We start from the raw sequence: 116,927 nt of genomic DNA on the forward strand, positions 1-116,927 counted from the left end.
CAATTTCTTAAAATCAAATATACAGGGTTAGAGTTCCCAAATCATCTAAACAAGCTTCCCCCCACCCCCTCGCTTTGTTTAAATCAGTATCTCAAAAAAGGTTCATCTCTTTCCTCTCTTCTTGGCAATTTATTGCTGAAGAAAGCAGGTCATTTTTCCTATAGAGCTTTCCACAGTCTGGATTTTTCTGATCGCATTCCCCATGGTGCTGTTCAACATATTCCTCTATAAATTTATTAATTTGCTAGTTGTCAATTTGGTTCCTGTAAATTGGCGGTTAGGTCCAGAGATTTGACGAGGCTCAGGTTCAGTTCCGTGGCAAAAAATGTATCATAGGTTGCGGTGCCTGGCTGACTCAGTCGACAGAGCGTGTGACTCTTGATCTCAGGTTCATGGGTTTAAGCTCCGCATTGGGTGTAGAGATTCCTTTAAAGAATACCTCAAGGTCATGCTGTGTACTTGTGTCGGAAGCAGCAAACGTCTGGGGTTTGCGTGTGTGTGTGAGATTGTTAGCAGCCTGGAATCATTTCCTCGACCCCATTAATTGACTGATGCCTCATGAATTTTCAGGAACAAATGTGGCTGCAGTGGCTGTCTCTGAGTAATGCATTCAGAAGAGCCTTTCCTGGAGAAGGTGTTGTTTGTCATTTCCGAGTCATGAAGACAGGCTTGGGAAACTGCGCTGGAGGCTGCGCTATGGCGCTGATCCGGGGCGCTTTAGGGAAACGGGCTTGTTGTGTTTGGTCAGCTCCGTGTGGTGTTATGACGGTCTTCCCCACTAGAGGACACTGTGGCTCCAGGACTTCACGTGATTCCTGGTCAGAGTTGTAACCTGGAGGCCCAGAGAAGAAGGCCAAACCTTTGGTGTGCATTTATTAGGCACCAACTGTGTGCCTCCTGCGTCAAAGGGAGAGATGAAAGAGGTCAAACGCAAAGTTCTGCGCCATTGTTTCCCCAGGTAGTCTCCTCGTATTTTCCTTTAAAAATAAACAGAAGTGTTTCTCCGTCTGTTGAAACCACGTAAGCCCCCACAGGGCAGCTGCCTCCTGCTGTAAACCGAAAATTTGGTTACGTGGCCTTGGATTTTTTTTTTTTTTTAAACAACTGCAGTATATGGGCTTTTTGGAATGTGAATGTATCCAAGAAAGATGCCAAAGTGTATTCATCTCTGAAGTAATTTATTCATCTATTCAACACCATGTATTGAGTATCCAGGGGGAAAAGGGAAGGAAAAAGGATGCTTACTTACTGAGAGCTACTCTGTGCCAGGCACTGTCCCATCCTTTTTATCTACATCCTACCAAGATGTGTCATATTAGCCTCATTTAAATACAAGGAAACTGAGTCTTAGGGAGTCTAAGTGAACTAACTTGGTGAAGGTTATCCTGCCAGATGCAAATGGAAGGCTGTGAATAAGTATGTCTGTTTTCCACTTAAACCCCTAGATACCACGCTGACAGCATGATACTAGAAAAGAGAGAAAGCAAGGCGGTCACAAAGGCATGCTGTTCTTACAGAGGTCACCATGTAATACAGAAGTTACAGGTCCCCTATTAAGTGGGCATTCTCACCACCTGCAGCCTGCTGCTGCTGTGATGCTGTCCATCTGCAGGGAGGGGACCCACTGACCACCAGAGCAACAGAGCATCACTGGGGCTCCGCAGGAGCTGTGTTGACTGCCCACCCGCCTCACCGCATCTGCCCCACGACCCAGGCTTGTGGGGGCATCTGCGTGACTCAGACCGTGACCACCAACCCACCCGGGATATGTAGGAAAACCACGACAGAGGTAGCCTGCAGTTTTCATGGAGGAAGACGCAGGCAGACACATGCATTATCAGGCAAAGGCAACGAGTTCGCGAAAATTCTGTGCTAATGTAGCCAATAATTTAAGATGCCCTTCCAGTTATTCATATTTTCAAACCCACTTAACCACCCCCGCCCCCAGCCTCGTCCCTATTGCCTTGTAGTTCTGTGCTGGGAGCACAGCTGAACTCACATCGTAAGAGCCCAAGCTGTGTAATTGACTAAATGCAGTCAAATACATTAAGGAAAGAGAAGGACAGCTGGCAGCTGGGAAAATGAACTAACTGGCTTAAGCTGGGGAAGAAGATACAGGTGGCAGGTGTCTAAAGAAACACAGGAGTGCTTGGAGAGGCCCAATCCCGAAGGCCACTTCAACCTCAGGCAATCACAGCTGCAAGGTTCTGGGAAGAGGACGAGAGCGTGGGTGTGCTTTAAGCCACCACCCTCCTCCAAATGAGCCCTAGGATAATGAATGAGCCATCAGCCAGCGCCTTTGCTCTCCGAGGAAAGGACCTCCCTCTGCAGACCGTCCCTCTGCAAATACAATTGTGCCCCAGGAACCATCTGGCAAATGTGCCCGTTCCTTCAGCATTTCTGGTATTTCCCTGACTTGCAGCCCCCTTGTCTTGGATATAAATTGTTGCGGCAAGCCAAACCAGCAGAATGCTTACAGTGCTTCGGTGGTTTTCCCCGAGCCCGGTTAACGCCATGGTTCGCAGCCTGTGAGGCTGCTCACAGCTAACGGAGGTCTTGGATGCATGCATTTTCCTCTGCACTGTTCTTGTGTGCTTGGGAGGATGCAGAGTGGGCATGTGAGCTGCAGACCACAGCTGCAGCAACCAGATTGAGCGCATTTCCGTTGCAGGACGTCCTTCACGGAGAAGGGACAGGTTAACTCCATCTCTCTGCAGAGGACTTGGACTGCTCCCCAAGGAGCCACGACAGGCTGCCACAGCTGTAGGACAGATCATGTGCTCTGGCCACACACGGGAGGATGCCCAGCCACCCTGACTGCCAGCCTCCGGGCCCCATTTTGCACAGGGCCGCGTTCCTCTTCTGACCCGGCCTGATGGTGGGTCACCGGAAAAATTGTGGGTCACCTTAGGACCACTTGAGCCAGCCCCCAGTTTCCAGCCTGCTTCACCGATTCTAGTTCGGAGAACAGATAAAGGCAGGAGATGGAAGGAGATACTCTTGTCAGTCTCTCACATCCTTGCTGTTGTGCCTCATGGACAGGGAGGCCAGGCTGAGCCATTAATCGCAAGCCCCCTCGCCCCCATCCAGGGAGTGCTAGATCGTTCCAAAGGGGTGGGAGATTTGCAGTCAATGCAAAGACTCTCAGAATGTCCCCATCACCTAACAACGAGGAGGCAGTTTCCATGCAGATTTACACCTTCCTGCCTTAGTACGTGCAGTACCCTCCAACCTGAACACATCAAGCCTCACCCAGTTGGCGAGCTCCTACTTGGTCTTTTAAGATCCAGCTCCAGCATCACCCCTTTGGACCCCCTTTCTGCCAACCACATACTTGGCAGACAGCTCTACTCAGTACCTATCACACTGTACCTGTAGGTGTTTTTAGCGTGTCTTCTCCACCTATCTTACTGCTCACTGTGGGCAGAGACTACGTCTCATTCATCTCCGTGTCTACAAGTTTCCATCTGCAAAGATGTTTATAGGCGCCATTTTGGAATAGAAAGTTGGACATCATGGGATTCCAAGATGGATTCTCCTACTGCAGTCTCTTAGTCCCCAGGGTCACATGGCTAAACAGTGACAGAGTTTGGACAAGGACCCAGGTCTGTTGACTCCTGGGCCTACTCGCAAGTACTTAGGAATCACATCTTGATCTGTATTTCCCCCTTCCAGCCTGGGTGGAGAGCAAACACAGTTCTGGGTGAGTGGCAGGAAGGAGAAGGGTCCAAATGACCCAAGTGTATTTCAGGGCTGGGGGAGAGGTCACAGCTCATCTAGTCTGACCTCTGCATTTACAGGCCTACGGGGTTGAGGTGCTTTGGTCAAGGTCATGCAGCAAGCTGATGGCAGAGTGAGAATGAGGATGCAGACCTCCTAATCCCCAGAAGAGGGGAGACTTACCCTCCCACCCCAGAGAGGCGATGGCCAAGCCCTCCAGTCCAGCGGCTATCCGAGGGGCAGGTTCCTGGAGTCCTCGACTCTTCTGGGCCTTTCTCTCCTTCTCCTGGTGGCACAGCACTTAAGTAGGGTGCGTTCTGCATAAATAATAAAGAACGCTTCCCTTCCAGGGAGGAAGGCCGCGTCTGGGCAGGCAGTGTGACAGATGGTATTTACAATGTGTGCGGAGAAGTTCTCACACAGCCTCACTTGGGCTGTGCGGCTGAGAAATGGAGGAGGCAGATCTGAGTGCCCACCGTCTCACTCCCCTGCCCGGCGTCCCAGGCGGCTGCTGCCGCTGCTGTGTCCCCATCATCAGAAAGCCTGCCTCGTGGGCCCCAAGACATTCTTCACTGCAGCCCCTCACCGGAGTAGGTGCCGGGTTAATGACATTCTTTCCCTGAGGAGGCCGAGAAGGCCCCGTGAGGCCAGAGGCCAGGCAGACTTCCCAGGAATTCTGACCCCTGGCTTGCCTTCTTTGGCCTGGAGAAGTATAAATAGGACAGGTTTATTCACTGAGCAAATACTTTTTGAGAGCTTTCCATATGCCAGGAACCGTTCTAGGAGTCACAGACACTGCTGTAAGCCAACAAAACCAAGTCCTTGCCCTCATGGATCGTACACTCAAGTGGAAAGGCTCACCATGGGCCTCGTGGCAGTTTCTTAATGTCTCTTCCTCTCCACACAGCTCGATGGACACCTCATAGGAGCCCGGCACTGTGCAGTGGTGAATGAAAGCGAACCATTCCCCTCCTTCTGGGAGGAGTTTGCACATGTAATTTTACGAAAAACTAAGCAGACAGACAGACCAGTGGCTTTTTCTCTAAAGCCAAAGACACCCCCCGATGCATACCAGCCCACAACTAGACAAGCTGCCCCACTTGGGCACCCTGATTCAGCCCTGCCCGGTTGCCCTGGGAGAAAGTCACTGCAAGCAGTAGTTGGGGCCAAGGGCACTCACCACATTAGGGTTTGTTTTTTTTTTTTCCCTTTGACCCTTTGTTTGTGTTGTTTGTTTTTCTTTCTTTTTTTAAGAAAACTTCCTGCCCAGCTCGGAGCCCAACCCAGGACTTGAACTCATGACCCTGAGATCAAGACGCGGATGTTTAACCAACTGAGCCACCCAGGTGTCCCACCTAGACTCTTAAAATAAGAAATTTGGTGAGAGGAATGGAGAATCGTGTCTCCTCCGAGCCCAGGGGTTTTAGTGTCCCCATTTGTAAACTGGAGGCAATTGTACCTATTCTGCTTTCCCTAAAAAAAGGCCAGCTTTTTGAGGATGAAATGGAATGACAAATGTAGAAATGCTTTGACATGAAGGCAGCAGGCAGACAATTGTATTTTTATTATGCAGAGGAATCTTTTCTCCACAACATAAAACAAGGAACGAGTTTCTCGTTGGGGGCTGAGAGTAATAACTATGTAATTAGACTTCGTGTCATATCAACAGACATGCTCTGTTTTTCATTAAACAGACATTTGTTCAGCTCCTACGGTGTGCAATGTTGCATATTGTGATGGATGTAAAATCGAACGGGCCAGATCCTCTCCTTCAAGGGACACGCATTCTTGGATAAAGAAGATAAAACTTAGAGGAAGGAGTGGTCCGTTTGGGCTGGAGGGTTAAGGAAGGGCAGGGGGAGGAGGGACGTGCGTCACAGAAAGGTGCACAGAGAGGTACACGTGACTGAACGGACAGGACTTACCTCTTGCATAACCAAAGGTCGCAGAGAGTGTGGGAAGCCCAAAGAGAGCCAGAAGTGGCACCCTGGGGACCAGCCAAGCCCCAAGGAGACAGAAGGAAACTGAGAGCCAGCAAAGCAGCTTATCGTTTTTCCCGAACATGGGGTTGGCTACATTTCGGAACTGGGAGAGTTTCCTCTGTGCCTTTCTGAGCTTCACTTTTGGGAGCCCACGCCTCTCTTTGAAAGGGCTTGGTGTCTGTGAACCTAGACATCTTTCAGTAATGATTTAAGTGACTCGGCAAATTGGGGGCCCTGGAGGGAGTGAGAAAGGAAGAGACGAAAGGAGAGCAGCAGCGTTGTGCTGTTTGATCTCCAAGACAGCGGGCAATAAGGCAAGAATGTGGGAGCTGGGGTAGAGGGTGGTTGGATTCCAAGTGGCAGTCTCCTCCCTGAGCGGCGTCTGCTGTTCGGACTTGCAGGCTTCAAACATGACTGGGGGATTCCTGGAAGACAAAAGAATTCAGGGCTGGGGCTTGGATCTCGGTCAAAAATAACTCATGTCTTCATCTCGGGCAGGCAAATGGCAGGAGCTGTTTGCAGGTTTCTCAGATGGGGGCTCCACGTGGTGGGAGGGGACCGTGAGGGTCAGTTTGGATTTGCTTTAGGGAGAGAAAAGGGCCTTGAGGGGTGCATGCCTGGCTGAGGGAGACGTCAGAATGGGAAACTGTTGCTGGAGAAGAGGCCCAAGCCCCCGAAAAGTTCTGGAGAAAATCACCCCTGTTCACCCCCTGCTCTGCACGGCCATTTGATTTGGGCAGTAATTACAGCCCTGAATGTTCCTTCCCCGGTTTCTCATCAGCTCATGTTGTCCACAAACTCCTTGGCTCCCCACACCCCGCTTCCCCCTCCCAGTGGCTCCCTCTGGCTTCCCCCCCCCCCCCCCACCCCTCAACCCTGGCAACACCTTGTTCTGGCCGCCAGGTTCAGATCCTTAAAACTACACTCTTCCCTCTCTTGGTGGGTGCTCCTTAAAGACTCAGCCCCCAAACAGCTCTCCTCTTCCCTCCTTCCTTTTCTCACCAGGCTGTAATCAGAGGATTATCCGATTTTTCTCCCAAGAGGCCAGGGCCTGGGTCTTACTCCCTTTGTATTCTCAGCACCTCGGCCAGGGTCTGGCAAATAATGGCCACTCGCAATGTTAGATGAATTGCACTCTTGAGCGGCTGCCAACTTAATCTCCCTAAAATGCGGCTCTAGTTAGAAGCTATCACTGCTTCTCCATTGCCCACTGAGCAAGGTCCTCGCTCCTCGGCCTGGCACTCAAGGACTTTTGCTACATGGTTCTCACCCCCCGGCCACCCCCAGTTTGTGCTCAACCACTGAGTTGTTCTTAACACAGTCTGTGGTTTTTCTGTTCCTCTGGTGCAGTTTGTACCCTTCCACCCCAAAGCTGCCCCATCTTTCAAGGCTCATCTCTGAACCGTGTTTGACTCTTCAGAGCTCAGACTGCTCTCCCCCAGGCTCTTACGCTGCATCGACTAAGAGTGTCTTGTTAGGGACTTACTTGAAGAGAGGTCATGGGTGTGGAGTGCTTACAAAATGAAGAGTTGGGTATCAATCAATGCCAATCGGCCCTTGTTTGCTGTCATTTCCCACCAGACCTGGGGTTCTCTGAGGGCAGGGCCCCTGTACAGTTACCACAGGGCATCTACAAGTGCCTGGCCCATGGCAGCTATTCAGTGAAGGTGAGTAGGCACTGATACCCATTCCTTCCTCTGTCCCCAGCGTGGCACAGAGTGTGCTGGTCCCCAGGCTATCTTAGTCTGGAGTGGCACAGAAGCTATCAGACAGCCTGGCCACTCCCATCCCTCAGAGGGGCCCCAGGCCCCATGTCCCGCTGCTTGCTGGGGAGTGGGGTGTACCTAGCTGCCGATTTCCCTGGGGCTGTGCGGTGAAATGGGCTGGCTGGCGGGCGAGGCCGAGGCAACAAGGAAGGCAAAAGGTGAGAGTGTGGCCTCAGGTTCACAGAGTTTGGGAGTTACACCTCGTCTCCGAGTCCAGATGGCCATTCTCCTTCCAGCCAGGGCCAGGGTAAGGGAAGCAGTCTCCTGAAGGGAAGCTTCTGGTTAGTGGTTGGCAGTTCTTTCCTAGGATACTTTTGGTGTGGGTGAAATGTTCCTAGGGCAGACAGAGGAACAAGCCGCCCTTCTGGATACTTCTCGGATCCTCCCTCTCCCCTAATTGCTGCTGCACTCGTGATCTCTTCCTTGGATGGCGTTGCCCCTCTCCCTATGCTCAAGCCAACCTCCTCCTGTCTATCTTCCACATTACAGCCGGAAGGATCTTTTCAAATAGGATTCTTGGGCTCACAACCCTTCAATGGCTCCCCTTTGGCCTTAGGTAGAGTCCAAGCTCCTTTCTCATGAAACTCACAGCCCTTCAAACCATCCCTTTGAGGCCGCCCTCTTCACATGAAATGCCCAGATCTCATGTGCAGCCACACCAGGTTGCGTGTAGTTCCCCTGCCAAACCAGACTGCTTCACGTTCCCAGCCTTTGCCCGCGGTGTTTCCTCTGCCTGGAATGCCTTCCCTTCAGGTGTCTCACTTTGCCTGGTTCTGGGGACGCATCCTTTGGGAAGTCTTCTTGGGCCCTCAAGGGCCCCGTCCTTTGGGTTTCTATACCCCCTGGACTTCCCTGTGTCTCCCCCAATCAAGCAGTTTCTGGAGGGCAGGATCCAGATCCTACTTATCTCTGTATTCCCAAAGCCCCGTCACTGGCACTTAGGGAGAGCTCCGTACATGTTCAGAGAACTGAACTGAGCCTGCCAAGGTCCCTTCTAGAGGGAATGACAGAGTCCAATATGTGGATAAGAGGTGCGAAAAAACCAAAGGTCAGCTGGGGTCAGAACGCTGTCCAGGGGCTGCTGGGCATCTCAGCAGAGTGGCTATGACGCCTCTCTGAGCCCTTCTTCTCCTCACCCCATCCCAGGCTTGTTGGCCCATTGGTCGAGTCCCAGAGATCTAAGTGCAACACAGCCAGCACCCATATGGGTCATGCAGATGATATCAGGAAGGTGGGGAGGAGGCAGTGACATTGACCTCAGGGCCGCCTGCTTCCGTTTGTCCTTCTGGGGCTTCTTTCCACAAAGGAGTTAGGCCTCTCTTCTGTCCCCCTGAAGGCTGTTTTCAAAATCACACCCTAGGCAGACAGTTTTATTTACAAGGAAATCTTGGCAGGATCTTGACTTGTTAGTAGAGTAGGGATGGGGGAGGGTGGTAAGAAACAAAAATAGTTGAAATGATCACACTTTCTGAAACCGAGATGAAAATTGGTGTCTGTAGCAAACTCACCTAATTAGAACAGAGTTAATTTCCTCCTCTGTGTTTAAGGGGAGCAGTCCTTGTCGGGTGAGATGGTCACAGGTTAGATCCCGGGGCTGGGGTTATGTGTCTGCTTTATGATGATGAGAGCATTAATTGCAACTTTCGGTGTTGGAAAAGAGCCTCCCTCACTGAGAGGGAGCAGAGAGGAGCAGACACCAGTGAGTGGGTGGGTGTTGGGTGTTAGGAAGAGGACTGGGAGGGGACCACTGACCAGAGGTGAGCCCCTGTGCCTCTTGGGAGAGTGGCACCTGTCCCAGCAGACCACCAGACCAGTTTGCAGGCAAAGCCTCTGTTTCTGGGAGACGGTCTCCTGGGAGGTCCTGCAGGGAAACAACACCTCCCCCCCTTTTTTTCTTCTTTAAAAGATCTCCTATTCCTCCGATCTAACTTCATCACTATTTGCTTTAGCTTCTTTACCTCCCATCTCCCAGTTGGGGCACTTCTCTGGGCTTGCCTCTGTCAACCTGGTCAAATGAAGCCAGGGCGCTGTCAACATAGCTCTCCTGCAGGAAGAGAAAGATTTAGGATTGGGGATCCTGGCAGCCCCTGTCTGACTTCTCCCATCCCTAAATTACTGGACCTATCTGGATCTCTCAGAATCTGAGACCGAAAGGAGGGGAAGAGAGAGATGGAAGGGTGTTGAGGATCCCGTCCTCCCAGCATCCCGCCCCCAGTTCACTCCCAGTTAACCCCGACGTTGCCAACTTAGTGAAAACCTCGCCCCTGCCTCCTTCACGCATCTGCAGCCTCCAAGTGATCGTTAACCCGGTGGGTCTCGGGAAGTGGGCACTGCACCCCACCCCGGCCCCGAGACAAACCCGGGCCCCGGCTGGAGGCTGGTGGTAATGGGGCCACGGACGGCGCGGCGCTGCCCGCCCCCCCCCCCCCCGCCCGCACATCCCCCCCTCCGCTCCGGGCGGTGCAGCCACTTCCCCGCCAGCCCCGCCGCAGCTCTGCCCCCTCGCCTCCCGGGGCCGCGCCGCTCTGACCGATTTGGCTCTGGTGGTGGCGCCCGGGGGGGTGGGGGCGGGGGACGGCGGTCCCCGGGAGCAGCCCCGCCCCCGCCCGCGCGCCGCCCCCGAGGAGTCCGCGGGGAGGAGGAGACTCCGGCGCAGAGCTGGGGCCGCGGGAAGCGGGAAGGGAGCGCGGGGAGCCGCGGGGCCGGGGCCGGCCCAAGGGCGCCCTCGCCTCTGAGCCGGGCGTGGGGGCCTGGGCGGAGGCCGGCGGGGCCGCGAGCGCGGAGAAGTTTGGCGGCGAGGGGCCGGGCGTCCCGGGGTGGCGAGGCGGCGACGCGGGGGCCGGGGCCATGGGGGCGGGCGCGGGTGGCGGGGCTGGCGCGGAGGCGGCGCGGTGCGCACAGGGCCCCCGGAGCGGCGCGGCCCGCGCCGCGCAAAGTTAGCCCGGCGCGCCGGGACGAGCCCCACAGCCGCCCACCGGCCCTGGACCCCGCGTCGGCATGGGAGAGCACCCCAGCCCGGGCCCCGCAGTGGCCGCCTGCGCCGAGGCGGAGCGCATCGAGGAGCTGGAACCCGAGGCCGAGGAGCGGCCGCCGGCGGCGCCGGAGGACGTGAGTGCCCCCTCCCCCGCCTGGGCAAACTTTCTGGGGGGCACTGTGGGGGAGCTGCCCCCGTCTCTCCCCCGCGGGGCAACTTGGAGGTTTCAAGGTGACGGCGGGAGCGCCCCGGATTGGCCGGGTCCCCGCGGGCGGGAGAGGGCGGAGGGACCGGTCTCCCCCAAACGCGCGCGCGCCACCCCCCTGCTCGGGCTCCCGCCGTTTCGCTGCGGGACACAGCCCCGCCGCTGCGCTGGGGACCCGTCTGCTGCCGGAGCCCCCTCCCCGCGGCTGGTGCAGTGCCCGGGACACGGCGTTTTCCCGCAGAGGCGGCCGCGTCACAGCAGTGACTCCCCCTCCCCTCCCACTCGCGACCTGCGGGCTCCCTGAGCCCGGGGAAGGAGCGGGCGCCGCAGAGTCCCCGGAACCCGGCAGCGCCGACCGGTCTGGCGACCCCCTTCTTCGCTTCCGGATTAGCTCCCTCCCTGCACCTGCCCTGTCGCGACACTGATTGAAATTCAAGCCGGCCCCAGCCCCTGAACCTGGCCGGAGGAGGAAGAGGGGGAGTACTGGGAGCCCAGGAGTCCCAGACCGAGTCGGTGCCTGCGACGGTCCCCCGGGCGAGGATGGGGAGGGGCTGCCCCAGAGGGCTTCCCTGCCATCTGCCGCCGGAGTCTCCTTCCCTTCGGTTCGGGGAGCCAGCGGCGGAGCCCGCGCCGGGGAGTCCTGGGAACTGGAATTTCCTAAGCTACTCCCTCCCCAGGTTAACCTGCAGACAGAAGGGAAAAACTGGGCAGACGCTCTGCCCTGCCTTAGCCCTCTCTCAGAATGGGAAATGGAGGTGAAGCCAGGCCCCCCAACCTACTAAACCTAAGCCGGCAAGTCTGAATGAGTGTGCCCCAGGGGAGCTTAACATCCTCCCTTCCCTCTGGCTCACGCAGTTAAACCTCTCACCAGCTTCTGGCCCCAAAGCCCCGTACTCACCAATTAGACTCAGCCTTGGAAGGGACCACTTAGATTTCAGTGCTTTCCAGAGACCCCTCCTCCCAAGCTGCAGGCAAAATGCTAGCGTTTGTGCAGGCTGAGGTTTCCTGAGTAGGGGTCTCTGGCCCCTAGCACGTTGGGACGGTTCTGGCGGGTCTGATGGGATTGCACCTGGGTCAGCTTTCCCAGGTGTGGGAATAGACACGGCTACAAGCTTTAGGTGTAAGTTATTAGAGGCCCTTGGGGAGAGTTGAATGCCTTTATTTAGTAATTGTTGAGAATCACCCTTGTTCTGTTTATCCCTTTCTGCGTGTCTCCAAGTGAGGGACACCCCCCACCCCCAACCTCCCCAACCTGAGTTCCCTCCCTTTGCTTAGTGCAGATTCACTTGGGGAGCTCTTCCCACATTTCCCCTGGTGTCCTGTGGCGGGTCCCTGAGTCTGGGCAGCAACTGGGAGGCAGTGTCCGAAATCTCAGGGGGGCTAGAGAGTCCTTGGTGATAAGTGTGTGTTTCTCTCTCTCTCTCTCCTCTTCCTCCTCTTGTGCATGGCCTCCCTCTCTACCAGCACTGGAAAGTCCTGTTTGATCAGGTACGTGAGCAGTTAAATCCCCCCCCACTTCCTTCCAGCCCTCCCCACAATCAGTCTCCCTGCCTGCGTGGGCTTCCCTAGCTCTGCACTCCTGAGATGCTGACGTGGGGTGGGGGCGTGGCTTAGTGCATCTATGAGACCGAACACTGCTCTCCACTGCTCTCCAGGTTTCAGGAGTAGGCGGTGGGCTCCCCTGAGAGATCCTTGCCTCCCTCCTTCTCCCAGCTCCGCCTCACCAGAGCCAGGTTTAAACCACATAGAAATTGGACAATAGGTATCGAAAGCCGGGGACATTCTCTATATGCCAGGGGATTGCAGTTGGGGCTGAGGAGGTGGGGGAAGGGCTGAGGTTAACATCCCCTCTCCTTTCCTACCTCCACCTTCAGAGATCCACGTGGAGTCAAATCTCTACCCTCCTTGGAGGATGACTCACAGCATGGGCTCTTTTGAAAGCTGTCTCTAACTTTGCTGCACGGATGAGAGTTAGGGGAAATAGTACGTGATTGTTTGCAACACCTAGCGTCTAGGTTTCGGGGGTGGATTTGGAAATGCCACCTTTGGAATCAATTGATGGACAGTTGACCTTCGGCAAGGAAACAGTTTCTTCTTTGCTTGGTACTCCTGTTGAAAGCTTTTGTGTATTTCCCTCTCCCGCTCCATTCCTCGATGCAGAGGATAGGCAAGGGATGTCCCAGTGCAGGGGGAGTAGTGAACGCTGTGGTCCCGCGGTAAGCATGATTGTGCCACGAAGTCTGTGCAACTTTAAGAGCCCTGTCTGGTCGGGCCAGAGGGCATTGGAGAATGAGATAGAGCTTTAAAAGTAGCTCGGACCAGACCTCGTCCTGTTGCACGCAGGGGAAGCTTTTGAAAGCTTTTTTAGCAGGGATCTGAGCAGTGCTTTGGGAAGGTCCTGTGTGATAGGATGGAGGCAAGGTGGGTTGCAGGCATGAGGGAAAGTAGTCAGGGGTCTGCCTCAGTGACGTAGTAGACGTAGACGAGGTAAAAACGGAAAGGAAGAGGGATGTGACCGCGGGGGAATTGGAAGGCTTACTGCCCCTGAGTCAATGAGTGAAGCACATAGATAAGTTTGAGATTCTGAACCTGGGAGGAAAAAGGGAAAGTCAGGGTGGGGGTCAGGTGTTGGCATAAATGACAGCTTTGGTTTCAGACCAGTTCGGTTTGGGGAACCCACTAAACGCAGGTGCCCAAGTGGGACTGAGACTTGGAATTACAGCTGGAAAGTCATGGCAGGCCTGGGGTGGGGCTTGGGGGGTGTCATCCGCTTTAGCATGAGGTCTGGCTGTGGTCTGGGGAGCATCCACTCGGCTCCTGTCCCAGTGGGGTGGCACATCTCTCCCTCTGCCCCCACATGCCACCCACTCTCCCTCCAGTTCCTAAGAGCACAGCCGCTGCTGGCCTGCCGCCCTGAGGCAGGAGGGGCCGCCTGCTGTCACCCATACTAAGACCAGCAAGCTGCCAGCCCTTCACACCTCCTGCCAGATTTAGAATCAGAACCTAGAACAAAGTGTTTCATTTTTTTCCCTCTGTGTCTCTTTCTCATTCGATTAGTTTTCTGTGTGTGTGTGTTTACATTTTAAAAGGAACTGTTTGGGTGAATGGAGGAAAACTTTTAGTAGGAAGACTTTGGAGCCGGGAGAGGGGAGGCTGTGTAGAGAGCAGAGAGGATGTGTAGCAACTAATAGCGGGTGGTCTGTGAAATCCATTTTCTCCTGCTGGAGGGAGGTCCCTAGTGTCACGACGAGGAGCATGCCCCTACTTCTGGGAAGGCCCACCCAGAAACCTTTCCAGACAGAAAAAATTAATTCTAGGAAGAAAACTCCCAGACATACTCAGGGCAAACCATTTTTTCTCACAGTAATTTCTTCCCCATCCCTCACGTGACATTAGAAGCCCATTTCTGTTGCCTGCCTTCCTGTGGGTGCTTTGTGTTTAAGGAGAGCCGCTCCTGGGCAGGGCTTGACCTCTGGCAGATTTCCTCTGTGTTCCTTCTCCCTCCTTTGTGAAGCTGCCTGGGGCCATTCCCGCACGGGGCTAACTGGAGAGTAGGTAGGAAGCTTCACAGAAGGATGCGGAACTTCAGGATGCTAGGTTCTTCAGAAAGCTGAAGGGTTTTCCCCCTGCCTCTTCCTGTGGGCCTGCTTAAAGGTGGGACTCCAAGGATTGGTGAACCTGGTGCACTTAGGAAAGAATGTTTGGCTGGGGGTTGAGGCAGCGCCCCAACCATCTCTTACAGAACTAGACAGCCCTGGAGCACCTGGATGGCTTGGTGGGTTGAGCATCCGACTCTTGATTTCAGCTCAGGTCATGATCCCAGGGCTGAGGGATCAAGCCCCACATTGGGTTCCATGCTGAGCATAGAGCCTGCTTAAGATTCTTCCTCTACCCCTCTCCTCCACTTGTGCACGCATGCTCTCTCTCTCTCTCAAGTTGAAAAAGAAAGGGAGGGAAGGAAGGAAGGAAGGAAGGAAGGAAGGAAGGAAGGAAGGAAGGAAGGAAGGAAGAGACAGCCCTGACCAGTTGAACTGTGGTGGGGGCGTGGGGCACATGACACCTATCAGAGTCCCTCCAAGCTGATGTGTTCACCTTCCAGAGGTCGATGGGATGAGAGGCTGGCCCCAGTCAGTCCTCCTTTCCCTCCTGGGTCACGGAAGCACCAGTGAGCACCCAGTTTCAAACTGGGACCTGCTGTCTGGTTCTTTAGCACACAGAGTAGCTTTGACCCAGCATGAAGCTAATTAAGCCCCAACGACTGAAGCTGTGCCCTACGCCTGTTGGTCCTGTGTGGTCACCCCCCAACTAAATGGCCAGGATGCCTTTTGTGGGAGTTCCAAGTGAAGAAAACAGGTGACCCCTGTCCCTTGGAGGTTTCCCTGCCCCACCAGGTGTTCTGGGAACCTGGCCCGCTCAAGCAGGAGAGTAACGTGTTCTCCCTCTTCACCCCACCCCTGGTTTCTTCCCCGAGGGTCCTGGAAGTTCTAGTGGGCAGGACACCTAGACATCATCACTCCAACCCCTAGACGCTCCATATACTTTCTTTCCTATGTGTACTTCTGCTGAGGGAATCGTCTTCTTATGTACTTGGGATCTTAATGGTTTCCCTAAATATTAGATTTTAAAGTAACCTAAATATGAATCTGTGGTTATAGTGTAATATGCTGTAAAGTGTCTTATTTTCCTATAGTTGGATCTGTTGAGCTTTTCCTTCATGATTCTTCCTATTGCTTTGGACCCGAGACAGTCTTCATCTGTCTTTATTTTATTTTATTTTATTTTATTTTATTTTATTTTATCTTATTTTATTTTATTTTATTTTATTATTTTTTAAAAGTTTATTTGTTTAGGGGCACCTGGGTGGTTCAGTCGGTTAGGTAGCCAACTCTTGATTTTGGCTCAGGTCATGATCTCACGGTTTGTGGGTTTGGGCCCCGGGTTGCGTTCTGCACTGACAGGGCAGAGCCTGCCTTGGATTCTCTCTTCCTCTCTCTCTCTCTCTCTCTCTCTCTGCCCCTCCCTTGCTCATTTTCTCTCTCTTTCTCTCTCTCTCTCTCTCTCAAAATAAACCAATAAACATTTTTTATTTTATGTTTTTTTTTAAATGTTTATTTATTTTTGAGAGAAAGAGCGCCAGTGGGGGAAGGGCAGAGAGAGAAGGAGACACAGAATCTGAAACAGGCTCCAGGCTCCAAGCTATCAACACAGAGCCCAATGCAGGGCTTGAACTCATGAACAACGAGATTGTGACCTGAGGTGAAGTCAGATGCTTAACTGACTGAGCCACCCAGGTGCCTGATTAAACATTTTTTTAAAAGTTCATTTTACGTATTTAGTTAAGTAACCTCTACACCCAACGTGGGGTTCGAACTCACAACCTTGAGACCAAGAGTCACTCGCTTTTCTGACTAGGCCAGCCAGGCACCCCATTCTTCATTCCTTCTTTTTTAGATTTTATGAATATGCACTTGTATTTCCTACTACTTTTTCTATACTAAAAAAATCATCAAACCCTTGACTCTATCCAGACCTTTTTCCTATCCAGTTATGCCAGCATCACTTTTTTTAAAATTTTTATTTTTTAATGTTTATTCTTGAGGGAGAAAGAGACAGAGTATGAGTGGGGGAGGGGCAGAGAGAGAGAGGGAGATACAGAAACTGAAGCAGGTTCCACGCTCTGAGCTGTCAGCACAGAGCCCGATGCAGGGCTCAAACCCACAAGCTGTGGGATCATGACCTGAGCCAAAGTCGGACGCTTAACCAACTGAGCCACCTAGGCACCCCTTGCCAGCATCACTTATTAAGAAACACTTCCTTTAGGTGTTGTTTGGAAAATTTGATCACTTGGTAAATTTTTATTTGTGGTTGGATTTATTCTTTTTTTTTTTTAATGTTTATTTTTGAGAGAGAGAGCACGCACGCATGTGGGGGAGGGGCAGAGAGAGAGAGGGAGACACAGAATCTGAAGCAGGCTCCAGACTCTGAGCTGTCAGCCCAGAGCCCGATGCAGGGCTTGAACCCAAGAATCTCAAGATCATGACCTGAGCCAAAGTCAGACACTTAACTGACTGAGCCACCCAAGCGCCCCAGGTTTATTCTTTATTTCTCATCTATTCCCCTGATATTTGTAATTGTGCAGGTAATGTACCCTTCAGTCTTTGCTTTACCTTATTACATAGGTTCCCTCCAGGCTCCCTTTTTTCAGGTGACGCTTGGAAAGTCTCACTCTCAGTCCCTTCCTGAACCCTGGGGAAGTGCCCTCAGTGGTCCAAGGTCAAATAGTGAGTCAGTGGCAGATAGAGGACCCATGAAGGGCTTCCAGGCTGGGAAAACCATTTTTGGGTTCATCCTTAAAATGCCTTCAAGATTTACAAATGTTTAATGAGCAAAAGTGTTTGGGGGCAGAGTTCTGCTAAGTCAACAAAGCACAATTACTTTTGAGCACAGATGAGCAAGAAGAAAAGGAAAGATTGAAAGTAATTTGATTGTGCTTGTGTGTGTTCTCCCCCTTCCACTGAGAGCGTGCATTTCTCAGAACCCCCAGAAGAGCCCCAACTGCTAATCTCCCAGAAGGAAAGCAGACAAGTTTTGACTGTCCCACCACTGAAATTATAAACATGCTACAACCAGCTTGAAGAGCAACTTAGGCAGCCTCTTGGGTCCAGAACCCTGGATTTGGACTCACAGAGACCTGGCTTCAAGCCTTACTGACTTTGTGATTGGGGGCAAGTGACATTAGTGCTCTCAGCCCGATTTCCTCATTTGTAAAACAAGGATAGTAATCTTTTAAAAAAATTTTTAATGTTTATTTTTTGAGAAAGAGAGAGAGAGGGAGAGCATGCACAGGGGAGGGGCCGAGAGAGACACACACACATAGAACCTGAAGCAGGCTCCAGGTTCTGAGCTGTCAGCACAGAGCCGGACGTGGGGCTCCAACTCATGAACCACGAGATCATGACCTGAACTCAAGTTGGACGCTTAACCGACTGAGCCATCCGGGCGCCTCAAACAAGGGCAGTAATCTTGAACTCCAGTGGCAACTGTGGAAATTAAATGGAAATGGAGACTCTTCATAATGTCTGATACCCAGTGGACATTTGACAACTGTCTCTTGACTGGGACTCAGACTTTACTAGAAGAAGCCTAGGGCTGCTTCTGAGATCCAGGCCCCCACCAGGAAGGCATGGCCTCCCTAAACCAGCTCCTTTCCAATCTGGTCTCCTCGAAAGAGAGCCACTTCTGAGTCCAGAGGACTTTTTTGCTTGCTCTCCCCAAGTATCTCCCCTGCTCAGCCCCCTTTTCTCCAGCTTGGGGTCTTCCCTTGGCCTGACCCTAAAGCCTACCTCATTTGCAATTCTCCCGCACGCTGGCTTAAATTCTGGGAGTTGAAAAGAGGTTCACACGGGGCTACTGAATGGATTAGTGAGGGGCCATGGAGAAAACACCTGCCCCAGAGACAAGGCATTGATGGCGGCCCCCGGAACACATGATTAGCCAGCAGAAAGCGGTTCCCAGAGAAGGACAAAGCCGTAGATTTGACTGGAGCCCTTGCTCAGGCTCTGTACCTCCACTCCATTATCAGGTGGCCTCCAGAGCCCTTGAGGCTATGGAAGTCCCTCCACCACAAAGCCAGCTTCCCTACCCTGCTCCTGTCCCAGTGACCCTGGCAGTCATGCTGAATTAACCCTTGTATCCCTGACCACTCACAGAAGTACATGTGGTAGCAGTTGAGCAGTGGGGCCAAGGGATCTGAGACTGTGTGCTGCCTGCCACATAATAGGCAGCCGTCCTGTCAGAGCTGGGACTAGAGCCCAGCTCTGCTCCCCTCTGACCTGTGTTCCCACCACCAGGCCATGCAGACTTCCATTTGCTCACTTGGCGTCCTGAGTGACTAGGACAACGAAGAGGACACACATCTGGCTCAAGTCCCAGTTCTCCTGCCAGCTGCGTGGCAATGGGCAAGCCAGGCAACCTCTCCAAACCTCAGTTTTCTCATCTGTAAGCTGCCTAGAATAATATCCTTCCCTCAGGGTTGTGGTGAGGCTCCCGAGAGTGTGTGTGTGTAGCACTTGGGGCAGTAGGGGCAGTATGCAGGGAGCACCTGAGAAACCTGGCAGTTGTATCGTCTTACTGGGACTTAAGGAAATGGACACTTTTCATTTCGAAAGAACATGTGACGTGTAAGGGTCACAGGTGTGGAATCAGCATTCAGATCCCCAGGATTCCGGTGGGGTTCATCCTATCCTATCAAGCTGGCTTCAGGGCAGGAGCTGGACATCCACATTCCTCCTGAACTTTCAGCAGGAAAAGAAGAGAAGCTTTGGGACAAAGGCTGGCTGGGGTGGAGATGATGCCCAAGTGTCCCCTCTGGTCACTGCCTGGCTGCCTGCGTGGCTGAGGGTGAACGGTCCCGCCAGTCAGGTGACCAGAGCCCAGAGCCAGCCTCCTCGACCTGGTAATCCACTGTGAGAATAGGGCACTTTTCTGTCTATGTGTATCTTGAGTTGTGAGCGCCCCAGGGGGAGCCACCACCTCTGCCCCCCCAGCTTTCCTGAAGCACGTTGCAGGTTTGAGTCAGTAAGTATTTCTTCAAGAGAGCAGATATTGAGTGCCTACTGCATGCCCATATCTCCTCATCTCATTTTGATCTCTCAGCCACCCTGTGAGGTGAGTGGTGCTAGACCTTCTTTACAGAGGAGGAAACTGAGGCCTGAGGGGGCGGGGCCTGCCCAGAGCCGCAAAACCAAGGAGGATCCTCTGCAGAAGGGGTTGTATGTGTTTCTCCACAAGGTGGCTTCTGAAACAGGGTGGAGGGCCCAGGAGGCGGAGGAGTTTGGTGACCCTTTATCCTACCTTATCCTAGCTCCCCACCCCCACTCCCTCCTCTGGGTCTCTCAGCCTTCTCTTTTCTGGGGAATGAGGGACCAAAGGGACTCTTTGGTGGCTTCTAGGAGCAGCAGGAAGTGGGTTTAGGCTGAAGGGAAGGGAGGGATGGGACAGATGTAAGCCCCTGCCCATACCCAATCCTACTGCACTGACCCCCCCTCACCCCGCCTGTGACCTGTGACGGCCCCCCCTCCTTGCCAGGATGCCCGCCTTTGTGGCTGATGCTGTGACTCAGCTTCAGTCCCCAGGCGGCTGTGATGGCTGTGCCTGGATGAGTCAGCATGGGCATTATGTCTGCTCCTGGGGACCCAAGAGACCTGCCTCTGAGTCACAGCCCCCAGCTGTCTCCCCTGCCCCCCGAGTCTCCAAGGCCTTCTTTGGGGGGCTCTGAAAAAGAAGCAGAGTCTTCCAAGGGGCTTTCAGGGTGGAAAGAGACAAAGCCTGGAGGAAAGAGGGGCCCCACCCCTCATTGCCCTCCTAACCCCAGCGTCCTGCATCCCAGGGAAAGTCTGGGAGCTCTCCCCCTCCAGTCCAGGTGTTGAGCACATTGGATGGTTTCTGGAAACATGCCCATTATCCAGCGACTCAGCCTGGACTCAGGCCAGGATGCCCGCTTCTCTGCTGAGGGAAGGGTGTTCTAGCTCCCTAACCAACCTCACAGCTCTGTTCAGCTGTTTGACTTATGGGGAGGAGGGTTGCTCAGGGGCCCTCCTGAGTGACCCCCCCAAGGCGGGGGTCTGGGCAAGCTGTTTATCTCTGTGTCCCTCAGTTCCTATGTCTGTTAAATGGGACTAATCACACTCACTCCAGGGTTGACGTGAGAAGAAAAGTAATAAAAGATTTGTGAAAATCAGTATTTCAGAGCGAAGAGAAGTCAGGGGAACAGTGTGAGGTAGTTTTCTCCCTGAGAATTAGCGTCCTCGTTTGCAAGGAGGGAGAACTGGAAGAGAAAGCTGCTAGTCCCATAACCTCACCTCCTGACCTCAGCAGCTGCAGGCCTGGACCTAATTTATGGGGCAGTAAATATCCATAATGGGCCCAAGTTCCCTGGTGAGCTCTGGCTGTTGGGTGGGGACAGCTCTGCTGAGCATAAGCCCCTAGGTAGCCTGGTTAATTGTGCAAGGACCCAGCAGATGAGCCTTGGTAACCGCCCCCCAAGTGAGGAGGGGCAGCTGTTCATATTTTCCCCTGCCCACCCCGCACGCATGCCATGTGGTCATTTCCCAGGGCTCCTTCTGTCTTGAAGGACAGCGAGGGCACGCAGTGGGGCCAGGGATGGGAGCCTTCCCTAGATTCCAGGTCCCGACCTTCCAGACTGCAAGGCACTCCGGATGCTGCCTTCGGTGTCCTTGGAGGTGCCCACACCCTTCACTGGCATCCTGGGGCTCTCTAGATCAAGGAGAGGGAGGGGGTCGTCCTAGGAGCAGGAAGGAAATTCGAGTGCTGGGAACAGGGACCAGACGTGTAATTGTCCTGGAAATGCAGTTTGTACAATTCACACATACATAATAGATAGAAAATAAGTGTGTGTGAGCCTTTCTTCTTTCTCGGATTCTTTGCTGCTGCTGGGTAAACTCTGAAACCTTGGCCTGGCTCCCCAGCCAGCATGAGGGGTTGGGGGGGGGTGGGGAGGGAGGAGTGGCGCCGCTGTCCTGGGTGCTGAGCAGACAGATCCTGGCTCCCGCAGGGCTGTTCTCTGAGAGCTCAGCCCAGCCGTCCCTTAGGCCAGTCCTTGATTCTTCAGCCTCTCCCTGGTGACACCCCCCTTACCCCTTGGGCTGTGGCCTGGGTCCCGCAGATTTCTAACCGCTGGGGGCCTCCAGACAAAGTGTCAGTTGACTTGAGGGCCTTTGCCACTCAAGTGATGGAGGTGACAGGCTGGTTCGGAACCATGGACAGGGGGTCAGGTTCCACAAAAGGAAGAAATTACTACTCTGTAGTGGACTCATGCGTTTTTCCCAAAGGGTGTCTCATGGAGTGTTGGTGTGAAAAATATGATGCTCAAAGGTCCAGCAAGTTTGGGAAATGCTGGGCTGAGCAAAATCACGTCTCTTCACTGTGACCCCTTAGTATGCTTTTATGCATCAGGCCCTTCCAAAAGCGTTTCCCAAACTTACGGGACCTTATTTGAGGCACCATCTTGGGCCTGATGTTCACAAAACCCCGAGCCAGAGGCTATATTTCGCATGCAGGATGGCACAGAGAGACAAGGAAGGGCAAGGCTAGAGCAGGTTCCCATGGAGGAGCCCAGAACTGTTCCTGTCTTGACCACTAAATCGCTCTGTAACCTTGGGCTACTTTCTTTTGCTCTCCGCACCTGTGTTTCCCTGTCCAGGAAATGCGGTGTGGTGCCTGGCACGTAGTCGATCCTTGGTAGATATTTGTTAAATGAACCGAGGAGAGGATTAGACTGGGCTCTCTCACGCTTTTTTTTTTTTAGCTACACTGTCCTAATGATGGGAGAGTGCAGGCTCTGGGCCCCTTCGCCCGGACGTGAATCCATCTGCACCAACGATGGGCTGTTCAAACTTGGCCAACTCAGCTCTCCACCTGCTTCGTTTTTCTCCCCTGTAAGATGGAGCTCATGATAGTATCTACCTGAGAGGGTTGTTGTGAGGGTTAAATGGGGGACTCTATATAATTTATCATCCAAATTGGGACCATTTTGAGGGGGAAAGGGGCGCTGGTAATAATCATGCTCAGACAATAGGTATAAGCCTATTGACTGTCTCAGCCAAACCAGGACATAGGGTGACCTGAGGTTTCAATGACGTAGTGCCTGAAACCTAGCAGCCATCCTACATATGTAGCTTCTATCATGTTGTCGTTCAACAAGTGCTGTGCAGAAGGCCAGGACAGGAAACAACTCAGAGTGGGGTTGCCCTAAGTTTCTGCAGAGCAGTTTGAGAACCATAGAGATTCCTTTCAGCTCTGCTGGGCCATACGTTATGATCCCCTGGCCTGCTCCCCTTCTCCCCAATGTCCCCGGGTCTCCCTGACAGCAGAGACCTCACCCCCTCCCATGTGAGCTGCCTCATCCTGATCCCAAATTTCCCATCAGCCCTTTGACGGAGCAAAGATAGAAGACTGGCTGCCTCTGTGTGCTGTGTGGGTTGTGGATTTCTCTTTCCCCAAACCTCATTTGCATATGGTTTGCTTATATGTGCAGCCATGGGGATGGACTTCCTTACATCACCCTGAGAAGGGAGAGTTCCTACCATGTGACTGGAAGAGAAACTGAGGCAGTGTGGTTAATGATCTGCCCAAGACAGCGCAGCAGGTGGGGCAGGGCTCCTTTTGAAACTCCCCCTACTCCTTTGCCCCAAAGAGAGAAAGAGCCTTAGGTGGTACAGGACGTGATTCCCAGGCTTTTTCCCAGCCTAGGTCGTAAGTGCACAGGAAGGGATCCAGGGCAGGAGACAGGGTACATGACAGAGCGTGTGTGAGGCCCCGGGTGGGGGAAAACTGGCAACCTGGGGGATTAAGGGGCCAGAGGGCTGGGTGCTGCTGGGATTAAACGTCCCTGAGGAGCCTCTGGCAGCTCTTTTCATGGCGGAGGCAGGTGGGCGGGGAGCCTGTGGGAGGGTCAGCTCTCAGTCTGTGCCTTTCTCCTCCCCCTGCTGCCAGCATCCTCCACTCAGGCTGAATGTGGACTTGGCCTGCCCCCTCCCTCCGGAGTGCTGGGGGCCCTATTCAGGAGGCAGCTGCGAGGATGCTCCTGACTCCTGGCTGCCTGCTGGGCCCCTGCCTGCAGCCCTTTCACAGCCACTGCCCCCCATGGCCCCCACATCAGCCCCCCCCCCCCCCCCCCCGTCACCGGGAACCCACCCAGCCAGACCTCATCCAGAAGGCGACCCACTGCTAACAGTGGATGAGTCCAGGGCACATGGCAGGGGGGAGCTTTGGGGTCCTCAGTACATTATTAACAGGGAAAATTGCATGTGTAGGGTTTATTTTCCCCAAAGCTCCAGACCATGGATCTTATCCCCCATACCTGGCCTTGAGGGAGGCCCAAGGGCAGGAAGTGAACCCAGGAGGGGCAGCCAAGCCCCCTGACACGGGTGCCCCCTGCTTCGCTCTGAATGAGGCAAGTAGAAGTGGACACCAAGTCCGTGAAGCCCTCGGCCCTGGAGAGCGGCTGCCCCCACGTTTGCTTTAACCTACTACAACCTGAAAGGACATTAGTCATGCTTGATAGATGGGGCAATTATGGCTTGAGATGTTTACCCTAAATTATATAAACTAGTTAGTGGCTGAAACAAGAATGGGATCCCTCGTTCCTTGTAGCCTCCTTTCAAAGCCCTCGGCTTTCTCCTGGGGCATCAGGACCTACCTCTGTCCACCTTCTGCTTGTGTCTTCTCTCTGTGACTGTTTCTCCCTTTGTCTTCCTCTCTCTGCACCACCCCCATACCCCATGCCCACTGTCTGCCTCTGCTGTCCTCTTCCCCAGGTGGTGGAGGTGGGGGGCAGAAGGCATCCTTTGTGGAGCCAGCCCATTCCCTGTGTCTCTCTCCCTGCTAGGCACCCTTCTTCATCCCTGAGGCCTCGTTATTAGGGTAGCGATGACCCCCATTGTCTGGCTTGTCTGGCCCTGGCATGAAAGGTAAAGTTTTGGCAGAGAAGGAAGACTCGGCCTGTTTCCAGCTCATTCTCAGTAGTCTGGAGGCTGTAATGTGCTTGGGGCAGGACTGGCAGGGGGTGGGGGCTCCCAGAGCCACAGGGCAGCCCCTGTCACTAGGACAACAGCAGGGAGCCCTGGAGGGGGAGGGAGAGCTGGGGAGCAGGTGGTTCTTTGTCTGGAGCTGAAACAAGGGAAAGGGGCCCTTGCCTGATCCCAGCCCCTCCACCCCACTGCCCTCCCAAGCCCCTGGGAAGCAATTGGTGTCACTGCTCTTGAATGAGAGGGCTTGCTCCCCCCAGACCATGTCAGGAGAGACTCTATCCTATAAGCATATCAGTGCCCCCCCCCCCCACCACAATGCTCATAGAGGGTGGCAGTGGGGAAGAGTGGATGTTCCCAGGACACAGGGCTGCTTCTCAACTTCCACCCCTCATCCCTACCATCAGCCCACCTAGCACAAAGGGGCCTGTGTGAGGCCAGGCTGGCGAGTCAGATGTCCTGCATCAGCCCTTGGGGATGCAAGGGGTCCCAGGCATCAGAAGGAGACCCTCGCTGCCTGTCATTGCCACTTTCCTTCTGCAGGCCTCACTTTCCTAGCCGAGCAATAAGGAGGTCAGAACTGTTGCTATGTGAGGCTCTGTCCTGCTTTCAAAATCTTTGTTTAGGATGGGGCCGTGAGACCCCCAGAGCCCCCTCCTCCCCCTCCTCTCACCACGGTGATCCTTCACTTTTGCTCCAGGGCAGCCCCTGGAGGCTGAAGGTCAGTGGCCACCAGTGCTGCTAAACTGTCTGGGTGGAGAACACCGCCTGCCAGGCACATCGTCTAACCTCTCTGTGCATCCCCCTGTGCCTCTATTTCCTCCTCTGTCCTATGGGGATAGTATAGTAATAAGACCTCCTTCAGGAAGGTGTCATGGGGGGGGGGGTGTCAAAGAAATTATACACATAAAGTGCTTAGGGAGGTATTTGGCCCCATGAGACAGTCAGCAAACGTTAGGTGTTTTCATCCTTAAAGATCTTTGTGGCGCAGGGAGTGGCTGAGTTTCCTGAAATACTCAGTGGTGTGAACTAAATAGGTGTCATCCCTGGAACCTGGTATTTGGACTTCAGGGTGGGGACACAGGCAGATTTTTAAATAGACCTCTTTAGAGATGTCCTCCCTCGTTGAATTCTGGAAAGAATTGAAATAGCCCATGACTTGTGAGTCTGGGCTGTTTCTCTTGGATTGTCTTAGAGGTACTGCACGCGGGAACAGCCTTCCTAAAATAGTCTCCGTTGACCTTATCTAGAAAAGGGGGAGAGGTGCCTGGATGGCTCAGTTGGTTGAGCCTCCAACTGTTGATTTCGGCCCGGGTCATGATCCCAGGGTCGTGGGATCGAGCCCCACATCGGACTTTGTGCTGGCAGCACGGAGCCTGCTTGAGATTCTCTCTCCCTCTCTCTGCTCCTCCCCTGCTCACGCCCTTTCTCTCTCTCTCTCTCTCAAAATAAATAAATTTAAAAATGAAAAAAAAAGGAGTAAATGTGGGTTTGGTCACCTGGACTCCCCTGTCGCGCACACACGGACACCCACTGTTTGCTTTCTAAAATCTAAGCAGCTCACCACAGCGTGTGTAGGCACAGCGAATTCGTGTGGGGAAGCACTCTCTGAACAGGACAGCTCTCAGCAGTGGCGACAGACAGTTGGCATCATTCTCTACCAGGGCGTGTGCTGTGCGGGGGACCCCGGGGCGGCTCTGTGAGCAAAGAGGGGCTGTGGAAGAGGCACGGAAAGGCTATGGGCTTCTCTGGGAGAGACGAAGAAGACCGATAATACCTTCCCTGGAAGATCAGTACCTGTCTGTCCATCCCAACACCCACTATTTATACACCCAAGAAATGTTTGCTGAGTGCCGATCATGCCCGACTCCTGCTAAACGCTGGGGTACGCGGTGCGGCCGGTGCCAGTGACCCAGCAGCCCGGTGAAGAGACACAGGGAGGAGAGTGAAGGGCCGGGGGGGCTGGCGGCCCGAGGTCTGTCCAATGTGCAGGGGACCAGCAAGAACAGCCTGCGTCCCGGGGAATCCCGAGACTGCACGGAGTAGCTGGGCAGGGTGAGTGGGAGTCTCCCTGGGAAACGAGGGTGGAAAGGGACCCCTGGGAGGGGGGGTGCAAAGCTGCACCGGGTCTCTGGGGAGCCCCCACCGAAGCCCATGTGTATGGCTGTAGGTGTGCCTGCATGCAGGTGTGAGAGGCGCCTGCAGTCAAGTGCAGGAGGATTTGCAAGGCTGGGCCCCTGCTCCCCAGGCCCGGGGCCTCAGCATTCCCCACTGGAGTCCCTCTGGCCCGCACGCCAGAAGTTCCTCCTCTTCCTTCCCTTCTTGCCTTTTCCTTCTTGCTTTCCTCTTGTCCAGCGTCAGGATTAGGGGCGGACAGGATGGAGCTTGACCTCTCTGAGCCTGTTTCCCTGTCCATGCATGAGATGGTTGGGTTGGGCGATCTCCAAGGGCTCTGGGGCCTTCTAGGACTTTTAAGTGGTTGTCCATGCCCTGTTTGGATGTTTCCTCTGGGGTCCTTGGAAATGTCCCAGAGGCGTCCTGGGCCTCTGTTGGCAGAGGGCTGGGGATAGGAGCCCGTGCATGGGGATGGAGGTGGGACACCTGCAGGGCCCCACTGACCCCCCTGCTGTGTGTGCTTCTCCCTCAGTTTGACCCTGGGAACACAGGCTACATCAGCACAGGCAAGTTCCGGAGCCTCCTGGAGAGCCACAGCTCCAAGCTGGACCCACACAAACGGGAGGTGCTCCTGGCTCTCGCCGACAGCCAGGCGGATGGGCAGATCGGCTACCAGGATTTTGTCAACCTGGTGAGCACTCTGGGGCTCTCACTGCTGGGAGGGACCTGTTTGGGGTGTATGGCTTAGAAGACCAGGGGTGGTCCTGGGTGACTCAGTCCGTTAAGCATCCAACTTTGGCTCAGGTCATGATCTCATGGTTTCGTGAGCTCAAGCCTCACTGCCGACTCTGTGCTGACAGTGTGGAGCCTACATGGGATATTATGTCTCTCCCTCTCCCTCTGTCTTTCTGCCCCTTGTGGGATTCTCTCTCTCTGCCCCTCCCTCACTCACTTGCACCCTCTCCCTCTCAAAAAACAGAAAACAAAACAAAACAAAAGATCTTTTTGGGCAACGAAAGGGAACTGTTGACTTGCAACATTGAAAAAGTCCAGGCTTCAGAAGGTGGAAGGACATCTCTGAGGACCTGGTTTCTCATTGTCACTCGGTTCTGCCTTCTGCAGCGTCAGCCCATACTCAAAGAAGCCCCTGGCAGTTCCAGACTCTCCGTGTGGCAGCAAAGTGGCTGCAGCTGTTCCAGCCCTTACACCCTCAGGCCCTCACCATGCAGAGGACGAGAGGGACTCTTCTGTTCCCGCACAAGGCTTGGGATTTCCTCCCACCTATTGGCCTAGATTGGGTCAGTGGGATGTGTTGATTGACGTAGGCCAATCGGTGCCCATCCATGGAGCTGGGGGTGGGGTCAGTTCCACGGAGAGGAAGGGCTAGGAGTAGGAAGTGGGAGGTTATCATTGGAAGAAGAGCTGGAGAGTGGATGCTGAGAGCAATGGGGCACTCGGGTGAAGGCCAGACCTCGACAGACCTGCTGGCTGGGTACCTACCGTCCTGGGTAGTCGGAGGGGCTGGAGACAGGCGGCCTGTGAGCCCTGCCCACTGGTCCAGTGTCTTGGAGTAGAGACTTCTCCCTCAGTAGGAGGTACTGCTTTGCTGTCATGGGGGCCACTGTGGTGGGGTTGGAATGGCGTTCAGGGGGGCTCAGCAGGAAGCATCCCAGCAGGGATGCGGATGGACAGGACAAGAGTAGAAGCTGTATGAACTAGCTGGGTCAGTACAAGGCCAGAAGCCTCCTCCCGGTTTCCCTGTTGGTGAAGTGAAGATAGTCACCCCTTTTCTTGCCATCCGTGGAAGGGCAAGAGTGAAACGACTCTTGCCAGGGTGAGCGAAGTCCCCCAGGCTCCTAGAATTCAAAGGCACCGGTGATGGGGGGGTCAGTACTGCCCGTGCCTGCCATTGTGCCTGGTGAGCTCTCTGACGTGGGTGTCCAGGCTTTGGGGCTATTTTAATTGCCTGGTGATGGAGACCTGCCTTTGCTCGGAGGGTAGCATGATTGCAGGGAGCAGCTGTAGGGTTTTTAGGGCTGTTCAGAGTGGAGCCAGAAAGCAGACCTCTGACAGGGTGGGGGACGGAGCTGAGCTAAATGGAGGAGTCAGGATTCACGGGATGGGTGGTGGGGGTGAGCCCTGTGACCTGGAGCCCAGCAGTGGCTCGGGCCAGTCCTGCGTGGGCCCATCCACATCCACATCCGGAGTGCCAGCACGACTGCCACATGCCCTGCTCAGTCTCAGGCCAGAGGGAAGGCTTGGCTGGGCCCACGAAATGCTTCTCTCCAGCCGAGGATCTGTGGGTCTTCTGCGTGAACCCCAACGGCAGATTGCTTATTGCTGTCAGGATTTCTGTGTTCACGCTCTAAGCCGGAGCAGCCAGCCAGAGCCTGGATTTGTGTGAGCAGGGCTGCCTGGAGACCGGGACTAAGGGGGGGCTCGCCAGGAGGGGAGCTCTGGGTAAGGCAGCGTGCCCAGAGAGGACCTGGGTCCTGCTCCTGCCCCTGCCTTTGCCACTCACCGAGAAAGATCCTCTGAGCCTGTGTTTTCTCATTTGTAAAATGAAGCCAAAGGATACCTTCCCTCTTCAGGATTGTTGCGAGGATTAAATATCCTGGAGTATTAGAAAGATTTTGTTATCTCTAATGTTTCTTTACCAGCTAAACCCGCCTGCATCCTTTGTGGGCCCTTCCCCAACCCAACCCAACCCAGGTAGAATGAACCCGCCTTATCCAGAGCCCCCACAGTGCTTTGCCCAGGCCTCTCTTCTAGCACAGACCACGTTGCATTACACCTGGGTGGCCAGGGTTGTCGTGTACGGGTGTGCAGCTTGTGTACTGTACAAGGATGCCTGCCAGTGAGGTGAATGCGGACTGCAATCCAGCCTGGGTTTTGTTCACCAAGGCCTAGAATGGGTTCATCCACCTGGAAGAAGCGGCTCCCTTATCTAACTGGCACAAAATGGACTCTGGAGTCAGATGTAGCTGGATTTGAATCCTGACTCTTTGGAGAAAATCCTGGTGTTTGGGAAAATTACTCACCTCCAAGCTTTAGTCCCCATCTTCGTAACGTGAGGATAATGCTGTGCACCGAATAATTCACATGTGCCTCTGCTTGTAAGCTCCATGAGGCCTGAGACGCGGGGTGGCCCTAGACACATCAAGGGTGCGGGCGAATGGCGAGTGTGTGTGCGCAGTGCTCGTGCTGAGCCCACGTTGCCCGGCTTCAGGGTGTGGCTGTGGGTGTGCTGTGAGTATGTGTGCTGTGCCCACTTGGGGATTGGGAGAGAGGATGGTAACGGGGCTACAAAACAGTTTGACAACGTGATCCTGTCTCGGGTTTGCAGTGAACACGAAGCCCCAAGATTGCCTCCATTTACAGAACTCCTGCACCAGCGAGAGGAACCAGATCCGAGCTTTGTAGGCATGGAGGGGATGAGAATAGGGGATCAGTGGGAGGGGTTCATCTGGAAAGGCCTCCTGGAGGGGGTGAGCTTTAAGCCAGATTTTGAAAGCGAAAGACCGTGGAACCCGGGAATGGTGCAGGGGTGCTGCAGACAGAGGCTCATTCTACCTTAAACCCCTGTGCCTTGGTCTGGCCTGGTTCACCAACCAGCCCTCCCTGGGCTTCTGCCATCAGGTTTAGCCAAATGTTCCCTGATAGGGCCACAGTCCCAGGAATATGTTGATAACCCTCACCCCAGCTACCCAGTGGGGGTACTGGGGGTGGGAGAGCTTTAGCTCCCCGAAAGAAGGATCTGGAGTGTGGTTGTGGAGGACGGGTGGGACGCCACAGAGGCCCCAGGAGCCTAGAAGTCAGCAAGGCCAGCCACCTGGTTTCTGGGAGTCAGGCTGACCACAGAGCGAGGCCGCCAGGACTCCAGTGAGGATGCATCGGGCAGCCTGAGGCTGCGGACGGTAGGGCCGGTCCTCAGACAAGGCTCTACGACCAGTCCCTTGGCGCGCCAAGCATTCCAGGCACTCAGGAGTGATGACCTCCACAAACACAGCTCTGGGTTCTCGTTCTAGAGACCTCTCTGCAAACTGGTCCACCTCACCAGGGCTGCCCACCTCTTCCCAAGCTGGCATCTCTGAGGACTCGAGCTCCTTCTCATCCTTCAGTTCTCGCTCAGTTACCCCCTCCTCAAGAAAGCCCTCCCTGACCACCGTGGGACAGGGCTGGGCTGCCTCCTGCGTGCTCCCCCAGCAGCCTTCACGCTGAGCTGCAATTGCTGGTTTCTTATTTGTCTTAAGCACCATTGTGTCCTCTGTGCCTGGCAATGTGTTGACACTCACTTGTGACGGATGGATGATGGGTAGGTGGGTGGAAGGAAGGTACGGTGATCATGGGTACAGGTTCTGAGTTTGAACTTGGACTCCTACACCTCTGATTTTGTAGAATGAGGATGTTCACCGTCCTTATCTAACAGGTAGACTAGTTAAGAATATCCGAGGAGCCCAAGACAAGTTGCTTTAGAACATCTGCCACGTGGGACCCCAGTGTAGAAGAAAGAGAAACGTGGGATGAGGCCTGGTCGGTCCAAGGTACGTGCTGAGACCCCGAGACCCCAGTTCTGAGCCCTTCCCCCCGCCCTGTTTCCCACGCAGATGAGCAACAAGCGGTCCAACAGCTTCCGCCAGGCCATCCTGCAGGGCAACCGCCGACTCTGCAGCAAGGCCCTGCTGGAGGAGAAAGGGCTGAACCTCTCCCAGCGGCTCATCCGCCACGTGGCCTACGAGACCCTGCCCCGGGAGATTGACCGGAAGTGGTACTACGACAGCTACACCTGCTGCCCCCCGCCCTGGTTCATGATCACGGTCACGCTGCTGGAGGCAAGCACAAGGGTGGGGAAGGGGCTGCCCAGCCCTGGGGTGGGGGGCGCGGAGCGGGTGGGCAAGAGGGTGTCTGAGATCAAGACAGGAAGGGCAGCGTCTCCTCCACCACAAGGCGGCGGGTGAGGCCGAGTTGCCAGTCAGGCCGTGTTACAGGGCCTGTGAGTGTTGTTAGAACCCCGGGACCACAAGGATATTCCGAAGATTATTATCGCTGCAGCAAAATCCCCATATGACCACCCCCTACCAAAACAGCAGCAACAAGAACAATGTCCTAAGCTTGTTGACATGGGGGATTTGGCCAGGCTAACTCCTTAAAACTAAGTTATTTGAGTTCCTCCCCGGTGAGGAACGTGGACCAGTCGTTTGCTCCCCCAGAACTCCATCCTCCCCCCCCCCCCCCCCCCCCCCGCCTCCCGTAGAGCAGGGATCACCAGGCCCGCCTCCTCCCATAGAACTCCTCTATTTAGCGCAAGAGTGCCTGGTGGCGCTTTCTGAACACAGAAGCATTACTCAAAATGCATATGGGAGGGAGTGTTTATGAACAGGTAAATGTGGGCTTAACGTATTTTGAAAGAGCGTTCTCCCCTTAGGGAATCATCCGTCCCTATCGTTATTCTAAACGTCTCCTGCTTATGCAGTAGAAGTCAAAGGTACCGTTTTCTGAGCGTGTGCCCCTGTGTGAGAGACTGAATTCTTTTGGCTGCTGAGCCTAGAACCCGTGGGCCCCCAACCCCAGCTCCTGAATGGTGTTCCGTAGTCTGCAGCATTTCTCTTCCAGAGCCACGGGCCTAATTACCACCACGGCATATGTTCCTATAAAGCTGATGCCGAATCAAATGGCAGGATCATTAAGCTCCATGGCGATCTTCTTTTTTTCCTGAATCAGAATAGCTGGTCTGCAAGGCCAAGCGCTCCTCTGTTTGTTGTTATGGCTTCATCCAAGCGCATGTTGAAGATGCGATGTGTCTGAGATATTCTTGGAATCGTTCTCCAAATGCTTACTGTGTTGGTCTATTTATTAAATTCTATTTGAGGACCAATAATAATGAGCTGCCTTGGGAGCTGTATTTGCTGCCAGACCACCCGTGTCATGTAAGATGGACAGAACGGCTCCCCAGAGAACCCAGGGGAGTCCATCTGCTGGAGGGTGGGGATGGGGGCGCTGGGAATGGCACAGGTCCCGCCCAGGAGGCCCGAACCCCACACCGATTACAGCCTCATTCGCTGAGTACATGACACGCACAGCTGGCCCTTCCTGTGCTTCAGCACTTTCAAACCTCATGACCGCCTGGAAGCGTGGGCATCCCCATTTCCAGATGAGGAAACCAAGGACCAGAGAGTTCAAGTAATTTGCCCAAGGTCATCCAGAGAGGCGTCCGGGTTGGTTTCAAATTTCCAGAAACTGCAGCTCTGTAAACTCAAACCACCAATCAAGAAGAAAATGCTGAAATAACTGTTTCAGAGTACTTGTACTAAAGCCCAAAGCTTTCGTTTTACATATAGTTTCAGTAACTTGGTTTCCTGGGTCCGTAACAGGGAATGGGAGGGACGTGGTGGGAAGTTACTAGAAGGGGCCCACAACCAGCCAGCAATAGGGAGTAAGAACCTGGCTGTCATACCTGGTTTACAACCTGCTGACAACCTGGCAGTACGGGTGAGAACAAAAGAAAATTTCGAAGCTGACCTGAGTCTTAAAGAGACACGCAAATTGGGGCCATTTACTGTAGGACTGAAAATCCCAGGGACGCCCGGCTGGCTCAGTCAGAGGAGCTTGCGACTCTGTCTCAGGGTCATGAGTTCAAGCCCCACGTTGGGTGTAGAGATTACTTGAATAAATAAACTCTAAGAAAACAAAAAAGGCACGTGGGTGGCTCAGTCGGTTGAGTGTCCGACTTTGGCTCAGGTTATGATCTCATGGTTTGTGGGTTCAAGCCCCATGTCAGGCTCTGTGCTGACAGCTCAGAGCTTGTTTCAGATTCTCTCTCTCTCTCCCCCTCTCTCTCTCTCTCTCTCTCTCTCTCTCCCCCCTTGCCCCTCCCCCGATAGTGCTCCCCCTTTCTCTCAAAAACAAATAAACATTAAAAAGAAAAAAAAAGAATGGGGTGCTTGGGTGGCTCAGTTGGTTAAGCGTCCAACTTCAGCTCAGGTCATGATCTCATGGCTTATGGGTTCAGGCCCTGTGCTGACAGCTCAGAGCCTGGAACCTGCTTCGGATTCTGTGTCTTCCTCTCTCTCTGCCCCTCCCCTGCTCACGCTCTGTCTCTGTCCTTCTCTCTCTCTCAAAAATAAACATTAAAAATTTTTTTAAAAAAGGAAGGAAATTTGGACACATGCTATAACGTAAGTGAATCTTGAGGACATCATGCTAAGTGACATAAGCCAGCCACCTGTGTGAGTCCGCCTAGATGAGGCACCCAGGGGAGTCAAATTCATAGAGACGAAGTAGAATGGTGGTTGCCAGGGCTGGTGCTTAATGGAGACAGAGTGTCACTTTTGCAAGACTTCTGTGGATGGTGGCACTGACAGCTGCACAACATCGTGAACACACTGGATGCCACTGAGCTGTATGCTGAAAACTGATGAAGGTGGTACATTTTATGTTATGCGTATTTTACCGCAACTCAAAAAAATCACCTTGTGTAGAATTGCCTCATCCCCCAAACGGGTATGTAAGTTTTTGCTGCAATTAGTTGAAACCCCCCCGAGCCTTTCCCGCCTCGCACCCAGGAGGTGCGGGCAGAGCCCACGTGACCATTTAACACAAAATAACCAAACCGAAGTGGGGTGAGAGGTGGCCGAGAGCTAGGCAGGGTGCCGGCCATAGGGGCTGTCCCTCATTCTCCGAGGAGGAAAAGTGACAAGTTCCTGCAGGGGATTCCGAACGTTAGCACCAGAGGGGCTCCTGGCCAGTTTCGCGTCTAGTAACAGGCCCCTGCCATTCTGTTTTCATCCAGGTTGCCTTTTTCCTCTACAACGGAGTGTCGCTGGGTCAATTCGTGCTGCAGGTAACCCATCCACGATATCTGAAGAACTCGCTGGTTTACCACCCACAGCTCCGCGCGCAGGCATGGCGTTACCTGACGTACATCTTCATGCACGCGGGGTGAGTGCCTGCCTTCGTTCGCTCTGGATAGAGTCCCCATAGGAAAACAAGAGGTCCAGAGAGCCTAGAAGGAAATATGTTTCGGTTTGTTTTTATCTTCCTGGACACAGGGTTTGAGGTGGCTCCTTGAAACTTACCTAATACCAGAAGGTAGTTCATTACTGACACAGTATGGAAAAGGGGAAATAGATGGAGGAAAATGCTAAGTTTAAGCCCACAGTGAAAGCGGTACAAATGTAGGTTACAAGTTCGTTCTGAGCTTCCTAGTGCCCAAAGCAAAAAGGGAAGTGTCAGATACCAAGTTCATGATCCATAAACTGTGTGCGTGTCAATGCCCCCAGAAGTGGGATAAAGGACAGGTTTCTTGAAAGTGCCTTTCTCCCAAGGTGGTCTCCATGGGTGGTGAGAGTCTTTTTGAGGAATTCTAGCAATAATTATAGTATCTGTTGATGGGATTCCCTGCCCAGGCTGCCCAAGCCTGTGACTCCACAGTGGGTAAGACTGCTGCCTTATTTCCAGGACTGACCTCTGGCCTTCCTTGATCTTTTGGGGTGAGGAACAAGAATGGACAAAGCCTCCAAAGCCTCTTTGTCCATTCTCTGCCTCTGAGAGCTAAAAGCCTGGAGGCCAAAGTGTACAGTGCACAGAGGCTCTTAGCTGAGGCCCATAGTGGTGGCCTCAGGCCTTTCTCTGGCTATTGCTTCTAATGGGGCAGTGCCTGCCTGGGAGAGCCCTTGGAGGAGTTTCTAGGTCTGTGATTTTGAGGGAGGGAGGGGCTCTTGGCTGGCGCTGCAGCTGACAGGAGATAGGGACAGCTGGCCAACATCTGGGATGAGCCCAGAAGGTGACCTATGATCCAGGGGCCCACTCTGGACCAGTGAATCCAGTGCGGTAGAGAGGAAGGAGTTCGGATTGGGACGCAGGAGCCCTGAGTTCCCCTCACCGGGTGTCTTCTAGTCTCAGGCTCTTGCCTGTAAACCAAGAAGACAGGACCGGAAAACCTCTGCAGTCTCTCTATGAATCTGATGCTCGCATCCGGCTCTTTTCCAGTGCGTTTGTCTGACACTTCTAACCCTTCGGCTGGCAGTCAGGGCTGGAAGATTCCAGGCATGATAGGAGTGTAGAACAGAGCCCCATCTGTCTGAGCTACCTTGCAGGTACCCTCCTGGGTAGACAGGTGCTCACGTGTGCCCAACGTGGCACAGTGATTAGTCTCCAGGCAGGGCCTTGCAGACCAGGACCAGGGCTGTGACCCAGGCCAAGGTCCAGACCTCTCATGATGTGCTCTGTTACCCTATAACTTAAACATCTCCAGGAAGCTGTGCAGGTGCTGTAGGCTCAATTTACGTGAGACAGTGGATGTTAAAGTGCTTTGTAAACTTGAAAGCACACACTGATATAGCAATAGTAACATGACAACTTTTTCCAATAACATAGGCGTTCGGCTAGACACCAGTTAGCAACAAGATCTGGTCGTAGATGTATGATAGTATAAAAAGGAAAGTATTCATAGGGTAAGAAAACCCAACCCTGAGTGTTGGGTAGAATGGGATTTTAAGGGATTTCATGATATTTGAAGGGATAACTTTGAATTATTAAGTTCTAAGAGATATCTCTAATACTTACAATTGTGGTTTTTTTTTTAACTTTATTTATTTATTTTTGAGAGAGCGAGAGAGTGAGCAAGGGAGGGGCAGAGAGAGGGACAGAGAGAATCCCAAGCAGGCCCCATGCTGTCAGCACAGAGCCCGACTCGGGTTCCATCTCATGAACCGTGAGATCATGACCTGAGCCGAAATCAAGAGCTGGATGCTTAACTGACTGAACCACCCATACGCCCCTCTAATGCTTGCACTTGTCTTGAAAACATCTTTCTCTTTGAACATCAGTAGCTCTTACAAATGTGTAGTGAGCCAGAGTAACTTCGTGGTCTGGTGAATGGAGCAGATTCTGCCCATCAGGAACCCGGGCTGTGTGACTGGAAGCCAGTCAGTGTCCCTCTCTGAGTCTTGGCTTCTCATATGTGAATGGATGGATTTGCTGGATCTTAACCGTGGTGAGGCGCCTTCTCACTATGGCAGGTGCAGGCATTGCCAAGCACTGCCCAGGCCCTGCACTGTTCCTTCCTGTCCCAGGTGGCAGGCAAGGTATGCTGTTTCCAAGACGACCTGTCTGCATTGTAATTCCTGTCCCTTAGACCCAGACCATGAGCTCCTCAAGGTAGGTATAGGGTCTTATTCCCTGCTGGATCCCCAGCATCTTGGCATACAGTGTTTGTTGAATGAATGAATGAGTGAGTGAATGAATGAATGAGTGTATGAATGGAGTGGTCTTTCTGTACAGGATAGAACACCTGGGACTCAACGTGGTGCTGCAGCTCCTGGTAGGGGTGCCCTTGGAGATGGTGCACGGAGCAACCCGCATTGGGCTTGTCTACGTGGCTGGCGTTGTGGCAGGTAGGCAGGTGGGCTGCAAGTCCACAGGGGTAAACTTCCCCAGGGTGGCTGGGAGACCCCATGGGATTGGGCAAGCCTCCGGCCTCCAGCAATGCAGGACTCCCATCGCCAAGGCTCGTAACTACCAGGGTTAGCGAACCTCCTCTGGAAAGGGGACTACCATCCAAAGAGGGAGGCATGTGATGGCAAGGGGAGGAGACCACAGGATGTGAAACAGGCAGATTGACCGGGGTTTCTGTCTTTATACTGCCATGTTGTAGCTGTGTGAGTTTGGGGAAATTCCTTAACCTCTCTCGGCCCCCTTAAGTTTTAGGAGGGAACTAATAAGATCTGCCTGTAGGGTGTTAGGAGGGTGGAGTGAGGTGACAAATGGAGTAACAGTGCCATATAAACTGCACAGGCACAGTAAGATCCCTGTAGGGACATCCAAGGTGTGGGTGGAGCCAGGCCCACCCACCAGGCCTACACCTGTCCCCTTGATTGACCCCCTGCTGACAGGAAGCAGGTCTGGCCTAAGAGGTAGTGAGCACTCACACCAGCTGGAGGAGACTGGGGCCCTAGCTGACTCTGCTCACACGGCGAAGGACCATGACTTTGAGGATGGCCGGCCCTGTGGCCAGTGGGACGCCCCCTCTCCTTCCCTGGAGGGAGGTTAGGCTGGCTGGCGTGAGCCGGGGAGAGCAGACTGCATTTCTGCAGAAAGAGTCTGCACCAACCGGGTTTCTGAACAGAGGGATCTCACTTGTGATGTTTCCAACCTTATAGCTGGCTGCTGCTTCTCCTTCTCCTCCTCCTCCTTCTTCCTTCTTCTTTTTTTTTTTTTTTCTTTCTTTCTTTTTTTTTTTTACAAGGTTTGCCACCTCAGCTCTTCACCTTGACAGCTGTGCCCAAGGGAGCTTTGTGTGTATGTTTAAGTAAGATCTTAATCCTTTCTGAGTGGCATTAAAGTTGTCATCAGGAGAGCAGGGCGGCATTGACCTTGTAAACAATGAGCAGACAGGGACCCTGGGAGTAACTGAGGTGGCTTCAGGAATCCAAGAGGGAAGGGTCCCACCCCACTCACCCATTTGAGGCTGGTCTGCTAGTTCAGGAACCCTCAGCTTGGGAGATTGGCCCCTCACCTTCTTCATTTCTCTGTGTGCTGCGGGTGAAAACTTGGCCACCTCGGACAGCACCCACATGAGCTTCCCCAGCATCCAGCACCTTCCACATCCTTTAGCAAAGGTCTAATGAGGATCTCTGTGTGCCAGACTTAGCCACCCACGCAGTCCCCGAGTCTTGACATCTGGAGATTCATAGCCACATTTTCTATACCTACATACCCAGAGACCCAGATGGTTAATGGCGAGGAACAGGAAAGACACTCATAACACTTGCAGTTAGTAGTCAATTAGATGGGAGTGCCAATAACCCAGAAGACGGAAGTAAGATTCAAGATGACTCAGGCCTCACCCAAACTGATGACACCCAGCAGGAAGGCAGTGCAGGTGTCACTCACCAGTGACCCTGGTGCAGAGTGGGATGGTGCACAGACAGAAGGGATCCTTGCCAACCAGACAGGAGGGGGTGGGGCTGTATCATAAAGCAAACAACATGTACTATTCTGTCTGAGGCATTGATTCAGACCAGAGGTCACTCTGGTCACCATAAATCATGTCATTGATCTTCTGGACTGAGTTGATTGATCTGCCTGCACCCCTTCCTTCCCTGTCTACTCTGTGTGCATCCTAGCTCAGAGAGGCGGCTCCATTCACAGCCAGCCAGACCCTGACCAGATAGCCAGTAGTTAGCAAGTGTTGGCCATGTGCAGGCAAGCAACCCCTCGAGGCAAGTACTATTACTCTCCCCTTGCTGCAGGTGCAGAAACAGCCTTAGGGTGTCTCAGGGACTTGCCCGAGAAGACCTAGCTGTAAGTGGCGGAACTGGCCCCAGACCCAGGCTGCCTGACCCCAAAGGCTGTGCTTCAAACCACTACTGTATGTTATGAGAACCAGAAGGCAGGCCTTGTCCTTGTGCATGTTATTTATTGTCAGAAACCAAGGGAAGTCTTTTTTTTTTTTCTAATGTTTTATTTTTGAGAGAGAGAGAGAGAGAGCAAGCAGGGTAGGGGCAGAGAGAGAGGGAGATAGAGAATTCCAAGCAGGCTCTGTGCTGTTATCTCAGAGCCCGATGTGGGGCTCGAACTCACGAATTGTGATATCATGACTCGAGCGGAAGGTGGGTTGGACACGAACCAACTGAGCCACCCAGGCGCCCCACCCAGAGAGGTTTTAATAGACATCAGACCCCACCATTTAGCTCCTGCCCAATGAAAATATTGCAAAGGCAAGGCCATCACATTTTGTAGCAATGACAGCCAACCTCTGCTGAGCACATCCGATACTCTGGGCCTGTGATAGAGGATGCACATACGTTTTTCCTGTATTGGCAAATCTTATGAGGTGGGTACCGTCACCCCCATGTCACAGGTGGTTCAGAGAGGTGAAACGACTAGCTCAATTTTCTTAGAAGGACGAGGGAAGTACTAGAAGTGAGTGGGAGCCCCATGCTTCTAACCAATGCTTGACGTGTCTCTTGCTTCTAGCTAACTATCACGTGGCTAAAATTTAGGTACTTTAAAAACCAGTATTTCAAGGGCTCCACCCAACTTTTTTTATAGATTATATAGATGATACACCACGTGTGCATCCCCAGAGACTTAACTCAGGGTTTGGCATATGTTAAGCAGCAAATATTTGTAGAACAAAGGAGAGAATACATACATAAATAGTTATATTGCTCAAAGGTAGATGTTCTGCTGATTTCTATTTGGATTTTTTTGTTTTAATGGCCAAGGGAGACGTTGGAAAACACCTGCTTTAAATTATTTCAGGCTAACATTATCGCAGCTGTGCATTATGATAAAGTCACCAATTTATCTGCGTGCTGGTGTGGGCCCAGAACTTTTTCAAGAGAGTTTTCATAGTCCAACCAGAACTAGTCCCTTGGCCTGTGCAGAGGTGCGTTTCACTCCATCTTGCCATTCTATCCCCATCCTCTGCCCCATGACGTTTGGGGCATTCATACTGGCCTTATGGAACTGTCATCCATGAGGCTAGGTTCCACACAGCTCGTCCGGAGTCCTGCGTGGCCCAGGCTTCCTGCCCCGGGATGACCTTTATTACTATATTGATATGTATGCATGCCCTTGTTCCCAGTCCCTCTAGTCCAGGGCTAACCTGCAGCCACTTGAGGAAATCTTTCTGCCATACACGAGTCCAGATTGTTACTTTCGGGATTCTAGAACCAGGATCCAAACCTCGGATCCTGGATCCCAGAATCTCGGGCTGTTGAATCTCTCTGATCTGGAAGGAACTCTTGAGGTCCCCTCCAGGGGCTGCCAAATTTTACTCCCCAGGCCCCACGCCCACTCAGCCATAGGCTGTCCGCGCTCTGCTCCATGGGGGTAGGGGTGTGGGTAAGGTTTCCTTTGAAAAGAGGGTTTCACTGCTCAGAAGTTGGTAAGCCTTAGACCTCTTTATGTCACAGAAAGCTGAGCCCAGAGAATGCAGGGGCTGTGCCCAAGGTCACACAACTAGCCAGCCACGCCCCCATTCCAGACTCCTGCCACAATCCCACATTGACCCTTGACCCCGGGGTCGTGGACCCCTCTCCATAGGTAGGGTGAGAGAAAGGTCAGGGTGGGGAGGCTGGACCCTGGGGGCTTCCCCACCGCCTCCCTACCGCTGCGGATGCCCCTGCACCCGGGAGGCCGACAGAGCAGAAGCTGGGCCTGCGAGAGGAAAGAGGCCAGCCCAGGGAGGCTGGGGCTTCCTCTGTCCACTCGGTAATTAATGAGCGGCTCTGTCTCCAGCGGCCAGCCCTCCACAGCCCCGCAATGCAGCCTTCCTTGCGGGCCCTGCCCGGAGAGCGTGGGAATCCTTTGTCATGCAGATCCCACTGCCTGTCTGTTTGCCACCCTGGGATTTTTTTTTTTTTTTCTGTTATATATGGCTGACCCCTTGGCTAGGCAGTAAAAAAAAAAAAGAAAAAAGAAAAAAGAAAATGATCTGACAATAGATCAATACCTAATTAAAGCCAGAGGGAAGGCATGAAAGGGGAGAAGAAAGATTTATAGTCACCCTGGGAGGGGAGAAGGACTTGGGAGTTCTCGGTTCATGACAGTGCTTTTTCCTGGGAGATCACATCCCCCTTGAGACCAAGAATTTGCCATAGGGATCTCCCAGCGAGCTGAGGAGCCTTGAGAGAGGTCTGAGGGGGCAGCGAGGCGGGGGAGAAGGCGGATGATGTTCTGGGGGCTCCCAATGCCCAGGTGTGTCGGGCGCCCGGGTTCCCGGGTTGAGCCCACCCTCCTCCTAAGTAGCGGACCCTACACTTGTGTGGAGCCTGCAGTTTGGCACTTCTGCCCATCTCCACCCAGGCAGCGGCTAATTGGCTCCCGAGCCTGCGGGCATTTTCCAGTGGTGGTTTCTGCGCACTCACCCAGGCCAGCCACCTCAGCCTCTGAGCCCTGGGCTCTACCTCCTGGTTATTTTTAGTCTCTCGTGTCCTTCCCTGGAAGCCAAAGCATTGATCACACTTAAATGAGACCAGAACAATACATTTCCCTTCTCCTCTCTGCCCAGCTTCCCTTCCAGCACAAAAGTTTGTCATCCCCCAGACCAAAAGTCTACCCCCTTCTCCCCCCAGAGGGTATGACATCATTTCTCTCTCTTCCCTGGGACTTTTCAAGGACATTTTTCCTCCAGCGGAACCCCCACTCTGGAGATTCTGTTGGCCTTTTGTCACTCGGCCGGAGGGAGGGAGGTCGGAGGTGAAGCCAAGCGGGTTTCTAGATGCCGTTGAGCAGAGAAGTGCTCTGGAGCGATGGTGGAGGGTGGAGGCTGACCTCTGTCTGTACCAGTTCGGGGAGCGGCTGCCGTTGAGGCCGCGAGTGTGGACTTTGTGTCGGCGAAGCTGGACTCAAGTCCTGGTTGCAGCCCTTCCTACCAGTGACTCTGGGCTCAGCCTCCTCGCCTCTGCATTGAGGCTGCTGTCACCCTCCTCAAAGGGCGGCCTTGGGGGTTAAACGGGCCGATGTAAGTAAAACGCGTGGCCACCGCGCCATACACGGTGGCCCACGTGTGGCAGCTAACCCTGCAGTAAGTACTGCTGCCGTTTGTTATCGCTCAGAACCCCGAGGTAACGCCAAGCGGGGCAGAGTTGCAGTGACAGGCAGGTGGTCCCTTCCCTCCACTGGGTCTTCTGTAAAAGAAGTTCGAATCAGATGGCTCTTTCAAGCCATGAATTTAAGCTTCTAGGAGGCCCCAGGGCGACACTGGATGAAAGGAAGAGATGGAGCCTTTGCTCTGGGGTCTTACCCCCCCGAGGCTGCTGCGTGTGAGGGCCTGGGGCAGGGGTGGGGAGTGCGCGCCAGCACCCTTGAATTCCTGATGTCTCTCTGTACCAGGGTCCTTGGCGGTGTCTGTGGCTGACATGACTGCACCAGTTGTGGGCTCCTCTGGAGGGGTGTATGCACTCGTCTCTGCCCATCTGGCCAACATCGTGATGGTGAGCACCTGTTGTCCCAACGTGCCTATCTCGGCCTCCCCTCTGCATGTCAGTCCTCGCCGGGGATCTTCTTCGACTCCCCAGCTCAGGCCCAGAAATGCCAGGCAGACCTGGCTGGTATGAGGGCTCACTGACACTCCTCACTTTTTGCAGGCTGATTTCAAATGGGGCTCTTCCATATACGATTCCATATTTTTTCCTTCTTGCCTATGAAATTACCCATTTCCCTATGCTACCCCTTTCCCATTCAGCTTTAAAAAGTGTTACAGTAGGGGTGCCTGGCTGGCTGTGTCAGTAGAGCCTGCGACTCTTGACCTTGGGGTCGTGAGTTCAAGCCCCACGTTGGGACTAGAGCTTAGTTTTAAAAAAGAAAGACAATGTTAGGTGTCCCTGGGTGGCTCAGTCTGTTAAGCACCCAACTCTTGATTTTGGCTCAGGTCATGATCTCACAGTTCATGAGTTTGAGCCCCGCATTGGGCTCCACGTTGACAGTGCAGGGCCTGCTTGGGATTCTCTCCCTCCTTCTCTCTCTCTGCCCCTCCCCCTTTCTCTCTCACTCTCTCTCAAAACAAACAAACATATTAAAAAAATAATTGAGGGGCGCCTGGGTGGCGCAGTCGGTTAAGCGTCCGACTTCAGCCAGGTCACGATCTCGCGGTCCGCGAGTTCGAGCCCCGCGTCAGGCTCTGGGCTGATGGCTCAGAGCCTGGAGCCTGTTTCCGATTCTGTGTCTCCCTCTCTCTCTGCCCCTCCCCCGTTCATGCTCTGTCTCTCTCTGTCCCAAAAATAAATAAACGTTGAAAAAAAAATTAAAAAAAAAATAATTGAAAAAGGGCGCCTGGGTGGCTCAATCAGTTGAGCCACCGACTCTTGATTTCCTCTCAGGTCATGATCTCTCGGTTCGTGAGTTCCAGCCCCACATTGGGCTCCATGCTGACAGTGCAGAACCTGCTTGGGATTCTCTCTCTCCCTCTCTCTCTACCGTTCTCCTGCTCTCACACTCTCTCTCTCGCAAAATAAATAAACTTTAAGGGGCGCCTGGGTGGCCCAGTCGGTTAAGTGTCTGACTTCGGCTCAGATCATGATCTCACAGTTCATGAGTTCGAGCCCCACATCAGGCTCTGTGCTGACAGCTCAGAGCCTGGAGCCTTCTTCGGATTCTGTGTCTCCCTCTCTCTCTGTCCCTCTCCTGCTTGTACTCTGTCTGTCTCTCCCTCAAAATAAATAAACGTGAAAAGAATTTTAAAAGATAAAATAAAAAATAAACTTTAAGAAAAATAATAAAAATTTTAAAATACAACTTAAAAGAATATTACAATCCTTGACCACTAGCATGCATCGTAATTGTAATTCGTTGCTTGTCACAGATGATTAAAAGTAAAGGGATCTCAGCAAAATTCTCAAAAAGGAAAGGAGCCTCTCAGAGGTTAAATGATTTGTCCACAGTCACAGTGAAGATTGTGGCAAGTCGGGACTTGAACCCATACTTCCTGACAGCTACTCAGGTGTCATTCCCTTACACCAGCCTCTCACAGTGTCGGGACATGGCCATTCCTTTCCCAGGCTCTTTTTTGCCTTTTCCTGAAGGGCATTCTTTTGTTAAGATTTTGTTTTCTAAGTCATCTCTGCGCCCAACACGGGGCTCGAACTCACAACCCCGAGACCAAGAGTCACACGCTCTGCCGACTGAGCCAGACATGCCCCTCCTGAAGGGGATTCTAGTGTACTAGCTGAGAGCCCAGGCTCTGGAGCCAGTCAGCCCAGATCTGAGTCCTGGCTACTTACTTCCCAAAGAGGCACCTTGGGCACATTACTTAACTGCGCTGTGCCTCAGTTTCTACATCTGTGAAATGAGATGATATTGATAAATGAGATAAAGTGAAAATAATCTATTCAATATAAAGGTTAACTCCCTCCTCCTCCAAGAAGAGGCCAGGGTTGGACCCTGAATGGAGACAGAGTCTTTAAGGAGAGAAATAGGAATCCGTCTGATAGTCCCAGAGGAGGCCAAAGTCCTTGTTTTAGAGGCAGTCGGGAGGAGGAGTCACCGGGAGCGGCCCTGCAGGCCCGATGCCCACCAGGGAAGGCCCAGGTTCTACTCATCCCCGGTGCCTGGCCCAGGGCTGGCCAAATGGCAGGTGGTGCCAAGTAAATTTTTTTTAAGATTAAAGAAAATGTTGATTTTGAGAGAGCGCACACGTGTGCAAGCGGAGGAGGGGCAGAAAGAGAGGGAGAGAAAATCCCAAGCATGCTGCACGCTCAGCACGGAGCCCCATGCGGGGCTCGGTCCCATGACCCCGAGATCATGACCTGGGCCAAAATCAAGAGTTGGATGCTTAACCGACTGAGCCACCCAGATGCCCCAGTTTTGTTGTTGTTTTTTTTTTTTAAGTAATCTGTACCCCCAACGTGGGGCTCTAACTTACAACCCCGAGATCCAGAGTCGCACGCTCCTCCCACAGAGCCAGCCAGGCGCCCTCCTCCCACCCCCAACTAAATTTTGAATGAAGGAAGGAAAGAAGGAATGAGCAGTGTCTAGAAACGGCATCGCTTCCCCCCCAGGGTCCTCCTGTTCTCACCTCCCTCCTCTGTCACTGTCTTCACCCACGTGGAGGATGTGTGAATCCTGTTACAACGTCTGGAGTTCCTAAATTCTCCCATTTCTTCTTTATTATTTATTGTCACTGTCACCTGCCAGGCTCAACACACCATCCCTTTTCTTTTCACCAAAGTCCCCTTTGTACATCGAGAGAGAGAGTGAGCGAGCGGCAGAGGGACAGAGGGAAGGAGAGGAGGGTGGGGGGAGAGATGGACCGACAGACACCAATGACACTTACTGACTCATCTGAATTTTGGCAACTTCACGTGAGCACCTGAAGAGACACAGCAGGTGTAGGAAAGCTTGCGTGGACGTGCGAGTGTGTGTGTGTGTGCACGTGAACTTACACACGCGTGCCTGTGCGCGCGCGCACACACACACACACACACACACACACACACACACACGGCCCGGTCCGCTGAAGATCCTGACAGCCCAGGGCTGCCTCACACAACCCTTTTAAATGGGTCATTCTGTATCGGTGCCACAGCTTTCCCCAGACACAGCTTTTTCTCTGGATTCCACCTCCGCCGCTCCCCCCTCCCCCTGCCCCAGTTCCCTTCTGGAGGGGATGGAAATGCTAACAAATCCCCCTCCCCGCCCCCCCCCCCCAGATGTGTACGTGTGTGAGGGGACCGACAAGCACAACTAAGAAGAAATAAACAGTTCATAGAGAGGCCCTGTTTCCACCCCCTTCCCTGCAGCATGGGAAACAGCCCTGGGGCCCCAGAAGTTCCCATGGTGAGGGCAGATCACCCCAAGAACCACGGGGTGGGGCATGGGGCTCGAGGAGGGAGGTGTGAAAGCAGTTTTGTTCCCGTTTACGCTTCTTTCTGGCAAGCAGCCCATGGCCTGTGGTGGTGGAGATGAGCAGTCCCATCCGAGAGCCCACTACCCTTCTAGAAGGACGTGGCTTTCGCCGGCCAATTGGGAGCGTCGCAGTCCCCGGAGCATGACATATGGTAGCCTTTCCCTAGAAAGTTGTGTGGTGCTTATCTGATGGTGAAACAAACCTCGTTTTCTCATTAGAAAGGTTGGTTTCCTTTCAACAAGAGGCCGCCTTTACCCAAATTAGCTCAGCGCCCAGCACTTGAGAGATGCATTAGCACGAACCCTATACGTTGACCATTTCTGTGGGTCAGAAGCATTTAAACATTGGCAATTTCCATCTAATAGGTATGCTAGAATTTTGAATTCCCAAATGAAGACTTGTGTGTGAGTGTGTGTGTGTGTGTGTGTGTGTGTGTGTGTGTGCGTGCGTGCAGCGAAACACCTTGTCAGAACAGACAGGAGAAACAGCATGCTAGTCAGAGAATCTAGACATGAGTGCTGGACCGACCATCTTAAAAGCTGTGAGTTGCTTCATTTCTCAGGGTCTCCGTTCTCTCATCTGCAGCCCCTCTTTACGGGGTAGTTGTGAGACAGACATGGAGAGTGGATGTAAAAATGCTTTCCATGTGGCAAATCACCACACAGCTGGGGGATTGCGTGTGGGTGCGGGTGTGTGTTTACATATCCTTGAATACGTATAATTTTCTGTGTTTATCAATTTTGCCTGTTATCTGTAGGAGCAATTAGAAAATGTGTCCCTTTTACATCATACACAAAACAGAAAAAGTGTTCAACACTTCTGTTCTCAGGACTAAGTGAGGATTCTGCCTTAAATGAAAGCATGTCTTGTTTTTCATGAAAACTCTCTGGGTTCCAGGGGTGCCTGGTTGGCTCAGTCGGTAGGGCGTGACACTCTTGATCTCAGGGTCATGAGTTTGAGCCTCATGTTGGGTGTAGAGATTACTTAAAAATAAAATCTTGGAACACCTGGGTGGCTCAGTCAGTTGAACGTCCAGCTCTTGGTTTCGGCTCAGGTAGTGATCTCACAGTTCATGAGATCGAGCCCCACGTTGGGCTCTGTGCTGACAGTGAGGAACCTGCTGGGGATTCTCTGTCTCCCTCACTCCCTGCCCCTGCCCTGCTCACGTGCGTGCGCATGCTCTCTCTCTCTTTCTCTCAGAATAAATAAACTACGTAAATAAATCAATAAAATCTTTATAAAAAAACCCACTCTGAGTTCCAAAAAGCTTACAGTTTACATCAAGGATTAAGTTCAGAAAATATTTCAACAAAAAAAACCGGATGGCGTAAAAAACTTGCAATCAAGACTTCTTAGTTTATTTTTTTATTATTAAAATTATTTTTTATTTTTAAATTTTTTTAAAGTTTATTTCTGAGACAGAGACAGAGCATGAGTGGGGGAGGGGCAGAGAGAAAGGGAGACGCAGAATTGGAAGCAGGCTCCAGTCTCTGAGCTGTCAGCACAGAGCCCGACGCGGGGCTGGAACTCACAAACGTGAGATCATGACCTGAGCCGAAGTCGGTCGCTCAACCGACTGAGCCACCCAGGCGCCCCTATTAAAATTTTTTTTAATATTTATTTATTTTTGAGACAGAGCGTGAGCAAGGGAGGGAGGGCAGAAAGAGGAAGACGCGGAATCTAAAGCAAGCTCCAGGCTCTGAGCTGTCAGCACAGAGCCGGACGCAGGCTTTGAACTCGCAAACTGTGAGACCTTAGTTGAAGTGGGACACTTAACCGACTGAGCCACCCAGGCGCCCCAAGCCTTCTTAGTTTAAAGACTAGATGTGTTAAGATACACATAATTGAATAATTTATTAATTGCCTTTTGCTGGGGCCCACAGGCCAGAGTTCCGTGATTCCATGTAGGAGATATTTACTTACACTCTCTTCTATACGATAGCTGCTTCCCTAAAATGTTCGAGATCTCAGTTTTTGCAATGGGACCATCTTGTCAAAGCACAAAGAGAGAGCGTTGTCTAAAAGACACTGGAGATCTCTATGTCATAAGGTTCATTTCATTACTAAAAATCCTTTCACAGGAAATCAGTCCCCAATTTGTCTGTCATGCTTTCCCCTCTCCTGTGCTGGGTCTTTTTGAGGTCTTTTGACAAGATAGGTGAAACTATGAAGCTCCCGCCTGGGTTCCAGCCTCTGAGCTCTTAACTGGTTGGGTGAACGAGATGCCCAGGGGACTGGTTACCCCCTTGTTTGCTGAGGGTGGGTTCTTTCTCACCCTGCAAGGCTCTGGGAGGGAAAGAAATGAAAAGGGGCTGCAAGAGACTCGTGCCCTGGGGCCGCAGGCATTACCACATTTATAGCCTCAGCAGGGCAGCAGGGCTGCCCTCCTGTTGTTTCACTGCAGTTTGGAGGGAATAATGGGGTGGGGAAATGAAGCAGCTGGTGGGAAGGGGTGACTGGAGTTTAACCCCTCAGCTGCTGGGAGAGGAGTCATTTCCCCACGTCCACTCAGCTTTGGAGGCAGGTGGACACACAACAGCCAGTGGGGACAGACGGCACAGACAGAACATGACCCTCAGAAGTGTGGGCAGATGGAGCCCTGGACTGAGGGCCCTCGGGACCTCGACATTAACTTACCATGACCTTGAACCAGCCCTCCTTGACTCCCCATTTCTTCTTTGCTAAAGTGCGGGAGATGTGACTGGACCAAGCCGGTCAACTCCAATGCCTTCAGGGCCAGTTAGGGACTGTAAGTGAGGCTGGCCTGGGGAGCGCTGGGGTGAAGCTGGAACTGCCCGGCTAGTCCAAGGTCATTCAGAAGGTTTAAAGGTGCTGTGCCGGGCAAACCCACTGTCTTTGCCTCAGGTCTAGATGATCACGTCAGACACTTACGTGACACTTAGCACACGCCAGGCAGTGTTCCTGGTGTTTTATGCGTATGAATTCATTTTACCTTTGCAACCCGTGAGGTAGGTAATTGAGGTAGGCACTGATGTTGGCCCAGATTTACAAATGAAGACCTTAGCCAGAAAGAAGTTCTGAGCCACCTCACCGCTGGCTTTGCCAGACCAAAAATATGGACGGTGCTTTTGAAGACAGACCCCAGATAGGGCCTGAAGGAGGGAGGTATGGACCTCAGCTGAAGGAGAGTGGCCAATATGTTCTAGACTGATTTTGCCTGATATTATCACTCAGGACACAGTGAAAGAGACGCTGTCTTAGGTAAGATGTTCTTCCTGAGATTTTTTTATTTTTTATTTTAGAGAGAGAGAGAGTGAGTAGGGAAGAAGGGCAGAGGGAGAGAAAGAGGGAATACCAAGCAGACTCCGCACTCAGTGCAGAGCCTGATGTGGGGCTTGATCCCACGACCTTGGGATCATGACCTGAGCTGAAACCAAGAGTTGGACGCTCAACCCACTGAGCTACCCAGGCGCCCCCAGAGGGTTTTTATGAGGAAAAGGAATATTGGGAGTGTTCTGTATCACTTTTTTTTTTTTTACATTTTTAAAATTTTTATTTTTGAGAGAGAGACAGAGCATGAGCAGGGGAGGGGCAGAGAGAGAGGAAGACACAGAATCTGAAGCAGGCTCCAGACTCTGAGCTGTCAGCACAGAGCCCAACGTGGGGCTCAAATCCACAAGCCATGAGATCATGACCTGAGCCAAAGTCAGACGCTTAACCGACTAAGCCACCCAGGTGCCCCTCACTTTGGTTTTTAATTGTGGTGAAATACAGCATAAAATTTATCATCTTAACTTTTTTTTTTAATGTTTATTTTTGAGACAGAGAGAGGCAGAGCATGAACAGGGGAGGGTCAGAGAGAGAGGGAGACACAGAATCTGAAACAGGCTCCAGGCTCTGAGCTGTCAGCACAGAGCCCGACGTGGGGCTCGAACTCACAGACCGAGAGATCATGACCTGAGCCGAAGCCAGAAGCTCAACCGACTGAGCCACCCAGGCGCCCCTCATCTTAACCATTTTTAAGTATACAATTCAGTTGTGTCAAGTACATTGTCACTGTTGGGAAATCATCACCATCCATCTCCAGAACTCTTCATCTTGCAAAACTGAAACGCTGTTACCCATTAAACAACTCCCCATTCCTCCCTCCCCCAGCCCCTGGCAACCACCTTTTACTTGATGTCTCTCTGAATTGGCCACTCTCTGTGTCTTTTAGGAGTGGACTCATGCAGTATTTGTCCTTCCGTGACTGGCTTATTTCCCTGAGCATAATGTCTTCAAGGTTCGTTCGTTAGAACATGGCAGGATTGCCCTCCTCCTTAAAGTGAATGACATTCCCTTGTATCTCTGTCTGTCCATCTAGGGATACTGGTTTGCTTCCACTCTCTTTTGGTTGTTGGGAATCAGACGGCTAGGAACGTGGGTGTCACTGTTAGGAGAATTAGGATCCGTGGGTGGACATGACAGGGAGGCAAAGCCTGGCCGGATGATAGCAGGAAGAATTTTTTTCAGTGGTTAGAGCCCCTTCACAGGGCTGCCCCAGGGGTGTCACGGGGCTGGGAGGGCCATTTTGTCAGCGGCTCAGCAGTGTGCCCTCCTTTGGGAGGAGCTGGTCCTTCCGTCAGGGACTCCCCAGGCCCTGCCCATCCTACGGTTGCATCCCGGAGAGGAGCTGAGGGGTCGCCCGCCGCCAGCTAACTGCTCTAGGTTAGGTTGGGTTGCCAGATCCAGTGGAGGGCATCGATTCCCGTTGTTCCCTGTCTTCTGGTGGGGCTTCTCTGTGGGCAGTCGCCAGCAGGTGACAACGTCGCCTGCCATCGGCCTGTTAGCATAGAACACGTCAGCAGGCGAAGATGAGACTTCCCCACCTGAAGAGCAGCCATGTGTCGCCACCTTACCTTACGTGAAGAGGGCTCTCCAGGCAGTGAAGAACAATGGGGAAAAGGGAGGCGATGGGCAGGAAGCCGAACGCCTTCTGCAGGATTTCCCCCTCTTTTTGGCAGATGCCCCGCAGCCTGCTTGCTCCACCGAAGGTTCCATAAACGTTATTGTATGTGCCAGTGCTCAGGGCCTTGGTAAAGTTTAACACGTTTCCCCAACGTCAAAGGAGTGCGAGACGTGCCCTCAGCTGGGCCTGGGCCAGGCAGCAAAGGCAGAGCGGGTGGGTGGGAGGGAACAGAAGCCCCTGGCTCTACCCAGTAGCCTCCTTCCCTGTGGCTGGTGTGTTCCAGGGAGATTCCAGACTTGCTTCTGTGCGTGCCTCTATAAATGACACGGTGCTTTGAATGCGCCGCGGGAGAGCCCCTCAAAGGAACCCTGTGGCAAAGTCTTTTGTAAAGTGAAAAATCCTTTTGTAAGATGAATAATTGTACTCTGTCTATCTGCTTTGGAGGTTCAGAGTGTCCTGTGATTCTCAGGGGAAAGAGCGATTTGTTTGAAGGCCATCTGGCTCCCCCTTTTTCCAATGCCTGATCTTGTACAGCATCCCCCTCCAAGTGACGTAAAGCCCCCGTTTGGAGCTCTCAGTGATGGGAAACACACGATCCCCCAGGATGGAGCGTTCCATCTTTGGACGGCTCTTGCTTATTAGAAATGGAAACATCCCGAGCCTAAAAAAATTCTCTGATGTTTTCATCCATTGAATCCTTCACTTACAGATCACACTGAATATGCCCTTTCCTTATGGTGGCTCACTTGATACTTGATAACAGTGAACTTGACCCTGGGTCTTCTCTTCATCTGTTTCTCACATGCAGGATTTTGGTTTCTTTCATCATCCTGATGGTTCTGCTTTGACTTTGCTTGGTTGCCATCCTGCATCCCTTTGGCAAACGTGAGACCTGACAATTAAGGCAGCTTTCAGGTGTTGTCAGCTCGTGTAGAGGGGGCAGGGACCTTATCTTCCTAGATCTGGATTCTCTCCCTTTTCTTTCTTTCTTTCTTTCTTTCTTTCTTTCTTTCTTTCTTTCTTTCTTTCTTTCTTTCTTTCTTTTTTTTGTTTTTTTAATTTTGAGAGAGAGAGAGAAAGAGGGCGGGGCAGAAAGAGAGAGAGGGAGAGAATCCCAAGCAAGCTCATCATAGAACCTGACGTGGGGCTCGATCTCACGAATTGTGAGAACATGACCTGAACTGAAACCAAGAGTCCTATCCTTAACTGACTAAGCCACCCAGGCACCCTATGACGTCAGGTTTTCTTTTCTTTTTTTTAAACTCTTTTTTTTTTTAATGTCTTTTTTATTTTTTGAGAATGAGAGAGCGTGCACACGCGTCCACGGGGGAGGGGCAGAAGAGGGGGAACAGAGAATTGGAAGTGGGCTCTGCACGGACATGCTGACAGCAGCAAGCCCCAGGCGGGGCTCGAACTCATGAACCCTGAGATCACGATCTGAGCCAAAGTCCGACACTCAACCAACGGAGCCACCGAGGAGCCCCGATGTCAGGGTTTCTTAAACAAGATACACCCGCGGAGGCGTGGTCCGATCTGGAACTAATGGAACTTTCTCCTTTTGCTGTAGAACTGGTCAGGCATGAAGTGTCAGTTCAAGCTGCTGCGGATGGCTGTGGCCTTGATCTGTAGTAAGTACTGACGGGGCAGGCTGGGTGGTGTGGAGCCCTGCGCCAGGCCTGGAGGATATAAAGATAGCACAGTCCCCGCCCTCGAGGGGTGTGTGATCAAGGGAAAAAGGGAGACATGTCAATGGTATGTGACAAAGTGGGGCTGTTAGAGAAGTCTGGCCCACTCTGCTACCACTTAATCTTTCTTAAACTTTTTATGGACTTATCACATGGAACCAGAAAGGTGCGGGATGAGTATCCAGCTCAATGACCAGCACCCAGATCAAGAAAAATAACTTTTTTTTTTTTTACATTTATTTATTTTTGAGAGACAGAGTGAGACGAAGTGAGAGTGGGGGAGGGGCAGAGAGAGAGGGAGACACAGGATCGGAAGCAGGCTCCAGTCTCTGAGCTGTCAGCACAGAGCCCGACGCGGGACTCAAACCCGCAGACCGTGAGATCATGACCTGAGCCGAAGTCAGACGCTCAACTGACTGAGCCACCCAGGTGCTCCAAGAAAAACAACTTCTTAATAATTTTTGGGTCATGGAGTCAGTCCTTTGAGATCTGTTAGAAGCTAGAGACCCTATCCCCAGGATAGTACGTATGTACACATGTGCGTGCATGCGTGCACACACACATACTAACTTGCAGTTTAGCAGGTTCACAGGCTGTAACTAATCCTCGAATCCCTGTGTCCAGGGTGTGGTGGGGCTCTCATCGGGAGAAGTCAGTTCTGCCTGCAGAGGTCATTTTGAGTGTCCAGAACAGAGACCAGCTGCAAGAGGACATTTCCGGCAAAGAAAGATACAGTGTATGGAGGGAGGGTCATGGCTGTCAAGTCAGTTGGCGAGACTGACACGTGAGGTTTGGGACTGTGTGTGTTAGTGGTCAGAGATAATAGGAGTCAGGTCATGAGGGCCGTAAATGCAAAGAGAGAGGTTGGAGTTCATCCCGGATGTGCCAGGAGGCCGCTGGAGGGCTTTAAGCACGGGAGTTACTGGCAGATTCAAGATTCAGGAGACCAGTCAGGCTCAGAGTAGAGAAGGAGTTGGGGGTGGGGAGTGAGACCAGAGGCCTTATAAGAGGCTCATTTGAGGTGATGAGCCTCTTCCAGAAGCGATGGAGGCAGAGAGAAGAGGGGACACACGGTCTGTCATTCAGGCCTCAGAACACGGCCATGAAGAGGGTATTTTTTAAAAATTTTTTTTAATGTTTATTTATTTTTGAGACAGAGAGAGACAGAGCATGAGTGGGGGAGGGGCAGAGAGAGAGGGAGACACAGAATCGGAAGCAGGCTCCAGGCTCTGAGCCGTCAGCCCAGAGCCTGACGCGGGGCTCGAACTCACGGACTGTGAGATCGTGACCTGAGCTGAAGTTGGATGCTCAACCGACTGAGCCACCCAGGCGCCCCGAAGAGGGTATTTTTTATAAGGCTTGGTTTACAGGTAGACACTGGGGACACACTGCTGGCCCAGGGCCACCCAGCTGGCGGTGATAGAGGCAGAATTCAAAGCCAGCTTGTGCCATTTCTAATGCCCGCTCTTTAGCCAGGCTGGGCAGGAGCACCTGGGCTGTCTGCCTGGGTCCACCTGCTACGTGGGGAAGAGGAGGGTGGGCCAGAACAGCCATGGGCCTGTGTGGACTGCACTTCAATCCACTTGCACATCGCTTGCTCGAAGGCCCACAGATTCTTTGAGCCAGGTCATTGGGGGACGGTGGGGTGCAGTGGAGTGGGGGGGGGGGGTGAATGTTGCTTCCCTGTCTGCTCAGACTCTGTATGCAAGGAAGGGAGGGGAAGCCTGAATCTTGCTGTTTAAAACAGTCTAACTCTAAGCATCATAAAAACAAAAATGCTGATTTTGATGGTGGGGACCAGTGTCTTTCAAACCTCCTTTGTGACACCCAGGGCCTGCTAATAAGCAAAGGCAGGAAGATACCCCAGGGCCTGGGTTGGGGGGGGGGGGGGGGTGGTGCTGGTCAGGGAGGACACAGTGTTGGTTCTCGGCTGCTCCTTCTCTGCCATCTATCGGCCATCCTTGGAATTGCAGGGCCCAGGCCAGAAGATTAGGCCATTCCCAGGGGATGCTCATCCCTGGAGGTGCTGGCACCCCCGGAGTGGTTAAGGCGGAGAAGAGCATAGTGGCTCATTAAATGGCCCCTGAACAAGTGCAAAATTCACCTCAAAGGACTTCCTTGCAATCTGTCAAATTTGCCTTGGTCTCCTCATCTGTGAAATGGGGATGAGAAGGCTTGCCCTGAGTGTTGTTTTGGTGGTGGGCAATGAAGTGGCAGTTTCCCAGCGACTGTCCTTTTCAAGAGAGCACATCCCGTTGGACTGGCTGACTCAAGACGTTCATGCAAGAAGAATGCATTGGAGAATTGGATGGGGGCTTTTTAGACTCTTAAGAGAGAAATTCTAGCACTCTGTTGGCACTGTCTATTCCCAGCCCTTCGTTGCCCTTTTCTCCTTCCATCCCGTGTTTCCAGTCACAAAAGCACTGGTTCTGAGGGTTTTCTAAAGGTTTTGAAGCAATACATGAAAACACTTTATAAACTGTAAAGTGCTAGCACATATTGAAGTTGTTATTGATGCTCCAGCAGTGCGGCCTGGTAGTTAGAGGCTGAGACTGTACAGATGGGGAAACTGAGCCTCCAGGACCCGTGAATGCAGAGGAGCAAGGGTCTTTGGGTTTTGGCACAAGCTGTCCCCTCTGCCTGGAATGCTCTTTCTTCTTAGGATCTTCTCTTGATATTTCACATCTCTGCTCAAATTTCATGTCTCTAGGGAGATCTTGCCTGATTCCCCAAACCAAAGGATCCCCCTCCTTAGGCCCAGCATTGATTGAAAGTCACCTGTTTTCTCCCCCATAGAATTTTTCTTACTGGAATTATCTTATGTCTGTAATTGACGCTGGTCGATTGCCAGATCTGTAAGCCCTGGGAGAACAGAAGTTGGTCTGTCTTCACTACTGTGTCTCCAGCGCAGAGAACAGACAGTGCTCAGCCTAATGGGTAGTGAATGAATTAATGGGTGGGTGGCTGAGGCAGGAGGTTGGGTGTGTGGATGGATGGATGGGTGGATGGATGGATGCATGGATGGATGCATGGATGGATGCATGGATGGAGTGTGTGAGCGAGCGCAAGGCGTCTCTCTCAACCCCTGCCCAGTGGCCCTCCTGTGACTTCTCTGTCCTTCCTCCTTACAGTGAGCATGGAGTTTGGGCGGGCTGTGTGGCTCCGGTTCCACCCATCAGCCTATCCCCCGTGCCCTCACCCCAGCTTTGTGGCGCACTTGGGCGGCGTGGCCGTGGGCATCACTCTGGGCGTGGTGGTCCTGAGGAACTACGAGCAGAGGCTGCAGGACCAGTCTCTGTGGTGGATTTTTGTGGCCATGTACACAGTCTTCGTGCTGTTTGCTGTCTTCTGGAACATCTTCGCCTACACCCTGCTAGACTTAAAGCTGCCACCGCCTCCTTAGGAGACTGGGGGACCGAGGTCAGGGAGGGGAGGGAGAGGCAGCAGCAGGAAGGAACATGTACATTCTTGTTCTCAGCGCCAGCTCCGCCACGCTGAGGAGGAGAGGACAAGATGCTCGGCCGCTGTGATGTTTGCGTTCAGGTTTGGACAATGGAGCCTCTTTTCTGAAAGGTGCCTGCTGGATGAGTTGGATGTGGTTACCATTGTTTTTCTACACTGTTCTGAGGACATCGGGCCAAGGCGAAGCCCTGGGGTGCCCTTCCCTTGGGCTGAGCCTGTTCCGTGTGTTTAGGGGACCCCTCTCGTCACAGATTGGGCTTTCCTTCCCCCTCGTCCACACACTGAGATGTCATGAAGGCCCGAGGATAGAGTAGCCAGGCGGACTCTTGTCCAGCGCAGGCCAGGAAATGTTCCCTCCGCAGCTACTAGGTTTGGAGCTCTGGAGTGGAAGAGGGCCAGGTGGTAGACATGTTAGTTTGAGTCTAGAGGAGCCCAGGGTCCCCGCTGTTGGTGGGCACTGGGACATGGCCTCTAGTGCCTGGGGTAGGCGGAGGAGGGAGATGCTGTAAGTCCAGGCCTCGCTCCTGCCCTGGAGGTGTCCAGTGAGCGAAACCCAAGAGGAGGGAATAAACTTCATCCCAAGCCCCACCCTAGGGAAGGCCCCATACCAACTTTGGCCTTCTCCCTCCCTGTCTTCCAGAATGCTGACATCTCACGTCAGTGCCCCAGCGCCCCGTGGCCTGCCTTGTTTTTAGAGCCTTTTCCTTCCTTTCATCACCCTACATTGTGCCTCTCCTTTGTTCATGGGGACGTGTGTGAGTGTGTGCGTTGTATGTGTGTGGTGGATGAGGACGCCTGTGTGATGGTAGGAGATGCCACGGAAAGAATGTGAGGGGAGTTGGAGGCTGCGGAGGAAGGCTGTGGGGGGAGTGTGGGTGTGCGGAAGGGTCTGCGTGAAAGGAAAGAAAGCACTGAGAGGTGGGAGGGTGTGACTGCCGAGGATCTTGCTTTCAGCAAAGCTAGCCCCTTCCTTCCCGTTCCTCATCCTTTCCAGGCATCTCCCTGAGCGCCACTGACCAGTGGGAGACTTGTCCACGGCGGAGGGAGCCCTTGGGCCCTCCCAAGGACCCTCAGGATGCCGCAGTTTGCCTTTGCCCAATTCCGTTCTTGTTTTCCTCTGGAATGACCTTCATGTGTAAAAAGGTTCTGTTCTCTTTCCCTTAGGAGGGCAGGAGCTGTGGGGGTGTAAGGCCGGGGCAGGAATGTTGAAGCCATGTGTCCATCTGAGTAGGGGGGACAGGAGGCTGCAGTCAAAGGAATTCCAGTTTAGGCAGAAAACTGCTTCTAGAGAATTGTTGGGGATTCGGATGAGGGTCCGAGGCGAGGGCAGCCCATAGACTCAGATACTCAGAGCCCGGAGGGAACTTGGCAGGCTCATCCCTTCCTCTGCCGCACAAGTGGGAAAGCGAGGCTCAGGGAATGACTCCCAGGCAGGAGCGAGTGCAGGCCCTGAGCAGAGGGGAAGGGGAAGAAGGCCTTTGACAAAATCTGTGATTCCCTTTATACTGCTCGCGGAACTCCCAACCACTGACAACCCAGAAAGACGAAGAACTCCCGTCTGGGAAGCAGAGGGACTGGGTCCACGCAGGGACGAGGGCAGGAGCTTGGTCCAAAGTCAGCTGGGCCAGGCAGTTGGGGATCTTGGGCCACTGTGGCTTCCTGTCCTCCGTGATCACACATGAATGAGCAGGGTCTTCATTCAGCCCCAGGCTATGCCAACCGCTCCCCACCCCGTCTTTGCCCAGTGCTAAATACATCATCCCGGTCCCCACATGTGGCTGCCGAGGTCATGCCGCACTCAGGCTGACACAGTACTGAGGACTGCCCACCCGAGCTGGCGTGGGCCCAGATCCGTGGCGGAGCTGCATCTCCCTCGGGCGTCTTGTCTGTGTCCTGACAGCCTGTGTCTGCCCTCTAGAGAGAAGGGGTGTAGTCAGCTTCCTAGGAGGAGACCACGCTGGGACTGGGGGCCGAGAGGACTTGAGTGAGGATGGAGAGGGCGGCCCTGGCCATGGGCCACAGCCCCTCAACCGGAGCAGTGCTGTCCCTCCCTGGAGGAGCGGGGAGGCAGGGCTTCCCTGCAGGTACCCGGGTGCTCTGGGTTGTGGGTGGAGGGAGCAGTCACCCCTGCCTTCTCCGGGTGTGGCCTGGAGAGGGTCTTCCCCTCTCAGGGGCAAGAAGACTGTGAATAGAAGGCTCTAGCAAGCCCTCAGAGAAGCACCCGGGTCCCTCAGGTCTCCAGACGGGAGCTTGCTCCCGAGAAGGACTGTCTGAGGCGGAAGTCCCATTTGCCGTCCTGTCTGAGACGCACGAAGGGAGCCTCACCTGACTTTAGGCCACCAGCCGCAGCTGTTCCCTGTCAGCAGTGTCCAAAAGTGACCCCGAAGCTCGTCAGTCTGCTTAACACCCCCCTCTCCACCCTTGCCCAACCATCAGCTCCAAGCAGGGCCACCCAGTGGTGTCAGCAGTCACTCCACACAACCCAGGTCTCCAAACCAGGGCCAGAGACAATCGTCTGGTAAGAAAGGTTTCCTTTTTGGTGTCTGGCTTTCTCACCCTCCCCCCCCCCCCCCCTTCCAGGGCCCGGCCAGCAGCACATCCCCATCATCCCTCCTTCGCGGTCCAGCACAGCCCCTGGCCCAGTGTGGAGGGCAGTGTGCTATGGGGCCGGGGAGGGTGGCTGGTCTTGCATCCATAGGATACAGAAATTGAAAGCCGGGGATCCCCCAAACAGCAGCCATAGATTTGCCCGCTCATTAAACAGAAGAGGAATCACAGAAACTAGGGAAGGGAAAACAAATCTTCAAAGGAGAAATTTTGCTTTAATGACAACATTAATCATTCATTTTTTTAATTAGGAAAAGCTCCCTAAAGAGGCATTTTTGCCAGCTAATAGGACTCTCCATTTCCACGAGGACTGTTCCTACCCAGAGGATTAGGAGAGTCATTGCTCACAAACCCAGATCTTCCCCCACAGTGTCCAATTTCGCTTGCAAATAATGCAGATTCCCAGGTGCAGCGGAAGCCATCTCCTGGCTGCCTTCATGTTGCTCCCGGGACTGGCCGGAAAGCACCGACACTCCTCTGCCTTAAAAACCGTGAATTCCACCCCCAAGGACTTGAGTAAGTGGAAAACAAAAGGAAACACAAGCTGCAATGTTTGTTTCTAAATATTTTTGTATTGTGTACATTCTGTATATTTTTGTCGTAACATATTATTTGAGCACAGATTCCATTAAAGATTTTTTTTTTTTTTTAAGCCATCGGTTATTCAGGAAGTGGCATAAAGGGCTGGCGTGGGAGCCCTGTTTCATCTTTGGAGGTGGGAGGTGGGGTGGGGGGACAGCAGCGGTGCTGGGCCTGTCATGTGCACAAGACAGAGCTGGGACTCGGCGCTTGGTGCTGCTGCTGGTGCTTCCAGTCTGGTGGAACCGTTTTTGAATTGCTGAACTCTTTGGAATGGTTGATGAGAGCTAGGTTTTCTCTTGCCCTAACAATGCGCAGGTAGACAGTTTTGTGTACAATGTGGAGGGGGGAGGTGGTCTGCAAATAAGGAAACTCACTCAGCTTCAGGTCAAGAGCTTTTGTGCCAGCTGTGCTCGTGGGGGTCCCGTCTTCCCCTTCTACCCTTACACGGTGGGAGATTAATGTTTTGACTACTGTTATTATCGTAATCTTTGAAATACCTAGGTACTTCGTTCTTTACCCCAATAGCCTAGTCTGTAGGTCTTTCTAGGGGCAGTCAACATTCTGATCTGGAGGACGGGATAGGGAACGTTCTCAGAGTGAAAGGACATGGTTCACGTACAGAAGGGGAAAACAAGAAGGGTGTAAGCGTGAAGGTCCAGTGCTTGGTAGGTTTAACAACCAAATGGGCTTTGAATGGATGAAGTCTGAGGAAGTGAGTTGTTTACTCCAGCTTTTCTAAACCGATGACAGCGTATGTGGTTTTGCAATTCATAACCGTTAAATTTCATTCGGGGATTAAACTACTCTGTTAAATTCAGCACGGGAGTCGTTTCCCATAATGTTCTTTCACATCAGTTTCCTGTATGTTATTAAAAGAAAAAAAACATTAAAAAATTTTTTTTAATGTTTATTTTATTTTTGAGAGAGAGAGAAGGAGAGAGACGGAGCATGAGTGGGGGAGGGACATAGAGAAAGGGGGACACAGGGTCCAAAGCAGGCTCCAGGCTCTGAGCTGTGAGCACAGAGCCTGACGCAGGGCTTGAACTCATGAACCGTGACATCATGACCTGAGCAGAAGTTGGACACTGAACCGACTGAGCCACCTAGGTGCCCCCCCCCCCCCCCCCCCGCCAAACCACATTTTTAAATGCTGCAAAAGTCATTCTAGAACAATTTGAGTACAGCTCAGGCTGAAGGTAAAAAAACTCATTTCTCTTTCAAGTGTGGATAACTAACTTCCCTAGAGGGAAAATCAGGACCCTGTCTGAGCACCCGTGCACCCCCTGGACCCCATCAGTTCCAGGCTCCAATACCTGAGGCACTGACAGACAAGCTCCCTGAATAGCCAAAAGCTGTTTAGATGGCTTTGCCTTTGGCTCCCTATCACTTCCCCCTTCGCTTTTCTGGTTCCTCCCTTCTACCAGATTCTCATTCTTCCCATAACTTTGTAAGACATTAACCAGTGATAAGGTAATTATGAAGACAATTTACTGGTTACTTAATATGTGCTGGGCACTGGATGAGGCATTTTCAATGTATTATTTTCATTTAATTGCATAGCTACTTGTGTGAAGTGAGTATAAATACGCCCATATTTACACATGAGGGGAAGGCTTAGAGTTTAGTGACTGGCAGGTGCTTTATGGCATAGATGGCTTCATACTATGGTTCCAAAGTTCATGCTCTCAACCCTCAGCTGTTCATTGGGTGTTCAAGGACACTGAAATGTCAGGGAGTTTGTTTAAAGATCCAGTCTCATTGCATTAGTAACAGTAACGAACCTTGGAATGTTTGTTCGGTGTTCACTTAATAGGATCTCTTTATCAGCCCTCCTGGAAGTGGTTTACAAGAAAATCCACAGCTATGAATTCATTACTGCTCCCTAATCACCCCTGACCCCCAGGATCTAGCACCGATGCCAACTCAGAATGATACGAAGTCTGTGACCCATTTGGGAAGGCTAGCAGTTGTAGAACTGGGGCTGCCCTTCTAGACCTCCAAGTAGAGAGACCGTTGATGTCAGGGGTGGGTCTCCACTACTGAGAAGACGCATGGTTAGGAAAACGTGGTCCTAACTGAATCTTAGCTCCCAGATGCCTGCAGGCTTTCCTTGCATCCGGTATACGCGCTCCTCCGGTAAAGGACATGCGTTCTGTCACGTTAGTAATGAGTGAGAGTGAGGGGAAGTGACCTGCACTATTGGGTCCTACAGCTGTATTTCCTTGGACAGTGAGTAAAACACCGCGATGGAGACTGCCCTTACACTGCCTGATGCCTCCTGCGAGGTGCAGAAAGGTGTATGCCGGCAGGTGGTGTGATTTTCTTCAACAGGTTCCTTAGCGTAACAGGTGTAATTTGCCCATAAACTTGTTGCGGATGAATAAAAATGTCAGCGTTGAGAATGGAGATAGTTAAATAAAAATGACTCTGTCGGTGAGAAGCTAAGTCAGTTTATTATTATTATTACAAATCTAATTATAGGTAAACTGAGGCCATTTTTTGATACATGACAAACATACATTTCCTCTGTGTGTCGAGCACACAAGTAATACATAAATGTATTCCGTGCCTGGACAAATCCTGTTTAAAAAACTTTAAAAGTTAATTCATTAGCTTATTAAAATTTGAGTACAGTACATGTTTCTGGTCATGAGCTCTCTGAGTTTCTTCTCATGGCCAACCAGCTATCCAGTTCCAGGTCACCATTGTCCTTGCCTACAGTAGTGATAGTTCGTCACAGGCTTTAAAATAAGACTGTATGGTATACAACTGTGTAATGTAGTGAGACTGCATCACAAAATAAATACATATAAGTACACATAAGGAATGTACAGTTATACCTTGACTATATCCATAAATAGCTTGAAGCAGGTAATACATTTACTTTTAAAGGCCATTTACATCATGGGCTGTTGATATGTGAATTTGAAAATGAAAAATATTTTTTTTTAGACTCCAAATGTTGAGGTCCTAATGTTGTCTATTAAAGAAAATTGATTTCTAAATGAGCAACAGAGTACATTAGAAAAAGTCAGATTCGAGGGTAGTGCCACAGAATTGCCTGTTTCCCATAGTCGTTCTGTAAGTAATGCTATAAAAATGCTATTTGGAATTTTTTTTCCTATACTGCCTACAATCCAAGTTATTAAAGTTTAAAACCATAGGAGAGCCTTTATGAAGATCCTGAATTGTATTTCTCATTAAAGGAAAAGAAATGGCTTGGTGAGTCATGTTCCTCGACTTCTGTAGAAGAGAAAGCAGAAGGCCATCGTCAGTCATTCTGAAAGTTAAAACTCAGCACTTAAGTGAATTTAGATGAGTTTAGGAGAGGATTTTTACGGGCTTGTGTTCCTCTGAGCATCCTGACGGCAGTGAGAATGGGACTTCTGATCTTCTAAACAAAAATCATTATCAAATGGATTTATTAAAGAGCTGCGCAGAACAAACTGCCATCATATGTGTGTAGCTACGGTTGGCTTCCGTGGGAATTATAAATGGCTCCAGATGAGGGCACGTTCAATTGATTCAGAGTAAAACAACGTGAGGCTTGTAACAAATATACAAAAAACTGAAATCAATGAGTAACTGTGATATGAAGAATCTGTTTGCGTCCTTCATGTTACAGTCTGCTTGTAGAATTTATGTACTGTTTCTGTTTTAACATCTGAAAACTAGCATTTTCATAGAAAAGACAAAGTACAGGCTGTTGGCAAAATACCTGTGAACAAATGAATGATGGGGGCCACTTCCGCAGTAGCTTTCCATCCGAGGTAAGGTTTTATCTTGAAGCTAGTGCGTCTATTTTTAAAGCTCATTTAATTTCTTACACACTCATGATTTGTGTATTGACTTAAAAGCTGGTTTTATCATCCATACCATTATCAATCAGACCAAAAAATCTATCCAAGCACCCACAGGATGCACAGATCTATCTTTGAAATGGTGTTGGAGGGCTAATCTTGTCCTAGGACTAGGAGGACATTTTTTTCAAGAAGCTATAATACATTGAAGAAAGAAGTATTACAATTTTTCTGGGAGGAAAAATTGCTAAATACTGCAGCCAACTTCTCAGAGAAGCCACAGAATTACTGTTCAAGATTTTTGAGCATCAACCCCCCGAAGTCTAGAATTTATGGGGCCAGTGGTATACTAAAATTCCACGACTCTAACGCACGTGTGTCTGGGACTCAGTCAAGACGGTCCTCGGATTTTTATGTCTAAGTAAGTTTTACAAGTACAAAATGAAAAAAATCTAGAGTGGGTTTCAACTAATCTTAAGTAGCAATCCTATGACAATTATGACAAGTGCAGTTTCAAACACCAAGGCTTCAAGGTACAACTTCACAATACAATGATCTCAAAACATGTGATCACAAACTTTGGGCGAGGGCTTCTTTCATAAATTCCTCGAGGACGGCCACCACGTTCTTGGCCTCGGGCATTTCTTCGTGTTCCACTTTAACAATCTTCAGAAGGATATCTCCACTCCCACAGTTCTTCAGGAACGTGTAGCATTTAAACAAAGCATAATGATTCATTTCTGCCTGACGGATAAATCTCTTCAAATTATTTGTGTCTTGTATGGCCTAGAAAAAGATTTCCCAGTTAAATATGTGCTTAGTGAGATAATAATGAAGCCTGAAAAATATCTCCTATCCAGCTGAGAACTCAACTTACATTGCTGAGATGTTATTTATTTTAAATATTTCTATCATTCTTACTGCTAATATGCTTTGCCCATGGGAGAACAAAATTTCTTATGAAATTACTTTATAAAAATACTTTTAAAAATACTTTTAAAATCAACTAAATAAAGTAACAACATTCCTCCCCATCAGAATTCTGAACCCTTAGGCACCGAACTGGGGTGTGTGTGCATGGGTGTGTGTGTGTGTGTGCGCGCGCGCGCACGTGTGCACGCACAGTTCCCAACTAAGATACATCACAAATTAGAAGACTGATGTGCCTGAGATGCAAGCAAGCGTTCAACACAATTAATTGCAAATGCAAGGATATAAATGCAGAAGCTCCTGAAAAATATAAAGTAAATGGCTTCTGGAGATTCTGGTTTTGAGAACGTCCTGTTTAACAGACATCACAGCCGTAAAGCAGATCTGTTACTCTCTCACTGGTACTAATGAAAATTCAGACAAAAATTATATGTGGCATTTGGCACATAGCCAATTAATTACCTTTAGTTTAAAGTTCTCCAGTACTTGTCGAAAAAGAAAAGGGTTACCTCCTTCGGTGCCATTCAAAAAAGCCTGCATCCAATCCTCACAAAACCGGTTGCTTCCTATAAGGTATTTTAGAAAAATTAAACGAATAAAAATGAAATCCTACAAAGCATAAGACATTTGTTCTATTTATTTTATTTATTTATTAACAGGTGTAAATGACATATATTAGTTTCAAGTGTACAACATGATGATTCAATATGTGTGTACGTCGGGATTTTCTTTCTTGATAAAAACACTTATAGTGAATTATTTAAGACTTCTATAACAGTCTAAAAAAATAATTTACTCAACACCTGGCTAAGAAATACCAACTGGCGGGGCGCCTGGGTGGCTCAGTCAGTTAAGCATCCAACTTCAGTGTAGGTCATGATCTCGTCATTCCCAAGTTCAAGCCCCACGTCAGGCTCTGTGCTGACAGCTCAGCGCCTGGAACCTGCTTCAGATTCTGTGTCTGCCTCTCTCTCTGCCCCTCCCCTACTCACACTCTGTCTCTCTCTCAAAAATAAATATTAAAAAACAAAACAAAAACAACTGGCTGGAGCCCTGTGTGCCTCTTCCCAATCACACTCCCCTCCTTTCCCATCAGAAAGGATTATTATTCCCACTTATTTATTTTTAAATATTTTTTTTTATTTTTGAGAGAGAGCATGAGCATAAGCGGGAAAGGGGCAGAGAACTTTTGCCACATAACTTCTTTTTATCTCTAAGCCCTAGATAGTATTACTTTGCATACGTTAAAATGTTATGTATTTTTCTTTAATAGCTGATTCACTAAATAGTATGCTTCTGAGCTATACCAAGGCACACGGCTCTAGTTCATGCATTTTTGCTGCTATGTAGAACTCTACTGTACAAATGTAAGTTTTTCAATCTTCCTGTTGATAAACATTTGCTTCCAGTCTGCTATTTCAAATGACGCCTTTATGAACATTTTTGTACTTGTTTCCTTATGCACACATATGAGAATTTCTCTATATACACAGGAGGGGAATTGCCTGGCATGGCAGGATTTCCATGGATTCTATTCTAACCAGCAATCCTGGTTCTAGGATTGCTATTGTTTTTTGGTGAGTTTGAGATAAACATGTACAACTGCACAAGGCAGGACGGATAAATTTGTATCATGTGTTTTCAGTGCAAAAACAGGCTCCCAAGAGTGCCTCAGAAGTTGCGCTCACCTGCATTGTAGAACTGGGGCTGGGAGCTACTGCAATCGATGACCACAGATTTACGCGGCTCCTCTGTCATGGCCATGCACAAAGATGTCATGGTGCCTTCGTGGATGAGGCCTTGAAGACTGGCTACGCTCAGAAACCTGCCGTACACACAAGTTCTTTTCCACACACAGTATTACAGGATAGGAGGGAGAAAGCAAATTCATTCTGGGGTGGGGGTGGGGGTGGGGAGTTAAAGATGTATATCAGGCTTGCTGTGGAAAAGTTTCCCTCCTTGCAAAACTGTTCTTTACCTGTTAATGTCTCTCTTTGTTTTTTCATCGGATTCTTTAACTTCAACAGGGGTATAACTGAGAGCCTACAAGAGAAAAATAAAGCCTAATTGATACATGTATCAGTTTTCCTTATTGAGCAGCTACTTGAGACTAAACTTCAGCTTCCCCAATAACCACTGGACTAGCTCAGAACTCTCCAGAGCCTTGTTTAGAGGCGTCAGTGGGCAGTCTAAAATGTGCTTTACCACCCTGGTCTCATGGACCATCCAGTCTCCACTGAATTTACCCACCACATATTTACATAAAAGCCTGGCCATATACTCTAGCCTTCCCCATTGCCTGGATATGTTAATGCATTTTTCATTTTTCATCTGGCATTTTTTTTTTTTAAGTAAACTCTATCCCCAATGTGGGGCTAGAATTTACATCCCCAAGATTAAGGGTTGTACGCTTTACTGACTGAGCCAGCCAGGCGCCCCTATTTGGACATTTTTATATGGTTAAAATCACTTTGGATTTTTATTTTCCTTTTCAAATTGTTTTGGAAATTATACCTCTCCCAGATCACTTCAAAAAGTATTATTTAAAAATGTTTATCCTATTAGGAAGATTTAGTATTTGTGATTCTACCTTAGGAATAGAACTTTCTAGATCTCAGTAAACAAAGTGGTCTATCCGGATTGCAAGCATAGTTTGAATATTCAGGAGGGAAAAAGTAATGTTCAGAGACAGTGAGTATGTCTTTAAATAATCCAGACTCTGTCAACGTGACTCTCAATTAAAGAAATGCTTTTGTTTGGGCAATACTCACGGCATGCAGCAGAAAGGTAAGCTTCTCCTGAAAGAGAAGAACCACCCTTTGGATTGGGCATACAACATCCTCAAACCAGCTGCTCAAGTAGGATTTTATATGGTTCTCCAGGCCCCTTTCCTAGATTAAGAAAGAATGTTATTTGGTTTAATATAAGCCTTCACTTTAGTGGACTTAACATTTTCTTCATGATATGTAGTTATCTATTTATTTGTTGAGAGAGAGAGAGAGAGAGAGGGAGCACACACACAAAGGTAAGAAAGGCAGAGGGGGAAAGAGAGAATCCCCAGCAGGCTCCCTACTCAGCACAGAGCCCGATGCAGGTCTGGATCCCACTACGCTGGGATCATGACCTGAGATGAAATCAGGAGTCAGACCATCAACTAACTAAGCCACCCAGGTGCCCCAATTCATGATACTCTTTACAGTGTAAAGAACTGGGAATAGACACTTCCTTTTTTCAAGCTAACACGACCAACTCAAAAAAAGGAATTGTGATATAATTTTCCTAGGCTTGCTGAGCACAGTGGGGATTAATTCTGTACTGAATTTCTTAAGGAGCACCTGGCTGGTTCAGTTGGTAAAGCATGGGATAGGACTCTTGATCTCAGGGTTGTGAGTTCAAGCCCCATGTTTGGTGTGAAACCTACTTTAAAAACAAAACCAAACCAAAAAACCACACACACTTAGAAATGCATTACATAAAACAAAGAGACCAAATCAATAGGGTTCCATGCTATGTTGTCACTGGGAAATATCGAGCACTTACTTGTCCATCTCCCCCCCCCCCCCCAGTATACTGTGTGCACTCTGGAGATTTTCTTCTTTTAAGATTTTATTTTTCAGTAATCTCTACACCAAAGGAGAGATTGAATTCACAACCCCGAGATAAGAGTCATGCTCTACCAGCTGAATCAGCCAGGCCCCTCAGGAGATACTCTCTTAATAATTCTTGTCTCTCCAGCACCTGGGAGTGCCTGAAACATCCACATGTGAGCTTACAAAGCACCTGCTGAAAGGCTGAAGGAATGAGATAGCTCATTCACATGCGAACAGGATCAGAGAAGGACACACAAGTTAGCTCATCAAAGCACTCCAGCTGTCAGACATGCTGCATATCTGGTTTTCTGGGCTGTGCATATCTGGGCTGAGCATATCTGTTTTTCTGGGCTGTGCTGCTCACTGGGGACTAGCAGAAGAGCTCCACTCTGGGAGAGCAGCTTGCCCCGGACTCATTGCTCTGGCTCACTCCTATGCTCTCCTTCCTGCAGGAACTTGTAAGCTCATGACAAAAGGAATTGTTACCACGTGTAATGGGTAGTAAAGTCGTAATTCTTAACGACTTTAGCAACTGCCACAAGTGGAGTGTGTAGTTTTTTAAAGGTATGGATAAATTAATCAATACAGATGTGTCTAATTCACAAAAGATCGATTAATGAAAAATGGAATTTTTCTAAAAATCTTTGATGTTGAGTTCAAGGGCAGTTAGACCACTATATAGCATGTCTTTGGTGCCAGAGGCTTCTTCATGGGCATTAGTTCTGACCAGAATATAAATCTTAGGGGCCTAGAAGCCAGGAAAAGAGCATACTCTTCCTTCTTGGCAAGTTAACCATATACACTGAATTTAATAGAGCATATCTTTCATGGATACAAAATATTAGAAGCAGTCTTGTGAAACTTAGAGCACTTACAGGACTAGGTTCCCTGCTTCTCTTAACAAGTATCCTTCTAGCCCATAAAGCAGTACATTTTTAGAATCTCTGTGTCTTTGTATCCACCTGTTTGGTTTCATAAGTATAGCAGTTATAGTATGTTAATCGTCTCAAGGTGAATAGTTAAAACGATCATCTTACCTCACAGTTCATGTTATTTTTTAGGCCTTGAATGTACTTGTCCAATTCAAGCCTGAAAGTACGTTCTTAAGGAAGCAATAAAGGATGGATCAAGACAGTGTTTTTATCTCTCAATGGGAAATATAAAATCTCTCAATGAAAACTGTAAATTCAAAGACAAAGTGGTCGTATGAAGGTATGAAATGAAGCAAACACTTAAGGGGTAGAAAAGCTCTTTAGAGGTTGGTAGTAATACTCCTCCACCTGGCTTCCCATGTTTTTCTTCCTGATACCATCAAAGACAAAAGAAAAGGATATAGCTCAAGTCCTTTTTCAGACCCTCCTAAAAAACAGACCACATACTCTGAAGCGTTACGTTCAGAGTCCACTGTTGCTGTTTCAGGAAGCAGTTTTTCTTGCTGGAAAAGACAGTAATAACAACCGACCCGGTAATCTGGAATCCTGGAAAAGAAAAACAAGTAAAATGTAGTATTTTGCTAACTCATGCACCTAGTTTTACGGACTGCTCTGAACCCTGATCATCTGGATCTGGCAATACTGTTAGATTGCAAACGGGGTCGGAACTTCCTAGACTTTTCCTTGGTTTACTTGTAGTAGCAGAAGAAAATTAACATGCACCATCACGGGCTTTAGCGAAAGCAGCACCTAACAATTCCTTTGAATTCTCCTCTCTTACATGAAAAACACATACAAATTCTCTTGTCATTCTTGGTATATCCACATTTACATAAATATAACCATGTTCTCTCTCTCCCCTAAACCCTGACGCTCCAGGCAGATACAACATGTTTATCCTGTGGCTTTATCTTTGGCCTGTGGCTGTCCTCTGAGGGGACTTGATGCTAAAATCATATTCTGAAGTGAACTATAGTCGAGGGATTTAACAGAAAGATGGCTGGAATTCAATGGAGGACACCTATGTTTACACCTGAACTCCATCAACATGACCAGCCTTGTGATCTTAGTGTCTTTGACTATATTTGCTTCTCTGCTCTTTGACCCCTTTGTAGAGAGAATGGCATCAAAGTTTGTGAAAGCACTTTACAGACTGTCAAGTGTACAATTTTCGTTTTGGTAATTAACTCTCTTCTTCCAAGTGCAAGACTAAATAAGTGCACTTAGGAGGCAGAGTCTGCCATTCAAGTAATTCCATTCCACAAATGTGTGTGTGTGTGAGAGAGAGACCCAGTGCTCAGGCCGCCAGGGAACAAAGATGCACTTTGCAAGTCTAGTAAGAGCTGATCGTTTGGAATTTCTCATCACTTCTCATATTTAGCCCAGAAAGAAAAATTCAGGACACAGCACATTTTACACTTACCTCAGCTCCACAGATGCAACATTACCCAGCCCTTCAAACACTGCTCCCTTAGAAAGACGCTTAGCAATGAAACTGCGCAGGTCTGGCTCCGCTTCAGATGGCAGATTAGTGTCCACCAAGGAGAGGCTTGACAAATAAATAAAAGACACACATCCCTTACCAGTGGACTAATGCACGCACACCCCGTAAGGCAGAATATTACCAAAAGCCCCAATCTCTTTAAGGACTTGAAAAAGCTTATGTTTCCTGTTGGCGAGCCTTCTAGCAATGTATGTCACCAAGTAGGATCTACATCATCAAACACTTAAAATAATCCTACCTTTCCAGCTCATTCTCTCTAGTATTAGGACTCCACTGGAATCCCCTCTACTCACCTTACCTACTTTTCACAATACAATACTATTGCAACACCTGAAGAATTCCTTAAACCATCCATCATCCAGTCAGTGAACATATTTTTGTAGTATACCCTACTTTGCATCAAGTGTTAAGGTTCATTAATTCATCCATTCATTTATTAAATAGGTATTAAATGTCTACCCTAAGGGTTCCTGGGAGGCTTAGTCGGTTGAGTGTCTGACTCTTGGTTTGGGCCCAGGTCATGATCTCATGGTTCGTGGGATTGAGCCCTGCGTCAGGCTCTGTGCTGACAGTGTGGAGCCTGCTTGGGGCTCTCTCTTTCTGTCTGTCTGTCTCTCTCTCTGCCCCTCCCCCGCTCACACTTTCTCTTGTCTCTCTCAGAATAAATAAACCTAAAAACCAAACGTCTACCCTAGTACCTACCTAGGTGCCAGGTAGGGAGATACCAGTGAACCAGAGAGACAACAATCTCCTGGAGTTTATATTCTAGGGCATAGCAGAGAAGCTCTGAAAAGGTATTGAAAGGGGGGGGGGGGGGGAAGGGAGGATTTTAAATCGCTTTATACCCATATGATATTGAATCTCTAATGCAGTTTCCAATCAAGAACTAAGATTCATTGCCTCTGGCTAATCAGCAGGGGCACCACCAGTATTTCGATCTGCCCAGCCTTGAATGAATGAACTAATGAGGAAATCCAGATGAGGTTCCTAGGGGATTGGTGGGCTTGATGGTTTGACTTGGGGAAAGCCGAATGGAAATAGGGTACCCACTGATATCTAGAGGACAGAGAGATGCACGGAAGATAACCCCACACACGGGTTATGGCCAAGATGTTTTTACCTGAAATCATCACCAGAGGGAGTTCCTGCATTTGTGCCACTTGGGCTTCCATCGTCACTGTCCCCTCGCTGCTGTGCCAACCTGCACATGGCAAAAGCAATACAGCTATCAATTATGGGCTATAACTCAAGTGGAGTATGGCCCCTATCCCTGCAAGCAGGGTGGGGGTGAACAGTCAACTAAAATGCTGCAAGGTGGAAGTGCATGGATCCTCCATTGCCTATCCTCATGGCAGGGAAAACCCATGAAACAGTGCTGACAAGAGCCGCTTCTCTCTCCAGGCCGTTAAGCGCTGGAGGAAAGGTTAAATTAGATATCCACAAAAGTCAAAGAAATTTCTTCTAAAAACCAGACTTTACAGGGCCCAGAGAGCCCCAGGGATGTCTGCCCCAACAGAGGAAATAGAGGCAGCGAGGGCAGAGGATAATCGGGGGGGAGTGGGGGAGGGGGAATGTGTGGGGTTAATGGAAGAAAACAGGTGATAGTAACAGGAAGGACAGGGGTAGAAATTGACGTTATAGAGCGTGCGAAGCACTGCGCCAAAGGGCAGGGGCGACAGGAAAGGGCTGAGAAGACGACAGGGACAGTTGGGGAGCAGAGGCTTAGGAGGGGCACGACAGTCCAGGACGGTGGCCAGGAAGAACGGCGTGAAGCGAGCTTAGGACCAGACACTCTAGCTAGCCGAGGGGAAGAAGGCTTTTCGAGCTGCCACGGACGGGATGCGGGGTCGAGATGCGGGGCCGGGGCGGGGCCATAGGGACGACCCGGGCGCTGCACCTGCTTCCGCGGTAGCTGTAGAGGCAGTAGTGGCTGCTGGGCGGTGGCTCGGGTCTTCGCTCCTCGGCGGGGCCTCCCTCCTCGCTGCTCTCTAGCTCCTTTTCATCCCCATCCAGAGACTCTTGCAAGGAGGGGAGCATCGCGGCGGCGGCGGCGGCCTCCGAGCGGCCCTGTGTTCCCGCCAAACCACTCCCCCGCTGCCGTACAGTCCTGCGAGGCCGGGCTCGTGCGGCTCCCAGCCCTCGCACACCTGCGTTCCGCCGGTTTCCCGGGTCGCAGGTCAGGAAGCCGGCTGGCCTAGGAGCGCTTTTCTCCCCAAAGGGGCTCGCGGGTGCGCCGAGTCACGCAGAATCTTTTACCATTCCTCTTTTGGCTCCTTTTCTCCTCTGGCTAGCGTTCAAGACGTCTAGGAGACTTAGCTAATACATATGGTGCAGCTAGCTAGCCACGTGGAAAAGGTTGAATCTGCCCTCCTCCCACCTTTCAGGGGGGCGTGGACACGCATTCACGTTCACCAGTTTGATAAAAGATTTAAAAGAATTTTAAAATGCTCCTCCCAGGTGAAAATACGGGAGAATTTTAAAGATTCTTGAAGAAGGCCTTTCTAAATGTTTGAAACACTTAGAAGCCACATGGGAAAAGATTAATAAATCTGAGTAGGTAAAAAACTAAACACTTCTGTGTGGCTCAAAGTCAAAACACAAATGACCAACTAGGAAAAATATTTGCAACATATATAATAGATGAATGGCTGTCGTTCGTCAGGAAAAAAAAAAGACAGTAGGCAGTTCACAGAAGAAATGAAAATGAAAAATAAGTAAATAAACTGTTCAATTTCAAATGAGATTGATGGTATATTGTACAAGTTTTCACCTGACAGGTTAGCAGAGATTTGAAAGTTTGATGGTACCTTGTGTTGAGGTATGTGAAGAAGCAGTCAGTCTCATAAACAGTTGATAGGAATAAAATTACTACACGCGGTTAATTTTAATTTTTTAGGATTTTTTAATTTAAAAAAACCCTCTTTTTAAGTCTATTTATTTTTGAGAGAGACAGAGACAGCATGAGCAGGGGAGAGGCAGAGAGAGAGACAGGTAGAGAGATAAGAGAATCCTAAGCCAACTCCACACTGTCAGCACAGAGCTGGACACAGGGCTCGAACCTACGAAACCATGAGGTCATGACCTGAGCCCAAACTCCGAGAGTCCCACGCTTAACCGACTGAGCCACCCAGGTGCCTCAATATTTTATTAAGTAATCTCTACACCCAATGTGGGGCTTGAACTCACACCCCTGAGATGAAGAGTCGCATGCCCTGCCAAATGAGCCGGCTGGGCACCCCAATGCATATGGTTTAGAAAGGAATTTGAAAATACTTGTCAATATTTTAAATGCACATACCCTTTGACTATCAGTGCAACACCAGGACATCATCAAATGGATACATGCATATAAGTGTGAAAATACATGAGTCCAAAAATATTCCTTGCAGCCTGGTTTGTTATGATGAAAAACTAGACACAATCTGAATGTTGGTCAATAGAAGACTGATTATGTAAGTTTTGGTGCATGCAGTGGTAGGCAGAATACCCACCCCTCAAGATGTCCATGTCCTAATCTCTGGCAACTGAAAATATGTTACCTCACACAGCAAAAGGGACTCTGCCGGTGTGATTAAAGAACTTGAACTCATGGTTCATGAGTTCAAGCCCCACTTCAGGGTCTGTGCTGACAAAGCAGAGCCTACTTGGGATTCTCTCTCCCCTTCCCTCTCTGCCACTCATGCTCTCTCTCTCTCTCTCTCTCTCTTTAAAATGAATAAATAAACTCTAAAAAATATTAAGGAACTTGAGGGGCACCTGGGTGGCTCAGTCGGTTGAGTGTCCAACTTCAACTCAGGTCATGATCTCAAGGTCCATGAATTCAAGCCCTGTGTTGGGCTCTGTGTTGACAGTTGGGAGCCTGGAGTCTGCTTCAGATTATGTCTCCCTCTCTCTGCCTCTCCCCTGCTTGCACTGTCTCTCTCTCTCAAAATTAAATAAACATTTTTTAAAAATATTAAGGAACTTGAAATGGGAAGACTTTCTTGGATTATCCAAGTGGGCCCAGTGTAACCCACAAGTCTCTCTAAGACGGAGGCAGGAAATCAGAGAGGAGAAGGCAATTGTGACATATAATGCAGAGACTGAAGTGATTTGGTAACCAAGGAATTTGGGCATCTACGAGAAGCTAGAAAAGGCAATAAATGATTCTCCCCTAAAGCTTTCAGAAAGAATACAGGCCTGCCAATTCATTTCAGAATTGAAATGGATTTTCAACTTTTTTTTCATGTTTATTTATTTTTGTGAGAGAGAGAGAGAGAGAGCACAAGTGGGGAATCGGCAAAGAAAGGGAGAAAGAGAGAATCCTAAGCAGGCTCTGCACCGCTGGTACAGAGCCAGTTGCAGGGCTCAAGTCCACAAACTGTGAGATCATGACCTGAGTCGAAGTCGGATGCTTAATCCACTGAGCCACCCAGGCACCCCTCCATTTCAAACTTCTACCTCCAGAACTGCAATATAATAAATCTGTATTGTCACTAAATTTGTGGTGAATTTGTTATAGCAGCAGGAAGAAATACATGTGTACTAGAAGACTATGCAACTATCAAAAAGAATGAATTAGAATATGTGCACATATAGAAAGACAATCCAGTATTTAAGTTGTTGTCCTGGCACACACAACTGAAGGAGAAAAGGCATGCACACCAGAAAGGGCAGAATGTGACTACTGCCAAGAAAGTAATGCAGACAGGGTGATCTTACGGAATCTCATCGCTGGCTTCTTGACCATCTACGAACACAATCTGAGGACGTTAGTCTTTGCGAGTTGGTCTGTCAAGTGTCAACAGCAATAATCATATGAATACAGCATTTATACTTTAATAGTTGTCATTTAGTTAGCAGTAACCATGGGCCAGGTTATTTATCTGTTTTATTTCCTTTATCCTTGACCGACTCTGTAACAGAGGGGTTTATCCTCACTTTATAGATGAGAAGAAAACTGAGGCTCAGTCAATGTAAGTGATCAATCTATAATCTTAACTGCTATTTTGTATTGTATACTCCTGCTCGGGTCTTAGAAACAACCCTACCAAAAGGGCTCTTATTATGTGATGCACGGAGGCCTTCATAATTTAGCCTGTAATTCCCCCTCTGTCTTCATTTCCCATCACCCTCTCCTTGCTCACTCTGTCCTGATCACATTTCCTGTGTTTCTCAAATATTTCAACCCTCCCCCCCCCCCCCCGTGTAAGTCTTTTAATTTGCTCTTCTCTCCGTCTGGAATGCCCCCAGATATTTGCATGTTTTTTTTTCTTCTCCCTCGTTATTATTCGGTTTTCTGCACAAATGCAGCCTCCTGAGAGAGACAGAAAATGCCCTGTACAAAAAAACATCCCACACAAATCTCTGCTGTCAAACCATCAGTTTCTACCGTGTCCCCTCATATTGTTTAGTTCTACTTCAGTGCAGTTATCACTCCCGACATGACGTACTTAGTGTTTCCTCTACTAGAGTGGCAGCTTGCTCACCGCTAAAAGCCACATTCTGAGGCACTGGGGGTTAGGGCTTACTAATTTTTCTTTGTGAGTGAAGTTCAGCCCGTAACAAAATCATGCGATCTGCGAATACGGTTTTACTTCTCCCTTTCCAGTCTGGATTCCCTTTTTTCTCCCTAGGATAGTCTCTTGCCACCATCCCCACTACTATGAGTTCCGGTCCGAAAACCCCTGGTGTGTTTCAGGCGCTAAGCCTCAAAGACTTGCACGTTTTGCTCCTTCAATGACATCCTCTCTCCTCCACCTCCCTTGCTCCCATTAACTTTTCAGTTCAGAAAACCTTTCTTGACTCCCCCGTGGCCTCCAAGGCCCTGTTCGTGTGTTCCTCTTCTGTCCGCAGCCCCTTGTATTTCCCCCATCACAGCGCTGACCACACTGCCTCGTTTAGTCATCTGTCACCAACCTGCAAGTCACCAGGCAGAGACTGCGACTTCTTTGACTTAGCAGGCAAATGCCCAACCATTAGTACAGCAAGGATTAATCCGGGCAATGAAACAAAATTAAAAATTGAGCGTTCTCTCATTATTCTTTATTTGTAGTCTGCCCTTAATTACGCTGGCAATCTTCCCAGGTTTTTTTGTTTGTTTGTTTTTTTCCTTCAATTCGCGAGTGTATCGGTGCACCTCGGCCGCCAACTCCCTCACAAAGGAAACCGGAGGAATCAGCCAGCGTAAGCAAACAGGGCCGGGACACCTTAAACGGACAAGATGGCGGCCGCCCGTCAGCCGCCACGAGTCTCCACCCACTCAGGGAGGAGGTCTGCGTCATGTGACCCTTCCCTGCCTGGCTCCGCCTCCGGCCGCAGTGCCTGACGGGAGCAGAGCGGCGAACGAGGGCGTCGGCCATTTTGTGTCTGTTTCCTGTGGGACGCGGTGGCGGCCGTTGGGTCGGAAGAGTGAGCGATTTTTGCCTCGTTTTTCCTGTTAGTTTTCTCCCCCTTTCACTTTGTCGGTAGAGCGCAGTTATGGGTCGCAAGAAGAAGAAGCAGCTGAAGCCGTGGTGCTGATATCCTTTGTGGGTTTGAAGTCGAGGCCGAGCGGGGGCGCCGGTTGGTGGTGACTGGGACTGGGAGGCCTTGCTTTGGCCTGTGGCTGAGAGTGTCTGGGATGTAGGCCTCGAGGTGGGTGGCTTGGTGGCTGGAGCCGGATCTGGGAAGGTTTCGTGGGAACTGAATTCCCTAGGGCGAGAGGCTCTGGCAGTTGTGTGGATCGTGGGACTCCGTGACTCAGGAGGTTCTTGCTTCGGTGCGAGCGTTGACCTAACCACTGGGAGGCGGCTTGGACCCCTCCACCAAGGACAGTGTCCCCTAAGGATATTCTGCCACATTCTGTTGTTTTGGTGACGATTCAACAAAGGGACTTTCTTCGAGTATAATACGCTGATTGACTCTGGAGGATTAGGGGAGAGCTTCCGGAGTGTGTCACCCACTTTTTCCGTTTAATTGGGGAATCGGTGGTTTAGGGAAGGCTTGTGTTAGTCAACCATGGTTTCTTTCTTTCTTTCTTTCTTTTTTTGGCCGGGGGTGGAGTGGGGTGGGGGAGAACTAGCTTCCGCGTCTCACCCGCTGGCGCCTTAATCTTCAAGAAGCGTAACGGGTGGAGTTTCTTGTGTCTATCACCCAGCTTCGTAAGACTGAAAAAAAAAATGCTTTTTATTTTTTAATAAAACGTGGCGTCTTTTTAATACTTTTTTCGGGAAGGGCTAATACGGTTTACGTTAAAATTGATTTACTTCTGTCTCGTACCTAAAAACGGTTACGGAACTGCATTTGTTTATATAATGGTTGAAAGACGGTCACGAATTCCTTTAATGAGCTTTTAGGAAAGTCTGCCCAGTGAGAGAAAATTTCTCAGTTTTATTAATGTAACTTATCTGTGAGTTTAGATACATGCCATGGCAACATATTCGTAAGAAGTTGCAAACAACTTTGTGGATTATTCATACGAAATTGTGTCATTCTTACTCACTGTGAGTTTATTCTTGGATCTAAATAAAATAAATATTCCTAAATTCCATATGTTAGATAGATTTTTAACATTTTGATTATTTTGTTTTCTAGTTAATGAGTTCTGTTTTGAAATCCATTCTTGACATAAACTTGGGGATTTTTTGACATTGAACTGTCCAGTCCACAGCGTGCATTTGTAAATTTTGAATATTGAACAGAAGTTATTTTACTTAAATCTTTGTAAAATGCGGGGATTTTACAGTAATCTTGCTGATTACTGAGATGTGTTCGTTTAGAGATGGTGAGAGATTATGGGCATAAAGTACCTTCTTGGTTTTAACTGCTCTCATGTTTTAATGTTCCTCTTCCTAGTCTCTTAATATGACAGGTTTTTTTAATAGTGTCATTTTGTGCTATTTTTGTACCTTAACAATATTGATCAGGTATTGTAATAGAGATTTTGATGATGAGAAGATCCTTATACAGCACCAAAAAGCAAAACATTTTAAATGCCATATATGTCATAAGAAATTGTACACAGGACCTGGCTTAGCTATTCATTGCATGCAGGTAAGGATTTTTTTTTTCTGTCTTTAACTTTTAACCCCTTGTGTGGAAACAACATGAAAAAAAAATTATTTTAACAGTTGTAAGGTTTTGTTTATTGTGAAAGATTAGATATGGTCAGTCAGCTTAAAAAAAAAACCTGTTTTTGGCCATTAAGTTAAATAATTGATTTTTTTTTATGTTTGAAGAAAACTTATGTTCATAGTGTTTATCTTTAAGTTATTAATAATATTTTTTATTTTAGACTGGGGACAAGTTGAGGTCCCAGAGTATCTCCTCAGTTACTTGAGTTAGAGAACAAAGATCAGTGATTTAAATTTTGTGGTCTGACCAGTTCTAATCCCATGAGAATAATACATAATTAGCTACCTTTACTCTCTGCCATTGAAGGATTTGTTACAATTTCTTGCCTGAGGATAGGCTTACTTCAGTTATTACTCCTTGGACCTCTTTTGGAAAGGTAATGTGTTTCATTTAATGATGTCTGTCTGGGTTTCTTGAGCTTTTCACTACTTAGGTAGGGAGAGCTTTGCAATTTATGTTTTTAAGGATCTAGTAAGTGCCTTTATGTCTTATTCAACATTATTTCTTCTACTTTGGCCAGTCCTGGTGCTACCTGAATTTTTGCCTAATTGGACCCTAGAGAGAGATGAGATGAGCAAATCCCTATTTATTGGAAACTACTGTTGGTAGGAGGCGGGGAGGTAAATTAAAATAAGATGTTGTTTCCCCTAGTTAAAAAATAAGTTTATTTAAAAAAACAAGTTTATATAGATCCTCTTCAGTTATGTCACTGTAATAATAACTTAATACCCATTCAGAAATATTTTAGGGCCTGCTGTGTGCTAGACCCATAACTTTCCACTGTGGCAATCACTAGTTACATGTGACTACTTAAAAGAAAATTTAAAAATTAAAAATTAAAAATTTAATTTCTCCACATTGTAACCACATTTCCAATGCTCAGTCACATGTGGCTGGTGGATGACTTGTATTGGATAGTACTGATACAGAAAGAATATTACAATTTATCACAAAAAATTTCTGTGAGACAGCATTGTGCTAAGACAAGTGTTTTAGACACTAGGTGTACAGCAGTGAAGGAAACAGTCACCATCATGGAGTTTAGATTTATATTGTGGAAGAAAACACTGCAGTATTTAGTTTGCCTTTTCACGATAAGTGATAGAGAAAGCTAAAACTAGGTAAGAGGCATAGGTAGGGCCACAAGATAGGAAAGACCTGAATGAGAAGCTGACATCTGAACAGATCTGAACGAAAATGAGAGAGAGCTTCCAGAGAACAGCAAATGAAAGACCCTGACATACAGGAGCATTCTTCTATATTGAAAAAGAAAGGGGAGCAATGTGCTTTATATAGAAGGGTTTACTTATTGTAGGCCATTTTCTTTCATTCTGAATGAAATGCAGGGTTGAATAGAGAGAGGTGTAGCATATTCTGGTACCTTTTCTTTTTCTTTTTCTTTTTTTTAAATAAGGATTCTCCTGGCTATAGAGTTGCAAATAGACAGACTGCAGAATGCAGTGAGAACACTTAGGATGACTGGAGTATTCCAGGCAAGAGGTGATGGTGACAGAGACCAGAATTTGCTGATAGATTTAGATGCAGAATATAAGAAAGTGAGGAGTTGCAGATTGATCTGAAGGTTTTTGGCCTGAGGACTGTGAGAAATGACTTATCGTATACTAAAATGTTGAAAGCTGCAGGAAGACTAGGCTTAGAGATGAGGATGTCACGATTGTGTTGTGTTGTTAATTTTGAGACGGTCTGTTGACTATCCAGTTGGGAATGTCATATAAACAATTGTATCTGTAAGCCTGGACTTCAGAGAGGTTGGAGCTGGAGGTAGAAATTTGGAAGGATGCTGTGGTGAGCATAGCTATTTTAATCCATGATACTAGATGTCGTTTCCTATGAGAGAGTAGAATATAGATCTAGAATAGGTGCAGGGACTTCAGCTTGGGCCACTCACAGCACTTAACGGTTAGAAGATTAAAAGAAACCATTCAAGGACATTGAAAAGGTAGGAAATCCAAGAGAGTAGTGCCCTGGAAACCAAATGAGATGATTAAAGGAGTTACTTAACAGAGTGAAATGCTGGTGGTAGGTCTAGGAAGATGAGGACAGAGATTGGATTTAATCAAAGTGGAGGTCATTGGTCACTTGCCAAGAGTGATTTCCTAGAGTGATGAGGATGAAAGCCTAATTGGAGTACTCTCAAGAGAAAATGAGAAAGTAGAGGCACTGTTTCAAGAAGTTGTACTATAGAGAAGAACAGAGAAATGGAATGGAACTGGAAGGAAATCAGTTGAGAAACTATTTTAGTGACATTGTTGATTGACCAAGTGCTTTTTTTTTATGGTTTTAGTGTAATTTCACAGCAACCTGTGAAATGGACCTGGCAGTTAAATCAGACACATCCTCCAATTTTATAGATGATAAACTTAGGACGTTAGTAATTTAGATGGTTCACATCAGTGCTTGCTCCACCTATCTTTTCAACCAAGATCATCATTATTTCTACTAGGCAAGGTTGTAAGAAGTCTAATTCTGGCTAGGATATTGTGAGGTAGTTAAGTAAATCATGTTATTTTTCTTCTCTTTCCAATAGCTTTTGATTAGTATATTCTTGCCCTTATCATTTAGAAATATAACAGAATAGTTAATGTGTATGAATACAATTTTATTACTTTGAGGAACATAGGAGTTCCTTCATCAGCATTTGTCAAGAACAGTAACATGCCAAAAAACTGGCGTGATTAAGTCCCTTGTTGAGAAGCTTTGTTCATGGATCTTTTAATCACGGTAAGGAACAATGGTTAAAGATCAATCAAAAATTAAGATAATTTCTGAATTTGATTTGCATGTCTCTGTTTAAAGTCTTTGAGATATATGTCTTAAGAAGAAAACACTTAGTTTTCTTTACTTTTCTGTTCTTGCATGAAAATGTTTTGGGAGGAAAGAGAAATTGAGTATGAGACAAATATGTCCCCTAAAGCAGTGGTTCTCAAGCTTGGGCATGCCTCAGGATCACCTGCAGGGCATGTTAAAACAAATTGCTAGTCTTAACCAAGAGTTTTCTGGCAGAGGGGGTGGGAGGCCCCTGAGAATTTGCATTTGTAATGAGCTTTCAGGTGATGCTGATAGTCTAGGCAAAATACTTTGACATTTTTTTAGCCTAAGTTAAGGCAAGTTGCTGAAGAAACCAAGACTGACAGGAATTTTACCATATTGGCAGAAGTTACCCATGTTTGAGGGTTAGAAACATTTGATCTAGCAAAAACCATTAGTAAAAAAAATCGTAGGTTTCCAGTGTTTTATAATAAAATCTCTTTCTCTTTGTAATCTGTCAAATTTAGTGTAATGACAGGATCACTGCTGTGGCAGTGTTAAGTGCCTCAGGTAACGCATTAGTTCTGGATATGCTAATTATAAGTGCCACTTTTGCAGTTTGTAACTACCAGCTTATCTCAAGATCAATCTTGGAAATTTTATGTTAATTCTTCATATAGTAAGAACTTTCATAAGCTGTGCTTAAGTCAGACTTGAACCTTCTCTCATTTGAGTGGGACTGCCGGTTCATTGCTGATAATTCAAGCAAGCAAGATTACATGGTAAACAATGTTTATTGAGTCCTTACTATGTGTTAGACATCCTGCCAAATGCTTTCTGTATTCACTATGTTTTATTTAATATATATAATTTAGTACCTGTAACGTAACAGATATTAAATAGTTTTATGTATTTACTTACATAATTATATAAATTGTATGATTTAATGCATTTATTCCTAAAAATGATGCTAGATGTTAGGTAGTGTATATAGGTTGGATAATCTTAAATCAGAGGATTTGCGTAGTCTCACATACCTAGTAAGTAAGCAACAAAACTGGGGATTGAATCCAGATAGTCTCACTACAGAACAAGTTATTCTTAATGATTATACTAAGTGTTCTCTGAGTAATTTCAGATTGCTCTTAAAGGACTTTATGAGACACTTTATCTAATGGAAGTTTGTTTTAATGTTAGGTGCATAAAGAGACAATAGATGCTGTACCAAATGCAATACCTGGGAGAACAGACATAGAATTGGAAATATATGGTATGGAAGGTATTCCAGAAAAAGACATGGATGAAAGAAGACGACTTCTTGAACAGAAAACGCAAGGTAAACCTTAGGATGTGTGCTTTTTCTTAACACAGCTTCACTAATGAGAGTATTACTACTACTTTGAGGTATAAATTTAATAGTGGATGTTATTCAAAATTCCAATTTTGAGGGTTTTTTTTAAATACTTATTTGAGAGAGCAAGCATGTGCGTGAGTGGGGGAGTGGCAGAGAGAACTCAATAACTGAGATGATGGTCTGAGTTGAAATCAAGAGATGCTTAACTGACTTAGCCACCAACACTATTTTTTTCAAGTTTATTTTGAGAACAATGGAGACAACACAAGTGGGGTCGGGGAAGAGAGGGAATCCTTAGCAGGTTGCATGCTGTCAGCGCAGAGCCCCATGTGTGGCTCGAATCCATGAAACTGAGATCATGTTCTGAGCCAAAATCAAGATTCAGACGTTCAGCCGACTAAGCACCCCAAGCATCCTGAGTTTTATTGTTTCTTATGTCTTAATGTTTGGAGTTGTATATTTGATTTGTATATATGTAATATCACATGGATTATTCCAAACACTTTATTATAATATAGTTTTGTTCATAACTGCATTCCAAGTGGAATTAGCAAGTGTTGAGGTTTCTGAAAATGAAGGTAGCTTGTTTTGATTTGATTATATAACCACTAATAGTAAATTTTTTGGTAATGCTGTTGCTTGACTTGGAATTTACAATCACTTATTATCCAGATGGTAGAAGTTATCAATTATGAAAAAAAAATTTTTTTAAAGTAAGCTCTACACCCAACATAAAGCTTGAACTCGTAGACTTGAGATCAAGAGTTAAATGCTCTATTGACTGAGCAAGCCAAGTGCCCTGAAAGTTTTTGTTTTCGAAAGCATTGTAGAAAGGTCAGACCTCTTTGTCATAGTTTACCTTTTGAGATGGAATAGAAAGCTGTTTTGTTTTTGTTTTTCAAAAAAATGAGGAAAATTATTTAAAGTTTATTTCTTTTGAGAAAGAGAGCACAAGCAGGGGAGGGGTATGGGAGGAGGGACAAGAGAGAATTTCAAGCAGGCTCTGCACCATGAGCATGGAGCCCATTGTGGGGCTCGATCTCTCGAACTCCAAGATTATGACCTGAGCTGAAGTTGTATGCTTAACTAAGCCACCCAGGTGCCCCATAGGAAAATTATTTTTTACCTGTCAGAGTAGGGAAAGGATGTTAACCTTCTTGCTTAATAGAGATTGAAAACACATTTGAAGAGTAAAAAGAATAATATTGACTGAATTTCTTTGCAAGAAAAATCTCATGAGCTAATTACAGTGAAATAACTTTTTTTGATGTTGAATGTCTTAAGCTTGCTTAGTTTTGTTTTTTTTTTTTTTCCATGGGAAAAATTAATTAAAACTTTTGTTAGCAGAGAGTCAAAAAAAGAAGCAACAAGATGATTCTGATGAATATGATGATGATGACTCTGCAGCTTCAACTTCATTTCAGCCACAGCCTGTTCAACCTCAGCAAGGTTATATCCCCCCAATGGCACAGCCAGGACTGCCACCAGTCCCAGGGGCACCAGGAATGCCTCCAGGTATCACATAAGGGTTACGATTTAACATTCTTAGGACTTTGGTGATATGGTATAGAAGTATTAAAATTTTTCTCTTAACCCTTTAATATTTGTGACTTTTTTGTTGGTGAAATTTTTATTTATAGGCATACCTCCATTAATGCCGGGTGTTCCTCCTCTGATGCCAGGAATGCCACCAGTTATGCCAGGCATGCCACCTGGGTAAGAAAACTTTTAATTGACTTGTGGGCTTGTGCCTAGTAATAATCTTTTCAACTTGGGTGTTACATGAATTGTAAAATGTTACTTTGCCTTTTTTCTTTTTTTTTTTCTTAAAGGTATGGGCTCCCTAAACTTAAACTTGTCTAAAAAGGGGTCTACCAATAAATTTAAGGAATATAAATTTGCCTCTGAAGAGAATAGATTTTTGGGTTTTAGGATGTGTGTAGGCAGCCATCTACTTCAATTGCCTCTGATGTAATTAAAGTAGTTGGTTGTAGATTTGTGTTTCTGAGATTCAGAACTGTCCATGACACTTTGTAGTTGTGACAAGAAGCAAACTCTGTAAATGATTTATTTGTCAAATCATCAAGAACTAAAATGAATATGAGGTGCTCGTGCCTATCACTTTTACTTAAAAAATTGTTGGATGTGAGAGGTATACAATACACTTTCCCACTGTATTTTGAAAATCACAGTTAGATTTTGATTTTGTCATACATTTTCACAGATTGCATCATCAGAGAAAATACACCCAGTCATTTTGCGGTGAAAACATGTAAGCATCTCATTCATAATGTAATTCAGGAGGTATAATCATAATGTCATTTTTTTTGTGTGTTTAATGGTATCTATTCAGTTGACTTCAGAAATTTTCTAACCTTCCTCACTAAAACTTCTAGAATGTGCAAGCTGGTTGACACAAGTCTTAATGGAGGGGAAAAAAAAAAAGACATTTGTGAGGAACTAGTAATAAATAGACCCATATAAATAAAGCATTTTCTAAACGTGCAGCTGTTTTTCGCCAGACTGCTAAAGTAATGGAATTTAGTAAAAAGTGTTGATATTTAAGAAAGAATAGATACTCTTTTGCCAAATTAACATGCGTTATTATAGAAGGTAATTCGGTTTTCTTGTAATGAAATCTATATATAGAAGTTAATTTTCTAATAAAGTTCTCAATTAAGAATTCACAAACTTGTAAATGTTTTAAGTGAATGGACACTGGTATTTGAAGGTGAGCTCTTTTAGGGGAAGGAAAATAAATATGGGTTATGTCTTTAGTCATGGTTTAGTGTTAGGTGGCCATTAGAAATTAGGCAATTGTGTGAGGTTACTTTTGACTGTCATTAATTTTGGTGGTAGTTTTTTTGTAACCCTCCTCCCAAGAATCTTTACTCCACGGTGTATATTCAATATTTTCTTTTTGAAAAATATAATGACTCTAAAATAATTTTTATTTTTTATTTATATTCTGTACGGGTATTTTCCAAATGAGACCAAAGGTGATTATGATTTCCAATTACACATATTTTAGATGAGGCCTCTTGTCTGTATTGAGGGTATAATTGTTCGTAGTGACCTTAAATGTATGAAAATGTTTTGTAAGAGAGACTGGTTTTTCCCCCTTACTTTACTGATAAACCCAAGAGGTTTGATGGTTTTTAGAAGACTTACTTTGATAGAATTGTTCTAGTGTTGTGTGTTCTTTCAGCTTGATTTTCAATATTAGGGGTCAAATTCAAGTCTTTTATCTATTGTTTCAGGCTTTAGCCAAAATGTTTTCTAATAGTTTATACTGTTGATTAACTTGGTTTGTTTCTTGAAATTTGCTTTCTAATAGAATGATGCCAATGGGTGGAATGATGCCACCTGGACCAGGAATACCACCTCTGATGCCTGGTATGCCACCAGGTATGAAACATTAGACAGTAACCTTTTTACTAGGACTGGCATGCTTTATTCTTAAGTATTGTGGACAGTAGGTTTGTGGACGTTGGTGCAATTTTAATACTAAAATTTAGTTCTTTTTTAAATTGATTGGACAAGTGTTAGAATGGATCCTTTTGAGTTTTGAAATAGTAAACAGGTTTCAAAGCAATCAGAAATGAGTCACAGAACCTATGCACCAAAGCTTATATACCTAAAAGGGGTTTTATTTGTTAGGAATTTTTTAGATAAGTAACGGAGAGTCTTAGAAAATAATAGGGAACCGTAACAAACTGTATTAAACAGTGTAGGCATTTATGGCCTCCCTCAATGAAAAGTGGTAGATTCAGTGGCTGGGGATCTCAAGAACCCATGTGTTTAAAATTTTCTCCTTTGCACTTGAGCTTTTCTCCCTGGGACATGTTGCTCAGTTGTTACAAGATAACTCAGGCAAGAAAGGGTGTCAACAGCAGTGGGCTCTTGTTTTAAGTTTATTTATTTTGAGAGAGAGTGCACGTGTGCACACGTAAGCCAGGAAGGGACAGGGAGAGAGGGAGAGAAAAGCCCAAGCAGGCTCTGCACTGTCTGCACAGAGCTTGATGTAGGGCTCCATCACATGCTTGTGAGATGATATGAGCCGAAATCAAGAGTCGAATGCTAAACTGACTGAGCCACCCAGGCACGCCACCTTTTTGTCATTAGGCAGCAAAATAACTCTCCCAGAAGCTCCTTAGCCTCTTACAGTTGACCAGAAACAGGGCTAATGGACCCTTTAGCTGAAACGGAGCCTGTGTTAAGAACTATCTTGACTCTATCCTATAATGTGGGGAACCAAATTTCATTAGCCAAGTAGGTGTGCCACACAGGCCTTCATGAGGCTTTCTCAATTGGTTGCCTTTTTTTTTTTATATGTAATCCTAGCAAGTTTGGTGTGCAGTCCATAGCAGATTAAGAAGTATTCAAGTGATAGTTGACGTAAAAGTAACAGGATAAATGAGGCAGCGGCAAAATGTGCATCATTGCCAGGACAGGCATTAATTTATAGGCAATTGGGGCGCCTGGGTGGCGCAGTCGGTTAAGCGTCCGACTTCAGCCAGGTCACAATCTCGCGGTCCGGGAGTTCGAGCCCCGCGTCGGGCTCTGGGCTGATGGCTCAGAACCTGGAGCCTGTTTCCGATTCTTTGTCTCCCCCTCTCTCTCTGCCCCTCCCCCATTCATGCTCTGTCTCTCTCTGTCCCAGAAATAAATAAACGTTGAAAAAAAAATTAAAAAAAAAAATTTACAGGCAATAGCTCCACGTGTGTTCTGAGAGAATTTTAGGCATTTAAAGGAATGTAGAATAATAACCAATGTTCAGTTGATAATGTGAAGTTAGTAAAAGTTTTTAAGTTATGTTTAGGAACTTTGAAGAACGTACTAGTAATGGATTTTTAGGAAAATTTACTTGAACTGCTTTAAAGGAGGAGTGCCTGGCTGGCTCAGTCAGTAGAGCGTGTGACTTTTCACCTCAGGGTTGTAATTTTGAGCCCCATGTTGGGTTTAGAGATGACTTAAAAATCTTTTAAAGTGTTTGCAAGAATAAGTTTCCTGAAAAAAAATTTATGGGTATATGACCTATCAAAAGTTTTTACAATAATTTGAATTGAATTTGAGTTTAGAGACCATCCAGCTGTTGGATGATTGTAATAGTTCTCTTACGTGTTTCACAAGGTTTGCTAAATCAGGAAGATTAGTAACTTACTTTCTACTTTTTCTATACAAGGAGTCTCTAGTGGTGTCTTTCACTTTCCAAAATTCTGAAGAGATACAAAGGAATAGAAAGGTTGAGGCAAGATTCTTCCAAGGAACAAATGCCTAAGATATTTGGACTTCATTGAATTGAGCAGTTCATCAGTAACTTTGTAGTGTAGAATTGTTTTTTAACATGGTATATTTTAACAAGAAAGTCTTGGAAAAATACTTTTTCTGAATTAAAAGTTTCAACAACTCCCTTTCCCCAATATTTCGTCTTTACAGGTATGCCCCCTCCTGTTCCCCGTCCAGGAATTCCTCCAATGACTCAAGCACAGGCTGTTTCAGCGCCAGGCATTCTTAATAGACCACCTGCACCGACAGCAACAGTTCCTGCTCCACAGCCTCCAGTTACTAAGCCTCTTTTCCCCAGTGCTGGACAGGTAAGGTGAAATTTCTGAAAAGGAGTGCACTTGTATTTAAAGGTAAAGTTGTAGTTGTTTATAGAAATCCTTTAAATCGTCATAGGTCAATTTTTTGTTGATAATCATTTTCATACAATTTATTAAATACAAAGGAGTGTCCTACTCTCTTCCATGTTTGCACACATTGATTTCTTCTAGTCAAAAAAGATTGGCTGGAGCCCAATAGTGTAGTATGTTTTTTGTTTTCATAGCTGTGAATTCTGGTCATTCTTAGCTTTAGTTAGGAATGAAAGTTTAATTTCTGGGGACTTAAATACATAATAGTGTTTAGAGGTCCTCCTTCACATCTTGAACTATGAATGGAATGAAATCAAAGGCAAAGGTGAAAATCCTAAGACCTTAGCAAATCATTCGTTGGACTCTTTAATGTAGAACAATGACGAAACATAATGCTGCACTTTTGCAGGAAGGCATCGTTTGACCTAGTTAGACTTCTCTTTCCTACTGACCTTGTCTATGTTCAGAACTCAGAAGCTAAAGATGCTTTTGTTATATATAGTAACTGTATAATGGTGGTTACTTTTGGGCTTTTCCCCCAAGTTGTATTCAAAATTAAGCAGATGTAATCCATTCAGAATTAAGGTCGGGATGTATGTTCTTGTTTTTTTCTTTTCACTTTAACGTTATCCCATAGAGGTTTTCTTTTCTCAGTTTTTTTGTTTGTAGTTGCTAAGTTAAAAGTACTACTTTTTAAGTCCCTTTTAAATACATTAACTACGTTTTTGAGGTGGGTGGGGATTTTGTTTATTGAGAGATGTCAAACTTTTAGCAAAAATCATTCAATTAGATTGAAGTGTCAGTAACGCATCTTTAGTCTCAGTTGAAGGTATCATTTTTGAAATATCACAGTGCAAAACACATCCAGTTTTAGAAAAGAAACTGGTTAATAACTAGGTTTATTGGTGTAGAATTTAAAAAATTTTATGAGGCTCATACTGTCACTTTGTTTATTGTAAATGCATTAACTGCCTGCCTCTTAAAATAAATCTGATTTGATTGCATTATATTTTGCATTTATAAAAATGCAATCTATACTAAAAAAAGTCTACCACATGGCTTATTTTCACCCATTTGTTTGGAGACTTTTCATTGTTTCCTTTCTTTTATGCTACAGATGGGGACACCTGTAACAAGCTCAAGTACAGCTTCATCCAATTCAGAAAGTCTGTCTGCATCTTCTAAAGCTCTGTTTCCTAGCACAGCACAAGTACGCAGGAAGTTGCAGTTTAAAATTGTTAAAATGGCTTTATAAACTTAACCCTTTGGACCCTACTTTAAAACTAAATCTTTTCTGAAAAATATACTATGTTTAATTTTTTTTTTAAGTAAAGTTAATGGTATAAAAATCAATGGTATTTGAAAATTTGAACTCGTACCAATAGAAAAAAATGTACCCCAAACTCCTATGGTTCTAAAGGGTTAAAAGCATGTAAGCAGTAAATGCATTATAGTGGCCAATGGTTAGCCTGATGCATGATTAAGCTTTTTTGATTTATGCTGTTTAATCTAATGCATCACATACAATGTAAGGAAATTTAGTACTCTGCGTTTGGTTCTAAAAGTTGGCCTACTCTTCATATTTCAGTTGTTTGGTATTTTGAAAAGTAACCTATTTACTACTGGTAACTTTATGTTTAAAAGTTCCTACTAAACCCTTTTGTCCGTGATAATCACCTAGCCTTTGTTAAGTGGGAGGACATTGTATTATCTATATAAAGAAAATTTCTGAAGGACATTTTTTAATATGTCATCACTGATGCAGTTTATGTTATGCTTGGTAATTGAAATTTATCCAAGCATTTGTATTCTGTAATTTCTGAACTTTTTTGTTTTGAACTGCTTGGTAGATTGATTAAACAACTAATTTAGAATAGTAACAATAGAGCATACTATTGTGATACAGTGTGTTTCATCAGCCTGAAATAAATACACAGCTTTGTAAAGCAAATAAACTTTGGTGAGAAGGTAGATAAACTCTTAGAAGTTACATATGCAGTCTTTATTTCTGCTGCTGAGTTTTGGATGTGACTTTGACCCAGCATCTTTAGATATTCTTACATATTATCTTGATTTTTGTGGAGTTTTTATTATGTTAACTTTGTTTTAATTTCATTTAAAGTTTGGTCCTTTATCGAATGTTGGTGTCTCACTTTTAGGTTAATTATAGTAGATATACTCACTTTTGGGTTTTGAAGTTTCGTTAATGAAAGATTGTGTTTTACAGGCTCAGGCAGCTGTCCAAGGACCTGTTGGTACAGATTTCAAGCCTTTAAATAGTACCCCTGCAACAACTACAGAACCCCCAAAGCCTACATTCCCTGCTTATACACAGTCTACAGCTTCAACCACTAGTACAACAAATAGCACTGCAGCTAAACCAGCAGCTTCAATAACAAGTAAGCCTGCTACACTTACAACAACCAGTGCAACCAGTAAGTTGATCCATCCAGATGAGGATATATCACTGGTAAGTTTTTCACATACAGGTTTTTACTAGCATAATTTGAATATTGTTGTAGCATCTCATCCTCCTCTTGAGAAGTGTTAATTTGTACACTGATGGTCTTATAATCTGATTTAATGCTTACGCTGTGGTTTTTATCATTCTGATTTCCAAGAACCACAGAATAAATATTGCATGCGTGTGTGTTTTGATTTTAGACACACTCCTCCTACTCCCAGACTGTTTCTTAAAGAAGACACTAATTTGGGTTCTTGCTGTCAAAAATCATATTAGTTAACATAAATTTGTAAATTAAACAAGTGTGAGAGGTAGAATCTACAGATCCTTTGAAACTTACCTTTCTCACTAGACCCTTTCTTGCTGAGGCAGGTGTATATTTCCTGGAAAGTTATTAGCCATTCTTCAAATATAAAAATAGGTGAGGTTTTCTTGAGGCATTGAGATTTTAAGTAGTCAGTCTGGTTTGTGGAGCGAAAGTAATGGTTGACAAGGGTACATTTGTTAAAGGTTACTGTGTAAGATTTTAGGTGTTTGCCTTTTATGCTTAATGATTCTCTCTGCATTCAAGTGTTTAACATTGTATTCATTTTTATTCATAGGAAGAGAGAAGGGCACAGTTACCTAAATACCAACGTAATCTTCCTCGACCAGGACAGGCTCCCATTGGTAATCCACCAGTTGGACCTATTGGAGGTATGATGCCACCACAGCCAGGCATCCCACAGCAACAAGGAATGAGACCCCCAATGCCGCCTCATGGTATTTCTTTTTATGTTTATTTAGTGGATTTTCTGAGTATACACATAAATTTATCTTCAAAATACATTGCATTTAAAAGTACAGTGCACAGACCAACTCAATCTATTTTTTGTGTTTTAAATGTGTTTTTTAGGTCAGTATGGTGGTCATCATCAAGGCATGCCAGGTTACCTTCCTGGTGCTATGCCACCGTATGGGCAGGGACCGCCAATGGTACCCCCTTACCAAGGTGGGCCTCCTCGACCTCCGATGGGAATGAGACCTCCTGTAATGTCGCAAGGTGGCCGTTACTGATCTTACTTCATCCAATCTAATAGGTTTGGAGATTAAACCTTTTCTCAACTTGTGCTGTTTATATAGCCAAGCTTCCGTCAATAAGGCTTCATTGTGACTTTAACAAACATTATCTTCCCACATACCAGGAACTATTGGACATTTATTTTACATGGGAAAAATTATTTGGAATAATAAAGCAGGAACTTTTCCTGAAGTTGCAATTTATACTGTATGGCTTCTTTTTCATGTTTCATCTAGGTTTTTAGAAGTGAAGTATAGTAAATTTGGTTCGTTATATTGTGAAGGCGCTGGAATTACATGAACATACCACCTTAATAAAGGCAAGTTCTGTAAGCTTACATTGCTATTTGTAAAGTTATGCCTTCACAGCATTTCAGATGCTGTTGGACTTCATGTCCCCAACCTAGCTTGGTGAGGGCTGTAACTGTTTCCGAGACCTGTACATTGGAAGTCTGAATGTATAACAATATTTAATGTATTTAGAGTTCCTCATGTTGCAGGGTTTAAGAAATCTGACCCACCAAGGTCATGTGACTTTTCTGTACTGTTAAACTTCATTGTAATAAAATGAGAGAAAAACTTATGCCTTTTTATTCATAACCCAGCTGTGGACCACTGCCTGAAAGGTTTGTACAGATGCATGCCACAGTAGATGTCCACAAAATAAAATTCATAGTTACCAATACAGTTTTGATACATCATTGGATTCTGTCTTTGAATTGTAGGTTGTTCCTTAGCTGCATGTTTTAAACTGGACAGTATGTATAGACTTGTATGTTAGTGCTTAAGTTGACAGAAAAACTTAGTTACATATGAGCCATTACATAGTGAGTATGAAATCTTTATATTGTGTCACCTTTCCATGCCCTTGGTGTCACTACATGTTAGATGTCCTAGATATTTAAAACGTAACTTTAGTGTGCCCTCTTTCCTGCTGATGAGGTTTAGAGCCTAGTGCCAGACCCATTCATTTCCTTCTGATTATTTTTGAGACTGCAGTACTGCGTGGACCTCAGAAGCTTTTCAGGTGCAAACTTCTAGAAGCTTAGGTGCATGCAGTAAGAGTTTTTTGTGTGTTTTGTTTTGTTTTGTTTTTTACTGTTAATGGATTGGAATCTTTTCTAAATGTAATGCCAAATAATCTAAATGTGCCTCCGTTAGGATGCTTAACAGATGGATACAAAATTTTTTATTATGTTCCTGGAAAATTACATGATTTCTTTGATTAGATGGTTATCTTCTGTTATTTAGCCTAAATGGCTTCCCTATTAACCTTTTCATCTTGGAAATTTGAATGTTACTATGTCCCGTGAAGAACTTTTTTGTAGAGGTGACTGCTATTCATATCTTGTATTGCACGTCTCATACAGTAATACCTCTTGTTGACTTTTTGGCATCCATTTTTAAAAATCTTTTGCAAGGCAGTTTCGTGGTTATTTAAAGTATCAAGTGATCTGTACAAAGCATAATTATTAATATGATGAACTCAAGTTGAGTTTTTCTCAACCTAAAGTTAAGACTTAAAATGGTGATAAGTCTTTATAACCTATATGTGAAGGTGTAGATATGACCCGAAATCAGAGTTTTTGTCTTTGAAAAAAAGTTTTAACCTTGTAGGAAGATGTTGAAAACTGTTTTAATCATCATAAGAGTCTGTATTTAAGTGACAACTAGAAGAGATTGATTTAAACAAAACCTACAAATATCTACAAAGCTGAGTGCTAATTTAAATCACACATTTTGCTCCAGTGAAATGTTTTATAGCTTTTCTTATGATACCATTGAGGTTCAAAAATTCATAGCTTGAAAAGGCAACGTCCATGTATCACTGAGAATGCATTTGTTCCGTATGCCAGCAGCGAAGCCCCATACTTTTTCTCTCACCTGCCTACTAAGTAGTTGTGGGATTAATACATATTTCTTAGATTTGGCAGCACGTTTATCATATTGCCAAAGAAGAACCTGTGTTGAAAATTTGTAAGGTAAAAAGGGCATGATTAAATTTAGAATGATTAAATAGGAAATGTTTTCCCAAACCCCGTCTCAAGCATTTCATGTACAGGTTTATCAGCAAAATACAAATGGGTTAGTAATGTTTCAAAACTTTTATAAAGTTTTATTTACATTTAATGCAAAGATGATATATTTTATGCCAAGGTTTGTTTCTTTCTGAAGACTGAAGGGAGAAGATACCTGTACTTTTAAATAAGTGGTATAATTTTAATTAAAAGTTAATCCAAAGTGTTACGCATGGCACTAAAGCACACCGTCTTCCTGTGTCGTGTTAGGTATATATAGCTCAAGTGGTGCCCATTTTGGTATTATTTATAGTGTAATTTGTGCATGCATCAGCATAATTAAGCTTCTAGAAAATACCTTTTACCTAACTGCTTCTGGGGTCCATAGTGTGGTTAAAACATGAGTGTAACAAATCATGTTGAAATAACTCTTAACTTTGACTTACTCTGCTTTTAAGTAATGGGGGGGTTGAGTTGACGTAAACTATCTGCCCTCACAGAAGACAACCTTTAGGACTTGTTACATTCAGGCAGGCATTGTAATTGCCATAATTTAGGAAGTTGTAAGGCTAGTGGGACTGCAAACGTTGGCTGTCCCTTACGTCCACTCCTATATCCTCCTTTTTAAAAAAAAACAAAGTGACTTAACGTTTTGTCTGGCACTAGTTTCTATTGTGTGTAGATTTTACCTAACTGTATGACAGAACAAGACCAGCAGGTGAGGATCAACTTTTGAATGGCTGCTGGAATTCTCATTTAATCTGAGTACTTCTATATTTTAGTAATAATCTCAGACATTTTCCATTAGGATTGGGGAAAATACTCTTCGTGTACTCCTGTTCCACTGATCGAGTTATATATTGAGCGTAAACTCAGCTTAATTGAACTTAGTTATTTGGGGGGAGATCCCCAACAAAAATAAGTATGGGTTCAGAGTGGAATTATAGCAGACATAGCTTTTTTTAAAAAAAAAAGCTGCTCTTTTTTCCTTTGCTTGCTTGATCATTGGGATTTTTTTTTTAATGCATGTCTTTTAAATTAATTGGGTAATGTTTTTCTAAAATTAAAATTTTCTTCTTCCTATAGCCCTGCCATAGGACAGGCTGAGGCTGAGTCTCAGTGTTGCCCTGTTCAGTCTGAGGCAAGTGGGATTTATTTTATTCCTTATAGGGGCTTTCACAGCTTTATGGCTGTTGGATATTTATGTCCCCAAACTTGCAGCAAGTTTGGTGAAGGCCCCTAAATTTAATTAAACTTAGGATTTTTATACTCTTTTGGCAGAGAAGGCTCTATATTAATATTCACGTTTGACTGTGGTGTTAATAAACATAAATAAAAATATTTGATATATGTAATTTACTTTGTGTTAACAGCCTCAGTAAAGCTGGTATTGCTATATCGAACTTCAGTAAATTAACAAAATTTGACGGTTTGATTTGGAGGCATGAAATGTTTCGTTCAAATTTTCCACTTTCACTTTTAGGAAAAACTTGTCATTTTCTTACCAAACTGTTAAATTTAACCTCATGGATAAGTTTGATCATTGGAAATGCCACTGGTTACTGAAATCTGCATTCTTAATCCCAAAGTCAATGCTTTGAACATTAAGGTTGAAAGGTCATGTGGAAATGCTTGTGATTTTTTTTTAATATTTTCATACTTCACCACATTAGAGCAAATGTTAATGTAGAGCCCTGTGAAAGGTGGGAAGGTGGTGTGTGTGTGTGGTATGTATGCATATACACTACACATTGATAAAATAAAAGTAGTACAGACCTGTCAGTATGGGTAGATTTCTATTTTTCAAGTAGCCAAACTGAAATTGAATCATGTGGTAAAGTTAGTACATTGAACTGTGGTTTTGGAACAGTCATTTTTAGGTTCATTTTCAGCCTTAGTGAATGATATTTTATGCAATATGCACACATTAAAAGTATCCACATTTGTTCCCAACTAAAATTTGCTTATATTTGGTGTGAAACATGTTTATGTGTGTATGTTGTGGGGGTAAGAAGGAACTGGAAGAGAGGCCAAAACATGAACCTGGATTACTTTTCGTTCTTTCCTGTGTCTAAGCAACTGTTCTATCCAGATAGCATTTTCTTTCAAACAGTAACAGCATATAGTACAATGTTTAGCTAACCCAGGATTGTTTTCCTCGTGGTTTTAATTCTTGGAAGCATAAAGAAAAATTACTCATTACGTGAATTCCAAATTTTCAGTGTGTAATTAGAATATATGATTTTTCTCTGTAACTGAATCATGGAAAAAAGAGTTTAATGTTTGAAGAAAATTTGGTTACAACAAAAGAATACATTCATACCTTTGTTCAGTAATTATACCTTTTACATCTCCTTAACTGGAGATGTTTTCTGTTGCATCCTCCATCCCCCAGTATAGTGAAATGTTCGAGTGAGGCTGCTGCTTGTGCTAATCTAATAGTGATAGTTGAAATAATTATAATTGAAATAGGCTCTTACATACTTGACTTCTGGGAGTTGGAGGGTCTCAGGGTGGCATAAATTGTTGAAGTTAATTTTCTTAATATCTCTGAAGTAGTATGATTTTGAGAATTACATAACTTTCAGGTGTCTATTACTTCCACTGGTGAACTTGGTAAATGAAAGGAAATGTGATAAAATTTTGTTTTGAGTAAACTGATACTTGTATTGGTTAGGGGATATAAAGAATATTTAAAATACAAAATTTTTGTATAAATCAGGTATGTCTTTTTAAAGAGGCAGTATTTATCTGCCTAATATTAAGTAACCTTTGTGTGTTATTTCAAAACAAAATTGGTTTTCTCTTAAGTGTAACTTTTATGGAAAAGTCTTCTAAAAGGAGAGCTTCAGTTATAAGACTATTGACTCTGAGGCAGTTTTGTAAGTAAACATTTCCCTAGTTACACTTCTGCTTGCTATCTCATGACTTGAATATTAGTGAAGGTTACTCTTTTTTTTTTTTTTAACCCTTTCTCAGTATTTTATTTTCTGTCATCTGAATCACTTTAATAAATGACTTTTTTTTCCTAGCGTAGAAATCCTCTTTGTGCTATTTCTTGGCAAAATAATAAACAGTTACTTTAATGATGTTGTGTATAGTGTTATGCACATAGTGGATATTCACAATTTTGTGATTAATGTTGAATTTTCAGAACAGTACTTTTAATATCTTGCTCTTAGGCAACCCCTATTACGGATCTAAATCAAACTATTGTGTAGGAAATGGGGAAAGCGGGATTTCAGGTTGAGCACCCTAATACTTGAAATATCTCCAACTTTACCCCAGTGTCTTCATGTTCTTACTTGGCATTTTTGTTGAGAAATAATCAGCTTGAAAGTTGCAATTTTTTTTAAAGATTTCTTCAGTAAAACTCAGGAGAATTGCTTCTTATAAGCATTGTTTTTTTGTTGTTGTTCTGAGCTCTATACATTCTTGCATAATAATTTGGCCATAAAGGGAAGAGCCTTTCATTTTCTAACCCTGGAAAAATAATAGCTTGAAACAATATATTTTGAATTTTTTAAACAATCTCTCTTTAAATCTGTTCAATTAATCTTACGTATCTTCGGGGAAATATCTTTATTTTACTAAAGCAGGATGTAGAAGTCATATTAAGGCAGAAATTGAAGATCTAAAGGAGCTCTTCACTGAAGCTAATTTGAACTATTTCTATCTGAAGCAAATTGAATACTGTTACTATAAATCAAGACTGGTTCCTGGTTAGGTTCTTTAGAAGGCATATAATCAGCTATATTAGAATATGTTTGTGTGTATATTTTAATTTTGATCAAATTACAGAGAAGATACATGTGAGTAAACTATTTAAATGATTGATAACTTGGACCCCATCCATTAATTCTAAATGCTGTAATGGTGTGTAAGGTTGTATTATGGCACAGCTTCAGTAATATGCTGTGTGTTTGGTCAGGGGTTTGTGTAATGCTGTGTTTGTAAAGAGGGAAAGGCCTTTTTTGGAATTTTTGGCATTCTTACTGTGTCTGAGTTTTGTTTTTTTTGTTTTGTTTTGTTTTTAAGCATTATTGTATTTAAAGAATCTGTATGCCTTCACTTTTGGTTAAATTTGAGGAACTGGCAGCGAAAATTATTGATGCTCAACTTTGATAAAAATGAAGAATGATGTTCATACAGACCAGTATTATTTGGGGGAGAGGTCTAATTATATAGTGTTATTAGGCTTAAGAACCTTAAATGTAGTGAAAGTTAGTCCTCCGGGTTTGCATTTGTGATTAAGGTTTCATCGAATCCTTTATTCCAGTGTAGCTTATTCTTAACATTGTATTCCTAAATGCTTGAGCAATCAGATGGAAATAAAATATGCAGCATCATTTCCTGTCTCTACTAATAAAACAAGTGAGCCAAGGGAAGAGTTACTGAAGTTTCTGTAGGTTTGAGTTAGAATAATATGGGGTGTGTATTTATTGAGCAAAGCCTTCCTTTTAGTTAGTAGTTTGTTAGTATACTTCGAGGAGAAACAATAGGTTTACTTTTCAGCCCATGTTTTAAATCCACAATCTCTAATAAAATGAAATCAAGTATTTTGAAAATTGAATTTTAAACTAATAAAAGTTGCTTTCCTCTGTTCGAGTATGTCTACACACACTTAAATTTAGAAATTACCATGTTGAGATTTTTCCCCCCAAATCTATGCCCCCCCCTTTTTTAGAGTAACCAAAACTTCCACATATACATATCGGAATACATAGTTTATTAAAAGCGAGGTATGTCCAATAGATACACAGTGTTTTAAAGTCATTCTCATAAAGTCACTCTAAACAAAGAGCCAATGTAAGGTTACTTTTGTAAGATTTAGGGAAAGAGTTTAAAATGTATTAATGTCAGGCTCTGAGGAAATTTAATGCACATTGACTTTTTAAAACTATGGATTGAACTCCTCAGTTTAATACAATTTGTGTTTTTGTTAACTAGCAGCAGAATTTCAGCATTTGCTACTTACTGGTAGAGAAGAAAAATCCCACAGCCCTGCCAGTACAGGTTAGTTTAATCTGTAAGTACCTGATGTTCCTATTTTTTTCAAACATATCCATATAACCCACACAAGGAAGAAAGCTGTGCAGTTACTTAAATGTGAGTATAACTAATAATAGATCCATTGGACACTTTTAAACACTCAGTTCTTGGGCCAAAGTAGCTCTAGGTTTGCTAATAACCTCAGTTGTAAGAGAGGTGTATTACTGCTCCTTTATATCTGGTTGTGGTTGACCCTAAATAAATACATTGTACATAAAAGGAAAAGATGGTGAAAGTTTCAATTGGCTATACACACGTGTTGGCATGTGATCTGGAGTGCAGGGCTTTGGGTCCAGGCTCTACTGAAGCCACTCTCATGGTGGTTACTCATACTTACCTTTTAACTTTTTACAGTATGAATCAACCTAAGAAAAAAGTCAAGTTTCCTTACCTCTAGCAGTGATAAATGGTGTGCAGTCATAAGCTAGAAAATGTTTTCATACTGTGTGTTTTGTTACATGTTTGTAGTAGCTCTTGCTGTAAATAAGTACTAATTTTGTTCACCTTTTTTTGTAAACTATAACCTATTCTGTTGTTGCACCACCACTGTGGGCTCATTTTACTTTGAATTAAGAATAACAAAACTTTTTAATATTCAAATGAAAACTGACTACCCATCAAGAAACCTAGACAAATTCCTTGTATGTTCTTTTTGAGGGGCAGTAAGGTCATAATGCCTTGTAAAAAACATGTTAAGGTTTTTATTACTGTCATTGGTTCTATCAGAATTCATTGTTGTCTTGAACCATCTTTGAGAGTTTCCTTTAACCTTTAAATATTATGCTTTTGTGTTGCTAAAAATTTTAAATGCAAAGGTAAAAAGAATAAAGCATACAATTTGGTTTGCACAAGCCTGAACCATCCTTCAACTCTGTAGCATTGACTAGGATGCATGGCTACCTCCTTTACACCCTAAGTGTAATGATGTCTAATTTGAGAACATCTATCCATAAAACTAGTTGATCTTTTATTCCTATTAATTGGGGGTGGTGATTAGCCACTGAAAACAGACCATCTTAGTGTTATTTTGTTTGAAAGTCATGCATTTAGTTAATTAAAAATCTCAATATATCAACTGATAATAAAATTTTAAGATATCCACTTGTTTTTTTGATATAAAATTGCCTAAGGGCTTAAGTTTCATTGCCTTTCACAGTTTAATCTATATAAGAAATGGCGTAGATACAGTGGAAATGGTTTTCCTTAAAACCATCTCTATAAAGCTGCCTTTCTGGTGAGTACTATTTTATACTTATATGTCACAATTTTTCCTTTTAAGTTTAACTGAAATGGGATACTGATCAAAGAAGTGAGCAGTCTGAATTTGTACACTCTTTAGATAATATCTGAATCAGAAATGTATTTTATTTAAAAGTTGAATATTTCACTTCCTGACATTTCCCTAATAATCCAGGATCACTTTCTGACTTTGACTTAACAGACTAACTGGAAAACCTATTAACATATAAATTGTTTCCTTTTAGTGAGATGGAAAAAATGTTTTTATTCAGAATTATCTAGTATTTTTACAAATATTAAGATTTTCCTTTTAGCTAACAACCAAAAGTGTTTTCTCAATGCTTTCACTTCCCACACTGCGTAGTAGGTATAAAAGTTAAATAGCAGAATTTGTCTGTTCTCCGTGAAGCTGTTGTTGCAGTGATTCATGAGCTATTAAAGCCAAGGGTAGGGTTGAAGAAGGACTTGCCTGAAATGTTCCTGCAGACTAATGCTTTACAGGATTCCCTTTGAATGAGCTTAAAAATTTCAAGTGTATTTTTAAATCTCTCTAACCTTGCATGGAAAATGTGGATTAGAAATGCTGGTTTCTGAGACTGTGTATGCCAGTAGAAATTAGCCTCTGGGTATATTTCTAATTACTTTATGCCCTGTTCAGTACTTTCCTTCAGTGTAACACATGGATTTTTTTCCTCTCTAGTCTTAAACCACATCCTAGATGATGTCAATATAAGCTAAGGATGTTTTCATATTGTATTTCCTGCTGTTATCTTTGTAAACCAACAATGAACAGTAAGCTCCTAATACTTTTTAGTATGGAAAATGATAGTCTTCTCTAAAATAAACCTGAAAATTGATGTCTTGAGTATGTGATAATGGTGATGTATTCTTCTAGATAAGCACTAAACAAAGTATGGACCCTCAATTTATGTCTTTAAGATTTAAAGTGAAGTAAATTTCTAAGGAATTCTGTCCTTTCCTAGCAAGGATAAGCAGACATTGAAAATGTGGTAAGTATGTAACTGTGAATGCATGTGATAGTGGTGAGAGTAAGTAGCCAAATTTCCATAGCATAAAAATAACTTAGACATAAACAAGATTTCTTGAATTTCCTTTGCGACTTAATGTATGTGTGTCTAGCATTTTTACAAATTTGTGTGCACAATGATTAAATTGGAATGTACCTTACTCCTTTGTCTGGTTTCTTTTTGTTTTGTATGGTGCTTTAAATACTAATTTTATTTCAAGCTTTTTTCAGGGTAGAAATAAGTGGCTGATAAAGAAAATACCTTCAAGAAGAATTACTTAAATGTTCCTATTTTAAAACCCAGTGATGACTTTCAGTTTTCTTAAAGCCTTTTGTTTTTCAGCTCCAGTTAAAACTGACAATAGACAGCAGATCAGAAATGGGAGAAAACAAAAACAAAAACCTTTGTGCTCATTCTGAAATATTGTAGGAATTCATTATTGTCCGATAGTAAAATGTTGTTAAGCTAGTATTTGATTTTCATGGAAGCAGTGCTTTTTTAAAATAAGAGAAAAAGGTGATGAGGTTTGGAATCTCCCCTATTCTCCCTGGGGTGTTGTATTAAGAAGAAGATAGTAAATGGAAACATTTCACTTGATACATCATGGAAGGTGATTTATTTCTGAGTAATATGTCCATTTCTTTTCAGACTAGCATTGTGTGAAGCAGTTCAGGATCCCAAAGGGTTTGTAGTAAAGAGGAGGCCCTTCTCAGTTCAGTCTACAGGTTTTATTTACCTTAGCATTATACTGGTTGGTAAGGAGTAAAATGGAAAAGCAAGTTCTACAAGGGGTATGATGGTAAGGGGGACCCGAACAAGCAAGGGAGAATAAATGGCTAGTCCATTTGTATGGTTAAATGATCTAGCTAAACAAACAAATTGGGTAGCAAAGTTTTTAATGTGGGTAAATGAACTTATTTAATGTTGTAATTAAATTTTAACTCTAAAAATTTACCAACATAAAAGCTCTAGTAATTAGTCTATTTTTATGGTTTGGGGGGAAGAGATGTTCCTTAGTGTATAGAACCATACACTAAGATTAAAACTCACAAAAGGCACTGAAGTTTTTTGTTTCTCTTTGAGGTAGTCTGGCGGGGGAGGGGGGGGTTGGTTTCCTAGGCTTTGAGAAAACCAAAACTACCATTTAAGAAATGGTGTTTTTTATTTTGATAGTTGAAGCAATTTTCAGTCTGTGTTTTCATCTAAAAGTTGAAGGATATTTGCTTCTTGCTAAAACTAAGCCTCTTTATTCCAGGGTTATGGTTGCCCATTAACATTTGAGTGCCTGTTCTTTACAAAAATAAATAAAATCTTTCATTTATTATTTATGATACTACTTGTCTAAGCCCATTTTATTAAGTTGTATCCAGAACAGTTTATATTGAGAATGATTAAAATAATAAGCATCAACTGTCCTGAACAGTTTTTTGGTGTGGAAAAGACAGGGCAGTTATTTTTATTAGAAATGGTGTGTCTAATGGGAGAAAATAAGAGGTAAATGAGGAAATTTAGACTGTGGGTATATGGGGTATGTGATAAAGTGTTAATTGAAGTTGAACAGGTAGAATGAACCACAAGTGGTGTAGTCGTTTAGACTAAGCATAAGATTAGAGCCTGGTTTTATGACCGTAAGCAAGTTATTTCTCTCAAATGATGATAGTTACAAATTTCCTAGGCCTGTGAGAAAATGTAAAGGCACTTAGCCTTGTCACACCAGTGGAGATTGCAAGGATGGGGTGGGTGGAGGCAGGCTGGAAACCTAAAAATTTTTCATTTAGGAAATGCATATGAATGCCTACCATATGCTTGGATGCTATCCTATGTACAGATAGATAGGAAATGGATCTGAAAGGGGACCTTGGAGCTGCGGGTTTAAGTCAGCCCTTGCAGAAAGTCTTGCTGGGTGACCATATGCCAGGCAGAAGGGATAGTTGGTGTAGAAACCGGAAAGCATCACCTTTTTTGGAAGAACAAACAAATAATGAGTGGTGGGTTAGGAGGGGTTGTGGTGTAGTATGAGGATTTTGGAAAGGTTAGATAATAAGATCACACAGGACTGTGATTTGAATTTTATTCCAGTGAAGTTATTGAAGGACTTTGAACTGGTGAGTAAATACATCTTTGGATTTTTAAAAGTTCACTCTGTGTTGTGTGTGGGTTGGGGGTCAGTGGGCATTATAAACACTAGTTAGAAAGCAGGAAGAACCCTGACTCAAGACAGAACTCAGCAACGTGTGTTACAAATTACTTTTCATTGGAAAAATTAGATGATGCCAACTCTCTTTTAGGAGCAATGAAAAAGGCAACAAGGAGATTTGGAATTTAAACTTTTTTACACATGTCTGATCTGCAAGACTTTCCTTTAGGAAATATGTGCTGAGATCTAGTAAGATACTGAGACGTAAAAACAAAACCAAACTTATGTCTTCTTTAGAGTTGGGTAGATACTAATAAAGTCAAAATGCCTCCCAGTGGATGTCAATTTTGGAGAAAGGTAATTCCACGTGCATTGTGTCAGGATAAATGTGGCATTTGAACTAGGTCTTGAAGGATTGTTAGGATATGGACACGTTGCAGGAAAGAGGAAAATCCAACAATATATAGAGTTACGTGAAAGAGCATAGGATAAGGTAATTTGAGGCTAATGTGTAAAGGTCTTGAATACCACATTCAGGATATACATTTTCTCTAGGAATTGGAGTGATTTAAAGAAGCTAGCACTGAATAGAGCTATGGTTTTGGACTTCACATCTCAGAAGTACCCCAGATCTGCATTCCCACATCACCAGAGGCTGCCATAATTTCCTCATTACTATTGGCCTGGTGATGTGGGGGCAGTAGGATTCAGAAATTATTATTAGTCCTGACTGCTATTGAGCTGGACAAGTTAAAAGAATTTCTTGGGGTGTCTGGCTGGCTCAATAGAGCATGCAATTGGATTTCAGCGTCATGAGTTCAAGCTCCATGTTGGGCATAGAGTTTACTTAAAACACTTTCTTCTGTTCACCAAGTCTAGCTTAAAATGTTTTAGAAATCCCGTGTACCTCCGGTCTTTGTTTTCCTTGGTTACCTTCCTGTAAATGCCTCAATTTTTTTTTTTTTTTTTTTGCCATTTTTCCAATGGTAAGACCTTGCTCCCCTCCCTCAATAACCTTTCTGTTACGCCCACAGAAGTCCTGTTGCATATAATTGAACTCCCCTCTTATCTGAATTATGCATAGAACCTTCCTGAAACTTGGTTCTCCAGTGAGGTACAATGTCTAATATTTGTTTTGAGTGAATGTGCTATTCATCCTTCCAGATTATTTGTACCTGGAGTTTGAGAGATCAAATCGGTGAGGGCTCATTACCTAAAATGAAACGAGTCATTTATAAAATACATGCATTCTGTTTGCCCTCATGACGTCTTTATCCCTCTGCCTTTAATCCACAGACTCCTGAAGTTCCCCTTCATTGAAGTCTTTGGTATATTGTGTCGTGGGTGCTCAATAAATTTGAATGAATGGTTAATATTCTTTCTCTTTGAATATTAGTTTTAGTGCTGTACTACTGAAGACAATCATGTAACCTTCCTTTCAATTTGGTGTCTAAATGTATAATTGGTAATTAAGGTGTATAACATGTAAGACTACATTTCAGTGTTTGCTGGGTTTCCGATGGTGCAAAGCAATTCCGTATAAGGATCTAGTCACCTTTCCCACATCTCTTCAAATCTTTATCCATTGCCAACATCACCCGGTGCCACTACACATGCACTTGTCTGATGACTTTGCCCCCTAATTCATGAAGATAATAAAATCCAAGGCCCATAACTTTTAGATGCCCTATCTATGAAGTAACCTACAAATACCTACATTTACATTTTTTATTGCTTTGGACTAGGTATCCATTTTTAACGGCTGAGCCTTTTTGCTACATTCTGGAGTAGCATCACCACTTTTTTTTTTTTTTTTTTTTTTTTTTAGAGCAGTTTTAGATTTACAACAAAATTGGAAGGAATGCACAGGGATTTATCTTACGCTTTCTGCCCTCACACATGTATAGCCTCTCATTGTTTACCAGAATGGCACTTTTTAAACCAAGGAAGAACCTACATTGATCTGTCACTGTCACCCTGTCGTTTGTACCGTAGGGTTTGCTCTTGGTGTAGTGTGTTCGTTCTACATGAGTTTGGATAAAAGTAAGATGGAGTATATTTGTCATAACAGAGTTTTCATCCTAAAAATCCTCTATGATCTGCCTGTTCATCTCCCTCACTCCCACACTTAGCAACTACCTATTGTATTTTCTTTTGTTACCGATTCATTTTCCTTTTTTGTAAGAATAGTTGACGTGTATTAGTTTCAGGTGTCCAACATCGTGATTGGACAGTTACATCTGTTATGGAATGATCACCATGGTGAGCATAGTTACCATCTGTCAGCATACAGTTATTACAGTATTATTAACTGTATTGCGTGTGCTGTGCTTCATCCCATTGACTTAAGCTGGAAGCTTGCATCTTCAATTCCTTCACCTTTTTTGTCCATCTCACCTCCCTCTTTGGCAACCACCGGCTTGTACTCTGTATAAGTCTATTTCTGTTTTTGTTTTTTAGGTTTTATGTATAAGTGAAATCATACGTGTTTACTTTTCTCTCTCTTTTTTAATGTTTATTTTCGAGAGAGAGTGCATGAGTAGGGGAGGGGGCAGAGAGGGAGACAGGATCCAAAGAAGGCTCTGTGCTGACAGAGAACCTGATTGGAGGCTCAAACTTTCAAACCAGGGTATCATAACTTGAGTTGAAGTCAAGACACTTAACCACCTGAGCCACCCAGGCTCTTCTGCCTTTCTGTCTTCACTTAGCATAATACTCTTAAGATTCATCTTTTGAATGGCAAGATTTCATTCTTTTTAATTATGATTGAGTAATGTATGCACACTATCCATTCACCTATTGATGGACACTTTGTTTTCCTATCTTTGCTATTGTAAATAATGCTGCAGTAAACAGAGTTACATACAACTTTTCAGAATAGTGTTCTTGTTTTCCCTAGGTAAGTAATCAGAAGTGGGATTGCTGGACTCTATGATACTTGTTTTTAATTTTTTGAGGAACCTTCATACTGTTTTCCATAGTGGCTGCACCAACTACATTTCCACCAGCAGTACAGAAGGGTTTCGTTTTCTCATCCTCACCAGCACTTTGATCATTTTTTGTCTCATAGTTTTGCTTTTCCAGAATGTCATATAGTTGGAATCATACAATATATAGCCTTTTCAAATTGGCTTGTTTCACTTAGAAATAAGCACTTAAATTTCCTCCATATCTTTTCTGTGAGAAACTGCCAAACCATCCTCCACAGTGTCTGTACCATCTTCCCATTGCTCCATTGGTCTCTATCTGGTGTTGTCTGTGTTCCAGAGTTTGGCCATTTTAGTAGGTACACAGTGTTATCTCATTTTACTTTGTATTTCCTGATACCATATAATGTGGGGCATCTTTTCATATGTTTGTATCTTGGTAAGGTGGGTGTTAAGGTCTTTGGTCCATTTTTTAATTGGGTTGCTTATTGTTGAGCTTTATGAGTTTGTTGTATATTTTTGACGTACAGGGTCCTTTATTAGGGACACCTGGGTGGCTTGGTGGGTTGAGGGTCTGACTTGATTTAGGTGATGTTGTGGTTCCTGAATTCAGCCCCGCATAGGACTCCACACTGACAGTGTGGCACCTCCTTGAGATTCTCTCCCTGTCTCTCTGCCCCTCCTGCACTCTGTCTCTCAAAATAAATAAAAATTTTAAAAAGTCCTTCGTCAGATGTGTGTTTTCCAATTGCTTTCTCCCAGTTTGTGGCTTATCTTCTAATTTTGTTGATACAATTTTTTGCAGAGTGACTTTCACCTCCTTAGTAGTCTCTACATTATTTTTTTTGGTGTATCTTCATGTTTCTCATTATTTTAATGATTCCTCTTTTCCTTAAGGATAAAACTTGAATGATTGGAGTGGCATTAGGGGTAGGAGTAATGAATGACACTCATGTTTTACTTCTCTATTTGGTTTAGAAGACCTTTCATAATCTGAAAATCTGTTTGTCTTCCCAGCTTCATTTCTTGTCATTCCCCCTGTGGTTCTCAGCCCAAGCTCTTTTTTCTTCCTGTATCTCCAAATCTCCCTATTTACCTTGGTTAACTTCCACTTCCTCATGTGCCAAATTTTAGCTTGGACGTTATTTCCTTTTATAAACCCCCAAGTCTTCTTGATGACCTTCATTTGTGCTTTCATTGATCCAGTTGTTTAACCTTTAATTTTACTTGTTTGTACTGGGTACAACCTCCTTGAAGGCAGGAGTATGTCTTATTCACTGCATTCCTAAAACCTAGCTTAGTGCTGCATGGTGCTTAATTAAAAAGGGGTACTCAATTGCTGAACCCAGTTAACTTGCCAGTAGTGGCAAGTTACTCAAGTGGCAGTTGATTCATCACAACAGACGAGAGGTCCATATAGGTGCACACCTTTATTTGAACATTGTGCAATCTAAATCTGACTCATGAGTCATGCTGTTATTTTTAAGTAGGCTCTAGAAGATACTTATTGATTGGCCAAAGAATAACCGATTTTAACAGCAGAGTTCTCTTGGATAGAGCTGTTGTGAAAAACAGTGTAATTTGTATTTTTGCAGGAAGATGAGAAGGATTTTTTTTTTTCATTTTTGTAGGATTTTTGTGAAGTACTTTTCCTGTGTGATGTCTGCCAGAATAAAAAGTTCCTGTTTCCTGGGACACCTGGGTGGCCCAGTGGTTGTGTCTGACTTTGGCTCAGGTCATGATCTCGAGTTTCTTGAGTTCAATCCCAGCATAGGTCTCTCTGCTCAGAGCCTGGCACTTGCTTCAGATTGTGTCTCCCTCTCTCTCTCTGCCCTTCCCCTGCTCATTCTCGGTCTCTCTCTCAAAAATAAAAGAAAGTTCCTGTTTTCCTACTTGGTGAAAGATTAGCTCTAGTTTAGTTTAAACACTTTATTTTGGGAGAGAGTTTGGTGCCTGGGAGGCTCAGTAGGTTAAGCGTCCACTCTTGGTTTTGGCTTACGTCGTGGTCTCACCGTTTGCGAGTCCAGCATCAGGCTCTGCACTAACAGTGAGTGCAGAGCCTGCTTGGGATTCTCTTTCCTGCTCTCTCTGCCCCTCTCTTTATTCTTCCTCTCTCTCTCTTTCTCTCAAAATAAGTAAATATAGGGGCACCTGGGTGGCTCAGTTGGTTGAGCGTCCGATTTCGGCCTAGGTCGTGATCTCGCCATTTGTGAGGTCAAGCCCGCTTCGGGCTCTGTGCTGACAGTTCAGAGTTTGGAGCCTGCTTCAGATTCTATGTCTCCCCCTTTCTGCCCCTCCCCTGCTCATGCTCTGTCTCTGTCTCAAAAATAAACATTGAAAAAAAATTTTTAATAAATTCAAAAACCAAAAGGAAAAAAAAAAGTATGAGCATGTGCAAGTGAGGGGTGGAAAGAGAATCCCAAGCAGGCTCCACACTGAGTGACCGGCCTGGGGCTCAATCTCATGAACCTTGAGATCATGACCTGAGCTGAATACCAGAGTCACGCTCAACTGACTGAGCTACCCAGGCACTCCTTGCTCTAGTTTAGAATAAAGGTGGGCTAGGCTAGGGATTGCAAGCTAAAATACCTCCAAGAACCAGATAAGTAATGGAAATGAGTCAGGCCAGTTGGAAAGTAGTGAACTCTTGTCCTTCTAAACAAGGTCCATGCCATGTGTAATCTTTAGTCAGGTTGCCAGATTGCATTTTTCTAGGGAATGTAGAAATCTTTTCAAGTTTGGCAAAAAGTTTTGTTTGAAAACTTATGGAAAGCCTGAGTGGCCCAGTCAGTTAAACATGCAGCTTCAGCTCAGGTCATAATCTCAGCGTTGGTGAGTTTGAGTCCTGCCCCGCCCCCGTGGGCTCTGCTGACAGCTCAGAGCCTGGGGCCTGCTTCAGGTTCTATGTCTCCCTCTCTCTCTCTGCCCCTCCCCTACTCGCACTCTGTGCCCCTATCTCTCTCAAAAATAAACATTGAAAAGATTGTTAAAATGTGAAACCCACTTGGGGCGCCTGGGTGGCTCAGTAGGTTGAGCATCCAACTTTGGCTCAGGTCATGATCTCATGGTTTGTGAATTCAAGCCCCACATCAGGCTTGCTGCTGTCAGCATGGAGCCCACTTTGAATCCTCTGTCCCCCTCCCTTTTTGCCCCTACCCCATTCATGCTCTTTCTCTCTCTCTCAAAAGTAAACATTCAAAGAAGAAATAGAGGAGACCCACTTGCAGGCCAGTTGTATGGGTTACCAGTGTGGGACCTCTTGGATGGAAGCTGATATTTGTGGGAATTTAGTGGCTGCCCAAAGCAAGAAACTCAGTCCTAGGGACAAAGATTTGATAACAGAGAAGAGGCAAATGATCTGTCAGCATGATGGAGCACTATGTGAGCAGGCCTGAGACTGCAGTTGAGCCAGTAATTGGCCACTGTGATCCAGCTGCAGGTTGCAGGTGGGAATAAATGCAGGTGTTCAGTATTATTTCAGTTCCTAGGAGGATTTTTGGGCAATGCAGTACACCAAGAGTATTGAGATCACAAAAGTAAAACTTCAGAACCATCAGTGAACATGTTTGGGTGGGAGAGAGCATATCTTGGAAATAGTCTATTGACTTGAGTTTATTTAGTTTTTGAAAAAGAGGTCATTCTGCCTGTGGTTCATAGTGCCTTTGCAACTGGCACTAAATGGTTCATCCCTATGATATCTCCCTCAAAAACCTTTGATAACTGTCCGGGTATGGACAGTCGTCTTTCTCAATCAACAAATAGTGATGAGACTACGTATTTCACTCTACTAGTTCATGATTACCAAGAGCATATAATCATTTACCTAGTCCCTGGAAATTTGTACAAAGTTCATACTGTCTTTTTAAAAAATATATATATCCTTTTTTAAAAAATGTTTTTTAACGTTTATTTACTTTTGAGAGAGGGAGAGTGAGAGAGCAAGTGAAGAAGGGGTAGAAAGACAGGGAGTTAGAGGATCCAAAGTAGACTCTGCACTGACAGCAGAAAGCCTGATGTGGGGCTCGAACTCATGAATGATGAGTTCATAAACTGAGCTGAAGTTGGATGCATAACTGAGCCACCCAGGTGCCCCCATACTGTCTTTTTTAAAAATAAAAATTTGGGGGGCGCCTGGGTGGCTCACTTGGTTAGGCGTCTGACTTCAGCTCGGGTCATGACTGCGCAGTCTTGAGTTTGAGCCCCGCGTTGGGCTCTGTGCTGAAAACTCAGAGCCTGGAGCCTGCTTTGGATTCTGTGCTTCCCTTTCTCTGCCCCTCCCCTGCTCACACTCTGTCTCTCAAAAATGAATAAACATTAAAATTTTTGCTGGGGTGCCTGAGTGCCTTGGTTAAGTGTCCAACTTCAGCTCAGGTCATGATTTTTCAGTTTGTAGGTTCAAGTTGTACGCAGAGCCTGCTTCAGATCCTCTCTCTCCCCCTCTCTCTGCTCCTCCCCCACTTGTGCTCTCTCACAATTAGAAGAAAAAATTATAAGGGACGTCTGGGTGGCTCAGTTGGTTAAGCGTTGGACTTCAGCTCAGGTCATGATCTCACAGTTCATGAGTTCGAGCCCTGTGTTAGGCTCTGTGCTGACAGTTTGGAGCCTTCTTCAATTCTCTCTCTCTCTCGGCCTCTCCCCTACTCATGCTCTGTCTCAACAGTAAACATTAAAAAAAATTTTTAAGGTAGAAAATAGGGAGAACATGTTATTGAAGAAAGGTAGAATTAATATTTTGGACCTCCTAGCCGCTGCTTACAAACACAGTAAACTAGTTCAATCACTTTGGAGACCAATTTGGCAAAATTCAGTGAAGTTGGAGATGTATATATTCCTAGACCCTCTGTACAAGGAGATGTACCAAACCTTATTGTGGTATTATTTGTAATTGAAAAGTTGGAAACAACCGAAATGTTCATCAATAGAGAACTGGATAATTTAAGGATATATAGAAAAATACAGTTAAAATGAACCATGAGTTATGTGTATCACTATGGAAAAAAAAAAACATTGTCCAGTAAAAGGTTGGGTAAAGGTATGTACCATATTGATGACCTTTAATTAACATTGGATAACATGCAACATGATAGTATTTATGCATTGGTGTATGTGTAACAAGTATGAAGACTTACATGTGAATGAGAATACTAAATACACATTTAGGATAGAAGTTACCTCTTGTGGGGTAGGGTGGATAACGTGTTTTACCTGTATCTCATATTTTCTTGATCTGGAACAAATAGGGGCGCCTAGCTGTCTCAGAGGAGCATGTGACTCTTGGTCTTGGGGTCATGAGTTTGAGCCCCACATTCAGTGCAGAGAGCTTACTTTAAAAAAAAAAAATAATAGTTTTTCCCTGGCTTGTAAACATAGTTATGTGCATTTTTCACTTTTTGTTCTTGTTTCTCTGAAGTTCTTTTTAGAGGTGAAGGAGATAGGGGTCCCATAGTAATATGACGTTTTTATTCTTTATACTGGGAATTTGTAATGTAAATTTCTAAAGTATTTAATCATCACAGAGACTTAATAAAGCCTCATTTTTTCCTTAAAGTTTTAGATTTATTTTTGAGAGTGTGGGGAAGGGGCAGAAAGAGGGAGAGAGAATCGCAAGCCGACTCTGCACTGTCAGCGTGGAGCCCAACAAGGGGCTCAAACTCCCGAACCGTGACATCATGACCTGAGCTGAAATCAAGAGTCAGACATAACCAGTAGAGCCACCCAGGCACCCTGAAGCCCCATTTTATATTAAAAGTTTTCCTTAAATTTCTGTGCATTAGAATTTTATCAGGGGCACCTGGGTGGTTCCCTTAGTTAAGTGTCCAACTTTGGCTTAGAACTTGATCTTGCAGTCCGTGGGCTCAAGCCCCGAGTTGGGCTCTGTGCTGACAGCTCAGAGCCTAGAGCCTACTTCAGATTCTGTGTCTCCCCAACTGGTGCGTGTGCACTCACTCGGTCTCAAAAAAAAAAAAAAAAAAAAAAATTTTATCAGGAATGTCCTACCTTCCTGGAAATGAACTCTTAGTTTGCCAATTTATTATACTTAACATACCTTCCACGCTTTCAATAATCAGCTTTATGTACAACCAAATGGCATCTAGTGATTTCCTTTCTTCTCTCCAACTCCGTAATTGCTGTACTTTTTATGTGTTTTTTTGATGTCAAGATTTCTAAAGAGTATCACATACAGTGTTTTAAATTTTACAGGAGCCTAGGAGTGTCTGGGTGGCTCAGTTGGTTGAGTGTCCGACTTTGGCTCAGGTTATGATCTCTCGGCTGTTGAGTTCAGGCCCCGCGTTGGGCTCACTGCTGTCATCACAGAGCCTGCTTCCAGATCCTGTGTCCCCCGCACCCCCCACTATCCGGCGCCTCTCCCCTGCTCATACTTCTTCTTTCTCTCTAGAAAATGAATAAACGTTTAAATTTACAGGAACCCAACCAATACATTGGCCTTAATTTTATTGCTGACAGAACGTATCTAAATGTGAAAGAAAAAAGGTGATGCATCTAACTTCAGAAATTCACATCCTGTTGAAAATTGTGTTCCTGTAAGTTTGTTTCAGTTTGCTCATCTCCAGGCTGTGCTCTAGTCTTCCACTCCCCAGGGCTGAGGTAGGTGCTCTCTTTGTATTCTCCTAGAACTTTGCTGTACTTCAGGAATGGGGATATTAATGAAACTTGCCTCATAAGATTATTGTGAAGGTTAAGATCAAACGTGGTCCGTCATGCGAAGAATTTAAAATTGTTCTTAGCTCAGTAAAAGTAGCTGTTTTTTTTTCCTACTTAAAAAATTTGTTTTTATTCTTAAGTAGGGTTCTCTCTCCTGTAGGGGTCGAACTCATGACCTCGAGATCAAATGTCTCATGCTCCACTGACTGAGCCAGCCAGGCTCCCCTCTTTCCTTTTTTTTTTTTTTTTTTTTTTTTAACATATCCAACACATACAAAAGAATATACAAACATGCTTATCATACTTTTGCTTTTCTTTAAGTTGAAGTATAACTGACTACTTTTACTTGTAGAGTTTTATTATTCATTACTTATATATAGATACAAGATAGATATGGTTCTGTCTGTCTCTAAGCTGTGGGAGATTGGAATCATGGGATGCTAAATGATAATAAGGTTCATCCATGTTGTCTTGTTTAGCCGTAGCACATTTGTTTCCACTGTTGTATAGTATTCTGTTGTGCGATATACCAGAATTTATTGATCCATTTTCGTTTTTTTTTTTTAATTTTTTGGAAGTTTATTTATTTTGAGAGAGTGAATGGAGGAGGGGCAGAGAGAGAGGGAGAAAGAGAATCCCAGGCCGTCTCTGCGCTGAGCCCTATGTGGGACTCAAACTCACGAACTGTGAGATGATGACCTGAGCTGAAACCAAGAGTAGGACACTTAACCAACTGAGCCACCCAGTCCCCTCGATCCATTTTCCTTTTGATGGACATTGGGATTCCGGTTTTTTCCTTTATAAACAGTATTGCTGTAAGCATTATAACCTCTGTCTCCTGGTGCACACATGAAAGGGTTTTTCCAGGGGTGAAATTGCTGTGTGATAGAGAATGCCAGTAATAAACTTTATTAGAAAATGTCAAATGGTTTCCCAAAGTAGTTGCATCAGTTTATACCCCACCAGTGATATATAAGGGTTCCCATATAAGAGTGTCCTCTTTGGGGCACCTGGGTGGCTCAGTTGGTTCAGCGTCCAGCTTCAGCTCAGGTCATAATCTCATGGCTCCTGAGTTTGAGATCTGCATAATACTCTCTGCTCTCAGCACAAAGCCTACTTTGGATCCTCTATGTCTCTCTCTCTCAAAAGTAAACACACAAAAATATCTTCTTCAACATTTAGGGTTCTAGATTTTTATTTTTAATCTTTTTCCCTCCCTCCCCACTTGCTGGTTTTCACATTTTTATTTAACATTAAAAAAAAATTTAATGTTTACTTTTGAGGGAGAGAGGGAAACAGAATCCCAAGCAGGCTCCAGTCTCTGAGCTGTCAGCACAGAGCCCGATGCAGGGCTTGAACTCACAAACTGTGAGATCATGACCTGAGCTGAAGTAGGACACTTAACTGACTAAGCCACCCAGGCATCCCTAATATTTTATTTTTAAGTAATCTCCATACCCAACATGGGGCTTGGACTCACAACCCCAAGGTCAAGAACCACATGCTCCACTGACTGAGCCAGACATGAGCTCCAAGGTTCTCACATTTAAATATTTTTTTGCCAATTAAGTGTGCATAAAATACCTTCTGGTCTCATCTTTCACTTTTTCAGCTAACTTATTCTCTCTGATCCTCTTTCTTTCCTCATACAAAAAAGATTTTTTCTTTGTTCTGATTACAAAATTGACTCATACATACTCATTTTTCAACAAATAATTGTGTGCCAAAGTGTGCTGCAACATCCTAGGGGAGAGATGAAGACAGCAATGAAAAAACAGGCAAGCCTCTCCCCTCACGGAGCTTCCATGCCAGTGTCAGAGATTAGCAAGAGGCAAAGGAAGAGTAAAAAGCTAATTTTGAATTTCTGATACTGATAAGATGCTGTGAAGGCACTTCACAAGGTACTAAGGTAATGTAAAATAATAGTGGTTGGTGGGGATGGAACTGCTCTAGACTGGATGATCAAGGAAGGCCTTTCTGAGGAAATGAATTAATTATATGTGAGCTGTATCTGAGTAATGAGAAGGAGACAGCTACGCAGAGAAGGAGTTAGCTTAGCCATGTGAAGAATGAAGATAGGCTAAGAGTGTTGCAGGCAGTGGGAGCATGGGTGGGAATCATGAGCTGAGAAACGAACTCGTAAAGAAAATGGAACTACCCTCAATCCAATCATCCAGAGATAGTGTGTTACATTTTGATGCATGTTCTTCCAGACATAGCTGTGTGTATTTTGGTCTTTCCCTCCAGGTTCTGGCATATTAAGTGGTAGACCTCCTGCTTTTATTAGTGGTTACTTTTTTGTATTTTAAGATGATGTTCATATATATACCTTGATTCATCAAGAATGAAATTGATTCACTCTATTAAATGTGAAGAAATTATCATAATTTTATTTTTTCCCATCCTCCTACCCAACCTCTTGGGTTTTTTGTTTTTTTGTTTTTGTTTTTAGTATTAGTGGATTAACATTGTGGGCTTATTCATGAATTGTAGCATATTTAATTTTTTTAAGGTTTATTTTTGAGAAAATGCAAGCAGGGCAGGGGCAGAGAGAGGAAGACAGAGGATCCAAAGTGGGCTTTGCACTATGAGTTTCTGTAGTGTAGTGGTTACCACGCTCGCATAACAACAAAGTGGACTCCACACTGACGGCAGTGAGCCAAATTTGGGGCTCAAACTTGAGAACTACGAGATCATGACCTGAGCCAGAGTCGGAAGCTCAACTGACTGAGCCACCTAGGTAGCATATTTCATTCTGCTTCATAGCCATAATTACTAATTTAGCTTTAAAAGCGTAAACATTAACTGTTAGTCTTTTGATATCACAAATTCCTTGGGGCACCTGGCTGGCTCAATTGGCAGATCACTTGACTCTTAACTTCAGGATTGTGAGTTCAAGTCCCACGCTGGACATGAAGCCTACTTAAAAAAAAAAAAAAAAAAAAAAAAAAAATCCAAACCAAAAATGTGTTTTCTTTTTTCACTGGTTGGTTGGCTGGATGATATATTCAGGTGCATTTTTTTTTTTTATAGTTTACTTTTTTTTTTTTTTAAGACTATTTATTTTGAGAGAGAAGGAAGGCATGAGCAGGGAACAGGCAGAGAGAGAGAGAGAGGGAGAGAGAGAATCCCAAGCAGGATCCACGATGTCAGCATGGAGTCCAACATGGGGCTCGATCTCACCAACTGTGAGATCATGATCTGAGCCAAAAGCAAGACTCAGTCAGACGCCTAACTGACTGACGCAGGTGCCCCCAGGTACATTTTAGAGAAAACTGTATATAGTTGATGTGTGTATGTATTTGTGTATATACATATATACACATATATATGTGCGTATATGTATATATATATGTATGCACATATATATGTATATATACGTGTGTGTGTATATATATATATAGTTTATTTTATTTTGGAGAGAGAGTATTAGTGGGGTTGGGGCAGAGAGGGGGACAGAGGATGTGAAGCAGGCTCTGTGCTGACAGCACAGAGCCCAATGTGGGGCTCAAACTCATGAACTGTGAGATCATGACCTGACCCAAAGTCAGATGCTTAACTAACTGAGCCACCCCATAGCTGGTATATTTTTTGACTTTTTATATTTGAGAACATTTTTCTGTTGCCTTCAAACATGGTCAGCAATTAGGCTGGATCAAGATTTCCTATCAATATTCTGTAAGTTTTGTACCTACTGGTGTCTAATGTTGCCAAGAATGAGACCACACCCCCCCTTATATATAAACTAATTTTTGTCCGCATTTTTTTTTAAGTTTATTTATTTTGAGAGATGGGGGAGGGGGAAGGGAGGGACAGAGAAAGAGGGAAAGAGAATCCCAAGCAGGCTCCATGCTGTCAGTGCAGAGCCGGATGTGGGGCTCGAGGTCAGGAACCCTGAGGCAAAATCAAGAGTTGGATGCTTAACTGAGCCACCTAAGCACCCCTGTCTGTATTTTTGTATGATTCTTTAGATTGAAGTAAAATTGGTATATAACATTATATAAGTCTAGGGTATATGACTTTTAAAAAAGATTTTATTTTATTTATTTATTTTTTAATACAATCTATACCTCCAATGTGGGGCTTGAACTGAAGGCTCTGAGATCATGGGTCACATGCTCTACTGACTGAACCAGCCAGGTGCCCCATATGTGACTTACTTGATTATATATATATATATGCACATACACACACACACACACACACACATGCTCTGTGCTGACAGCAGAGAGTCCAATTTGGGGCTCATGAACTGTGAGATCATGACCTGAGCCAAAGTTGGGTGCTTAACCGGCTGAGCCACCCAGGTGCTCCTAATATGCTTTCTTTTTAATCCATAAAGCTCACTGCCTTAACCAAGAGCTATATTTTGTTCATCAGGTTTGTGTTTGTTTTTGTTTTTTGTTTTTTTTGGTGTAAGGTCAAGCTGTGACCTACTTAAACAGACACATAAAATTAAGTTAGAATTCTCAGAGTTCCTGTACAACCCATGGAGCATTTTTAAGCTAGATTGAAGAGGTATGTACTGGTTGGAAGGCTCAGAGTAGGGAATGGCAAATCTCTGCAATTAGTAGGATCTACTAGCTTCCTGGAGGGCTGTTTTGAGAAATGTTTTGAGGCAGACTACGCTTATTGGGAAAGAGTACTGTGACTGATTAGTGATGTCTGCCTCGGTGAGGGAGAGTATAGTGGTATCTAATATGCCAGGACACTGCCATCTTGCCGTCCCAGCAGGTAGCTTAGATTGTCCTCATGAAGAGATTAGGGACCTGGTTGGAGACCAGTGAGGGCCCTTTGAATCCAATGATGCCAACCTGCATCGA

The 116,927-nt window shown here is 46.0% G+C and overlaps 3 protein-coding genes across 13 annotated transcripts; 2 read left to right on the top strand and 1 right to left on the bottom strand.

The window, feature by feature from the left end:
- The first annotated feature begins 10,119 nt into the window (after positions 1 to 10,119).
- Positions 10,120 to 59,725, top strand: RHBDL3 (rhomboid like 3). Of its 2 annotated transcripts, XM_043583672.1 has the most exons (9): positions 10,356 to 10,576; positions 12,112 to 12,135; positions 26,842 to 27,000; positions 30,917 to 31,141; positions 34,099 to 34,247; positions 36,591 to 36,703; positions 42,153 to 42,253; positions 52,140 to 52,200; positions 55,389 to 59,725. In XM_043583672.1, exons 1-9 carry the CDS (start codon positions 10,466 to 10,468, stop codon positions 55,658 to 55,660), a joined length of 1,215 nt encoding a protein of 404 aa, XP_043439607.1. In that variant the 5' UTR covers positions 10,356 to 10,465; the 3' UTR covers positions 55,661 to 59,725. The 2 variants fall into 2 exon arrangements, with proteins under 2 accessions (XP_043439608.1, XP_043439607.1); XM_043583673.1 differs by lacking the exon at positions 12,112 to 12,135 and having other exon boundaries at positions 10,120 to 10,576.
- A 1,617-nt stretch (positions 59,726 to 61,342) lies between these two features.
- On the bottom strand, positions 61,343 to 71,773 carry CE1H17orf75 (chromosome E1 C17orf75 homolog). Its single transcript, XM_043583674.1, has 10 exons — positions 71,562 to 71,773; positions 70,785 to 70,865; positions 69,584 to 69,709; positions 68,563 to 68,706; positions 68,266 to 68,323; positions 66,410 to 66,529; positions 65,617 to 65,681; positions 65,327 to 65,463; positions 64,101 to 64,204; positions 61,343 to 63,494 (listed from the first exon to the last, which is right to left on the bottom strand). The coding sequence occupies exons 1-10, from the start codon at positions 71,699 to 71,701 to the stop codon at positions 63,279 to 63,281; spliced, it is 1,191 nt and encodes a 396-aa protein (XP_043439609.1). The 5' UTR covers positions 71,702 to 71,773; the 3' UTR covers positions 61,343 to 63,278.
- A 4,204-nt stretch (positions 71,774 to 75,977) lies between these two features.
- ZNF207 (zinc finger protein 207) lies at positions 75,978 to 100,537 on the top strand. 10 transcript variants are annotated; one of them, XR_006297813.1, is made up of 14 exons: positions 75,978 to 76,164; positions 77,551 to 77,677; positions 81,725 to 81,863; positions 83,226 to 83,396; positions 83,522 to 83,597; positions 84,106 to 84,153; positions 85,219 to 85,289; positions 87,321 to 87,478; positions 88,635 to 88,727; positions 89,745 to 89,987; positions 90,584 to 90,743; positions 90,877 to 91,060; positions 94,145 to 94,199; positions 98,009 to 100,537. XR_006297813.1 is itself a non-coding variant. In XM_043583676.1 (13 exons), the coding sequence occupies exons 1-12, from the start codon at positions 76,124 to 76,126 to the stop codon at positions 91,035 to 91,037; spliced, it is 1,488 nt and encodes a 495-aa protein (XP_043439611.1). In that variant the 5' UTR covers positions 75,978 to 76,123; the 3' UTR covers positions 91,038 to 91,060; positions 91,278 to 91,727. The 10 variants fall into 10 exon arrangements, 6 of the variants coding, with proteins under 6 accessions (XP_043439611.1, XP_043439613.1, XP_043439612.1 ...); XR_006297814.1 differs by having other exon boundaries at positions 98,012 to 100,537; XR_006297812.1 differs by having other exon boundaries at positions 75,979 to 76,164; positions 90,877 to 91,360.
- The last annotated feature ends 16,390 nt before the right edge of the window (positions 100,538 to 116,927 follow it).

This window comes from Prionailurus bengalensis, chromosome E1, assembly GCF_016509475.1.
Source record: "Prionailurus bengalensis isolate Pbe53 chromosome E1, Fcat_Pben_1.1_paternal_pri, whole genome shotgun sequence".
In the NCBI taxonomy this organism is placed as follows: Eukaryota; Metazoa; Chordata; class Mammalia; order Carnivora; family Felidae; genus Prionailurus; species Prionailurus bengalensis.

Coding starts and splice junctions, on each gene's coding strand:
- CE1H17orf75 (XM_043583674.1), bottom strand. CDS start 71,701: ATGCTCCCCTCCTTGCAAGAGTCTCTGGATGGGGATGAAAAGGAGCTA. Junction 69,710..70,784: donor CCCTCTGGTGATGATTTCAG/GTAAAAACATCT, acceptor TTATTTGTCAAG/CCTCTCCTTGGTGGACACTA. Junction 68,707..69,583: donor GTTGCATCTGTGGAGCTGAG/GTAAGTGTAAAA, acceptor TTTCTTTTCCAG/GATTCCAGATTACCGGGTCG.
- ZNF207 (XM_043583676.1), top strand. CDS start 76,124: ATGGGTCGCAAGAAGAAGAAGCAGCTGAAGCCGTGGTGCTG. Junction 76,165..77,550: donor CAGCTGAAGCCGTGGTGCTG/ATATCCTTTGTG, acceptor AATATTGATCAG/GTATTGTAATAGAGATTTTG. Junction 85,290..87,320: donor GATGCCTGGTATGCCACCAG/GTATGAAACATT, acceptor TCGTCTTTACAG/GTATGCCCCCTCCTGTTCCC.
- RHBDL3 (XM_043583672.1), top strand. CDS start 10,466: ATGGGAGAGCACCCCAGCCCGGGCCCCGCAGTGGCCGCCTGCGCCGAG. Junction 10,577..12,111: donor CGCCGGCGGCGCCGGAGGAC/GTGAGTGCCCCC, acceptor CCTCTCTACCAG/CACTGGAAAGTCCTGTTTGA. Junction 36,704..42,152: donor CGTGGCTGGCGTTGTGGCAG/GTAGGCAGGTGG, acceptor TCTCTGTACCAG/GGTCCTTGGCGGTGTCTGTG.